General features: G+C 39.2%; 8 protein-coding genes across 9 annotated transcripts in view; 5 read left to right on the top strand and 3 right to left on the bottom strand.

The window, feature by feature from the left end:
* The window catches only part of grm2a (glutamate receptor, metabotropic 2a), a gene marked incomplete at both ends in the record, with an annotated part of 20,203 nt that extends 19,711 nt beyond the window's left edge, over positions 1–492 (top strand). The window contains one exon of one of the 2 annotated variants that reach the window (XM_079218529.1): positions 419–492. In XM_079218529.1, the coding sequence (XP_079074655.1) occupies positions 419–492 (74 nt within the window). The remainder of the gene's footprint in view (positions 1–418) is intronic. The other variant, XM_079218530.1, reaches the window with a different exon arrangement.
* A 2,455-nt stretch (positions 493–2,947) lies between these two features.
* On the top strand, positions 2,948–7,760 carry parp3 (poly (ADP-ribose) polymerase family, member 3; the record flags this gene model as incomplete). Its single annotated transcript, XM_079217649.1, has 10 exons — positions 2,948–3,124; positions 3,253–3,378; positions 3,552–3,731; positions 3,905–4,043; positions 4,675–4,898; positions 4,992–5,150; positions 5,259–5,345; positions 5,427–5,604; positions 5,719–5,862; positions 6,142–7,760. 10 exons carry the CDS (start codon positions 2,948–2,950, stop codon positions 6,312–6,314), a joined length of 1,587 nt encoding a protein of 528 aa, XP_079073775.1. The 3' UTR covers positions 6,315–7,760.
* Positions 7,761–12,107: 4,347 nt separating this feature from the next.
* On the top strand, positions 12,108–13,400 carry gpr61l (G protein-coupled receptor 61-like; the record flags this gene model as incomplete). The annotated part of the gene is made up of 1 exon (XM_079218614.1): positions 12,108–13,400. The coding sequence occupies one exon, from the start codon at positions 12,108–12,110 to the stop codon at positions 13,398–13,400; it is 1,293 nt and encodes a 430-aa protein (XP_079074740.1).
* Positions 13,401–18,232: 4,832 nt separating this feature from the next.
* On the top strand, positions 18,233–21,191 carry LOC306736226 (caveolin-2-like). Its single transcript, XM_079217835.1, has 3 exons — positions 18,233–18,397; positions 19,036–19,223; positions 19,462–21,191. Exons 1-3 carry the CDS (start codon positions 18,248–18,250, stop codon positions 19,619–19,621), a joined length of 498 nt encoding a protein of 165 aa, XP_079073961.1. The 5' UTR covers positions 18,233–18,247; the 3' UTR covers positions 19,622–21,191.
* A 1,344-nt stretch (positions 21,192–22,535) lies between these two features.
* On the top strand, positions 22,536–25,613 carry cav3 (caveolin 3). The gene is made up of 2 exons (XM_079217646.1): positions 22,536–22,751; positions 24,082–25,613. Exons 1-2 carry the CDS (start codon positions 22,629–22,631, stop codon positions 24,421–24,423), a joined length of 465 nt encoding a protein of 154 aa, XP_079073772.1. The 5' UTR covers positions 22,536–22,628; the 3' UTR covers positions 24,424–25,613.
* Positions 25,614–27,589: 1,976 nt separating this feature from the next.
* oxtra (oxytocin receptor a) lies at positions 27,590–34,694 on the bottom strand (the record flags this gene model as incomplete). The annotated part of the gene is made up of 2 exons (XM_079217637.1): positions 27,590–27,843; positions 33,767–34,694. 2 exons carry the CDS (start codon positions 34,692–34,694, stop codon positions 27,590–27,592), a joined length of 1,182 nt encoding a protein of 393 aa, XP_079073763.1.
* Positions 34,695–58,800: 24,106 nt separating this feature from the next.
* On the bottom strand, positions 58,801–83,172 carry rad18 (RAD18 E3 ubiquitin protein ligase; the record flags this gene model as incomplete). The annotated part of the gene is made up of 13 exons (XM_079218705.1): positions 58,801–59,582; positions 64,888–64,932; positions 67,589–67,715; positions 68,507–68,638; positions 72,524–72,584; positions 73,555–73,625; positions 74,264–74,451; positions 75,628–75,727; positions 76,912–77,342; positions 80,839–80,909; positions 81,362–81,423; positions 82,090–82,168; positions 83,122–83,172. 13 exons carry the CDS (start codon positions 83,170–83,172, stop codon positions 59,483–59,485), a joined length of 1,518 nt encoding a protein of 505 aa, XP_079074831.1. The 3' UTR covers positions 58,801–59,482.
* A 10,254-nt stretch (positions 83,173–93,426) lies between these two features.
* srgap3 (SLIT-ROBO Rho GTPase activating protein 3) lies at positions 93,427–143,942 on the bottom strand (the record flags this gene model as incomplete). The annotated part of the gene is made up of 22 exons (XM_079218078.1): positions 93,427–93,873; positions 94,645–94,960; positions 95,068–95,217; positions 95,419–95,599; positions 97,925–97,998; positions 98,133–98,360; positions 99,702–99,807; positions 100,356–100,490; positions 100,570–100,647; positions 101,273–101,333; positions 102,237–102,339; positions 102,870–102,897; positions 104,768–104,852; positions 105,119–105,316; positions 106,092–106,193; positions 106,338–106,559; positions 109,889–110,017; positions 112,252–112,437; positions 117,998–118,060; positions 122,297–122,459; positions 130,279–130,474; positions 143,879–143,942. 22 exons carry the CDS (start codon positions 143,940–143,942, stop codon positions 93,427–93,429), a joined length of 3,315 nt encoding a protein of 1,104 aa, XP_079074204.1.
* Between the last annotated feature and the right edge of the window lie 237 nt (positions 143,943–144,179).

Below are 144,179 nucleotides of genomic sequence, written 5' to 3'. Positions count from 1 at the left end.
GTATTTCTGTCAAACCTCTAACACTAGCTGTTGTATTCTCTGTACCTTTTTACAAATGATGCATGGTTCAGATCAGGCAAACCAGAAAGGATGAACTGTTCGTCTGTGCCTCTTTTGTTCCATTAAACAAACAGATGGGGAATTTCCACCAGATAAAACACAGAATGTTTCTGTTATTTCTATAAATCAGAACAAAAGTCCAACGCATTGTTTCAGAATAATTAAGTGAAATGATGTTAACACACAAAACTACACTTAATTGTATATAATTCATTACTTGGTTAGCATAATGCTGATTCATCTGTAAGCAGTAGATTATAGTGAGAAGGGATGGACAGGGGCATGTGCAATATGTTATATTCTGGAGCTATATTGTTTGTTTAATAAAAACATACTTTTTTTTTTAAACGTTTTGCAGCATCAGCCTCCAATGTTGTTCCAACAGTGTGTAACGGACGAGAGGTGGTGGACTCCACAACGTCCTCCTTGTGAACATCCGCTGAGTTCCTTTGCCAAGCATTGTAAACAGAGTTATATAATCACTAGTCCTGAATCAGGTGTCTCAGATATTAAAGAGGTCATACAGACGATTGTCCTGACTTTGTTGTCCTCAAAGTGCTGTGAGTACAATGTCCCAATTATTTCATTTTGTTCTTTGACTCGTAGCGATTTGAAATGAGATGCCAATAAAGTCGCATATAGACCTCGTTTTTATTGAAGATTGCAACAATGGAGTAAATTATAGTAAATCTGTTAAATGTAATATATACAAGACGTTTTTAATGTAGACTTTGGTGAACCAGTTTGTGCTTTCTTGTAATTTATGTAAATAAAATGTGTTTTTTATTAATACCAAAATGACTGACTGTTTATTTGCACATCATCATGAGATGCTTATCTTGACACTGGAAACAAAGAGAACAATGGGATAAACCTTATAGTCTTAATAACCTGCACACATTTGCCAAATATGTTGTCTTACAACATTGTTACATGTTATATGTCATTTACACCTGCCTGCCTAGCAGATGCACATCTGTAATATGCTGAATTAACTGCACAAATAGTGATTTTTAACCTCATCATAAATCCCTTTCCACTTTACTTTGCCTTCCATTCACCTATTCACACCACTCATACAATGACGAATAGCTGCCATGGCTGCCATCAGGAGCAAATTTGGCGTTCAGAGTCTTGCTCAAGGACACTTCAACATGGGGACAGAGGGAGCCGGGATCCAACTGTCAGCTGTGTGATGAGTGGAAGCTTCCTAAAATGAAGTCATATATAAAGGCGTGACTTATGTCAAGTTGCTTGTTAGATAATTTTGGACACATTTCTGGGTGTTGTAATCTGAGTTGTCTAATATATGTATATCAGCTTCAATCTACAACATCTGTAAAACCAAACAGTTTCTACATGAACATTTCCTACACAAATATCGTCATGCTATGGGAAAACAGTCCACCAAGCTGTGTGAGGACACACACAGCAGTCAGTAGGTACCCGTCAGCATGAGGCAGATGCTTTAGAAAATAGACCTGTGCAGCATCTGTAATATAACACTGCCATCTTGTGTCCAACTTTTTGGATCCAATATTGCACTTTGCAGCCCGTAGGCAGCCCTGGGGCTTGAGAATGTGCATATGGAGGAAGTGAACAAATAATCAGAGCATTGTCTTATTAGATCTGCTCACTATCAATCAAATTACTGTTATTAAACAAACCAGGAACTGAATGTACTGCAGCAACTATTTGCTGTGATTGTAAGAATAAAAGTTTTAACTTGTGTATAAAGGGGGAAAGTGTCCCATATCTTTACTAAATCAACCTCTATATGTAAAGGCTAACAATGCACTTTAAACACAAACATCATAATCATCACACTTCTGAGTTGTCTTCTATGTTTTTGTGTGCATTTAGCAGAAAAAATATCTGCACATTAAGTGCATCTTTAAAGAAGAGATACCGTATAGGGCAGGGGTGTCAAACTCATTTTAGTTAAGGGGCCACATACCGCTCATTTTGATCTCAAGTGGGCCAGACCAGTAAAATCACAGCATAATAACGCATACATAACAACAACATGCCTCTATGTTTAAATCATTGGTGAAGGTTTTTGGATGATAAACCCTATTTTAAGGTATTTCTACAATAATCTAGAAACATAAAGACCAATAATTCAGACATCAGCCCACTGTTTATTATCTGCCTGGGCTCTCCTCTGCAGATTCCCTCGCTTTGTGACGCGTTTGTGACAGTGGGCTGTCACAAAGCTGTGCACAAAGGCACAAAAGGCACAAAAACGATAATTATGTTAGCTTACTCCTCGTTTGCATTAATAGCATACACACGTTACTATTATTACTATCATTGTGGTGTTTTCTTTGTGATGGTTTTGAAAGAACAATACACAACGTAATGCGCTAGGGGACGGTAGCGGTTAGACTTCATCCGGCAGCAGCCAGGAGAGGACAATCCAGGATGCAGTCGAGCTCCGCCTCTTCCTCTGACTGGAAAGTGAACGTAAACTTCCCGACAGTCTGTCAGACGGCTTAGCCCCTCATCATCCAGCAGCGAGCAGACATTGTTTGTCTTTACGTCTACTTTCCTCTCTCCCAGCCGGCTGATATTATTACAAGTTAAAGGTGAGTCCCAGCTTAGGTTCAGGTCGTCTTCACAGCACACTGGGGAGGGCGAAGTCCCTCTAGCTTCCTGGTTCCAAATCAAAACCCTATGTTTTGCATTATTTTGACTTGGTAATTCTTGTGGCAGCAAAGTGATAACTTTGTAATTATCCAGTAAGCGCATGCACGGATAATTCATGCATTTGTATCGAGGGACAGCCAGAGATGGTTAGCTGCTAAGGCAAGTCTGAACTTGCCCAGGCATCGTGCCCAGATGACCAACATGGCAGCTTTCTCCGCAGGGTTTATCATCCAGGATCATGCCACCAAAGAGACGAGCTGCTGCTGCCAAGGCAGGCGGCAAGAAGGTGAAACAGGAGCCCCAGACACCGAAGCCCAAGGATGCCTTCACCTCTGCAAAAGAGGCCCTTCTGGCCGCAGGGCCACAGGTGAAAGGCAAGAGGAAGGTGGATGAGCACTGCACAAGCTCCGGAGAGGTAAGAAAGATTATGTTATAACATGCATATACACACTTAATTACATTGGTACGAATCACAGAATGTTATGCAATCATATTTGGGGAGAACAATACAATTTGAAAACTGTTCTGTATTGTTTTCAACAGGTACACGAGGACTATGACTGCATGCTCAATCAGACCAACATTGGACATAACAATAATAAGTTTTATGTCATTCAAGTTGTTCAAGAAAAAAAGCATTACCATACATGGAACAGATGGGGTAGAGTGGTAAGATGTATTCCTTCTAAACTACCTGCTGTACTTAATTCTGTGTGTTATACTTATACCTATTTATTACAATTTAAATATTAGAACTACTAATAAAACATCTGTTTGAGTTTGAGCTGTAGGCTTGTTCCGCTCTTGGAAGTGGGTTTCACTCGTCTCTAATCTAAATTCAGGGGGAAGTGGGACAGTCTAAACTTAACACGTTTGATGATGCTGAGAAGGCTGTCAAAGACTTTGAGAAAAAGTTCAAGGACAAGACCAAGAACAACTGGAGCGATCGGTCGAATTTTGTGTCTTACCCTGGGAAGTACACCCTCATCGAGGTGGATGGAGACCAAGATGCTGAGGTCAAGGTAACGTGAATGTACATCTCACTGGAACAATGGGCATTGAATATGAAACCTAGAAGTATCATCTCACAGACTTAGTTACCACCATACATGACAGACTTCATCAAAGAAAATTGTTTTCAATTCTGTATCAACATGAACAAAATCTTATTGGCTGTACTTTATTGATATTCTAGGTGGACACTGTCGATGGAAACAAACTCAAAGTCACTCAAAATGTCCAAGATTGCACCCTTGACAACTCCACCAAGAAGCTCATCGAACTCATTTTCAGCAATGACATGTTCAAGGAGGCGATGGAATGTATGAACCTAGGTGGGTGTGCCTCAGTTTACCAACCATTGACGACAAACAGGTTTGTGTGGTCTGCAAAAGGTCACAGTGCACAAAATACCTGTTCTGTTAACCACCTGTTGGGCTAGAGTGGGATTAGAGCTGCAAAGATGAATCGATTGGTTGTCTACTATTAAATCAATCGGCAAATATTTTGATAATCGATAAATCAGTTTGAGTATTTTTTCTTAAGAGAAAAGCTGCGGCTTAATTGACAATGATAATAATCATTAGTTGCAACCCTAAATGGGGGGCTACTTCCAAAATCTGTTTGCTTTTTGCAGTTTAAGGTTGATTTCAGTGCTGCTTAGAAACTTGGAGATCAAAGAGTGCAGAATGTGACTTGTAAATAATTAATCGTTGCCACAAACAGAGGGTCAAGTCTGCATTTACACAATGCACCTTATCTCAGCATTTAGAACATACCTGATCCATGTATTCTACTTTGCTAACAAGATCATTGTTTTTCTAATGTTTTAAAGTAATGGAAGTAACAATCTGCACCTTGAAACCAGCAACATTTAGTGTGAGATTTCTTTGCAAAAACAAAGAAAACGTAATAACTCGTCTGATTTGTGTTATTTTTTTGTGTGTATTTGTGCATGTTACACAGATATCAAGAAGATGCCTCTGGGTAAGCTCAGTAAGATTCAGATTGCAAAGGGCTTCGAAGTGTTGGAGGAGATCGAGGCAGCATTGAACAAAAAAGGCAGAAACAAACCTCTGGAAGAACTTTCCTCAAAGTTTTTCACCACAATCCCACACAACTTTGGCCGGAACAGACCGCCAACAATCGACGACAAAGAGATTGTGGAGAAGAAGAAAGAGATGCTTATGGTAAGATGTGTTAAACTCTACATTGGAATGAGCTGTCTTTTTATGAGTTTTACTCAGTCATAGTGTCACTCTGCTTTTACATGCTCGGTAAAGGTGCTGGCTGACATCGAGCTTGCCCAGACTCTGAAGTCCGAGACTGAAAAGGCTCAGGAAGAAGTGATGATGGAGACGGTTCCTCACCCTCTAGACCAGGACTACACTTCTCTCAAATGCAGCCTCACACTAATGGACAAGGATTTAGAAACATTCAAGGTACTGTGTCAAAAGTTATAATACGGTTCATTAAAAACAAATCACTCAGATCATCTTCTATTCATGTTGTCTTCCTGTTCACCAATATTATCTTTTTCTCATTCAAAGATCATAGAAAAATACCTGAAAGCAACTTCAAGTGACTATCGTAAACCAAAAATTGTCAATGTTTGGGAGGTTGATCGTGAGTCAGAGGTAGGAACTGGAGTCCATTTAGTTTATTGTGAAGCAGAAGACTGAAGTCCTGTGACCTAACACGTACTTTGCACATTTCAGGGAGAATCGTTTCGCAAGAATGATGATCTGGAGAACCGCCGTCTGCTGTGGCATGGCACAAACATAGCGGTGGTGGCAGCAATCCTGAAGAGCGGTCTGAGGATAATGCCGCATTCAGGAGGCCGTGTTGGTCGCGGTATCTATTTCGCATCTGAAAACAGCAAGTCTGCAGCTTACGGTGAGGGCGTAAGAAAAGAAAGGGAATAAAGAAGAAAATAAGAATGACATTGATTGCAATTATAACCATGAGATGATTTTAATGATGTCCCGTTTTTCTGTCATGTATTTTAAGTGCGCACCTCTAAAAATACTGGAGTGATGTTTTTGAGCGAGGTCGCTCTCGGCAAGGAATTCACCATCACGAGAGATAACTGCTCCTTGAAAAAGGCTCCTGCAGGCTATGATAGTGTGGTGGCACGAGGATCAGTGGAGCCAGGTATAATACTTCTTCAATTTTACTCTGACAAAAAAATGTAATCTCACTCTCAGTTTCACTGTCAATGTATTGAGTGTCACATGTCTAAAAGATGTTTGTGCAAGGTTAAGTTTTTTTTTTTTTTTTTACTCAACATGCAAAAAGAAACCGTTCTACATTGCTTATTTTGTTACTAGTTCCCCAATATTGTTGAACAAAAACAATACTTGATTTGAATTTGTTAAATGACATCATGTAGCTGCTTTTCTTTGGTAAAATTGTGAAATCCTGTGTTTTCAGATGCATCCAAGGACGTCTTCATCACCCTTGAGGGCAAGGAGATTGCGGTGCCTCAGGGTAAGCCCATAGATCAGCCTGAATTCTCAGGCAGCTCCTTCAGCAACAGCGAATATCTCATCTATAAAGAGAACCAGTGTCGCCTTCGCTACCTGCTTGAGCTTCATATGACCTAACTCAACCCAAGGAAAGAAGCAGGTCCTCTGAACAAGAAAGGTTTATCATTCCCTCTATATAAGAGGCTTCTAAAAGCTTGCTTGGGCATATACACACATATACATATATATATATATATATCTATATATATATATATATGTATATGTGTTTATATATATATTAATGTAACTCACATTACATAAAAAAATACACATTTAATTTAGAATTACAGTTACTGTGCATATGCCCTCACCATGATTCATAAATTACTTTTCTGTGCCTTGTTTTATTTTGCACACTGTAAAACTGTCCTGAACGCGATAGACTGCACTTTCACTATAACTATTGACTTTTTGTGTTTATTTTTTCCTGTGCAATGAAACATTTACTTTTTCACCTCTTTAAATCTCTAAAGCGCTTCTAGATATTTGCACAGTTTTGTTTTCAAATGACATACTGCACTTACAGGCACCAATACATGTTATATTTGGCATCTCAGTTCTCGTCTGATCCGTTTTTCTTTTACATACTACATTATTTGATCTGAGTGGCAACGCTTATATACCCCTGTCCCTCAGAGAGAAAATATCTTTGATATGTAAGAGGACTTTACCGCATGCCTTTGCAGTGACAGAAATGTTGACGAATGTTATATAGTACAAAAGTAAAAGGATACTCTATGCATAGATTTGTTTACAGTTGGAAGTTTAAAGTGCTATTCGTGGCTAATATTCAAGCACTGTTACAAATCTAATGTGTACACAAAGTGCTTCTGCTATGCAAAGTAATGTAACATGTACGTCATGAAAAGCTTGGTCAATCTTGCCCAGAGGGTCTTATAGCTGTTTTATGCACCACCGTATGGTGTCAGTAAAGCCTAGTTTATGGTTCTCCGTCAGATCGACGGCGTACCTACGCCGTAGCTACGCCGTCGACGCGGACCCCTACGCCGTAGCCTGACGCGCACCTCCAAAAAAATCCTAACTATGCATCGCATTGATGCGGACTGCAAGCGCTGTGATTGGTCCGCTCAGAACGTAATTTCCGGCAGTTGCTTTTTCCCAGCCTCGATCGATTTAGTGGTCGTACAGACCACCTCCGCAAACGTCTTCTCATTTGCCTGCGCTTCAACATTTCAACATCTTCAATATTGATGAGCTCCAACTTTAATGCAGCCGCTCCAACTTGGTCGCCATTGTTTACTGTGACCGGAATTCGGCTACAACCCCTGAAACCACACAGCCACACAGGCACACCCCCTGGCGGCATGGCGGTTAATTGCAGAGCAACGCGGTCCCTCGACGCAGAACTTCGAATGTTCAACGACGGCGTCACGTCGACGGCGTACCTACACCGTCGACGTGACGCCGTCGTGACGGAGAACCATAAACTAGGCTTAACGAGCAACTCGCTTTGGAATGTAATCGCCTCGACAGTTTTGCACTAAGACATCATTTGAACCAACAATTAATAAATAACTTCACTTCAACTTGTTACAATTTTTTTCCTTTTGGATTTTGAGGTTGAAGTCTTTAATCTTTTGTATACTTGCTATTTACTAATAATGTTTTTCATGTAAGCAATGTTCAATATGGGGCTGGGTGATATTTGATAAAAGACAATTTAATTTACTTGGAATTAAATCAATAATGATGGTTATGGTTATGTGTGAACCATTTAAATAGGATGGCCTTGAACAAGCTAGTAAACTTTCCACAGGCTAATAAGATAAAGATTCCTTTTTATCACTCATGAATAACATTTTGAGGACATCATGGCTGCCACATAAACAACATATAATGATAGTGCAGTAACATACATGAAGTTCGTAACACAGACAAGTGCATCAACACAGACACTTCACATCCTTCTAATGTCCTGAGTAAAGGACATTCACTGATAGAGGCATAACGTATTTTTTGTACCAGGCACCAGACATAATCTCCCGTATTAAATTAAACCTCTTTAGAATGATGGGGGCAACTCTGGTCTCCTCAAAGAGCATTTGGAGGGAAGGGATGCTCCTTCCAAATGATTACTTTCATTGCATATGTTTATTAATTAAAATTACCCCAGACTATGTGTCACATGTCAGCGGAGATATTCTTGGTTATTTTAGCAATTGTATACCTGTATCTCTGTACTATTTAGCTGAAATCATATCCCGTGTGAAATCAACCACGTGCAGGCTTGATTTTATACCAACTACATTTCAAGAGGTTATTAATACAGTTGGGCCCAATTTCTATTGATTATTAATAGCTTATTAGCAACAGGAACTGTTCTATCAACTCTAAAAATGCGGTGGGTCAACCTCTTCTAAAGAAACCTGATCTCTATCCTCTGTTCTTAGCAATTTTAGACCCGTTTTTAAACATAGTTTTTTAACAAAGGTTTTTGAAAAAATGGCTTCAACCCAACTTTAAACTTTTGTTATGTGTTAATAACGTCTTTACAAAGTTGCAGTGAGGTTTTAGAGCTTTACATAGCACAGCCCTCCTTAAGGTACCCAATGATCTCCTTTTAGTGGCCGACGGGGGAGAGCTCAATTTTAATTTGTTTAGCCCTAAGTGCAGCCTTTGATACAATTAAACCTACTTTATTAAATAACTCACTTCAGAAATAAAGATAAACAATACTAATTTACTTAAAAAGCTTTAATGCCCTCATGACTGTAACTCAGAACACATTAACATACAAGCTGTCTTTAAACATCCATCAGTGTTTATTTAATGTTATTCAAAGCATGTATAATTGAAAACACTCCATATTGAGTTTACTCATTACTATCTAAGAAAATCATCATTGGTGCTTTATTACATATATTGGACTATAATAATCTGAATTAAAATCAATCAAAAAGATAAATAAATAAAAGTGAATCAAACAATACAAACAAAACTAACTAATTAATTTAACTCAATAACTAATACATGTAAAAACAGGTAAACAACTTTACAGAGTATACGATTACTAATTAGAAAATGAAATCCCCTTTCGCTGTCGATCCCTGTTACTGGCTAGTTGAGAAATAGCATAAAGACTTTGTGGGCTGCAGGTGGTGTAGTGGCGAGCACTGTCACCTCACAGCAAGATGGGCCCGGGGTTCTAAACCCGATCCCGGGCGGCCCATCTGTGTGGAGTTTCCACGTTCTCGCCGTGGCAGTGTGGCTTCCCTCCAGGTTCTCCGTCTGTCCAAAGACATGCATCTTAGGGTTAATTTGAGGCTCTATTAAAAAAAAAAGGCCCGTAGGTGTGAATGGTTGTCTATCTCTATATGGACCCTGCAATGGTGACCTGTCCAGGGTGAACCCCGCCTTCACCCAATGTCAGCTGGGTTCGGCTCCAGCGCCCCCCGCGACCCTAAATTGGATAATGGTATGGTATAAAGACTTTGCTTCCTGACATCTCCTAATGTCCAGTAATGCACTTTGTCTTCTTCTGTGAAGTTTGTTTTGTCCTTCAGTATGTTTTAGTCGACACACACTGATAAAGGATTGAAAGACAAGAATACTTGTCAGTATTGCAATAAACTGAACCCTCAGACTCAGGTGATAAGCTCTCTTTGTCATTTCTAAGGATGAGAGCTTGGCTGCTTGTGCTAAGAAGGGGAAACATGCATGAAACAATCCTCGAGCCAAACTACATTTTTTGGCACCTTCTGTGACCTAATTTCACCCTTGTGGTTCGCACATGTTGTGGCATAGACCCACTCTGGTTTCCCTTTCACTCCAAGGCCATTTTTGTGGTTAGCAGCAGTAGGTATGGATGGGACCATCTAAGAAATATAGAAAAACAAAGACAAAACAAACCATACATAAAATAAATTGCTTGGCTTTGTGCATAACCTCTTGTATAATAGTATTCTATGTCTTATAAAATATGAAAAGCTAATGGTATATTATGTCAAAAAAAATGTCATTGATAAGTCATAATAGTCACCGTATAGTAGGCCTTTGTTATACACAATTATCATCTAGTGCATTCTAAAATGTCAGAAAAAAAGCCTTAATATAATGTTTCATAAAAGTCATAATTTCTTGTAAAATGTCATAGTATAGTGTTAATTAATGACTCATAGTATAGAGTTAGTATGTCGTAATTCAGCCATACTTCATGACGATGTTCATCGTCCTAAAAAGTGAAGTACTAGCACGCATGTTGTTGTGCTACATGTTATTATTGTGAATACTAAAGTAACTCTTACTTACTGTCAGTGGAGCAGTTAGATTCTCACCGAAATAAATAGTAGTACTTATGCAAAGAGACAGAGCTGGCTGCATCAGGGTAAATGTGAGTCTCCCCCTTAACGTGTGGACATTAGGACCTAGGGAAGACTGGGCTCTGGGATAGGGGACAGTGGAGTGTGTGTCTATTTGAAAGCAAGAAAAAAAAGAGAAGGAAAAACACAATCGCACACAATACAATGTGTGACAGTCACTGCCATACACAGCACAGGACAGGAATGAGAGAGTGTTACTGGAGGATGGGGTGGAGAGAGAGGAAGCATCATTTATCATGAAAGGTCCTCGTGGAATTAATATTTCTTGAACTAGATGTTTACGTCTGGAGCTCTGCAGCCTCTCTACAGAATAACTAACCCACAGACACCTAGTTAAATGGACCTGATGAAATGGATTTACAATTGGAGTGACTGACTATATTTAAGCCGATTCAGGACTACTCTATCTAAACATATGTGGGATCTCAATTGAAGCTTTGTAAAGTCAAACACCTGGTTAACCTGCTTAGTCTGATCTGACACAACACGGAGTAGATCATGGGTAAGTCAATTTATGCATTATCAGTGTTTCTTTAGAATGTATTTCTTTATGCTCTATGTGTTTAGACAATTTGTATTTCAATATTTTTTTTTTTACCACATTGAGATATGACAGTATAGATATTAGCACACTAGATAGAGTTAATGTCAGGTATTCTTTTTTTGAAAAAAAAAAAAAAACAATAACAAAAAAAAACTGTTCTAGATACTTTGTGGAGAAAGCGAACTTTATTCTTTTTTTATTTTTTTCCAATTCATTCTGGGTACAGATTTTGACAAAGTAAAATGGTAAAAATATGTGTCTTGAACTGCATAAACAGTGTACTCTGAACTTTTAAAGATGGCCTTTAGCCAGCTAGATCTTTAATTGCATTTAACTTTGCAGCACTCAGAAAGGTCAGACTTGGATTTCTGTTAATGGATCACTTTTTTCTCCATACATCCAACAAAAACTCCTGCACATTGGCTCTTGTTTACTCATAAAATAAGTCCTTAGGTTTTATATCACATCGGTTTGCAACTCCTTTTTCATTGAGTATATCTAAAGGGAGAATTTACAGGTGTAATGTCAAATATATTTGACAGCAGCTTGACCTAAAACAACTGGTTGCAAACAGCTCAGACTACTGAGGCGTGTCATTGCTTATTGTCCTCAACACTCTTATCTTTAACATCAGTGTAGAGTGGCCCTCAAGCTGGCAAATACTTGATTTCACGTAAACAAGGTTAGTCATTATTGTATTTCATGTAAACAGTTTCCAATTTACCCACAACTGTATCTGTTTACGCTTAAATCATGCAAGCAACACGTTTCCACATTTCTAATTAGAAATCAGCAGTCAGGTGAAATTTAACAGCAATTCATTTTTCAATTCACATATTAACTTATCAGTCCCAAATTTAAATATTATAAGGACACTGCTTTTCTGATGGATAGTTAAATGTTTATAACTAACTGTTTTCTATCCCTTTAGCAGGACATCCAGATATGAAGATATCTAAAATACAAATGGAGGATTTTGAATGAATAATGGCGGCTAAGACTGGTCCCATGATAGCCTATGTGCCAACTCACTCACCAACTAATCTCACCACGTCCCTATGGGAGTCCAATCCTACAGTTCCTGCCGATCTAGGCGTCGTCACAAGCTCCCAGTCTCAGATCAAAGACCTTTTTGGGTTGTTCTGCATGGTGACCCTTAACCTCATTGCTTTGTTGGCCAACACTGGTGTGATGGTGGCCATCGCCCGCGCTCCTCACCTGAAGAGGTTTGCTTTCGTGTGTCACCTTTGTGCAGTGGACCTGCTGTGTGCCATCCTCCTCATGCCTTTGGGTATCATATCCAGCTCAGCGTTTTTTGGCACTGTGGTGTTTACGGTTCTGGAGTGTCAGGTATACATTTTTCTCAACGTTTTCCTCATCTGTCTCTCCATCCTCACCATCACAGCCATCAGTGTGGAGCGTTACTTCTATATCGTGCACCCCATGCGCTACGAAGTCAAGATGACCATCAACCTTGCTATTGGTGTCATGCTCCTAATCTGGGTCAAGTCAGTCCTCTTAGCTTTGATCACGCTGTTTGGATGGCCAGCTTATGGACATCACAGCTCTATTGCTGCAGCTCACTGCTCTCTTCATGCGAGCCACAGTCGTCTAAGAAGTGTATTTGCTGTGTTCTTCAGCGTGATTTGTTTCCTGGTTCCTGCAATGGTTATCTTTGCCGTTTACGGTTCCGTGTACAAGGTAGCTCGTTCTGCAGCCCTGCAGCAAGTCCCAGCTGTGCCAACGTGGACAAATGCAACCGTTGCTAAGAACCGCTCAGACTCCATCAACAGCCAGACCACCATGATCACCACCACCCGGACTCTGCCCCAAAGACTGTCTCCAGAAAGGGCCTTCAGTGGAGGAAAGGCTGCCCTTACTTTAGTATTAATTGTGGGTCAGTTCTTTGTGTGCTGGTTGCCCTACTTCATCTTCCACCTGCAAATGTCCTTGACTGGCTCCATGCACAGCCCCGGGGATTTAGAGGAGGCAGTCACCTGGCTGGCTTACTCCTCCTTTGCAGTTAACCCGTTCTTCTACGGCCTGTTGAACAGGCAGATCAGAGAAGAACTGGTCAAGTTTCGGCGCTGCTGCTTGACCCAGCCGGCGGAGTTTGGGACATCCAGCCATGAGGGCTCCCTTCAGGAGAACTTCCTCCAGTTCCTCCAGAGAAACAGCAGCACAGCTGATACCACATCCAGCACAGCCAACTCCCGTCCCAGAAACACTATGGATCCGGGCATAAAGATTCCTGGACAGATACCTGAGGAGCACGCTTAGACATTGAGCAACATGAGCTATGGACCAAAGTGCTAAAATGTAGATCATATCAGTTTTTTGTTGTAAGCAGGCCATTTCTTCCTAACGAATCGGTTCACATCACAAGTCTTTAAAACAATACTGACACGTCCATGTGTACATTGAAATGATTATTGGTCACCTAAATACTTTCTCCTACCCAGACTAGCCACAAAGACATTCCTTCTTTCAATTTAAGTGACGGAAGACCAAATCTTTGTTCTGTGCAAAACTCCACACTTGATTTGGATGAGTCAGTCAGCTGAAGCTTAATATTTTTTGTTTTTTTGTTGCATGAATGGATTTTTTTCTACCACCACTTACTACTGCTTTTATGGATCTGTCTGTTGCCAGTGAGGACAGTTGGAACAATTACAGCAACCAATAATTTGTTTAATCCACATACGGACATATCCGTATTGTTTTAAGATAGACTTGAACAAATGTGACCCTATACTTTAAATATTGTACATTATTATGCCCAGCGCCTTTCATTGTCTGTTTCAGGGAGGATTTCTCATTTTAGGTGGTTGCTATGACTGTAACAAGAAACATTGATAAATGTCTCCCTGTGCATATTTTACATTCATACTACAACTGACCTGTTAGTTTATAATTGTGATATATATAACATGCATGTGTTGTTGCTAAGTTATTAGCCATTGTACCATTATATTGGTGACTGAGTATTGAAAACAGTAAAGTATTGCACGTAGCCCATGAGTGAGTGGAATAACTAACACGGTGGCAGTGTGACGAGCTCTCGTGAATCTGAGGGACAATTACCCAGAGTTCCTGTGTGCGACTGATGTGCTGATAGACGGTGAATGTCATCTACCCCTGTCGTCATGGAAATGGAGTGAGCCTGTGACTCACATAGCAACAAGCACCTTTAGACTGAATATATGCTTTAACTTTAAATTCTAATTGATCTACTAATTCTGTCTTGTGCCTGCGTTTCACACACGCAGGCAGGTTGGTACACAGGTCTATACGGCGAGAAAGAGGCTGATTAACATGTGAATAGAGCGCGAGGGAAAGTACGAATATGGACTGCTTTCATAGTGGCATGGAGACGGCGAGGCAGAGATAGTGATTTTACGATGGAAATCACTACTGGGCATTGCTAGTGCTCGTAGAGTGGTGACAAAGTGCTGTTTTATGGCCTTTGCTGTTAGTTTTTGTCTTTCACAAACAGCGGCCATGACAAATAAAGAATAGTGTGGTCATAGCAAATAACTGCAAACACCATTTTGCTGTATGAATGTAACTAACTGGAGTATTCAGCACTCTGAACTGCGGTTGTGTACTTAATACTGTGCGGTGAATACACACTCGCTGTCTCACTACGATATGTGTACAGAAACCAACACACAACACAGAAACATGCTGTGAGACTTTTTATATCAATACATGTGTTTATTTCTCTCTTTGCCTCCTCATTTAATTTCCTCCTTTTATAAATGAACAATGAGACCAAAAGACACATTTTAAACGATTCCTCTTAAATTCAGGACTTCAGGACAGCTGCTGACATGATGTCAATTAAACCTACAATGTGCACGCACAGATTTGAATTTCATGAACCCCGTTATTCATACAATGAAAGAAACAGGGTTGGGACAAAACATCAACTGGATCTAGTGAAACCAAACACAGTCTGGACAACCATCATACCATCTGATGGACTTTTCAATCAAAATCCATCACATTGTTATTCACACCATACAGAGATCTGTATTTGAAACCTAAGTTCAGACATTGTTTGTTGACTAAAACAGATTAGGAAGATATTGTTGTTCCAGAAACACTTGGACTGACAGGTGTGACGGTTGGAGCTCAACACTTTGATTTATCTTCACAAATCTTAATAAAAATGCAGATTTTTTCAAGCAATTATTTGTCCTCATCTCTTCATAATGTCTGAGTCTCAGTCTGGAAATGTAATTCCAGATGTGTAGAACCCGTGTGGTACATGACACGAGTCACAGCAGCAAAGGTCACCGGCTGAGCCAGGTATTTCTCTAGAGGGCTGTCAGATAAGAATTGTAATCTCAGGCCTTATCTGTGATGAAGTGCTGAAAGAAAGAAAGACAATACAAGACCCCTGCTATGCAGCATACACTTTTTTAAGTTTCTTGCAGTTGGTGAGAAAATAAAAAATCCAAAATCCTGCTTGTTTGAATAATCAGGAAGGAGACACGTGGAGTAAGGAACATTACATAGAAGAAAAATCAAAGGAGATGTCTGTTGTTTGTCAGGTAACACCAGAGTGTTTTCTTATTGACGAGCTAATTGATGATTAACAAAACCACTGTCCACTTCACCTGGACCTGTGAGGACTAGGTACTCGATACCTTTAACTCACTGACATAATCAAAGTCTATGCTAGCGTTGCTCGCGTAGATACGTGGGAGCTGTATGGGCTGTGAGGGAATGATAAAGGTCTCTGATTCGACGAATAGTCCAACCACGTTGCAATAAGAAACGATGTCATTGGCTAGGGCGCACTTTTGTGTGCCCGAAGATTCTCGTTTCATCCGCCAATGAGAAGCTGTCCTTGCCGTAACGCCCCTGAAATGTTTGCTCGCTTCCATAGACTCACATTTGGCCGGCGCCCCGAGAGGGGAGGGGCTTTCCTCAGTGATGATGAACGGCGATATATTATATTTGGTCACATTTAACTGGTTTTAAGTGGTTGTTGACAGGGGCTTACGGTCTCCAACACACATTTAGGGCGTCAACACGGTATCTTTCTTATTTAAATTATTTGGTACATAATGTTTTTTGACAGTATATATATATTTATTTATTTTCTTCTTTTTTTTTTTCATCGAAAGATTTTAAGAGGGGCGGCGCCCTAGCGCCCTCTATTGACGCACCGCCACTGCTCAGAACCAAGTAGTTTCAAACCTTTTCCAGTCAAACGATACCTGCAATTGATCCTTTTTTACTCTTTGATGTATCTAAACTAAACTAGCATGTGTGCAGAGCAGGATCTACAGACACAATCACAACACACTATCGAGGGCTCTTCATTACTATAGTTTCCACACAGCATTGATCATCAGCTAATTGGACTCTACTATGGATGCAGTACTGCTGCCAATGGTAACGAAAGCCCTTTGGTATTATTGGAAGCAGTGAGCACTGGGAGAAAAATTGCTATTTGGGCACTTGTCAGTGCAAAATGCAGCTGATTTGACCATCAGTGACAAACAAATGCTGATTTTTTTTCTTTCTTTTTTTTTACGAAAAAGACAAACCATGACCAACAGAGTGTGCTATATACTAGTGAATGTTCCTCATTCCTCATTGTTTGGACGTGTCTGATATTAAGGATTCTAGTAAATTTCCACAAACAGTGAGATAGGCTATGTGTTGTCTGTTAAGTGTCTCGTCATTGTCTTTTCAAAAGGAGGTATGAAGACAATACAATAAGAGTCAGATTGCTGCTGCCTTTGGATTATTGTTATTATCTCTGAACATTGTATATTCTTTGCAATGTGAACTTTTGCACACACCTTGGTCAATATTTTTGAACATTTCATCCTCTTCATGAAAAAACACGTTTTTTTTACATTTTAAAAAGAGATATATTTTAAATATTTTTATTATTATAAAAAAAATGTTTTATGTTTTTTTGTATTCATATTTATGGTTGTAGACTTTGACAGTGCTTGATTTTTTGTGTGTAATATGTTTTATTGTTATGCAGCAAATACCAAGCCGATCCCTTTTATTGAGGAAACCTACATTAGAATAAACCTGATTCCTACTCAATCCATAATCTTGAGACGTATGAAATGTGCAGTATTTATGATCAGTTGCAATTTTCTGGGTGTGAGGTAAAAGGTCAGTGCTTGCCTTAGTAACAAGGGAGGGTAGGTGTTGACTGTGTGGCTGTTTACTGAGGGACAGTGTTGTATAAGAAGTACTCCTGGTGTCATAAAATATGTAAAGTCATTTTGAAGACATACCATGCATGTGTTGAAAAACCATACATACACAACCTACTCACAAGTGATGAAAGTACTAGGCAGTACATCAGACTACAAGGCAAGGAATCACTGTCTGTTTGTTGTCCTTTGCATGTCTTGAAAACCATTAATTTGAGCTTCTTCACACTTGGTGGGTGTATTGCTGGAAACACAAGGACGTGCAATGTACAAGGTGGTGCAACTTTGGACACGCAGCACTTTCAATATTAATAAACTTTGAATAAACATGCAAACAGCACTCTGTGCATATAATAGTATGTCTTAGTATAGTATGTTCGACTCACTGACTGCAGTTCACTTTAGCTGCTGGATATACGAACGTTACAACCAAACTCTCTTTTCTGGAGTCAACAGGCGATGAGCGGTTCTTGAAAGTACTGTTCTTATTGCTAATACATTCACCTTAATACCCGTATTGAATGGAGCTGCAAAAGTGCCAAAAATTCTAAATGGATCAATAAGGTAACTCTGACTATATAACCATGACAGTGACAAAATACTCCCCTGATCATATGCAGTCTCTCAATATTTAAGAAAGAAGTGAGGGTTGATTAGCGATGGCCGTTGTCCTTTTTTCATGCTGGTCCAAATGAGACTTTCCTCGTAGTGTGTCACATGGAACATGTCACTGAAGACAAGCCTTTAAAAGTCAATAAAGGCATTCCTCAACTAGAAGCAAAGCAGTCAGCAGTCCACTATGTTACATCTGGGTGTCAGTGACAAGCCTGCAGAGCAGTAAGCCATCCTCCTGATGTTCCCTGCTCATCCTCCACATTTCCAATGACCACAGCCGTTAACAGAGCCAGGACACAGCTCAACTTGGTGGAAATGGAGGACCAGGGATTAAACGACACAGGAACAATGGAACTGATGGAGGTCAAAGTGAATGCACAGTCTGAAGATCTGAATTCCATCCACAGTGACGCAAGGCCTCCGATTCATGACAGGGATCCCAAAAGAGTCAACACGAGTCTTAAGGTAACGAGTGTGCACTGTCACTGGGGTCCACGTAGAATATACATAAACCTTCAGACAACACACAGCACAGGCCACAGGCTGACGTACGTCCGTTCTGTTTGGAGAAACAGAGGACTTGACGGTTCAGTAAAATAAACAAACATGCCAGTCCCTTATCTAACACTGCCAATGCAACGCTGAACTGATATAATAATCTATGTATCGTTTAGGGGTGAACTGATTTCTTTATGGGCACAAGTCATGATGATGAGGATACATGGATTATAGAAATAAAGCTTTATGATAGGACAAATGTTTATCTAGGACAATGGCTTCAATTTTGTTCTCACTACCAACGTAATGAGGTAAATTTCATGCTGCATAATACTGACCTAAAGTGGACACGATCACACACACAGTTCTATATCTGTCCCTGTCGATGAGATCCTAAATGGCAAAGTACAAGGAATGAAAAAATGATATTGCAATTAAAATGGCTCTGTGCAGGTAGTGTGCATGCATCACCATCATTCTCAGTCTGCATGTCAATATGTTGGTCCACCATGCCTACATATCCAATCCCTAGCATTATATTTTACACGCTTGAGAATAACTGTCCCTGGAAATCACTTCCATTGTCCCTGTGTGTGTGTCTTGAGGTCACGTTTGAGGACGTGATTGCAGAGCCTCCCTCGGTGCGGAGCTTTGACAACGTGTGGTTGTGGAGTCACGCCCTGTTTGAGGTGTCCAGACTGTGGATCTACCGCCTCATCTCCCTCCTTCTGGCAGTGCCAGTCTCACTGGTAGCAGGAATCCTCTTTGCTGTGCTCAGCTGCCTTCACATCTGGTAGGACTGCTGTAAAACTGAGATGAGAGAGAGTTTAAGTGTGGATAAACTGCTAAACACTTCTGGTAAATAAAGATTATTCAGTAGGTAGTTGAATTAGATATTTATAGTTATATAATAATATAGTTATTCAACCTTTTCCCTACTACACATTGTCCCCCAATGAGAACAGTTTTTCTGAGTCCAGAAGCATTTTTATGTTTCATGTTTTTTTTTACACCTCCCTGTATCTCTCCAGGTTAATCATGCCCTGTGTACAGCTCCTTCTCATCAACATGCACTGGGTTCAAACTGTGTGGGGCAGCATACTGAACATTCTCATCAGCCCCCTATGTGTTAGTATTGGAAAGAGCTGTGGTCGGATCACCATCCATCTGGCAAAAGATGAAGACAAATAGAAAACACACTGTGTGTCGATGTTTGGTAAAAACTGAGAAAAAGAAAGTTGGAACAGATTGCATTCTAATTCCATACGGTAAATCATAATCTGCATCATACTTGTCTGTAATTACTTTGTATAATTGCATGTTGACATATTGACATACAACTTGTCCCTTTTGTGATGTTGAACAAACGTGTTGATAGAATATGTGGCGTAAATGATGTTTAAACCATAATACAGAAGAAAATGGTAAACATATGTGTATAAATCATTGCAATTACATTTAAAAACAATAATAAAACTGGCCTGTAATTCTGGCCTGTAAATTAAAAAAGACCAACAAGCAGACAGCAACATAATAATCTCTAAATTCTAAATAAGTTAAATAAAATCACATTAGTGAAATTCATTAAATGACTTGACATTCTGATTTTAATGTACTTAATTCTCAATACCACAATACCAATACTAATAGCATAAACACACTTTTAAAACTGTCCACCATCTGATATGAAATATTGTATCCCCTTTTAAACCAATCATGAATTATTTTTGGCTTTTTAACCATGAGTTATGATTAATATATTAACTATGAAACGGACCTGTCTTTTTTATTATTATTATGAACTTAATAACAGCACACCATCGCAAATACTTCAAATTATTATATTCAAGGTTATAGTTCAAGTGCACATAAGCAGTAAACTAATCAAGCGCTGGTAGTGGAAAACTGGCAACCACATAGAATAACACTAATAAAAGTACAAAAGTATTCAAATCCAGTATCAAAATAGATTCACTAAGCTGCAGAGAATATCTTTATGTACATTATGTAACCCTTTTCAGAGAGTGTTACAAAGTGTAAGGGCAAAATTAAAGTAAATCAGCTGGTTACAATATAGTGTTTAAGGGCAAGAAAACAAAGCTTTATTTTTATTGAGGTATTCACATGACTTTGATTTCAGAAAGACTAAAGTATAATAACAATACTATTCATTCACTCTGATCATGCACAGGGGAGGAATGGAATAGTTTGACATTTTGTTCGATACTTTGTTGCTGGCGTTAGATGAAAAGATCGATCTCACATATCTCAACTATGTGAATGACCTGAGTCAGCGGCCAGTTTGCTTAGCATATCTTAGTTTAGCTTAATTCAACATAACGACTGGGAACAGGAGGAAAAGGTTTTATAAGGGGTGCAATTACTTCCTGGAGTGTCACTTAAGGTTGCTTTTTAATGAATTAAACAAATTAGATTTGGGATAATTAGTGAGGTGTTTACTACCAGGTTGTACTACCTTTGGAAAGAGCCACACTCACTTTCCCGCCTGATCCGATTTTCAACACAGCTAACTGGCGGTATAGCATCATATAGCGAGTGGTATGATCTTTCTCATCTAACTATCATCCAAGAAAGTCAAAAAGTATATTTCCCTAATTGTACACCATTGAGTATTTTCAGGAAAAATGACTGCTATCAGGAACTAAGGAATGTAAGAATACTACTTTGAAAATGTATGGTACATAATAAAAGTAATTTTGTAGGCGAATGTGTCAAGTTAAACTGCACTGTTCAATAAACCATCCCGAGTTGATACCCACTCCAACCATTACATTCTATTTGACTCTAAATATAGGTCTGAGAGGTTTGAGAGCCTGGTGTGTCTGTCTACATTAAATGAAAGACAGGAGCAGTGCAGTCTCAGCTGATTGCATTGACGCCCATAGAGGCAGAGGTATGCCCAGCATGACTCTCTGCTGAACTATTTCTGTCCCTCTGCCTCCATGCCTAACTGGCCTCAACTCTCTCCATACCCCTCTAATTGGGTTGTCTCTCTATCACATGCACTCAGATCCCATTCCACCCCTCCCTCCCTCTCTCTGTGCCTGTCTTTTCCACCAGGGAACAAGTCCATGCACCGAAGTCGCGCTTCCTGTTCTGTTCTTACACCCTACTGACTGAGATAAATAGCAACAGAGTGCTCTGGATGCTGTGAGACCTTGCACCGGTTTTCATAGCACCCCCTCCTCTTCCCCCTCTTTTTGGCAGCCCCACGCTGTATGTTTATGCGACATGCTGATATAGAAAGCTATGACTGATAGCAACAACTGCACAGCTTAAGGAAGATGAGTCAGAATTTATTTTTGGGCACTGTTGGATTTTATGTTTTGGACCTTGTTAAAATCAAAAATAGCTTGAATTAGAATATAACTGCTAAGAAACATGCAAATATGTTTAGCATGCAATATAAGCAAACCTTTCCTAACAAGTCCTCTAAATCAAACTAAAAAATAACACAGGCTCAAAAAAATCTTTTTAGAAATTAAAACAAAACCGTCAGAAACATTTCTCAGTGCAGCAGATTCTACAGCATGTCAACTGTAGGATTACAGTGACAGAGGAGGTACCGTATAGTTTTTCAAACTGGCCTAATGTCAACAAAGAAAATGATATCTAACTGACTTACGAATATGTATTACAGTAATCCTGTGAATCCACATTACAAAACACTTGTAATCCTGACAACATTGAATATACTTATTTTCTCTCTTCTGTTGTGCAGTTTAGCTTCAAACAAAACAAAATAAAACAAATAATTTTAAAAATAAGTTCACTATTTGAAAGCAAAACAGTGTCCCGACTGCAGCCAGAGCAGGAGGGTGTGTTTGTGCTTACTGCCTCACTCGGTGGTGGAAGTTCGTGCCAATGTGTAAACCCTGCCCAGATAGTCCCACAACCCTGTGTGAAATGTGACACAACCCTGGGTTCTCCTTTAAGGCATGCCTTTTCTGTATGTGTGCATTACATTGTGTGTGTGCCCGCCGTCTGTGTGTGCGTGTATGGGGTCAGGCCTCCATTTTTACCAGGACGGCTGCAGCAGCTGTCCACTGGTATGCCAGAGGGAGCGTCACAGTGGTGATACAGGGGTTCAGGAGTGAACCGAAGCGGCTCTGTGCAGTTTGATCGGGGAAGGTTTTCTCTCGCCGTCTTCAGCCCGTCCCGGACCTGCAGCCCCACTATGGCGGATCAGTACCAAGTCAACGTCAACGCCAACGAGGAGAAGATTGTGAAGGACAGCCACACCAAGGAGATTGATCTAATTAACAGAGATCCCAAGCAGATCAATGAGGACGTGGTGAAGGTTTGTTCGGCATGGAGACTCCACCCTGTCACAGAGAGGATTAAGAACATATCGGTCTTTGAAATTTAGGGATAGAATAAATAATAAATAAAGTGGTTAGTAGTAAAAGAAAAGACAGGAATACAGGTTATCATACTGTCTGGGAGATCCCTAAATAGAGCAAGAGCTATTCCTGTTGCCTATGCTGAACCAAAAGTTTATTTTGGGAATGGGGTAGAAGAGTGTGAAACTGATACACTGTGTCGCTGTGATTTATTTAGGTTTGACAACTGTTTATCCTTGGATTGTTGCCGTGGTAATGTTACAAAATATTTCTCTCAGGACAGGATCGCGTGCACATTTAGAGTATATTTAGTTTGGCTAGATGGGATTCCTGTAAACATCGTCAATGAGGATTGTAAATAAAGTTATGAGTAGAGCATGGGTTTAGTGTCTACAGACTCAGTTTAAATATGATTTACATGTCTGCTCAAATCTGTTTTAAAGTGGAAAGTTGTTAAATCTTAATCCCAATGGTCTGGTCCAGGAGTTAGTGGTAGTTTAGCATTGACATTTTAATTTAGTCATTTTCTACTTAAAATAAATTAATATCAATTGGAACGGTCTCCCTAATTAGTCAGGGAATCTTTACCATCAATGCTCTATTGTTTCTAAAGAACACTGATTATTTTGCTGAATTACACTACAGCAATCCCACGAGAGCTGAAAGAGGCTGGATGTTGCAGAGGAAATATAAAACAGTGCATGTCCAACCATTCATTCAAAGGATGATCTCAGGCGTCTATCTCTTCGAGAAAAGGGCAGCGACTTGTTACCTGACATACTGATCGCATCAGTGATCTGGAAAAAAAGAAAAGCATTTAGATGTGCAGTGCAGCCACCTGTCATGATGCCATGTCAAAATAATTCGCATTTATAGCTGATTCTCAATTTACAATTCAAAAGTGATTTTCCAAAGCAGGTGACATACTGAAAGCTGAAAACAGACTGGACCATTGTACAGTTTCTCTGTTGTTGTATTTTACACAAGGTGAACTAAAAAATGTGTTTGAATGAAGCTTTTAGAATGATTTGGATCCAGCATTAAAATCCTCAACTCCTCCTCAACTTTCTTTTTAACGTTTTTTCTTCTTCTATGATGTGTGACACATAATTGGCTTCTCTGCCTAATTTGGACACTCTGCGGATTTCACAAGCTTAATCTTTATACTTAACATTTTCATGTGCACATTACTCAGAGCCCACAGAGGGCTGGAGGAGGGAGATATATACAAGTGGTGTGCACTCAGGGATGTGTAGTAATCAACGTCTCTTTTAAATTTCCTATTAGGTGGACTTTGAGGATGTCATTGCAGAGCCTGACGGTACACACAGCCTGGACGGGGTGTGGAAGCTCAGCTACACCACCTTTACTGTGTCCAAGTACTGGTGCTACCGCATCTTGTCCGCTGTCTTTGGTATCCCTGTTGCTCTGCTCTGGGGCTTCCTGTTTGCATGCATGTCCTTCTGCCACATCTGGGCTGTGGTTCCCTGCATCAAGAGCTGTCTGATTGAGTCACAGTGCATCAGCCGCATCTACTCTCTCTGCATCCAGACCTTCTGTGATCCCTTCTTCGAAGCCGTGGGGAAGATCTTCAGCAGTGTGCGCGTTGTAATGCGCAAAGAAGTCTAAGAACTCACACAGTAGCATTTTTAGTATGATTGGATGAAGTGCGGTATCTTTTTATACACCAGAATCTCAGCCCTGACACCTTGCTCACTCCCTGATACTCCTCCTTCTCCCTTTATAACATGCTGTTCCCCACCCACCCATCCTCAAGCGCTGTCCTGGCATGCCCGGTGAGCCTTTCGCCACCAGAAGCTCTGTGACAGCTGCAGCAGGCGGCGTGGTTCTGTGACAGCTCTGGCCCTCCTGGAGGGCTCACTGCTCCTCTCTGAGGGAGAAGAGGACCGCCTGCCATGATGAGGATCTGTCTGCTCTCATTTATTTGACATAAGCCAAAGACAATAGCTACTCAATCACAACAAATTAAATGAACTCCGTAACACTGCTGCGCCTGTGGACAATGCTGCCTGTATGCATTACAGTGCATTTGGTCATTCTTAAAAGTTCTATCAATGTTGTATGTTGCTGTGTCTGGTATTTAACTTTATATTGATGGAATTGGATTTGACATTCATAAATATAACCTTATTTGAAAAGCTCTAACAAAACCAAAGAAATTGGAAATGTTTTCTCGACAAAATTATTTTGTAATTTGTCATGACTGATTTGTGTTGACTGTGTTGATGAAAGAAATATGTTTTTGAACCAGCCACACAATTACTTACTTTTATCAAAGTGAGTCAGTTAATGCCTGCACATTTCAGTCAAGTATGTGGAAACAAGACTGGACCTAACTACTGACATGGGCTACAAAGGCTAATTATACATGGGCTGAAACTATTCTAAAGACACTTTACACCTGATGGAACTGTCACTATAATAAGTGCATTGCACCACTGGTTCAGCGCATGATTGAAAGTATCTTATTTGTGTTATTTTAGTTCCTTCTGAGAGGCTTAAGTAGTACATTTTTAAGAGTCACCAAACATGTTCACCGTGTTTCAGTGATATTTTGGTCTGCTTGAGGCGACCTGGGAGCTGTGACCCACTAGAGGCTGCTGTTGTGTTTTTCATTTGCTTCTCTTTCTGTCTGAGATCCATTATTGATGATTCAGTGTCACCACACCCTTCTTTGTTCATAGCGTGTTTCTGTTTGGCCGACTCTTTTGTCCTTTACTATGCTAGAAAATGCACAGTTCTAATGTATATGAGCAGAAAGCATTGAGCTGATAAATGATCTGTTTTAACCAGTGTAATTAAGGAGCTAGAGTGATTGATTGATTTCTCAAAATCTTCAAAGGTAATTAATGTGCAGGATAAAAATACAACCAATGTTTCATCAATTATCTACAAGGCAATATATTGCATACATACTGTATGTCACAAATTGCCCTACACACTTATTGGCATCTCTAGAAATGGAACAATTACTAATAACCTTAGATCTTAAAATTCATGGCACCTTGTCACCTTTAAAAGATTTATATTCTACATAGTCTATATTCTACATCTTTTCTCCTAATACAATATTTGCCACTGGTGAATGATTATCTTATGCAAAGTCACATCATCTAGGCCAGTGGTTCTCAAATGGGGGTAAGTGAAGGCACTCCACGTAGGTGAGTTTTTTTAAAAATATATTTAAAATGAGCATCCATTCAAAAATATTTTAAAAATAGTTATTTAATAAATATTAATATTCATTATTATGAAGTGTAAGTTCATAAACTGAATTGTATACAGTATATTCTATATTAAATCAGACACCGATGGCAGTGTATTACAATTTGTTTTCACAGGAGGTACATCAGTGAAAAAAAGGTGAGAACCACTGGGGCTCTAAGGGAAGTAAACTCTCCCTAAATATAAATATTACTTTAAAATGATGATAATTTTGGTTCATGTCATCCACACACAATTAAAGCAACAGCGTTGCAGTGTAACTAACCTGTATAAAGCTTAACGATAGTTCTCTAGTAATAGTTGAGGTAGGTGGTGTTGTTTCATATTATATATACTTATTATTACAAATATCCTAAGTGTAAGATGGGAGAGAGACAAAATATCAGGATAAGTCGTATAATAGATTTGCTTTTGCATATATTTAAGTCCTCATTATTGACAATGAAAATTGATTTGCTGTAATCATAATAACAAAGGTTCATATAAGATGGATCTTATTCTTGAAACTTTTATAAAGAACGTAAACACAATAGACAAAAAAAAACGCATCAGGCTTAATTGGCTTTGCAACAAAGAATGCTATAGAGAATGAATTGCCACAGTTTACCTATATTGTCACTTCCTGTGGGATATTGCACCACATCATGCAACAATTGTTGCCCCGAGGTACTTCCAGAAATATGAGTAACTTTAGTTCACTCCAGTCTCCACGTCTCAACCCAAGAATGCATTTTTGAGCTAAGGCTGGACAGGAAGTTCAAAGTTTTAATGTGCTGCCAGCATTTTGTAGGAACTCAGTGACATTATTGATTTGCCATGGACAAACATCCCTCTGAAACTTTCCCAGCAACCTTGCCAAGGATGTCAGTAGGCAATAGGAGTCTAATGATCATCAGCAAAAACAACAGGGGCTTCAGTGCATTTGTGCTGCATTTGCTCTTTATTTATTTTTCATTTTATACTTTACCAGTGACAGCCATGACATCTCACATCTAACAATATCTCAAGTAACAGTTTACATGTATGCAATTCATTGCAAATGTAAGAAAGTGAACAATGTGGTACAGGTTATTTATAACAAGTGAGCAATTTCATCATAACACAGACAAACAGGATCCACAAGCTTTGGTGGTGACAACAAATTAATCAGTAATGAAGTCAGCTACGGTTGAAAGTGCTTAAAAAATATTTGCTTTTCTTGATTTTCTCTGTACATCTCAAACCAGAATAATGTAAAAACAAACAAACAAAAAGGTGATTACTCAGCTTGGTCCATTATTATCTTGTACGTCTTTGAGAATAAAATATCACACCCTTAATAATGTTCTGCGCATCTTTCTAGTTCACAATTCCATATCCATACACTGTAAGGTACTGTACAGCAAAACACATATGTGTGTTGTTTTTTTTCCCCTTCAGAGCTTGAAAACAGAAACCCCAAGGTGAGAGGTAACTGAAGGAGTTGAGCTGCTGGATATTTTATGGGCGACGGCATTGGTGAAAGGCAGGGTGGGCAGCTGGAGAAGAGAGGACAAGGGAGGACGAGTGCTTATGTGGTGGAAGTCTGTGTGATGCTCCTCTGACTACTCGTGCTTTTAATGACGAAGGTTGAGGAGTTGCTCTTGTGACTGGAGTCAAAGTCACGCTCGCAGCCGCACTGGGATGACTTGAGGTAGCGAGTGGAACAGCACAGAAAGTTCTGCCTAAGATCCTGGAACAGATGCCCAGCAAAGCACATGTAGATCCAGGGGTTACAGCAGCTGTTGAGGCTGGCCAGCAGCATGGCGATGATGAAGGGCATCGCTGCAGGAGATGAGAGAAGAAAGTTACTGTGCCGTGACAACAAAAATGAAGCTGCAGCTTTTTGAGAAGGTTTTGATTGAAATAAGTAACGGTGTTCGAGCTGACTTTATCTACCGCTATTCTCATCATAATTCACCAGTTGTACACACACATTTTGTTTTACTTGTGATGATTTACAATGTTTATCCATGATAGAGATGTGGTTGTAGTGATGGCAATGTTGGATGGTCTACCACTGCAATACCTCAACATACTAGATGCCATACATATCCATGCATCCCAAAGAATGAACCTCGATACATGTTTGGCTGTTGACTGGTACAGTCTTGTTTCCTTTATCTATTAACAATTTTCAGCCAATGCAGAATCAATTAGATTATAAAGTATAACTCTACTGAGTATTGCTGGTGGGATTGCTGTAGAGATGTGAGAGGCAGAAATGGGTTTATAGCAGGGGTGGGCAAACTTTTGGGCTCAGGGGCCACATTGAATAAAAAAAATTGACAGACGGGCCGGGCCAGTATCAGATGGATGGAGAGTGTTTGTGTGAACCTGTCACGGGAGGACAATGTTGCGGAACCAAATGCAGACCACATGAGAGTATGAGTATCTGGTAAAACAGATCATTGGAGCCAAAGGGAGCCTGTGGTCCGCCACAGGAGGTGCTGGGCGGTGTGAGACCCGTGGCTCTACACTGGACGACGGCGAGGCCGGCAGGGGGCGGTGTGAGAATACAACGTAAATGACTCAGCTTTTTTGTTCAACTCGCTGGTTAAATCTTCATCAATTTGTTCTACTACTTACTTAGCAGTCCACTCATTAAAGACTCTGCACTCACTGTCGACTTGTCTTTTCTTGGGTCCACTCATTGTGACAGAAGGTATCACTGCAGGAGGATGGCAGGAGGCTGACAGACAGAACCCTATATGTCACATGACATGAGCGCGCAGGGTGGCGCAGTTCCGTGGGTCGAATGTGGTTAGTTATGTTAGTTATACTGAGGAAAAATACTCTGCATGCAGCTGTCAGTTCATTTTACAACTCTAAAACTGTTGTAGCACAAACCCTGTCTCCGGCGACAGAAAGTGATTCATATTACCGTAATTCTTCTAAAGTTAACGCTTTACGACATAATTAAAAAGGATTCTGACCGCTAAGAAGTGGAGCTTTTCAGTGGTTTGCGGTATATTACGGTAATAAAAAATTGTCGCCCTTGTCTGTGGGATCAGTGGGGGTGGGGGTGGAATTGACCAGCGCAGCACAGCAAGTGTTGTGTGTCGCTCTAGTTCAGCAGAACACGGCAGGCAGCGGTCCGCACGGCGCGTACAAACTGCTGTAACACCTCTCTGTTCCCGACTTGATTTTCCCGAAGCACGATGACCACAACAGACCAGCGTTGATGTTTCTTCATGCTTATTTATTGCACAGCGCTCTTTTAGGCTTTTCGTGTGTGTGTTCTTCTGCAGCAGTGCCGTGTGCGCAGCAGAAGGCATTACAGCGGTCTTTCTGCTGCAACAGAACACACTCGAAAAGCCTAAAAGAGCGCTGTGCAATAAATAAGCATGAAGAAACATCAACGCTGGTCTGTTGTGGTCATCGTGCTTCGGGAAACTGAACTTGGGAACGGAGAAGCGCTACAGCGGTCTTTACTATAACTTTTTTCTTTTTTTTTTTTTTTTTTATGTTATAATAATTATCATACTCGGCGGGCCGGATTAAAATGCCCCGTGGGCCGGATCCGGCCCGCGGGCCGTAGTTTGCCCACCTCTGGTTTATAGGCAACCCACTGTGGCACGGCGGATGACATTTCTGCTCGTCAACTCCACTATCTAACTGACAATTGGCAAATGACGTTTGGATTCATTTAATTGGTTTGTATCCCATATTTAACCTCCTTTTAGTAATTGCTAATTGGTTTGTGCTCCTGCTATTCTCATGTCGTCTTTAATGACAGTCCCTGAGTTTGAACAGAATTGCTCACCGACAATGATCTCTGTAAGGTCAAGAAAGTCACATGCATGACTAATAAGAATTGATCATCAGCCATTTACAGTTTAATTTTTAAAGTTAAAAGTTAAAATGACTGCAGATCATTGAATTACCCTTCTACTAGCGTGTCATACGTTTTATTATCTACCTTTGGCTAAGTGCTGCATTATAATCTTTCAGATGTATACAAATAGAAACGGCAGAAAAACTATATACAAACTATATTTTAACCTAAACAAGAAATTGCCAATTTATGAAACATTCTACAAACTCTGCAACCATGAAACATTTTAATTTATAGGCTGATATTACACAATTGTACAGCAAACATAGTGAGCCATGTATCAACCTGCTCTATGTTGCTGCTGACATGGATGGAGGAATACACTTCTTTGGAGACGGTGCAAAAGACCAACTGGTGGTTATCAAGCAATCTTATCAGGGCAGATGAGAGCAGAGCCTGGATGTAATTTGAATAATAAGGGATTATCAAGCAAAGGTCTTCACTGAATTAGCTCATGGTGTATTTCACAAGAGAAGGAAGAATCACTCAGCAAATGCAAGGCAGAATCGATCAGAACGATCATCCCCATGGGTAGCACATCTGTCTGACTGTCAGAGCTGATGCTGGGCAGCCCCAAAAGACTCTTCAGCAAGTCAATAACAAGGACACGTGCTTATTTGTGTTCCTTGAAGGCAAGCAAGCATTGCACTAATCTCATTTTCGCATTCAGTGATGTTAATGATCAAATTGCTTTGAGAGGCCTTTCAGTACATGTTAATGACTTGCTTTTCTCATGCCCTGTATAGACATTATATAGACGCTGAAAAGTAACACTGGGCTTTGTGTCCATCAAGCACTTACTGCTAATCAATAACACACAGAGTGTGATGCGAGTCAGCATCCGAGGTCACCAGGCTCAGCAGGGGGAGATGTTTGTGCTCATAGATTCTTTTGGGAGCTTGTGTCAGGGTTTGACTTTATGTTTCTGTCCTTTATATAATTAAATCTGTTTTGCTCTTCAATATGAAATCACAGATGCAACTGATGTCATAAAGCTAAGAGGAAGGCAACATTGACGTTTCCAAAAATCATATCGATATGCCTAATGCCGTGCTAAAAAGGGTAAACTGCTGCAGGGTCCTTTACAGTAAATCCCGGTGTTGGGGGCACTTCAAGGGATAAAGCCGTTTGGCTCTTTGTTCCTTCATCTAAAAATACATGTCACACATACGAGGAATTTGTCTTGGCGGGTGGTGCATACAATAGACAAACAACAACAATCAACACAGTGCAATCCTACACTTGTATTCTTTACAACTTACAGAATGCTTGACTTAAATAGGCATGTTATTTCATATTATATTGTTGGTCATTTGTGCCTTTTATTTATATTATGTTTATATTAACACCTATTTTTTCACTACCTTTGTACATAACAGTCCTGTCTATTTGTTACCTTTATCTCTCCAGCATTGTTGTCCCTGCTCCTGTTATTTCTATTTATGTGTAAAACACATTGAGAGCGATGCAAAAACTGATACTTTTTCATCTAACTCTTGACCGAAAAGCCAATAACCAATAACAAATAACCATATTGTTAAACAATGCATTGTGTTGTTGATTGTCTCATGTAATTACTGAATAATTTAATGCAGAAGACATAATTACTTTGGTAATGGGGGACGAGGGTGGAGAAAGTGTAAGAGTCTGCATGCTCCTTGTACTTCTTGTTTCTGCTGAGAATGACCCTTCAAAGTCAGACTCTGGACAATTTTCAACAGTAATTCTCCACTGTTGAAACGTCAACTTGTTGTCTTTAATTGATCAATTATTTTCCATAATGGCCCCAATCATTCACAAATATGCTGAAACAATAAACATTGTTCTGCACCAGAATAAAATAGGTGATTATATGACCCATGCAATTTTAGATTTAGATTAGATGCAATATAATCTAAATATTTGCTATAACGAATAATGAGCTTCTTCAGTATGTTCCTTACCAGCTGCTAATTGTTCACTTAACACAAACTGTTTTAAAGGTACAGACCCTGAGTCAGCCACACAACAATTGAACATGAAAAACACATTATTATAACCTGTTGTCTCTTCCAAATTAACAACAGGAACTACAATTAACTACAACTACAAAATTGTACTGAATAATCTGATGTTTTCTGAAACTGGTTTGTTTACATCATGAGTGTTTGAAACACATGTTTGTAATGTATAGGTTATTCCCATAGTACTCCTTTCATGCTGTGTGATCTTGGCTCACTTTGCTCACTCTGGTGGACACTTTATCTGCACACACGCAGGTGACACTCCACTATCTTTTGTACACAAACACTGTCACGTAACTGCCAATTCTGGCCTTTCTGAGCACTGTTCACGTGGAGGACAGCCATCAGCCTCCTCCCTGCACTGAGCAATGCTTTGCAACAGGACATGTATTGCATTTTCTTTTTCATTCACAGGCTGGAGCACTTTTGTTGCAATTTTTCTGGCAACTGTAATTTTGTATATAACTGTGAGGTGCAGCATCAGACCAAAATATACCTCCTCAGTGTTGAAGAATGGGATGAGAGCTAAGTGTATTGTGCAACTGTTTAACTCCAACGTGTAAATAGCTGGTGTGAACAACGCAGCTTGAGGAGAATGACACACAATCATTCAGCTGAGAAAACAAAACTAAAGACCGAATGCCTTTTTGCTTCTCATCAAGAAATGGTGTCTTATTTTAGCATGTGTTGCAGATTATTTAATTGTAGTCGTTTTTTGCAGAAAATGTTTCTCTTTTTTCTTCTTGTCTGAGGAAATACAAACGGAGTAAAGTTATAGGAATGGAAACTATTATGAAACAACATTTGTAACGTTTTGAAGAGATGCAGACATATTGTCTTCTCAACTGTCCACAATGATATTACTTAAATGTGGCTTGTCACTTCCAGTCTTAAATTATGGAAGGAACACAGAGGCACAGTACAAAAGTGAAGTCGAGGTGGCTTTATGTTGTTAAATTGTGTCCATTACCAGCAGATCGATGGACATAGGGAGCACATACAGATGGTTGCTTAGTGGCCTATTGTGGCTAAATGTCAACGACGCACTTCAACGTGCCCCACAGGCGCAAATAAAAGCTGCTTGGCGCGTGTTGGCGCACACTAATTTGATTAATGATTAGTCGTCAGTTGGTCTCTGCAGTATGAGGTCAGAGGAACATTCTGTGTACAGATTTGGCACTTTAAAGGCCATATGACTGTTTTTCTTACAACTCAATAAACGAGCCATTGTCATAATACGAATTATTGGTATGTTTTTATGGTCGGCTGATGCAAACAAACTGCATGAGAACACATTACTCGTTGTCTATAAGACCGATTACTATTTGAATGCCTATTTTTCCATTAAAATTGCTCAATATCAGAAACGCTGAAATGTCACATACACGGCCGTAAAAGCCAGTACAAGTCACGTGTCATTTTAACAGACGTATGAAGTCACTCATTGTTGAGTGCTTCAGCCCAGTCCCTAAACTCTTTCATCCGCCCTGCACCCTGCTGCGTTACATTTACCCAAACAACAGAACCCGGCTAGTCAGCATGTAACCTCGGTGCCAGACCCAGCTCATTGAGGAAAACAGATTAAATCCATCTTTTTGTTGTCTCAGTTTGTTCCCACTTGACAAGCAAGCCATGGCATCCTCATGCGTAAAGATCACTGATGCGCACAGCAGGAGGGATGCGGCAGCTATATAGATCAAGTCTCAATTCATTTCCACGGCACGGCCATATTGCTGGATACATGTGCAACATAATGGCAAAAGAGTGTGTTAGTGTTTCAAAATGTTGCAGATGCATATGATGACATTATATTTGCGCAGCATTGGCGCGCGCTCGGTTTAATATCCGACTTTAAAATCCAACCTACCCTCACGGGGCGCTGCTGTATCCCACGCAGTCCACATCTGAACAGAGAAGAAAGGGGTCCAGCAGACGATATAAGCCACGACGATCACAAAAGTCATCTTCACTGTGGTTATCTTCGCCTTGGAGATGAGCTTGACGCTGCTCACGCGGGTCAGTGTGTTGGATTTGGAGGTTTTGGGCGTCAGGCTTATACACTGCTCGCGTCTAGTTTTCAGTCTAAAGTTTTGCCATATTTTGAAGCTTATCAACCCGTAGCAAATGCTCAGTATCGCAACTGGAATGATGTATATAGTGAGACTGATCCATGTGATGTAGGCTTTGGCTCCCCAAGGCTTCACGAAGTCGCCCCAGCAGTCATACACTCCTGATCCGGCCGAGCCGACCTCGATAAGGGAGAAGATGAACATCTGCGGGATGCTGAAGATCAGGCTCAGGACCCAGGAACATAAGACATAGAAACGGTCTTTTCTCCTGTGCAACGAACGAAGAGGCTGACAAATGGCCAAACACCTGTCTACAGACATCAAAACTAACATGTAAGTGGAGGCGAACATTCCGACGACTTGTAGGTATTTTACCAACCTGCACAAAATGTCTGGTCCATAGAACCGAAATGTAATGTCCCAGATAAGTTGAGGGAGAACTTGAAATATTGCCACAACTAGATCGGCGATGCTCAGGTGCTTCATGAAGTAGTACATGCGAGACTGGCTGTGCTTGGTGCTGTGGATGGCCAGCAGGACGCACAGGTTCCCCGTCAGCGCCAAAAACAGCACCAGCGCGAGAACAGCCACCTCCACCTTCGCCACTTCTTCATTCCGCTTCAGAGGGTTCGTCTGATTCAACCAACCGGTGCTGTTAACGACACTTGAGTTCCGCCAGGACTCGTTAAATTGCCAAAAGTCACTTTCATTTGAAATACTCTCCATTGCCGCAGTCGTATCCTCTGCAGATGCGTCAGGGTGGTGCAGTCATGCAACCGCTGAAACAGGGGAAAAGTCTTCCTTGTGTCCGCACAGGTGTCAAGACGAAGGGCGAGGAGGTGTGATGAGGCTCAGAACATGTTATTTAAATGATGAACAATGATGTGTTGATCATCAATCTCTCGTGCTTTCTAAAAACTGAAGACGCTTGAAAATATTTCCTCCAATATGAAACATGTGACACAAATGTGGGCACCAAAGACACTAAAGTTAAGGTGCAGAAATCTGCAATACGGACCTTCAAGACAGTGAAGTCTAAAATACATGAGTAGTACACCTCACTGCATTGGCAATTCTCCAAAACCACAATCCGAAGAAATTAGCAGGGTATGGTCGAGAAAAACAAAATCGATATATTTACTTTAAAAATCAAAATGAAACTCTGAAAATGTTAATATTGCGAGAAAAAGTGCAGCAGAAATGGAAAGCTCCAACATCATCACTGCTATGGACGGGAATGGCCAGCAGCACAGCACTGAAGCTGCTGTTATATCTCTGCCCGGTTCAGTGAGAACAGGAAACAGTTTTACCTCTCACCGCCACGAGGGGACGATGTGAGCCATTCATCACCACCATGCTCTGCAACCCTCTTCAGATCATGAGCCCCCACTATGTTTAGGGCTCTATGAGTAAACAGCTATTTAATATACACGCGCTCATTCATAACCTCCTACTGAGAGAGCATTTTTGAGGGAAGTGCTGGATGCAAACTGAGTTTCACTTTCACCTTTTTTAGGAGAGGCACAGCACCAGAGAAAGCTCTGCGCACATGTTCTATGTTCTCACACTCGTTACTGTCAACACACTGTATGTGCTTTGTATTGTCCATATCAGAAGACATCGTAGACCACATGAGTCGGATGCTTTAAGCTTTTGGAAAACCTTCATAATGTAACAAGGATTAAGTCCAAAATGAGATGGATAACAGTTTATTTTAGAATTAGTATTTTCATTAATGACACCACAGAGAGCGCCTTAGGTATTAAATCATCGCGTTACTGCAAAACAAAACAAAAAAGAAAGAAAAAGAGACAATGATTATCTTCATACACATGAGGAAAAAACAAACATACGCTGTTAAATTCTACTGGCGATGTTGCGCTGTTAATGTCCAACGATTCCTCTGAACACACATTTCTTATTTCTTCCCATACGTGTTAGTAAATGAATTGCTGCTTTGGATTTGGGGTTAAAACCTGTTGGGTAAATGAAGGTGAATTGTTATTATGTTGATTACTAATCAATATTATTATGACTTAATTGATGATGGTGATTTATCATAATTAACCAATAATAACAACATGAAAACCCAAAGACATGAATGTAGAAACGCATAATGTCGACATTTCTTTGTAAATGATTTAAATTTGACAGATGAGAGAGTGTGACAGGAAGTAAGATTATATCAAAAAGAAGTAGGATTTGTATTAATCTCCATTTAAGTATAATTGTCTGTCCATGCTGCTACCTGAATTCTGTTTTAGTGTCTTTTCTGGTAGAGAGACATAATAAACAGCATATAATATATGTGAAACCAAACACTTTGTAGATCATTACATTAATAAGTATAAAGTTCAACACTGACCTTATAACACATGTTGTTGAACATTTAAGAAAATGCTGGATTATATGATTTATTAAACAAAGTGACACCAATACAAACAAACAGTCAGAAGTACTGAAAAGTGAGATTTGTCTGCCACTGCGCAGCTCTTTAAATTTCCATAGTCGCAAACCCTGCAGGAAAAGGCCTCTGGTCATCTCTATACCCAGAGAGTTGCTCCCCCTTTTTGTGGCTTTGGGTTTTGGAAAAATTGCAGATCGACTGGAATTTAAAAGCAGTAACATGAAAACTGAAGATGATTTACTGCTGACTGGAAATTAAATGGACAAGGAAAAATGAATAATGATGCATTAAATCTCATGCTGTGACTTGTGAATTTGGATTGAAAACATTTAATGACCTCACTTCCTGTATTTTTGCTGATCCAAATTAAATGAGCCAGCATGTGAGGAATGAATCTGGATATATTATGAATACAACTATAAAAGTGCATTGACATCAATGAAACAAAGTCAGCACTGAAAATTGGAAAGTTCGATTAAGCTTGAATTTTGCTACCGCTCAGCAGAAACTAATTAATCGATTGATGTGGAATATAAGTATGTGTTTTCCATGGTTTTATGACCAAAACTAGAAAATAGACCATCAGCGCTTCAAAGCTTTCAGTGGGCTTTGTCAGAGAAGGTTCTCTGGGACTATTTGATTACATGGTAAGACTGAAGCCAAGTCATCATTGTGTAAGGAGTTTGGACTTCCTAAGTTAGTGTGTTGTGAGTATATGATGGAAGATGTACACAATGTGCAAGATCTTATTGATAGAAATATGTTGTGTCCCATTTCAGGGGCTGATCTCCCAAAGTCTGCAGTTCAAGACTAAATGTCATAACAAGTTGGCAAGGTCTGTCCCATTTCAAAGATTCCTTAATGTAGCTGAGACATACAGTACAGTCTGACTTTGGAGCGCACAACCTGTGCAATGTTTACTTTGCAGCCCTAAATATCTTACAATCCATGGCATGCTGCTACATCTGATGTTCTCCATCAACTCGTAAAGTCCATAATTATTAGGTGACCATGTCATGTTTACAAGGAATTCAAGGTCAGGTGGTGAGTAAATGACTGGTAAATACATACAGGAACAAACATGGAAAACCTACAGCAAGATGTGAATAATTGAGTCTGGCAATGTTGTTAATCTGGGTCCTTACTGAATAACATATATCAACATATATTTATGATTAATCTGGTACATAATTTGCCAATTTCCATCATTACAAATCTGTCTGTTTTCAAGAGCAAATTCCTGGTGATAAACCTAAAAGTAAGGGGTTTGGGGAGTTGATGAGGAACACCTGAACACTCAGTTTTGATCTCTGTGAGGATCACTGGAGAGTCTCTCATTTGGGGAGGAGGAGCCTCTGAAACCAGACACAGGTAAAGTACCAGATTAGGGTGCGATTGACCAATCTAATAACGGGGTAATCAAAAAAGTTACAAAGTCCAAATGAAGGGCTACTGATGAATGTATCTGTGAGGCATTGAGAAGGCAGGTGATGGGTAAACAGCATGAGGTCTGACTTGAAGTTTTCCGATGAAGGATTAGAAGGATGGAAGGCTCCAGCAGTATAGAGGATATGGTAAAGAGCTTCTTTTTGCCATGATGAGAACACATTAAGATGACTGAGAGAAGTCCAGTTCCTTGTGGTGAGTGTAGACTGTCATGGAAATAGTGTGAAAGTAAGCAAGATTACAGATGGAAAAAATTTAAATAATTACGACGCTCTAGGTTTTTCTGAAATTAATGACATTGCCTGAGAAAATCTTAAAACATATTGAAAGGGATTTATATAATGTCAGGCTCAGTTCTGAGTGATGAGACAGAAGATGGAAAATGAAGTCTGCAGACATGTCATTTTGTAATTCAATATGACTCCAGTGAACATCATACAGCCTTGTGGTCTCAGAACTCAGAACTCTATTTTACAATGCATCATATTCCTGATATCACTGTAACAATATTATTTAGCTGTCATTGATATATATATATATATATATATATATATATATATATATATATATATATATATATATATATATATATATATATATATATATATATATATATTACCTGAAAAACTTTATATATGTGTATACATTAGTGTAGCCTTGATCTGTGATAAATATATATAAAACACTTTATACAGTGTAGTGTAGCCTTGATCTGTGAGAAAAATAAATATTCACTTCTTTTGCATAAATATTTTCAGAATTCACCTATATAAAACTTATAACAGTTTTCATGTAACCTCTAATTTCTTATTTATTTAATTCCAATTGTTTTTTATCTGTTTTTTAACCTCTGTCTCTCGACCCACGGTGCGAGCTTGAGAGCTTACAGATATGCTCTGAATTTCGAAAGTAGCTTCTTTAAAACACTGAATACATGATGGAAGACTTCCTCTTTGTCGCAACCAGTGCCTACATGGCATACGTCCCGTCTTAGGAAAAGTTATTATGCGTTCACAGATGTTTGGTGTTTATTCAGTCATCCAGCGGATATGGCACTGCAACAGCTGCTGTAAAAACGATATTAAGTGTTAAATTAATTAATAGTTTTGGACTGTTCACTGGCAGTAAACAATAACAAAACACTTATTTTAAACACTGATTACTCTGCTGTGCTTTTCTGGTGATCACAGGCACTATTCTAATAATAATAATACATTAATATTTTCCCTTTCTTCTCCAGCCATGACCCCTCCCCTCCCGATTCCAGTTGCTCAGCAGTTCTCTGTGCATTCACACAGATATTGAGCATTGAGTTGACAGATCTAATTAGAGACAAGGTTCAGGCCCAAGCCCCTGATGAAGTAAGATACAAAGGATCTGCACGCTAATACTTTCGGCTCCTGCTGCTTATGTAATCACTCGGTACATAAGGTTCTCAGCATACCATTTTCCTATGGGTGATCTTGTGTCATGAGGCGCATGTAAAATGTACACCAGCGCAGTAGGGTGCAGAGGGATGCTGTCACTCCTGGCTCAGTGGGTGCATGATATATTCTGCATGCTCACGCCACTTAAAGCACTACGGTGAGCCGTGGGCCTCCGAGAGGAAAGGGTGTTGGAGATGTCTGAAATTATAGCCACATGTTTCAGAGGCTTGTAAGATGGAAGTGAGTGTAAACAAGCAAAATTAAGTCATATATCACACCAGCTCGAGACATATCTCACTCAAGCATGCAGTTGTAACTTTCAAACTTGTTCAACAATATTGCATGCAGTGTTCTTCAGGTGGGGCTCACGTCTGAGGGAATGCCTTGTTCATTACAGGAGCTTCCTGTGATTCTGTTTGGGCTTTTTTCTAAGTCAGGATCTAAGCCATCTACTTCCAAAACAATAACAGGATAAAGCTTTCAGAGGTGCGTCTGGAAAAGTTGTTTACAAGTGGGTTTGCCCACTCTGAATGGCATTCACAGGAAGTAGCAATGGATCTTGAATGAACATAAAACAAACAACTCAACAATACCCCTTAAATAATGCCCTTTTTATCTTTTTATGTTTGAGGGACAGAACATATTGTTACTGACCAATGAATCAAATTGGCTTGTTTGCTGTAAAAAAAAAAAAAAAAAAAAAAGATAATAAACTGATGGTTGCAGATGACTGGGGTGTATGAAGAGTTGGTAGAACATAGTGATTAGATGTTTTTATTATTGTTAATCGCTTTTTATTACAAGCTGCGGTGACATCAGATAAACGTAAATGGGGTTTTCCACATTCATAATTTGTTTAGTTTATAAAAGCAGGGACATTCCTCTTATCATTCGTTATGAACAGCAAACTATATTTCTCTTCCTGTTGCTTTTATTATTGGTGTGATAAATCAGCGCTGACTGATAAATAACACTTCTCCATCATACTTTCCATTACATGAACACAATATGCTGTGCTGATTACTGCAGCTACGGTGTGATGTCTAAAGCACAGTGACTTGATAAGTCAACAAATTGCAGAGATATGAGTACGTTGTTACTTACTCTAGTCTAGGCCATGCAAGCAGCGTGGCTCTTAAGGGTTCATATGTAGGTCTGTTGCTCTGTTTTGTTCGCAATGATCCACAGGGAAATACAAAAAGAAATACTGGATGGATTAACAATTTTGTTTAAACACTTGTGGCTCCCATACCATGGCTTCCTACTGACTTAAAGGATCCCATGACTTTTGATCTATAGAGCCGTAATCAGGTGAAACTTTTTATTTATCCAATACTCTGGTTTATGACTAAAAACCTGCAAAACTACAGAAGAAAAGCCTCAGTTGTGTTTAGCGCAAATTAGCAAATGTTATCGGCTCACACTCTAAATTAGGATTTGTTAAAAAAAATTCCTCAAAGCATGTCTGTACCTAAGTACAGCAGCATGGTTGTAAACGTCTAGTCTTGTTTGATCACATTTGCATTTATATGTTCATACTTTTAAATGAAGGGTCTATAAAATAATGTTCAGTTTGTTGCAGGAAGAGAGACAAGACAATCCTATTACATAGTCCAGATTATATTCATATATAAACAAGGCAAATACTGCTCTTAGTACACTTACAGATTCGCTCTCAGTCAGTTTGCAGCTGTTGTTTTATCATTCTGCATCCTATTCTGCAACGATTGGCAAAAGCATTAGATGTTTCAGATAGTCAGATTACGTAATCACATAATGTATTGTACATATTATTCACTTTTCCACAGTGCATTTGGTGCAATGTCAATCCAGTGTAAGTATGGACAAAGAACACAACCATTTCTACTGTGACCTTGAAACAAATGCTAATCCAAAGTCATGTGATATTGGCTAAGAGGCAGCAGTTTGAATATTTGAGATGCACCAAAGCCGAGGACATCATTGTAAAAGCAGTGAACACATTTACAGTAAAACAGAGACTCAACGCTGCATTAAGCTCTCTTATTAGTGTTTGGAGCGAGGAGCAGAGTCAGACTCGAGCCATCAGTAAACATGCTGGCCTCACAAATTGTGCACCGAGGTGATTGCAGCTTTTACTGCATGTATACCGTGTGCTGAAGCAGCAAGCATGCACTAAGCAAACAAAACAAGGACAGAGATGTGATACTGCCTCTAATAAATCTTTGAGCAGAAGACTGAGCTGAACAATATTTAATTAGAAGAAAGCACAATGTACGGGAACCTTGAGAGGGAAGTGGGAAATAAATATGGAGTTCCATTTTTAAAATCGGTCTAAATTACCATCTATCCTGTGTTTGCGACATTGCCAGGATATTTTTTTTTCTAAGTGTCTTGATTATTTCTTTTCATCTGTGAGAACGGTTTGATCAGGATCATTTTTGTTCCATCTGTGAAACGAATTGAAAACTAGAACTGTTCACTCAGTAGAGTGCAAATCTCCACCAGGTTTGTCTGCAGCAACCACTTCTGTAATGTGTGATTAAACGTACACAACCTACAAATGGCTAATCTAGCAAGACTGCAAGTGTCTCAGATGTGTTTTTTCACTGGCATGTTTCACACAACAGACACGCTCTCATATTTTCTCAATACGGTTGTATCACATGTTGTATTTAAGCTAAAGTTCTGTTAAATAAATCAGGCCGTTGCAACATATTTGTGCAACCAAAACAGTGATTTGACTTCCAAAGAATTCACCTGCTGTGGATTTATAATGGCATAAAAAAGGCTTGGGTTATCTGATAAGCAAATCTAACGTGAGTATATGACTGAAACACTCACTACTTGAATTTGTGTGTGCATGACTTACTACTAAAATAATAACTAGTTTGATATCATCTGTCTGCTACATTAAAAAACGCAGAAGGATAAGGGAGACTCGCTCATTGGACTTTGAATATTAACAAGACAAGCAAACTTGGCACAGAGCAGCATGTGAGGGAGGACAACCTGAGCTCTTTGAAATACCGGTAGCTCGGCTCCTCTCGGACCATTAACTCCAAACAAATACACCTGTTTGCTGCTGGCCATTGGACTGTTTGTTGTGAGTGTGTGTGTGTGTGTGTGTGTGTGTGTGTGTGTGTGTGTGTGTGTGTGTGTGTGTGTGTGTGTGTGTATGTGTGTGTGTGTGTGTTGCCATTGCATGAACTCTGGGGGTTTTGAGCCTATGGTACTATTACATTTACCTGAAAAACTGCCTCCCTGACTCTAATATCTGTCCAGCAGCCTGTGGCTCTCATTTCAAATGTAATTCATGTCAGATTCATTATGCCACCAGCCACTATGTCACAGTTATATCAAAAACCACTTAGAACACTGCCATCGGTAAGTCCGACATGCTCATGTCTTGGGAATGTGCTTGTGCATTTCTAAGTGAAGTCTTGGATCCGTGTTACTTCCTCCACCAATGGTAAATCTGAAATGTTCAAGCTCATGCATATCTTGAATTACAATTTACACCCATGTCTTCTTCCAGAAATAACTTTTCTACTACAGTTTGACCAACAAATAAATCAAGTTATAAATGTATAACACAGCCACCAAATCGATGACCTGATGAAATACATTAAAGTAAATCTTCAACCTGCACATGCAACACAACCTCAACATCTGGGGACTAATTCAACGGGTCAGATGTGGTCCGTGTTGGCCTTCGTGTCCTGATTAGATTAACTATAGAAAATTATTACGTAATGCAACACCGATTTTAAAATACATGTTCAATTGTATAACTAAGTTGCAATTGTTCTAATAATATTCTGTAATGCCCCGTAGCATGCAGCAATTTACAGAGTCACTATTACTATTTCACTATTGTGTAATGAAAAATATTAACATTAGAATAGGTACTAGGAAGAACAATATTGAATACAGTATAAACTCACTTCAAATGAACAGAATACTATTCCCTAACTTTACATGTTGTTCCCTTACAGGCATGTATGGGTACACACTGCACTAGTACACCATTAGTAAATTGGAAAGAATTATGCTGTTGAATGCTGGAAAAACATTTTGGCATCACATAGTTTTATCTATTGATTCTTACATTTTGTGAACATGCTACTAGAGGTCTTTGACATTTCTCGACGTTTCTGCATCAATGCAGGGACAGAACAGTGTTTGGACACAATGTGTCCTCTACCATTGCCTTGGGCTTCAGCCCCTCTCCCCCTGAAAAAAAAGAAACAAAATATGTTTTTCTTCTATGTATTCATTGCAGCTCAGTGTGAGAGTCTTTACTGTAGTCCCCTGCCATACTGTTGCGCTATAGTTTCTCTCCTCTCTTCTGTGACTCACAGAGGACAAAACTTTGCACAAGATCAAAGAGTAATGAGAAGTCCATAAGCCGCCAGACTAATTAATGCAGTGCAACATGCCATAAGCATTCAGGAAGTGCCCCGTCTTAGACTTAGTCTTAGTCTATGTGACTATTTTGTAAATTTAAAAAAACTCGTAATGCATTTCAGAAGGATTTATGTTTTGTTTTTGGAATGTTAATGTTCAAAATAAAATGAAACATTTTCTCAAATTATTTTGCAAAACTCCTCAAATACAGCAGACTTGAGATTTAGTAGGTAATAACAAGGTTTAACATGTATTCAATTTATGTTGATGGTTATGTAAAAGTCCCACAAGAGTGTGTACCACTGTTACCGCTATTCATCAGGTTTCCAACTTCATGCTTTTGAGTATAATTAAGTTATTGTTAAACAGCAGGTGAAAATCATGAAAGGGAACTTCTGCTCATGATCCTGGCTAGCACCATAGAGCAGTGGTAAATAATCCCATTTAGTTGAAACAAAAAATAAGCCTCTTAACAAGTGAAATGTAGCTTATTAGTCAGTCCTCTATCACCCCATTAAGAAGAAGACTGAGGATTATGCTCACGTTGCATTAGTGTCAGGTTTTCTTTTAGTCCAAATAACCAAGCGCCCATTGTGCCTGTGATGAATTTCACATCATTTCATCTCTCCCATTATCTTCTATTGCAGATGAGAAAATACAAAGAATGAACTGCATGAGAGAAAAGTCAACCTGGATCATTACCATTTGTCAGATTATTAATAGACGGATGTTAATTACATCATTACTTGAGTGAGAATAGTTACTGTAGCAGACTCATCTGCCTCTGGCTAACGGGGAACTACTTCAGAGCTGAATCCACCACTCAGCTTATACGTTCAACTGCACATTCTTCACTCTTTCAATTCATTGGGGACATTTTACACTTGCTAACCAGGTAACGTCAGCTTCACGAGAGGGTTGAAAATGCCGTAACAGTATGTTTTAACGAGAGAAACGGACTGACCAAATAACATTATCTTGGATATTGAGTTTAACTGCAGGTTGCTGGAGTGTGAACTCCAATACAGCAGGACAGAGCAGTTCATTATCTTAAAGTCTGAGTGCATCCTGGACTGGCTTCAATGGTGGAATACTAGTTTCTATCCATCGGCTTTCATGCACATTTCAATCTGTGCATAAAAAACTAGAAATGCCAAAGATATCCCAAACACTTGTAATATCCCTAAATATTTTTTGTGAAAAAGTTGGAATATCAATAAAAGCAAAATGTGACCATGTGTACTGGAAGCAGACAGCAACATGTCTAGTTTTCTAAATTGTTTGCTGATTTTCCCTAAACTCAATTTGCCTTACATTTGAATGGGAACCAACCTGGTGGCTGTGCTAGGCTTTTTTAATACCCCTAAAAACATATATGAAAAAATCTTGGCCTATACCTTCATGATATTCTCTGTAGGTTGATGAAGAGATGAAAAAAGGACTGCTAGCACATAGAAAGCTACCACTGACAATGTTATCATGCGTTTTCCATTACTAGGGAAATAGACCTCCCTATGAGACATGGTCCCTCCAAATGTTGGGGGTCTGGCTCATGGACAAATCAAGGTTTCTGTTGGTTCAAGTTTGTATACCTCCAAAGCAGCTCTGCTTGGTTTTCTCATGCTGACTGATGGATGTATCTTGCTTCTGAAATACAGAGCAGTAACTGGATTTCATTTTATTTGTTAGATAATTTCCTGTCTCATCCATGCTAAGTATCATTACAAACGATGTCTGATCTCAGCTGCGGCCGCAATGAACATACATCACTGGACTGACTGTAATTATCGCCAATAATATGAGCCTAACCAATTTAAAAACAACACGGAGGAAATCCGAGATGGCATTGGTCATGACAGAGATTTCCATACACGTCATTTCTAACAGCTTGACCAACTGGCGAATGTTTCACAGAGTTTGATCGGAGCAGTGTTTTCCCATCTTAAAGCATTGTAGGCCTTGTTTTATGCAGAAGTGTGATCTCAGCTGCTATCGCCAGACGGCCTCCATATTTTTCTACTAACTATGTTACAGGAGATGCCCAGGGGGAACCACAAAGTAGATTTCTTCCTAATGATTTCATAAAACATCTTGATCTTTTATCTGATTAGTGGCTTGTTACTTAAATCAAGTCACTGTAAAAGCGATGCTACTATGGCTCAAATAAGATTACTCATTATTAAATTGAGTGATAATTAATTCCAGGAAAACTGTACATATTGTCTCTGAAATGCAACCTTCATGTTGAAAAATGAATGATCACGATAAGGCACAACATACAAATGATACACATCATCTGGTAAATAAATGGAAAACGTCAGAAGACTCGGATATTCAAATTGAGAATAAAAGGAAAATGGTGGAGAATATTCACAGATGTTTTTCCATGAACAGTCATTGTATAATTCTGAAGCCATTCCTCAAAGTGATGATGAGCCACTAAAGCTGACTGCTAACATAATAAGTGGAAATGTCTTTCCCTCAAAAGCCTGTTTGCGCACTGGAAAAGTAATATTTAAACATGTGTTGACTTGCTATTGAAACTCTATATTTTGAAATCTGAGTTTTGTGTATTTATTAACTCATTCTTACCCAAATGTAGATAACCAAGGAGGGAACAAGAAAAAAAACAATAAAAGCCAAAGTGACATTGGAGGTTTCTGTGGGTTGTCTACTTTATATTTATATGTAGGACAATATAAACGAAAATAAATACATATATTACTTCCTCATATGGATGAAAAGGATGTTTAAGCCACAACTGCTCATTTCTTTTGCTGAAGATAGCAAGGTCACGACGGTCCACCCAAGCCAACTGTGATGGATGAGGAAGGCTCATTTCTAAGCTATTCCATTTCAGCGCCACTGAGACGCAGTAAACACAGAACTCAGACACAAATTCCACAAATGTGGAGTGCATCTTCTCAGTTTAATTAAATAAAAAGTAAAAACAATTACATTTTTTAATTAAATAAAAGTAACTAAAGTCTCCTGAAATAAATCAAGCCATCTGTGCCACCAAAATATGCAACACATATGGTGGCATGGGGGGTAGTTGTGCAGTCAGATAATCTCGCTGTTTTGGCTGTTTTGTATATATGTGTTGACATGCTGCCTTGCTTAGGAATTGCCACCTGGGAATGGAAATACTTCCAGGCAAGGGTAATGAGGTCCTAATTTGTTCCACCGAGGTTGAGATACGATCTAGTGAGGAGAGCAGACAGCGGGATTCAAAATCTTTATTCTTCCTGCTCCAAATGGAGTGCAATTAGTCTTTCTTTTTTTATACATTGTGCATTCATGAAACTCTCCCAAAACATTTTCATCTTTCAGAACTCTATTTTCAAAATATTACATTAGCCAAGGAAGTTGAAGGCAATGACAACATCTGTAAAACAGCCCTTGTGGACTCTGAGCTCCATTCTTTGGCAAAGTTTAAACTCACATAAAAGGACAAATTGACACTGTGAATAAACTAGAATTACTGTTACACGGTTGTATGTAAGGAACCCAAGGGAAATCGACCAAGTACAGCCTGTGCCGGTTAAACAGATTAAATAGAATAGATAGATAAAATGTTTGCCATGGATCCTAATTTAAAGTATAAGGGTTGGGGCACACTGTCAGTCATTTTGGAGGAGACAGACACAGAGACATTTATTTCCTCATGACATTTCCAAAGTCTCTACATCTTCCGGCGCAAACTAAAAACACATATTTTCCGACTGTACCTTGAATAAAATAAAAAAAAAACCTTTAGTAGCACTTAAATGGCAGTTACTTGTAGCACTTTGTAGTTTGGCTTTCTTGAAGAAATTGTACTTTCTTGATTCTTGTTGTTCTGAGTTTGTACTCATGGTTGAATGCACTTATTATAAGTCACTTTGGATAAAAGCATCAGCTAAATAAAATGTAAAATGTCTATTTTTGACTCAATATGCAAATTACGTATAATTATTATTTTTTTAATTCATTTTTTCTTCAGATGAGATTATATTTTATCAATAATTTGAGAGGAAATAAATTGACATTTTGCATGATGGTTGTTTTCTATCATATTTCATACTTGGGTGCCCATGGCAGTAGTATGTTGGTAAGATGAGGGTTAATAAATTCAACTTCACACAAACAACTATCGTCTTACAATTAGGTCCTGAATGGTATGGAAACGATGTACCTGCTGGCTCTTTTCTATCCACACCGAGTCTCTTAGATCAGAGGAACAGACTCATATTACAGGGTAGGAACAGACAATAAATTGTCCTTCCAAAAATCCCACAACATACCATTCCACTGCATCTTAACTGAAATGTTACAGCCAGCCAACTCAAAGGCAGCTGCTTTAGCTCTAGTTTGTATGAATTACAGCATAGAAAGCTAATTTAGTTCATTTGAAAACAAGGTTTCAATGCTAAGAGAAACTAAATGAGAATGTAACTGTTATTCTGCCATTTCAAATTTTCTATATGCAGTTAGTGTCTTTTAATGACATGGCCATATGGTATTCTCAAAATCATTATGGCTATCGTGCTATTGTTTGAGCTTGATGCAGGATATCAGTTTTAGGAAAGGAATAACAATTGCACCTCAGTTCTAGATTTGTATTTTGCTATCAGATAAATGAGGACGTCCTTTGAAAGCATGCAAGATGCCTGATAAGCAGCAGAAGGCAATTAAACAGTAAACTCTATATCTCACAACCATGCATAATGTATGGAATGCAAAGGTTAAATTAAGGCTGATGTAACACAGAAATGATGGTGGGTATAGGGAATATTCTTTCAGACATACTAAATATACCCTCTGCACCATATGAAGAATGTCATAGTCGGTTCAAAGCAGCAGTTAGGAGGAGAAATGTGTGGATATAAATGACATCTCTTACCCTGATGCATCTGTCGCTACGGACAGTAGAGCATATAAAATGTGTCTTCCTTGGTCCTACAGCACGATGAGGCACAGTAGATAGCACAGAGAGTGCAGTCAACAACACAGTGTGGAAAGTTGCAATATCATATCTCACAGGATTACTGTGTGGCTCACCAGTGACAAGTCTCTTTCAGATAATAGATTTGACAACATGAACAGTGTGCTTTCTCCAAGAAACCATTTACTTTACAAGCCGTAGAAAAACAATACATGCGCAATGTTCTAAACGCATTAGAGCAGAGTACCACCCCCGACCCCCCCTTACTCACTCTCCCAATCTGTCTTTCACCTGTTGGAAACCTCTCGCAAGCATTCACACTTAATTTCTGAATGTTAACGTTGTATGGAGTTTTATTCACAGCCGCTCAGAGATAGATCACTCATGCACCCTGCTGAGCCTCCAGCTCAGCAGGGTGTAACAAACACAATTGTTTTGTGGCTTTTCGACAGAAGAGATGAAAGCAAACACAATGCTCCCCTCTGGAAGGACAACGGTGGGTCTTGCTACAGCAGAGCTGCCTTTGTGGTGTCTTTGAAATGCAAGGACACCTCGGTAAGCATAGGATGCCTCACCTCAGGTATTTATCCCTACAATAATGTGGTTGACAGGGGCTACACAACGGGAGTATATAAGAAAAACAGTATTGGGAGAACAAGTATTATGAAAAAAAAACTAAATGTCAAGTGAGGAACTTTCTCTCCTGTACAAGAAATGGCTTATCTGACCTTCAACAACTCAGACTGTAACAAATCACACGCCATCAAACACATGTCCTGTTTTTACATCTCACTTTAAGTTTTTTCAGTTTCAAAATTCGAAATGACTGACATTATCGCAATATTATTATTCTATACGATGAGTCACTACTGCAGAAACATAATTAAATGGCTTAAGTTTAAAGTGGCCCGATAGTTCTTTAGCTGTAACAATAACAACACAGGTAGACGTTCAGATAGGACACGTATCACCCAAATTGCTACATCTTAAATGCTTAAAAAACAAGTCGTTAAATCTTCCACATTCAGGTTCCAAACCTTCATTTCCAGTATAACACATTGAAGAAGAGGAATAATCTATGCCATTCTTAAGCCATTGTTATTTTGCTCTCATAAGATGGTCGATAAAGTGACACATACTGATTTTTCACAGTTTGAAACACGCTGCTAGAAAAAAACTATTTTTAAGCAGGAAAAATCACACACAGGAAGTATGACTACGCACACCTGCCGCAACAGTTAGTTCAGAATCAATACACAATAACTGAGTTGTTATCATGAGCAGCAGTATCCGCCATGCCGGACAACTGTCAGAGATAAAGTAATCAGGAAAAAAATCCAAGAACAAAGACTCCTCACACTGTGTGGACTGTGAGGTGATCTTTGAGAGGTGGAAAACCCAAATAGCACATTGCCACTGGTTATCAGCAGCAAGTTATCAGCAATTATGGAATTATCGAATCATGGAAAATGATTACAATGATACGTATCAATTGATAGCTAATCCTATACACAAGGGGATGCTTTTTTGACTTCAGACAATTTCATTTTTGTGTTTGTAATTGTGTAACCGTCCACTGAAGTAACTTCATCAGGCAAAATGGACATGGTTAAATCAGTAAGTGAACTGAGAAACAAAAAGGATCCAATTAAATTCACCTAAAAGGCATTCAGCACTGGAGGGCATGCATGGTTGCTCCGGTGTTTTCAATTTCCTGTCTGCTCCCCAATATTTATTTTCATTTAACCTCTATTTCTACTTAACCTTTGCAGAACAGGTTCTGACAGCAAACAAAAGAGTCAAAACATGTTCATGTTCATGCAGGAGAGAAAAAGGAAAAGACAAACTTAAATATATGAAAACATTTACGATAGTGAAGCGCTAGAGGTATGTTTGTTGGGAGACAGTATGCCAGGAGATGTAAATGAAATTGTCTAATTTCTCAGTCTTTTATAAACAAATTTCCGTCACTGGATCCAGAAGTGGCTGACATTTGCAGGCAGATGTTACAGCAGTCTGAGGTGATTTGTAATGATGTGGTGTGTTCTATAGGGAGCATAAGGGACATTAATGATAAACCTGGCAAACATCAAGCCACTCAACTCCCTTATAGCTAAACCTGGATGTGTGGTGAAACACACAAATACATGTTTAGTTTATATATTAATCAATGAATGCATTTGCAGTACCATCAGGGCCAAAGTCCTGCACTGATTTCCTTGATTGACATGTTATAAAGACATATTATTTCACAGAGCTTATATAGTTCTGATGGATGGGGAACTTGAATAACCAACATAATTGGGGTGACATTTGCTCACTCTCTAGTTAACCTCCTTTGTTTCCCTCTCGGTGAGATAATACTACAAGAATGTAAGACAGGAGATGCTGCAGACTCAATTCACTGCCTTGTATGGCTCTCTGTACACTGAGTTCCAAGTTACTATCAAACCAACTTAATTAACCGGCTCCAATGATCAGGATGTGCTTTGACCTCGGACAATACAAATATAATTGAATTTCAGTCCAGATATGAAAATAGAATAGAGGTTGATGAATTGCAGTCCAAACATTTGAAGCATGATGTTAATCCAGATATTTCAAAGTGGTGGGACGCAGACCCGGCGCTATGGGCGGGCTTTGGGGGGCCGGGCCCGCCCTGGACGGACAAGCCTGTCAGTCACTTATCATTCGTAAAAAAAAAAAAAGAGCGCAACTCTGTCGCCGGCGACAGGAGCTGTCACAGGAAGTAACATGCAAACAGGATGCAAAACTAAAATTACCATAACTCCTCAAATATTTACGCCATCGACGTAATTTCAACGGATTCTGAACGCTAAGAAGCATAGCTTTCCAATGCCATGCGTATGGTATATCCATGGTAACACGGCGACGAGCTTGTCTGTGGGGGAGGGGTGGAAGAGAGCAGGGCAGAGCAGCAGCAGAGAGCAGGGAAGAGAGTTTGACTGGCTTTTCACTGCCTTTTTAGTGGTGTTTTCTTTGGAAATAATATGTTGTGGTTGTAAATAATAGTATTAGTATAGTTTCTGAGAGTTCTGCCACTTGCTGGCCCACCTAAACCCATGTTCATTTTCAATTGTTTATTAGAGAGATATGATGAAAATTCAAATACATTTCTTAACCTTTTACTTTTTACACAGTGTTTTAAGCCTTTATAACATATAATAATGACAAATATTTGCCAGATTTTTAGATTTCTCCTGAAAAAAGGAGCAAAATCATTTTGATCACAGACAGTCGATGCTCCACAAATGAAAGGCCAACCTGATTATGCTTTCGAGAAAGACTTAACAAAGAAGTTTAGGAGTGAATGGAGGGACACTGTCCTACGCAGATTTCACTTGGCGGCCAACCGTCATCTCCTGCTCTACTAATGGTGAGTTATCTGGTTTTATCCAGCCTGCTGGCCCTATGGACGAGGCTAAATGATTGGTTGTAGGCCTATGTGTTTGTTCTTTCTTGGAAAAACAAACAAATATGTTCTCCAAAGCAATGTCTTCTTAATTTCTGTTGTAGGCTAGCTGTTGGTAGGCCCTTTTCGTCGTTGCTGCATGCTGCGCTCCGCTCTGTTTCGGACAAACACCGGACAGTGTGTTGTTGTTGAGTGTGTTGTTATCGTTATTGTTGTTGTTAATGTTGTTGCTAGATGTGTTAGCCTAATCATTTTAGACCTTTTTAGGCCTATTTTTTAAATGTCTTGTTGTGGCTGAATCTGCTATCTGCTGATCTTTCAATACAATATATTGTTGGACTTATGTGTTGCTTGATTGCTGTGTTGATTGATTGCCATAGGCCTACGGTTCATGTCTATTTCTATTGGGTAGGCTACCTGCTCAGCTGGCCTATTTATTAGTTTATGAGATTCTAAATAATACCGTCTGTCACCTTTTTGTGCCGGAGTTCGATTATAGGTGAAAAGTTGAACTACTATGCTACCATAGACTGTAAAAAAACCTAAAGAAAACACGTGCCCCCCCGCAAATCAGTGCCTGGCGCCGGGCCTGCAGCGGAGTATAATATTACTCCAGAGAAAGTATGTCTGTACATGGCTGCAGAAGGTACATATGGTTCACATGATGGAAAAGTGTACTTCTTTGGTCTTATATTGGAGCACTATCCCGATGCACACATTCATTTAGAGTGCTGTAATAGCTCACAATTATAGAGCTTAGCTCACATTATAAGGATGATTCAGGGAAAGAACTGTGTGCTAATAGGCACAGAAGAAAACATGTAAGGAGGATAATGGAAAACATCAACAGTGTGACCAATTACAGTCTGCCATGTTGAGCTGCATGGACTGAAAAGATGGATTGGGGTTGGTATATAGTCATCGTCTGTAAATGTTCTCCAGTGTAGTTTGGTAAGCATGGCTGTTTCACGATATCTCCAATGCTGATTTGCTGGTGGTATTCAAAAAGCATGTTGTAACCCCCTTTCTCTCAAACCTAATACTAAAATCTTGTGATTGTTCTGGGATGAACTGAAGGATAAAGTTTTCCTTTATGGGTTGAGTACGTTCTCAGATTTCTTAAGAGAGTACTTCAGTTCTTCAGCACTGCACCATTACACTGTCAGACTCCTAATGGACGATTTAAAACAAAAACAAAAATGCAGCAGAAGATATCATCTTTTTTTCCCACACATTCTTCTTCCAGCCGTTTAAATGACCCACAATGCAACTCAACCGCCGACAGTTTGGTCCAAGATTTGGATGCAAGTAGCAGCTAATGTTGCCTCGAGCCGTTAGCCTCAAGCTAAGGTGAGGACGCTGACTCAAGTGATATCTCTTGAGATAATTGATCAGATTCATCACGGATCCCTCTGGAACCACAAAAGGCTTTATGGGATTTTTTCACATAAGCAGGAGTATTACCCAAGACCTGAAAAAAGACTGTGATATCAGTGGAGTTCCCCGTTAAGTTAAATAAACCCTTAAAACCTCTAAAAAACAGCTAATGAAAACATGTGTTTTCACAGGACAGCAACGTCTTAATAAAGAGCTTAGATTGCACTTAATGAGAATTTAATAGACTTTACACCACTAATCTGAAAGCAATTAGGGTTACATGTACTGTAAGATTCAATTCATGAGGGGACCTCAGTTCAAAATTATTTATGATTATAAGGGGTACACACTGATCAAGTTTCAGTGAGGAAAAAAAAGCCTTGATGAAAACTCCTTGTCACCTCTAATTAATCCCTCATTTGCCTCATGAGCCGATGTCGTGTCTTCTTCTGCTGACGTTTCTCAACATGATATTACACATGGTAACACACGCTGATAGAGAGCAGCTGCACTAGACGAGAAGATTTAAATCAAATCAAATAAATATATATAGTACATATTCTTCGGGGAGAAGAATTGTGACTAAAACCACAAAAACACGCAACACTGTTGGTTTAACTGTGGGGTCATGTCATACTGCTTTAACACTCCAGGTATACATATATCAAAGGGAGGTGATCTGTCTGATAGTCTATTGATCTCTCAAATCTCTCCTTTGGCTTGCTCTTCTCCGCAGGGTGGTTCATGACACTTGAGTGCAGCTAGACGTTTGTGTTCACTTTTCGAGCCAAAAAAAGAGGACTCTCAAGTCATTACACAGCTGCTGCTGAGCAGTCTCTCAAAGGCTCTCTCAAAGTCAAAAAAGTCATTAAGTAAAATATGGCTTTATAATTTAAGTCATCACACTTTGCCTTCTCTCAGAGGAAACATTAAAAAAAAAAACTATTTAGCAGATACAGTACATTGCCTCCAAAAATATACCAGCAGGGCTCGGAGAAACTGTAAGTGATAATTGCCTTTAATGTTGTCAATGTCATAATACTATTTAACTAAATTAATATTAGTTTAGTTATGTCATGTCACTGTGAGCACACTTTGGGCATTCAGTGACATACCCAACTCCCAAAAAATCACTGCTTTATCCCAGTGCTGAACTAACTTTTGTATGAAGGAGCCTTATTCAAAATATACTCACGTCTATTGCTTAATGAATCCCCATTTAGGATGAGCAGAAAGGTCAAAGATCATTTAGGTTTATCAACAGTATCTCACTGAACATCTATAGAGGATTTTATTTTTGTTTTAGAGTAACAAAAACATAACATTTTAACAGCCATTTTGATGCAAAACCCCCACAAATCTCTAAATATGGCATTGGCTATTGATACAGGAAAACTGATTGGATAATCTGTTCAAATCCATACAAAGAAGCCAAATCTAAAGTAGATCTAAAGGTTTGTTCTGTAAATCAGGCATCTACAATCTGTTTAGCAAATGTATGTTTTGTATATTGAGAGTAGGGCATCCTGATACTTTATGCTAACACTGTTGAAAGATTTGTAAGTGTCTTACTAATGAACTTGCAACCACACATTGTATTAACCATATCATGAACATGCTATGTATTTGCTCAGCACTTTATTTAAATCCAGCATCTGCCAACCCACATAAAATCATTCAACATGCATTGCAATTGCACCACTGATGGCATCCTCCTCTTACCTAGCATGTAATTAACTAAATTGCCATCCACCCATATGGTGAGCTAATGAAATGCATCGATTCAAGTTGCAATGACTGTTTTACATCAAACTGAAAAGATAAAATTAAATTGATGAAAGGATTTTAAAAAGCCAGATCCGTCAATAGGTGACCACGTCTAAACCGTTGAGGCTGACATTACAAGGCTCCGTTTAGATGTCGTGCAAAGATGAACATACCACAGAGGGGAATTAAATCAAAATCACACTTCTTGAACTTTGGCAAAAAGAGAATAAAAGTGCACATTTGTGTACCACACACATCTGAGCTTTTTATAACTACTGTTTCAATAAGCAACAAAAACACAGCTTCTGATCTTTTTATCTGTCGGAGCTTTTGCGACAAATGATAATTACAGTTGCAAATAACTGCGCTGAATGTATAGTTTATTACATTGAAAAATATGTCCCTCTGACAGAAACTATTTCATACTGTAATTTAGTCTGTCAGTCTTTTGTCCTTTCAACAGTAATGTTTTACACTTATAGCAAACGCAAAAGCACTCTCAGGAGTGCTCTAAAGGTCGTTCATTACTTTCCATCCTTTCAACGGCATTCATTAAACTTACAGATAGCAAAAACTAATGCAGGTATACTCAAGTTAAGCGTGAAAGTGTCCTGAATAACATTGAAAAAGTATTCAAAACAATCTTCAACATTTTGGGAAGTCCTCCAGGAGGCTTGGAATAGCCAAGAAGCTCAATAACAGCCAAAGTCAGCACACCAAAGGTACTCTATTATAAAATATAGAAAAATACATGATAAAGCAGGAATGTAAACAGATCCATTCAGTCTCCCATATAAGCCTGCTATTGTTTATTATGGACACAGACTGTCTGGGGACATTCAGTTAGAGTTTGGCTCATCTCTATAAACTCAACTTTATCTGTATCCACTATGACCTCTGCAGGTAGCTAATTGCATTCATTTGGCAGAATACTTAATCATTTCCTTTTTGATTGCAAGGAGGACAACAATCACAGCACTGTATTTGGGAACCACTGCTATAATTTAACCACACAAATTCATATTTCATACTAAACTAAATTATTATTATTCAACCGAAGTTCAATACGTTTGAAAGTAAAAAATAAATAATCTTGACCAGATTAGATCTTTCTACAAAGTGAAGGCTTGGATGTGTTTCAAGTTTAAAAGTAATACTGCAGCACTAATGTAATCAACAACCTGAAAATGAATGGAAATGGAAATGGAAAATTCCTTTTATTTCACAGCTTGGATCTTTTTATTTACAGTTGAGGTCATCATTCCTATCTATTATGGGAACATTTTAGATCATTGCTGGGGTCTACAGACAATAGAGTCCAATGCAGCTAGAAATCCATGTAATAAGACAATAACACACATTTTAACCAGATCAGCTTATGGCCATTGTTACAGGACAAACCCTTGTTGGGAACAGCTTAGCAAAGCATGTTGTAGCACTATAAACAATACATATCCAATACATTTGTTCTATTATATACTATAGGCTCAGCTCAAAACTAATTATGAATAAATTATAATACTTATAATAGCCCTGAGATGTCAAGTATTTCCTCAAGGGTGCTCCAAAAGTATAATTCTTCACTGCTAACACGATCTGTTGTCGCTCGCTATGTAACAGAGAGAGATATTGCTTAACTGTCAGTTATTGAAGTTGTCATGGAGATGGTTTAGTTTCATGGTTTAGTCAAATAAAAAACTCCATCCCCTAAATAGTTACACGGTGTGGTTAGTAAGTGGCTCTTGTGTGGAGTATCTCATGTCCATCCGTCCATCCATCCATTTTCATCCGCTTGATCCGGGGTCGGGTCGCGGTGGCAACAGGCCTAGCATGCCGACCCAGGCTTCCCTCTCACCCGCAACATTTTCCAGCTCATTCTGGGGGATCCCGAGGTGTTCCCTGATGTCCGAGCTCCTTACCCTCTCTCTAAGACTGAGCCTGGCCACCCCACGGAGGAAACTCAGAGTTTGTATTTTATGTCATTATTGCTAAATTCAATTGCTTTTGACAAAAATAATAAAACAATGTTTAAAAAGAAATCGTGTTTCCATTATAGAAGCGCAATGTTTCCTTTTGCTTGGTTTTTCAAAGCACTAACAGAGTTTGACAGATGTACAAAAAAGGAAGAAACACTGATGCCAATGAAGCTGTGTTTCTAAGTCCTACTTTGTAAGGAAAAGACAAAATATGCAAACTACGTGTTATAGGTTTTCTTTGTTGTCATTGTTTTAAATTGACAAGTCTTCAAGGATTTCATAACACAATGTCTTATAGTTTTGTATATAGTTTTGTAAATATTAAATATAAACTACAATCCACTGGTATGACAGAAGCTTTTCATTTAATTGTTATTCCTATAATTACCGGCTATAAAAAACTACTGAAAATGAAGCAGACTACAATAATTAGCCTCTTTCCAGGTTAGTATGCTGCCGTTTTTCCTGAAATACATTTTCTAAAGTCTCTGGTCAAATGGAACTCTCTTCAACCAGAAAGACATCCAACCTTTCAGCGTGGAGACCCCTTCAAGCTTGCCTCTGGCTAATTCCTGGATCAACAGAAATTATTCACTCCATTGGCAACGGTTTAAGGGGGACAAAAATATTTTAGCCACAAGAGGGCTGTTAACATTGCTGCTATTTTGTCCTTGAGGCTGCACTTAAAGCTGTAGTCAGGGGCAGGAGAGTAGTTCATGTACAACACTGTAGGCCTGCAACTCTCACCATGACATTCACATTTGATATCCTGTCTTAAGAGGTTTGGACATTTTCAAAAGGCTGTCACGGCTGTACAGGGCATTTAGAATATGAGCAAATAGGTTAGGTCCAGGGTGAATGGACGTCATAAATTATGAGATTTAAATTCTGTTCACCTTGCGTTAGACAGACGATCAATATCCCCTTCCACATTACCACCCAGACACAGACAAATAAGGTGACTGTGATTTCTATTGAAAGAGTGCAGTCCCTGTGGTTTGGTGTGTGTATGGAATCAGTGATATCATTGCCTGCTTAACTGCATCCCAAATCAAGGCAGAGATCAGGAGCCACTCAAACGTCTCCTGTGGTTTCAGGCAGAAAGCCCTGCTAATTAAACCAGAGACAAACAGCATCATTGTATCGGAAATAAGGTAGGATGCAATCAGGGGTATTAATAAGCATGTCAATTTGTTAAGAGTCCAGCAATGTCTATCAGTGTGTCCCTGCTTTGTATGAGGAGAGAGACAACCGAGTCAGAAGCGGACTGAAGGCTTGAGGCAAGCTCTGTTTTCAATCAAGATCTGCTCCCAAATGTGTTCCTGCTCACTCTCCCATACATGTATACACAAACACCACCTCCACTCCTTAAGGGTTTTAACGTTGGCTGCTTTGACCTGGTGTTTCCACAAGCATTGGGTTTCCTGAATTAAACTGACCCCGGTTACTTTTCTTACAAAGAAAACAAATCAATTTGAAAGCTACAGATTTATTGCATGGTTAGAAATTGCAATTGACAGAGGAAACCCATGTGGCTGAGTTCCTAATCTGAGTTGGCCAAAATATCTGAGGGAACATTTGAAGATGGAGGTGATAGGTTAGCAATCGGACAGACATCCAGCTATTGGTGGAAAAATGTGGGGATTATTTATACTGCTAATTCAATTAAAACTTTCCACCACAACCAAAAAGTTCTAAAGTTAAAGTTTGCACACAGTGTACAAAATGCCAACATGTATTTGTGATGACACGGGCAGCTAATGTTGGAAGATATGTCCATTAATGCAAAACTACCAAATGCCGTGAGAAGTTTATTTTAAACAGAATATTACATTGGACCGTATAACATGTGAAGAAAACAAAATAAGATAAAGAAAATAATGAAGAAAAGAAAAACATAAAAAAACATTCAAATTAAAATAGAATACTATATTTTGACTGTATATTGACACTGGTTGCAAGTAGAAGTTATGTTAATGTCTGCTTAGGTAACTAGTAAAAATGCATCTAATTTCTATATGTAGAAACTAAATCTTTAAAGACACATACTGTGTCTGTACATAGTGTTTGAATAGATTCAAGTATTGATTTTATAGCCTTCATACTCCTCGAGTAACATGATGAAATGCTGTGGGCGACAGCTCATGGATTACGAAACCACAAAGTATATTAAAATACTAAATGTATTCATAACATGACATCCTGAAAAGTCCAACTTCAGAGAATCAGAAAACGAAATGCTGGACAGGAAGGTGCATAAAGATCACTTCTTGTTATGCTTGAACTTTAGAAATCAGTTTATTGGCATTGATCTGGTGGGTGAGATGTCTTATTCTCTCTCTCTCTCCTCTTCCTTCATCAATCCTTATGTCTTGCGCCGTCGTTTTCCACTGACGAGTGATGAAGCTGCTTCGTCTCCTCTCGTGTTGGATGTTCGCTTTTGGACTGAGGTCTTCTCTGTGTCTCTATGAAAGATCAATTTCAGAGATAACCTTTTAGTCTTTTGTGTATGGAGATAAAAGAAATGTGCAAAACTAAGGTTAAGGTGATTAAGATCTTTCGGTAACTGATGCTATACATTTGCCCTATACCAGCTGCTTGTTATCTACACAATAAATCAATCAAACAAAACAACAAAAAGATTCCTGCAGTACATTAACTACGATGTTAATTTATGGAATATGCATCAGCTATGGGCCCCAGAGCCATAAAGACCACCCACTGTTTAGTCAATCTAAATTTGCCTTCTTCCCTCCCGCCATCCTTGCTGTATATCTTGAGAAAAATTTGAGACTGTAGGGAAAGCTTACAATTTATTAACATCTCAGATCAAGTTAATTTCTGATCAGGCATCTGCCTACATGGTTACTTAAAGTATTTACCATCAATGAGAAAATAAAATGAATGCCTGTTTTCCAGCAGTTGCCTCTATGTAACCAGCAGTTTATACAGTCAGCTAACACCACGAGCCCCTTTACTTTGAGATACTACAAATAATGCAGACTGCAATCATCTGACAGGAATGAAGGCAGGTGCGTAGCCTGAGTGCATTCATACTTGATTATCATGCTGCTGAAGTAAAATAACATTTATTTTGACTATCTTGATCAACACCCCTCCAGCAAATGCCTTACAATCGACAAAGTGGTTGCTCACACCAGTAAAAACATACTGAGATAAAACATTGCGTGTCCAAATAGAAAGGAAAAAATCAACAAAGCTCTTAGGACCTCTCCACCCAGCAGTGAGAGACACACATTTTCCATGTTGGGACTTATTCTCCCTTGTAGAAGTGTAAAGTCAACTGTTAAGTCGAATTAGCTCAATTGAAGATGGGCACACAGGGTTTTTCCTGGCTCAATCTGAGGCAGAGGTTATCATGTGCACAGTCCTGGACCATGTACGGTCAATGTACTAAATTATGGTCAAATAGTTACAAGATCAGTGGTGTAGGTTTATCAAAAAATGTACTACTACTGCTACTTTATTTGCTTACATTTTACCAGTGTAAACAGACGCACACTGCCGTTGTAGTACAAGATGGCCCCACATGTTTAAAACATACCAACTGGTGACACAAAACTAGTTCAAATATCAGATAATTACATTGCCGGCTTTCCAGGCGGAAACACTGTGGCACATTCATTTGTAAACGCGATAACTGATGAAACGAACTGCGACAATATCAAAACAAGCTCACTTGTTCATGCTGGTGCCTCATTGAAAATGACTGAAAAGGTGAAAGGAAGTCTTGGGAAGCGGTTTGTTTGGATATAAGTTGTAGGTTTAGTAAGATAGGATCGTACTATGATGTGCTTTTGTGAAATAACAGTACTTCATTCTGCCCCTGACACAAACAATAGAATAGTAATACATACGCAGCTTTAGTATATGCACTACTGCAGCCTCATGATATTCATTATTATAGGTTGAACCATGTCTTGTTGAGACTAAAGTACATACATTTTTGTAAAATGTACTGTAGGATTTTCTCTTCACTACATTTTACATCATGCAATTTAAAAACATGCAAGTTATTGCAGAATATAATTGCCAGAGATCTTGTCAAAATAATATTTTATTCCTTAAATGGAATAAGGGTAACTGCAATACACCTTAATGGCAGACATCGTCATTCGATATTCAGAGCATTAATATTGCAGCAAAGAACTATTTTCCCATTTAGCTCCTATAAAGTAAAAAGTTTTTCCTTTACATTAATTCTACAGTCTTTTTTATGACATTCTAATCTGTGCGTTTTATTCAGAAAATACACTATAACAATTCTGTTTTAATTCTGAAAGTAACCATACTGTTGTCAGAGGAAGACGTCTGGACTGAGCGCTCAATGCCTCTAACTAAGTTATTTTCCCATTATAGATTACTCACTGCAAAGTCAATATTTCTTGCTATGCGAGTTCTGGTGGGCTCCACAGCTCGTTATGTAGTGTTGGTGGACACCGAGATCTCTCCATAAGAAGTGTTCAGATAACATGAACCCACAGTATCGTCCATGTGGAACCACTTGAAGCTTCGCATGGAGGGCTCTCTTTAGCTGATTATACTACAGATATATATTACCCTCCAGCCAGTGACAAGGTCCCCTGCTTTCTTATCTCGACTGGAAAAACTAAATTCCAGCAATGGAATTTGTGTCAGAAGTCTGCATGTAGGGAGGATAGGGAGACAACCGAGTATCGTGGATTACTTATACGCATGCAATTGGCCTCTGTGCAAAGTCTGAATCAGGACTAAAACTATCAACAGTTACATTGTCATCATTGCCAGAGTCTGACCGAGGCTAGTAAAGCCTTAAAAGAAAAAGAACATTTTGTTTCACACTTCTTACAAGTGCAGATTTGGCTTCTGCCCATTGAGTTGAGGCGGTAGTCCAAGGCCCTACAGTACTCGTGTACTAGGACTATATACAGAAAAGGTGCTGCATAGATGATACCAATATAAATTAATACTAGTGGGTTGGGACTTTTCTTCAAGGTCATTTAGAAAGAGAGGAAGAGCAGAGTCTTTGTTATCCGCAAGAAACACAAGTTATGATCACACTCCGATGCTTCTATTGTTTTGTCAGTAGTGTGACAGCAAATCTTTATATATGTGAAATGTCCTTGAAACAGATTTACCCCAAGTGTTCTTCTTTTCATTTAACTGAAGCGTGGTGGTCATATGACTGTTTCCCATTTCTTGACACAGTCCGTTGCATTTTTATTGGACACTGCAAGGTCTTTTGAGTTGCAAGGGTTGGGTAGTAGAGGGCAGACAAGGCAGTGCTCCATAGTATGGTCTGCTTTTCCACATTCACAGGTGGTTGGGCCAGTCTTGTAGCCCCATCTGACTAGAGCAACTGTTGATCTGGCCAGGGGGAAGGTTTTTAGCAGGGGGTATTCATCACTAGTAGTTTTGGCAACGTCTCGTCTAATATCAGCAGGGGCAACGTCAGCGAGGAGGTTGCAGGAGGTTACATGCATGTAGTGTGCATATGTCTGTGTCTATTTATATTTGTGTATGCATTGTTCTGCATTGTTAAAAACCTCTGAAGACAACGGTGTCAACTGGTTGGGTATACTAAAACGCACTTAGAATAATTTCCATTAGTTTATTATTTGTACTTGTTCTACCAATGACAAGGGTTAGTTTAGTAAAACAAGGGGACGCCACCAGCAGAAATGAGAGGGAGAGAAGACGCAATGCTACGTCGGCAATGTGGCACCGGAATGCTTCACTGTCTTTGTGAGCAGTTTGCAACTAAATAACCACCGGCTCAGTGCAGTTGTTTATGGGAATCCTCTGGGGTGAAGAGATATGTGTTGTTTTCCTATTGCACTGCTGAAATAATTAGACAGAGATGACAGCAGTGGCAGTAAATAAATCGAGAAAAAAAGGAGGATAAAACAGAATACAGGAAGCAGCCTTGCAAATAATAAATCTCAATATTAAGCCTACTTGTCACAGCTATAGCTGGTTTGAAATATGACCACCACTAACCCTGGACAATTGGATATGTTGCTGACATAACTTTGAAAAAAACAGTATCGTTGGATGAAAATCAGCTTTCCTGGCATGTTAAGTTGTCCAAACAATCACCAGTAGCTCAGGGACTCGAACTACGAGAAAAAATGTTCACTATTTGCCAACAATTTGTTGACAAGAGTGCTACCTTGCTGCCTCCGATAACAATTGAAATTCCCAAACTTAAGGAAAATCATCATATTACACGTTCACAGAGGAGAGTAGGACAACTCGTTGAACCTTAGGCTGAATGAGCTCATGAAAGCAGGCAGTACTGAGTCTTAGCTGCTCTTCTCGTTGCATCCTGTCAACATAACACTAGTCGGCTTGGTACAAAAGCAATGACAGAGGAGGAATGTCGAAGCATTTTTTTCCCCAAGATCCCGACTTTGGAAATATCAAAAAATTCACCAAATATACATTTAATTTTCATTTAATTATCTGATCTCTTCTTTTCACCTCATATGGATGCAAGTCAAACAGAACAAACAGCTAGAACACCTTTCCCATCTGTGCTCGAGATACCTCTCTCTAACAAAACACGCTTAAATATGATCCTTTGACTTAAACTTTGATAGAAAGAGTATTTGTATGTTAAATCTTCGTGTACATAGGTGGCAAACTAGGATAAAAAATGGCACTTACGTGATTATCTAGGATTATCACATTGATATTGTTAAGTGTTATCAATACTGGGGAATCTGGCTGGATACGAGACTTACTTTGAAGATCCATGTTGAACACCTGACGGTCAGAATTGGATTTTTGTATAGCAACAAATGATGATTCTCTTTTGCTAGTCGGAAGACCTTTATACAACTATGTTTACTCTTTATTATAGTGATAGTGGGTACACGCGTCTCTCCCTCCACCTGAAAGCCTCTTGACTCTGTATCACAGTGCACAGCTAGTTGTCCCCCGGGATAAATTCCTCACTCAACATTAGATCTTTTATGAAAAGGTGGGATTTTCATTCTTAACTGAAAGAAGGGCACTGCATTGTATGTTAATTATCTGTAACGCTCAACTACAAAAGGTGCCTTATTAGCTCTGCTCTCAGGACACCTATAAATGCAGTGCAATGTCAGGTCACAGAGTATTGTAACACCGTTCATGCTAAAACCAACTGTTGACAGTATTCAAATTGGCTTTGAATACTATGCTCATCCCTAGAGAAGCAACGATTTATCAATGATTAGTTGTCAACTTTTAAATTAATCGTCCAATATTTTGATAATCAATTAATTGTATTTTTTTTGGGTGGGGGGGAATTCTCAGATTTCAACTTCTTAAATGTGAATATTTTCTGTTTCTTTCCTCTTCTAAGACAGTAAACTAAATATATTTGAATTGTAGACAAAACAAAGCATTTTTCAGCTTTGGGAATCAATGAACAATATGTTTTACCATTTTCTGACATTTTATAGACCAAACAACAAATTGATCAATCGAGAAAAGAATAAATAGTCATTGGTTGCAGTCCTACTCATCAGAAATGGAACTGAAAATAAAATGTTTTCATTTCACTGGATGATTTTTAAAAGCTATACTCAAGTATTTGCAGTTCCAAACTAATGTAACTCAAGGTGTGATTTTCCTGTGTGTCAGACAATCCTGATAACAGTGCGTTGACATCCAATCTGTGCAAAAAGATTGTGTAGCATTCCTAGCACAAATGGGAGCACAGTAAAAACTAAAATCCCAAAACGTTTCTTGACAGTAGAACATGACAGCAGAATCACTTACTCGGGGTGTCTGGCAGGCTCTGGACCAAATATGTCTGAAATAGAACTGCAATGGGAAAAAGGGAGTGAAAAGAAGAAAAGAAGGAAAATGGCATTAACTAAGTTTGACTGATAAAAGGTATTTGCTGTTTTAATGAACATCATATTGCATTGGTTTGCTCCCAAGTAAAAGCCCCGAAAGTGAGATCTTTTTAATTATACTGTGATGTTTTGGAAACTATGAATGGTACCTATTTTCTTTAGACTCATGTGTTTTGAGTAGGCGTTTTCACTGTATTACACTAAGTGTAGACCTGTCAGCCTGCCATTGACAAGATAAACATACCACCGAAAAAATGGTCAGAGATGTTACTTCAAAAGAAGTAATCATTTGATATGATTTTTCACACTACAAAGAGGCTTTAGATAGACTTAAAGATAGTGAATGCAGGAGACATGAGGAAAAGATGTAGCTGTCTGGTAAGGAGATGTCCGACACATTTTTGTTAATCAAATTTAGCTACGAAAATGAGACCATAAGTTCAACTGCAAAACAGCATCCACAAGAAAACACTAAGCAATATGTAAACGCTGACAGGCGGCTTAAAACAAATCAAACTTTTGTTGTTTATATATATATAATTTTCTCAAAAAAAAAAAACTAAAAGAAATGAACATTCCCATACATACATTTCACATCTGCAATGACTGCGGTGATTTTATCAAGACATCTCTCATGGTACACTTATACATACGCTCAACTGTAGCTTATAGGTTGCAAAATGCTTTCCCTATGCCTCAAGTACAATCATACACACAACATGATGCTGTGCTGTAACGATTTGGCCTTGTTGCTGTAAAGCTGGTCTCATTTCTGTCAAGCTTCAGCTCTTCAAATAAAAAGACTTCCACACTATAGGTAACAAAATTACTTCTGTTGTTACTTCAACGTGACAAGGTTGTTCTGCAGCTTTTGTTTTATTTCATACACAAACCCATATCGACACTGACGATTGTTAAAACTCCCCTCACTCAAGAAGCTAAAGTCATGGAGTCAGTGGGGAAGCGGGCCGGATGGCAGTAACACGCTATGTCTGACAACCGTTGACACAGAATCTCGCGCCATCGTAAAGGTGCACTTTATCACTGTATGTATCACTGTTTGAGCACATGTTCCAGAAAGCGTTATTTGCATACAAGAGCTGAATGCTCATTGTCCACAACAGGAGGATTTGTTTGAGAAGAAGTCTATATTGTTTGTTTGTGAATGAGGGCAGCTTGTTATGTCAAATGATACAGAACATGCTGAATTATGTGTTGTTACTACGAGGATACTGATCCAGGCAGAATATTATTTATTTTCCTGTTGATTCTCTTTGCAGTGCTTGGGAATGTAACCCTCCAGTTGACACATCTCTACCATTTGTTACTAATATTAAATTAATAAAAGATAATGGGAGGAAATTCATCTGTTTTTTATTCATGAATCATTACAAATATGCAATGTTTTAAAAATAGGAGATACAGAGTCGTTTTATAATTGCTTCATAGCCCTTTGAATTGGAATAGAATCAAATCGTGAGATGCTGAGAGATTCCCACCCCTACGACCTAAAGGTCACAAAGTGGTTAGACTCAATTTAAATGATCCTGGACAAGCTCAAGATTGGACTTTGGGTCAACCTCAGCACTCAAACCATCACAGCTGAGTCTACCATGTTTGGACCCCACCGTTGTGCTTTTTATGATCATTCACATTGCTGAGAACATATAGATCATCCAATTGTAATAAACAACTTAAAGAAACCCTCACTTAATATTCTAGGCATACATAGGTAGTCCCTGTATTTTACAATTTTTGTAGTTTCCTGCCATATGAACTGGATGTTGTAATTACTCTGCTTGCAAATTGTGCTATATCCCACATCTCTCGGACCAACAGAGGGGGGCGGGACCTCCAGTGTGTCTTCCCAACCAGGAAAGTGGTTTGTGCTGAAATGTATCTTATCCATTCACTTATTATGCATATCAGTATGCATGTATATCTACATTGGTCTGTCTGTGTCATGATAACAAGGTATATCTATGTTGTGAAATTGTTGGATCCATTCAATCTTTAATTGATCAGGTTTTATTTAGTGATACATATCAAACTATGTTGTATCATTCTTTAGCTGAGATAGCACTGAATTCAAATAAGGAAGAATTAAAACAAGTCTGTATTTTTTTGTGAGGCGTTGGGCCATATTTATTCGAAGTAATTAGGATACAGACAAGCTTTCGGAGTTATAAAGTAGGAAGTCTTATTTTTTCCAACGAATTAATGTCTGAACGTAATTTACATAATAATTAACATTACCATGATAGAGTTTCTAGGAAATTGTTATCAACTACAAAATAAATCCCATCTTATCATAATGCTGTCTTGTGAATGCCACACAAGAGGTTTGAAAATGAATCCTATTATAGTTCTGAAATAAAAAAAGTCAGCAATTTTCCTTGAAGAAATATAAGCTGAAAGGCTTTTTCAGAGAGCTGTTACAAGTTCCAAACCAATCTTTTATCATTATTACTGTGAAATTACACATATATTCAAACAACAGAAAGGAAGTCAAAAATAAGGATCTCACTCATCTGGAGCATAAAAAAAGACCAAACCTTGACAAGAAGCTTTGAGGGTGTCACCTACTGTGAATCAGGATGGGTCCATGTTCTCAGGCTCACCTGCTGATGGACACGTCACTATAGGTGGGGCTGGATGACAATTCAATCCTCCTAGCAGGTGGCTCCGCGTCAGATTCTATGTCTTCTACCTTCATCACCGAGCAGCTTTTTGATTCTGCAACTTGATCTGGAGGAGGCAAAAATATATAGTTCATCATTGTGTCAGACTCCCGGGGAGAATTAAACAGTGGATAAATGACCTGTCAAAAGGAGTGTGCATAAAATGAGACGCAGATTTAAGGTGTTATATCTGTAGCGTCTCACACAGTAGACAGTGTCATGCAATTGTGTTTCCCCTTTATTACATTTTTATATAGCATACAGATTGGCAACATTCAACAATATGAATTAATTAATTTGGTTAGTTTAAGTTCCACTTGTTTAAAATCATCTGCCATAACTGTGTTTTGGCCAGTAGTACACAGTGAAAACAAGTTGAGGTATCACCTTTTAAATTGAGTATAATGTGCGGTTATAAATGATCAAAACATGAAATAACACACTTCTGAGAACTAACTGTTCTCAACTTGTTCCCAAAGCACATGAAATTACATCAACATTGATTATCCTTATTGACACATCTTTATCCACCATTGCCTAATGTGCCTAACAACTGGAGTGCAGTTTGTTGTGAATTGTGCAATGATGGAACAATAAATTGAGTGAGTGCACTTTAATATACACACACACACACACACACACACACACACACACACACACACACACACACACACACACACACACACACACACACACACACACTAACCCCATTAAGCTGCATCCCATGACTAATTTTGCATTTTGTTAAGAATTAACAAAATTGCCACAAAGTAAGCAATGTCGTTACCATGGGGATCAGGTGACTTATGATGAAGAGTACTGGAAATACTTTTATTAAGGTAATGAGTGCTGCAGTACCTGCAGAGTGTGTTTTCTTTGCATCCTCTCCTTCCACAGCGACTTCCTGTTTGATACGAGTCTGCCTGGTGGTTTCTAGACGGCACCGAACCTGGGCAATCAGGCGGGAAAAGTCACTGCTGTGCTTCTTCCCTGCAGAAAAAATAGGATACAATGGTGGAATAGTTTGAAATTAAGGACATCATTATTAATTATGCAGCAATATCTGAGGTACAGATTACGAGTAAATGATCTTAACGCAAGACTATATATCTTATCGTTTATGGTCAGGGTTACAAGGTAACTGAAAATGTTGAGTTGGATGAGAGAAAATAGAAAGAAAAACCTACGCAGAAATAAGCTACTGTAGAAAATTTTGTTTGGGAATTTACCATGTATTAAAATGTATATTGAATGCAGACTCATTTTTCTTTGTGAAACAACAATATCTGTAACACATCTGGCCGATCAGACTCATATTTTGACTTGGACATGATAAGTTCCAACCTTGAAAGGTTGAATATATTTGGGAAATACAAGGTTTTAATCACATGCTCCTGTATTTGTAGCGTAACACCACAGATGCAAGGTCCAAGATGTCTGGGGTAACGAAATTCCTTCACTACTGTGGTGCCGGCCAGTGTAACCCACTGGGAACGGACGCAGGCAAAAATAATAATTTAATTATTTTCTACATAAGCGTCTGCACATCTGTGCTGTATGAGAACAAAGCACTGAGAGAAAGAAGAAAAAACAGGATTAGACGGAGTTGTGCATTTTGTGGTCACATTTCATGCACCAGGTTGATTTCACAGTGATGCACGGAAGCAGCAACACTAGTACACACAACTTTACAATAGACTCGGCAATAGAAGCAATACAAATTGCAAAACATTGCATTTTTAACATTGCGGATAAACTATAACAAACTACAAAACAGGATTTCCAAGATTTTCCTTGGTGCTATTCTGGATTATGAGAATGTTTTCTAAATAATCAGCTGGTGACTATATTATTACTCAAAGAATAAGTCACATTGAAGGCTGCATCCCCCGGGGGATTCGCTGTGCTCCATCCACTTTCCTGTCTGCTCATTCCCAATGCTGGCAGAGTGAGTCATCCACAGCCTCCTTTGATAAATCAAGAGGTTACCACAGCAGTGCAGCTATTTATAGAAGCTACCTCCTGTGAGTCACAACCCTTTTCAACCAATTTTAAAGTTAGCATTGCAGAGTTACTTCAAACAAGCTTTTTATCTCATTCAACCACGACAACACCACTTTGGATAATGTGCTCTAATGCTGCTGTTTTTGCTTGACCTCTGCCCTTGAAGATAAAACACAGCCCTGGTCTACAGTGAACTGCTGTGTCTGTGTATCTGTATGAGTGATTGAGTGATTATTTACAATATGAGCTCGTTGCGAATGGAATAACAAAATCTTAGATGGACACTTAGATGGCCAAGTAACCCCACATATCATAAGAAATATATATCTTCCGAAATATTTTCACTGTATCAATTTTATATTGGCTGCTAAATCACTCAATGGAGACAGCATTCTGCTCGTCTGTCGCTGGTAATGTGTCATGAAAGGTATTTGGGGCGAGCTGGTAATGGCTGGCTTCTAGACACATGAAATATTTAGTTGGAGACACTAAAGTATGTAATTTTATAAATATTACTGCTACAGTTTCCAAAAGAACAATCTCTACTTCTCCGCTGCTTAACCATGCAATAATAACTACATTTGACAAAGAGTATATCATGCAGATGGATTCAGATATCAAATGGAATTAGCAGCCTAGAGATAAGAACAATAAATGCATTGATTGGTCTAAAACTTTATGAGACCTCCAAAACCTTTCTAGATCAAGCTTGGGTCCTGCATTTTAGGGTTGTGCCGAACATCTTTTTTGTTTTACATACAAAGCTTCTGTTGAGGTTTTCAAATAAAGGGTTCCTATGTATGTCAACATATGGATTTGTGTTATTGTGGTTATATAAATGTAATTGATGGTGCTCTTAGACGCTGCCAGACCACCATGTTAAATATAGGTGTCTCCCTTTCAGTGCCATTTGCCAACAAATATAGATTGAAGGTGGACATTTTGTTAGCTAAAAACATGTATTTTTAAATGATTAATTTGGACTTTACACAAGTCACACATGTTGAAAATATTATTGACTATACTTTATCTGCAACTGTGGAGAAATGCTGGGTTTAACCGGAGCAAAAAGACGTGCAAAAAAAAGCTGCACAGCATTGCAATGTTGATTTGGAACTCAAACGTTAAAGTTATGAATGATTCATCAAAGCTTTGAACTCTTCAGAACAGCCTTCGAGTTTTGCCATTTGATAGTTTGAGGTATTTTTACAGAAGATTCAAATTATGAAACAGGAATACCGACAGCATTTCAAAGCAGATGTGGGGAACCCATCTTGAATTAAAGACCACCTTCGCTAAGATAAAAAACATGAATACACTTTTATGGAATACAAAATAACCTTCAGATAAGTATAAGTAGTATCTCAATGCTTAACACCTTTGTGACGAAATCTCATGAGGGAAACCCTGATCAAGTCTAAAAGGTGCTGCCTTGAATTCCCATCCTTGTCTCATGAGTTTGAGGGCAAGGCAGGGCTTATTTGTATAGCACCCTTCACACAAAGACGATTCCCAGAGCACTGCATACGACAGAATACTTCTAAAGGCAATGGAAAGGAAAATAACTAGAAGAAGACAAAGGAATACAAGATATAGTGAATTTTCAAAGAACTAGTAATAGGTGGATGGAGTTAGTGCAGTAAATGCTGCCCTGACCTTATTGATAAATAGATGTGTTGCATCCTGCTTGTATTGATTAGCCTTACCTTTAAAAGTGGTAAACCCAATATGAGTCAGAGCTGCACACTCCCTCCAAGAGGACAACTCCATAAAGTAGCCCTCCTAAAGCCAGGGTTGGTAATCTTGAGAAGCTAGAAAATGTATGAAATATTTCTTTAATTATCCAACTATTGTTAGTACTCAGAGCTGCCAATCTCGTAGTTTGTGGAAGACTCAGGTGACACGCACTGAGTACACAGGCAGGTAAACATCCAATGATTTCATTAGAGCCAAATTAAAATCATTGGATGGGCAACAGCCACAGATACCTGATGTGTGTTTTTTTTTGGCACAGCACTCTTTATGTAATGAGAATTTCAACACAAGATTACCAACCCACAACAAAATGTAGTTTGTGAAATATATGTTGGCAGTTAAAAAGGAGAAAGCAACATTAAAAATCATTTCAGTGAACACAAAATTGGTCCTCTCATATAAAGTTCAAAACAAATTCATGCTTTGGAAAGAAGTGGTCTGTCTCTCTGAGATAACATTTTGCTTTTTTTGTCTGATATGTCTTTTTCTACAGAAGACAGCATTCATACATTTTTATAACTAAACCACACAGATGGACAGTTTGGCTACGAGACACTGGAAGTCATCGTATCAGCTATACATGTTTTCCTCAGTGATGAGGTAAATGCCAAAAGATTTAAATTGCAATCCTTTGACAATCATATTACTTTATGTTAGTACCCTGGTTATGCATAGAGAAGAGTGGACATTATACATAACATTGTAATTTCAATGACTCATTTAGTTTATTATTTTGGATGATGTAATACTTATTTATTTTTTACTCAAGGTCTATTGAATTTTGTTCATGGTTTGTGTACACTTGGCAAAGGCATAGTGACACTATATTGCACTTGATGTATTTTTTTTACTATTTGAAAGTGGTCAAATATGAGTGGCTAGTTTGCTTATCTTTCTTCAAAGCTAATGATTTACAAATGCAGTATTCTGACAAGCAATGTCCTTACATGCAGGCAGTACATGCATATTTGTACACAATTCATATGCATTTTTTATGTACAATTATGTAAAGCAATTTCATCAGTTGAACCTTCTTCACACAGATTTTTAGCTGCCAGCTTGGTGAGTCAAACCCCTGAGGGGTCAATAGATTTAGTGAAAAAAATTATCACTTACTGTAATTTGAATGAATCTCATCAATCTCCTTCTCGGACTGATTCTTTGCGAAAACCATGACCTTTAAATTGACAAAAACACACATTAGCATTACCATCAATGACAAAATGTGTAAAGGAATTGCCTGATTGTTTTGTTTAAGTTACCAAAGGTGATAACACTGTTTAACCAATGCATTCTGCTGCATGCAGAGCATGCAATGCATATCTGTGCCTTATCAATACAGGGAGGAGCACTTAATAAAACATGTTACAGTACCACCTCAGGGTACATTTGAGAAGAAAACCTATCATGAGGCTCAAATGCACTGAAAGCGTCTGACGTGCACGTTTTGAAGTTCACCTAAAAGCGTAAATGAGGCACGTTTTGATGCACCTTGTTTAGAGTTTGGAGGGTCAAATAAAGACCCAGCGACCAAAGCAGTTTGTATCTGCAACCGCATATCTGTTTGGAGAAAGCTGAAAGGAAGAAAATGCTAAGGATTTCCCACCAAAGGACAATATTTTGTTAACAAAGAGAATTATTAATAATACTATTGTCACTTTTGCTGGTTCAAATGACAAACAACGCTGGTGGTCGGTCACATCAGCTACCACCACTTAACGTTAATTCCGTTTGTGATGTGCTTGCGGGTTTGTGTGCTCTGTACCGGTCAGGGTTTATACTCGGCCATAGAAGCTTCACTCTGTAACACCTCAGTGAGTGGAATAAGAGTTTTGGTATTCCCAAAAACTCCAAAGTGAGAAGTCTTCCATCTAGACGATTGTGTGAAACGTTTTCTAGTTAATCTTTCATTCCACTCATATCAATGATTTAAAAGATAACATATTAAGGGATATCTGTAATGTATAAAACCGTGCCTAAACAGCAAATACGGCTGCTTCTGTGTTGTTAGCATTTCAAATCTGAAACAGCAAACCGAAACAGCAGCATCAATTGATGTACATGAAATGAGTCATTACATTTATCAGTGCTTTGGGAGCTATACAATTCAAGCCCACAATATATCCCATTAAGCTGTTAATACGCACGGGTTTGGCTTTCCCTTGCAGTTGATTCTTTATCTTCTCATTGGCCTCCAAGTCTTTGGCAATATCTTCAGCTGTTGACAGATTGAAAAAAGCCTGTTGTATGAATTCTGCAAGCGAACAAAAGGGGGTTATGACCCAATGGGCCGCTGTTCAAAAGTGAGGCAAATCCTGGGAATTCCAATAATAGAAAATAAAAAAAAATGTAATGTGTACATACATCATCAACATATGTCTTTATATCATAAAAAAACGAAAGCCAAGATGCCCTTTACATCCATGTCTGTCCAAAATCCAATCTTAAATGACTTTATCATTTTAGAAATTTGTGTGACATCGTCATAATTAGCGTGGGTGTTTTTTTTATGAATTATGTTAAAACGTGTTTGTCTAATTAAGCTAATCACTCGCTTCAGTGGTGCACGTTTCCTGTCACATTAGTCCCACCTACTCAAACATCAATGCATGCATGCATTGATGCACCCTGGGGGCGAGTCCGCTTAAGACTTTGAAACCATGGTCAATCGTGTGAGAAGGTTGATTACATAAGTACAGTTACAGAATATTTGAAACGTTGTCCATCTCACTGCTTCACGCTACTTTGTTGAATTTTTACACGCATGCTCTATTGCAGGGCCGCAGTCTTTCACCAGCTCTCTCTCGACTTTAAATACAGTATCACCCTTATGTTTTAATGGACCAAATCCCTCACCTGATTTGGGGTTTAGGGAATCACACTGGGCATTGTATATGTGGACAAAATCCTGGTGTCTTTTGATCAGCTGGTCTCGAGAACCCTGCATTGAGAGATGGCACTCTTTCAGCCTCCTCTTCAGCTCCTGCATTGAAAGCAGGTTATACACAAGCTTCGTCATTGGACGCCTCACATTGCCGAGAGAGCTGCAACAGAGATGAAGAATAGTGTATTTCAGTAATAACCTGATATAACTTGGGCGGCATTTCTGTGTTCATTGTAATAAATATCCAAAACTGCTCTACATGCGAGTCTTGTACATTATATGTAGAAGTTGCCATTTGTCAGCTTGGTGGAGGAACACTGTCTGAGGCTCTTTAGTCCTGTTAAATTCCTACAAGGCCGTCAAATGTGTTATTTGTGTATTTTGCACTGCTACAAAAATGACCAATCCTTAACAAAACATTATAATTGAAAAAGTCTCTCAAGTTATGTCACAGACCCATTCTTCAGCAAGATGAGTAGCCAGGTTTGTGGTAAATCTACAAATACTCTAATTGTATAGTTTCAGTAACTCTGCCATTTTCAGCAAACAATAGGGCATTAATGCATAGTAAATGTTTTAGTATACATGACTTCAAGTTTCCAAGTAAAAATAATACACAGGCACTTCTAGAGGATACTATCTTCCCGGACAATGGAAAGAACAGATGTCAGGAAAGATAAGCATTTATAGGGGGAAAAAAAGTTTGTCTTGCATTCCAGTCCAAACAGTTACATACCCCATAGATTGACACATTCTAATAGTGTTTGGGTCATTTTCACAGATTTCAATCCAATATTATTGATATGGCCACCCTGTATGTGAACATCAGAGGTTTCAAATGATGCACTCATGACTGCTCCTAAATCCTCTACTTACAGTCAGGGCTATAAGTATGGCTTTACTATCCGCTCAAATTCAACCAAATGCTGAAAAGAAATGGAATATTCTTCCATGGCCAAGTCAGTCACCTGATCTCAACCTAAGTGAGGATGATGAGGTGATGACTATGGGTGGAAGACTTGAGGCAATCATTGACTGCAAAAGATTTTCCCTCCACTTCAACCACATATTGACTGCTTTATTTCTGTGTCACAGTCCAAATACTTTTGGCCCTAACTGTAATTTTAATTATATTTAAAAAGCGAAAACACTGCGTCAGTGACAAATTCACTCAATCAATTAATGCAAACGTATACACACTATCGTCATTCTAGTCTTCAGAAAATCAATGAAGTGTATTTTAGTTTTACTTGTATCCCACTACCCTAGAGAGCATAATTGAGCAAACAGCAGCAGACAGCCTGTATTCAAGTAATCGGTTAAGATGGTATTTTACCTCCTCAAGCTTTCCTTCTTCTCTCCTCTGGCAAGACATGTGTCCAGATGCTTGTTGATAAACTGCTGTGTTACACTGACAGAACACACAGGGCAATCCACTGTGTAAAAAAAATTAAAAATGCACAAGATATTATTTGCTGCTTACGTATGTCCTATGGCACATTACATTCCAGTGCCATTCCCCTCAATTAACTTAATAGGAAACAGTACAAATGAAATGAATGAAGCGCTGATCATGAACAAGTTACCCACAATCACAGCAACTCTTATTGACCAACAGCAAAAAGTAAAACAACCCTTTGCTTCAAGACAATATGTTCACTGACTACTGTGAAAGGTATACTTACATTTTCAGATTGTTTCAGCTCGCGTAAGATCATGCATAGACTTGGTAATATAAGAACGTCCTTAAATACACCAACAGGAAGTTTTTAAAACAGGTCCCGCCCACAACACACAACATAAAAATGACTGACACAAAAATAAAGGTTGCTTATTTTTCAGTGTAAAGGATTTCCCATATCATACTAAATTATAGAATCAGCAAGTTGATTTTTTAAAAACAGCTTTAGAGTATTATCATGCATCCTTCAGGGTGTCTTTCTGGTAAGTGTGGGTCCTAACCAGATTTCTGCTTGGATCACAACACACAAAGAAGAGCAACTTCTTTCTCTGCGCAGGACACCATTACTTCGCTATATCTTGACACAACAAATACATGTTTGCTGCTAACGTGTCAGATGAATGTGATCCAACTACATAATTGGGTCACAGTCGCCATAATTGTAATGTAATGTAATCCCCTTAAATTGGAAACAAGGAAAACGCTACTGGTATGACTCATTGTCTGTAGGTGGGACACATTACAATGACAGCTTTTACTTTCATTGCCTGTAAATGGCATAATCAACATATCCACATCTGCCGTTACCCAATTATGAGGAGCAGGAATACAACTCTGATCTGACACTGATCAAACAGCTCTCCCTGTAGGGATTGTGAACATGAATCAGTGAGTTTGCGAGTGAGCTCACAAGCTAGTTAGATTTGGTGAGTCATTTGCCTACTAATTGCTCGTCAGTGTGAATGTGAATGGTTGTCTGTCTCTGTGTGTGAGCCCAGCGATAGTCTGGCGACCTGTCCAGGGTGTACCTGGCCTTTGCCCAAGCTGAGATTGGCTCCAGCTCTCTCGCGACCCAGAACAGGATGAGCGGCTAAAGATAATGGATGGATGAACACTGAATGATTCAGTGTCATTAACCTACAGGTAGAAAGGCTTCACCTTTGATTACGGGCTTTACGTCTTTTGATGGTGATGAGGAATGCGCCATCTCATCCCCGGTGCTCATACTGTGTGAGACTCCAGCTTCCTGTTTGACTGATATCAAACCCTGGACAGATGCCATCTCCACATCCATCAGCTCTTTCTTCACAACCACTGGAAGTTGATCAGTTGCTGAATGTAGGTCAACATCATTTGCATTGTGGTTGTGTGCAGTCTGTATTTTCCTCCGCTCAGCACTCTGAGCAACAGAACCATCTCGCTGGGTTTCCTTAGTGGGAGATGTTTTAGGCCTCCTTTGGAAAAAGTGACTCAAAACAGAGCTATTACAGTTCTGGCCCCTCTCTCGAGGAGCTTTGCATTTGACAGCTGAAGCTGGAGTCCCTGGCGATATTGGAGGAGATTCAAAATTTGCTTTTGACAACTTCTGCCTGGAAAAAAAAAGAAAGGCAAAAGTGCATTTTAATTAAAAGCATGTGTTGCATTTTCAAAAAGACAAATGCATACTTACACAAACTAAATTATGTAGTATAAAAGGACTTGTGGTTCTTTAAAAAATTAAAACATGTTGAGACCATTAAAGAGAGAAGAGTCAATAAATACTGTAGACAGTAAAGTGAGCCCCACGTTAAATTGCACCTGCTCAATTATCTCTCTCCTTTTCTACGGAGCGAGAAAAAGTAGGCACTTTGGCTACAGTCTTGGAAATGTGGAAAGCAAACAAATTTCGGCTGGGCCATTACTTGGCAATAAAACGGGAACCAATGAGGTGTGTAATGTTTCGCTTTCCATATCTGGAACTAATTTGTGCTTGCTGTCCCCATTAGAGCAGGTGCACACACATGCACACACACTTGCCAAAGCCGCTTTGCACAAATGTCATACGAAAACCTCCTCTTTCTCCCTGCAAAGATCTGGAAGACATTTGCTCCCTTCATGTGTAACACTGCATACAGCCAGGTATAACTATTGCTGGCCACACAAATAAATGTGGACTTTATGTGTAGCAAATTATGTTGTACTATATTGAGAGAAGGTAAGCAAAAAAAGTGTACAAAAAGTACCTTAATCTGAGTTACAAAGATAAAGGTTTCAGTATTATCTACTATAATAACTGCTATGTTACTTAACTGCACTGACCTTTTATTTAGATAATACAAATGTACGATCATCACTCTACATTAGAGGCATTAGTTGTAACTGTTTCTGCCTCATTTGAGCAAACAGGTTTTTCCATCACTTTAGAATGTCAAATGGTTCTAAATACTACTGTACCTCAGACGTTTACAGGCTGTTGCCATAGAGAAGACACTTGCCAGAAGATCTATTTTCGAGATTCTATACATATTTAGTAGATTTTGTGTTCAAATCAGTAACACACATTACACCATAGTTACATTGGGCCTCATTTGTCTCCTAAGTAATTACATTTCAAGTAGCTTAAAAATTGTTTTTTGTCAAACAATAAATAAAAAGAATTGCATCTTTAAATAACATTAAACATTATCAGCCTGGGCAGATTATGGAAATTATGATGTACACGGAAGCTTAAGCATTTTGTTTGAAACTACATTGATCTTCCAGTAGTAACCAAAAGAGCCACAACAAGTCAATACCATCTACTTCATTTGTACACACTTAATTGAACTTTAATTGACCTAACATATTGATTTCATCTAAAACGTGAAGAACAATCTTTTACAATTAGAACGGGAAGGTAAATGCAAAGATAGCCGCCTACTACTACAAACGGCTCTCGACTACCATTCCTTTGAACACCCTCTGCCAATTATAATTTAATATCATTACTTTGCCCAAATTTCTCACATTATACAATATCTCAATACTAACTCTAAAATGGAATATACATATGCAGTATTTTAATGACAATAAATGGAGTCAAAGAAAAAGAGCCATAGACTACAGCTGTATGAAGACATTACAAAGAAAAACTGCTAAGTTTAAGGAAACAACACGTACTGGAAGGCAATTGTGCTTTTGGTGGTTAAATAAATGAAATAGCAGTGTCGGAAGTTAATGTACAACCTTCACCTCAACCACATTAAATGAGTTCATTGAATGAGAGAAATCGACGAGGTAGCTTGTTACTGTGATAACATTCAGTAGACGTGTGGCACTGCCTAGCAACTGCATAGACAGATGCTAGAGAAGTCTACACAGTCTTCCCTGTATGATTGTGTGCAGACAAGTTTTCACACAGGCCCAAAAGCAAAATATGTGAAAGAAATAGTTTTACAATGTGGTACATTTATTTCAGAGCAAACTAACTATTCCTAAATTGGTTGATACAGGTATATTGCAACAGCGTTCTAAGAGAAAGTCAAGGAATCCCATTTTTCAGATGTGTAATGCTCCACAACAGGAAATTAAAACCTGGGGGGAAAGCAGCTGCGTGAGCCATTCATTCATAACAGTGATGACAATCAGAAGATCTACAGATCAAAGAGAGACCTTTCAGAGATGATAACGTTGAGATGACGGATGGAAAGAAGGAACTCAACGACTGATAACAGAACTCAGACATTATATCGAGATTAGCCCAAACTTGCTTGACTGAAGAAACAATTCTGTTGATTTCAGGGACAATGCCCACTGATGAACAGAAAAGGAGCCAGTAAATCAAGCAGGCTTATTTTCAGCTATTGTACCTTAACATATGCTATAGAGCACACTAAAACATGGATCACTCATACAACTCTGTTCATAGACCATACTTCCTTAAGGATATGTATTTTATGTTGTCCTTTTGTGCTATCTTTTCACTGAAAAAAAAGGAGACTAACATGGATACAGAGTGAGGATTAAAGAATGAGAGAGTATAACCCTAGACCAGCAGGGATAAATAATCCCAGGGTTTGGGGTGACCTTCTGTACCTTAATATTGTACATTTGACAAACCAATTAGTGCAAGCATGTGGCTGGTTGCACCCATGTGGTTAAAATAAATGTTTTCTACACTGTGATAAGTGTCATAGGAGGAAAAACTCAAATGTAAAGGACCAAGGCATTTTCTTTAGACTGGCTTTGGACATTGCTCCCTATGCCTACGTCCTGCTGTAATGAAAAAATATCAGCCCTAGAGCTACACAACACACGTACAAGTGCAAGTGCAATACAAGGAGGACCTTGAATGACCTCAGCTGATGAAAAAAAAATCCCCATTTGATTTACAGAAAATCCTTAAATCAGAAGTAGATTACTAGAAGGCAATTACAATTGTTTACCTAATGCTGGTACATTGCAAAAAAATGAAAATGGTTCCCTTGTGGACATATTGCAATCTTGTCAATAACAATGGGATCTCTTGAAATCACCACAGTAATCGTTTTTCTCTACAGTTCTGAGAACTATGCTGATACAAACGGGAGGGATGCTCAGGCGATGCACCTGTGTTCATGGTGAAGAGGGTTTACATGGATTGTAGAGTAAGACGTATTTCCTGATCTGCTCTTTTCATAATTCTGTCTCTGGGCAAAATAATTAGACTAAATGCAAGAACTATTGTTTGCTTATATCTTTGTTCTCCAACTGAGCTGGTGTGCAGAAGGCCAGACAAATACTTGGATTTAACAGTACTTAGATGATAAATAAGTGGCATTGCTTACCAAAGACCAACAAACGCGATAACTCATTGACTCCAGCGTCATGCACCTGTTTGCTGATTTGTTAATGTGGACAAATGTGGTAAGGGATGTATTCTTTTTTTTATGTTCACTGCTTGTCCTGATTACAGAACCCTGAATTCAAACACAGGTTTTGCTCAATGCAGTTGCCGATATTTTATATTTTTCTATCATTCACCCTGATAATACTGAAAGACTGCTACTGGAGATGCAGGTTACACTCAGGTCCACTCACATTCAAAATTCTGATACTTTTCAGATTTATAATGTTGTATAGTTTTACCTTGCAGCTTGAAAGTTTACAACCAAGTCATCCAATAAACGGTTGGTTCTTAAATCTTGTTCAGTCGATTGCTGAAAGAAAGAAAGAAAGAAAGAAAGAAAGAAAGAAAGGTGAGATATGAAGGATACTGTCTGCTTTGTCTAATGAATACACTTATTTACAGGTGATAACCTGCAATTGTGAGGGATGATGACCTATAATTGCATCACCTGTATTGAGGTAATGACCCTGATGATTAAGAAAATTACTTGGGGGCATGATTATAACTTTAACTTAAAACACACATGACACACATGTCACTTTAACATACACTTACATTAACATTATCGGTTTGTCTGAGCACTTCATCTTATACTTAATTGAATACCCATTGCACTGTTGTTGTCGTTGATTGTCTCGTCTAACGTCTCATGTCTAATGTATGCACCTTCCGCTTAGAAATTCCTTGTTTGTGTAAACATTCCTGGCAAATAAACGGTTTCAGATTCTGATTCTGATATATTAAAGTCAATGTTATACTTACTGTATTGCAAACTGGACACTGGGATTTATAGCAAAGAAATTTTCTGATGCACAGGGAGCAAACTGTAAAATGAAATGCAAACAAAATGTATGTTATACATCATTTTGTTAGGTAGAGGATTTACTTTTTTCATCAAAGTTGTTATTCAGTGATCATTTTGATTGAATATTACACATAAAAAAAGTTATCTGAAGTGCACAATTGTAATAATCCACATTTGAGGAGGGTCTAGTGTGGCTGCTCATTGGAGTACCTCGAGCCTAATGGTGCCCTTATATACATCACAAGACAAAATCCGGGAGCAAAAAAGCATGCTTAGTCTGAATAAATGCAAAAAAAGATACCGAAAATAAACATGCTTCAATTTAAGTAAGGATCTCAATCTTATTAATACTGTTGAGACAACAGCAAAATCCAGAGGGACAGAAAGTCATGAGGACAACTGAATGATTATTTTGCTAATCATAAAAATAAACAAATGTTTACATACACTATATTTGTACAAGTAGCTAACACACATACACACACGCTGAAAAAACATTCCACTAATTTAAAAAGACATCCATTCTTATTAAAATGTGCAACTCTTACTGCTTTGAAATTCATTTCAAAAGGACCAGTTTATTTAAAAGTACCATAGCTGCATTTTATTTGTTGTAAATTATTTGTTATTTGTTGTTAATTATAGCACAACCGCTATCTTAAAAGCTGCTCTACTTAATACTTACAGTTGTGAGAGCATTTAGTCATCATTGAAATATTGAGAAAGTCGAAGCAAATGGGACATCGAAGCAGGGCATCAACATTCTGCAGATGAGAAAAACCACAGTGAACGCTTATAAAACAGCTCAACTATTAGTTATTTTCCAGTAACCAAAAATTATTAAAACTCTTTTACATCTATAGAAAACATAGCAGGCTGGAAGCATGACATTTTAAAACACAGACAGTCTGTCATTTTAAAATCAAAGATTTTATGTAAATGTTTATATGTAAAGTTTTACATATTCAAAAGAACATTTGATTTAGCGTAACGTGTAAGTGTAATGTTACAAATCACACTGGAGTCGGTGATGTCTCTTATCTGGAAACCCATTCACACACTATTAGTTGCACCAGTCATTCTTTCCATTGGATATGTCACTTCAGAGGCATCAACGGGTTACTTACCAACTAACTAACAGGTTAAGCAACGTGTTGTTTTCATCCCTGCATGGTGTGTTTCACAGGGCATAACACATGTTGTACAGACGAAATAAGTCAGCGTCAACTTAGCGTTGTATGACCATAACTAGGTATGTTTTTGTCTGTTTGTTTTGGCAGGCGTTGTGTTTCACTTCATCGATAACGTAAGTTACGTCTAATGACGTGAACGTTAGATATTGTGGCTGGACCCGCGCGGTTCCTTGTTGACAGTAGTCTTACGATGAATATCAACGTTTACGGTAACTGTGGTTACTTAGGTTACCCAATTTAACGTCAGCTAAGTTAAATCATAAAGGAGTTTGTAGCATTGCACGTTAGCTATAAGGTTCGCTAATGTCACGTTAGCATTTGCTTGTAAAAATTCAGATTATTGTAGATAATAAGTGGATGAATCGGTTATGTACATTGGAATTCATTTCTTAAAAATTGTAACGTTAACGTCAGTGCATCGTATGACTGCAACGTCCTGTTACGTTAACGTTAGCCGTGGGGTTTGTATTTAGCTCAGTCAATAGCAGCCATGTTACCAAACCATTTGCAATCAATATACTTACTTTCAGACATGCAAAGACAGGTGGTAAATCCGCTTCAATCTGTAGAGCCATATCTGCTCAACAAAAAATCAGCTATTTGAGAAAACCACACAACTTTTGTTTCAGTGATCAGAAATCAAAGTCCCGCTCAGGCTGAGCCAGGATGCCACTGACGTCATATGACGACTTCCGCTGAGTTGGCGGTCCAGTTTCATAAACAAGACAAATAAGGTCCAGTTCCTGTTCGATGGATGCACAACCAGACATAAGACTTTCTACTCTTGATTTACACCTAACTTGTTTGATGACTCGTTCACGTGCAGTCTTTCTGTCGCGTTTAAAGAATGGCCTATGTAAGAAAAATATAGATTTGCTATTTTACTTTAAGTAATATTTTATGTGTTTTGAAGTGCCTGAATGAATTGGAATCCATTCGCTTATTATGAAATGATAAAAGAAAAGCTTTTCTCCAATTATCTTTTGTGTTAAACATGCTTTTGGTACCTGTATAATAACAATATGTGACACACATATAGTTTCTTTGATATGGCCTTAAAGCATTTACATTTTTTTCAGTTTGTATAAAGGATGCCTTTTGATTAAATATAATTGTACCTCTCATTTTGCATAGTTTTACCATTCTTTAAAATACAGTAATGGTGGTGTAAGCAAGGTCAACTCAATCACACGCACATTTAACATGATATGCTACCTGTTTTATTGTATATTGAGCCCCATCATAGATAAATTACTTTTATAATGATCAATACATTTATTGAGTAACTGTTGAACGTTGGTTTGTGCCATGATTGCATTTTACATTATTTTAGAAGGTTGATGTATTGCATGTAAACAATGTAGTTCATGTTTAGCTCCCTTTGTGACATACTATTTAAATTTATATTAAACGTGTTCTGCCAACCCAGCCAGTTCATTCTCAGATCATGTTTTACTTTACCCTGAATAGATGTAGCCTGCTGTACCAACATGAATAACAAAATGTCTCTCATTATAGACAGATTTTTTTGGGACATTCTATCGCTTCATTTATTAATGCTTACTACTAAATACTAAAATCACAAAAGGCATCTGTAGACAGAATGAGTAAATGACACTGAGCTGTTTTAAAACACCACACATTTTAAACTACTGTACAATAAATACTAAGGCAGAATAGATAAATAACATTCACTGACACATACGAATCAGGGAGGATTATTTCAGATGGAGTTTGAGTACCTGCTGTCCTCTTTGAGCACTCTGCTGAGACATTCTGATGAGTTTGGAAAATGAGAATGTTTAATCAGTGTCAGTCAAGTCAGTAGCCAAGTTGTAGTTAAATTAGTTACATGGCATGATGTACCAAATGCTGGCAAGAGTCTCGTTTCAGGTTTGATATTACAAAATACGGCAATTATTTTATGCTGGGTCTTTTTCAGTTTGGGATTTTTAACTGCTATTTGCAGTGCATAGCTGTATTACTGATGCTGTCTATGGCACATTGAACGTTTTGTGATATTTTGTTAGAATAAAAGTTTGGGTTTATATTATATCTTTATTATTCAGGGCATCTTTCTAACTGGAGAAAACATTATCATGATACCGATATTATCAACCAAATGTTTAGTCAGGGATGAATTTCCACAATTATTTAAAAGAGAGCGGATGTATCCAAAGCCTCGCGTCAATTTGAGTGAACAGAGAAAATGAAAAATGTCTCAATATTTAAAATGTCATTGATTTATACTTTTGATTGTTTTTCATTTCTTGAAAGGGCATCAATTAGAGCTTGACATACTATTTAATGTAGATTAAAACGAGCATCGCAAATGCAAAATACATTAAGGAAACTGTAACTGAGGTTTTAATTCATGGAGCTTTGTCGTGGCCTGTTCCTGCTGAAATATGTCTCAAAAGGTAAGATTATACTGCAACAGACAAAACATCTACTTTGAGTTGTTTCACTTTAATGTGCGCCTAAAGCAAGTTCCAATGAACACCCCATGGATCACTGTAGCATATTACTTAACTGTCTAATGCCATGGGAAATATGGGCATTACTGTGAAATCCAGACAGCATTATTTTCTAAACTAAAAGTATTTTGCTAATGCAAAATAGTTGCATGCGAACATAAATCCTGGGATATAACATTGCAAGGCTTAACATTCACTCAATAGGCTGAGGTTGAGTGTGTGGTTCACATGTATACATTAACTGTGTGATCTCTAATGGGACTTTGTCTGAAACATCTGCACTACGATGTCGAGGGGTTGTTTTGTGCTTTGCCTTATCAGCGCTATACTGCTATGTATTCTCCACATGTACATCTCTACCTAATGAGGACCTTAGCAAGTGAGTCATCCGGCCCTGTGTTATAGCTCAGTCTGGGATCATAACAATGGCTTGAGCTGTAGAAAATGAGAGCAGACAGAATGTAGTGTTAAACAATGGCCTTAAACACAGCAGACAGCTTTGTCTTTGAAGATGCCAATGACAGAGCTCAGTTTTATTTAGCAGGAGTCAAATGTCAGCAATAACAAATTTATATTTTTTAATCTACAAATGCACTGGAAAGAATTTGCAATGCCCTTGGGCTGACATTCACATATTTTGGCTTCCCCTTCCTTGATCATAATATGCATTTTGCTTTTAATTCCTTTGATGTTTCCCATATTATGGTTTAGTTATTTTGTGACGTAAGTCTCCTATGTAATTATCAGTAGTACTTCAGTCACATTGCTCATTACATGTGATGTGAAAAGCAATCTGCAATTCAACTTGAATTACTTACCTGTAACATGGTGACTTAGTGACAGAAGCTGATATGCTCATCAGAAATTAGATATTTACATAATGTATCATACATCTAACATGAATATACTGGCCAGAGGTCCATTCCATTATTGAGCTGATAGTTCTGTAGCCATGTCCTTTGTAGGTGCAGGTGCACTTCATTAAAAAAAAAAGTTTGTAATTAATTGCTTAATTAAATTAATTCGATGTTCGCCATAGATTGTGATTAGACAATAGAATATTTACTCAATGACCAACTATCATCATATCAGTAGTTCATGGATGAATTTTATTGTTGGATTAAATGCACAATTTCTTAAGGATTTAATCTATATATCTTTATATATACAGTGACTGACAGAAAGGATCAGAGAGAGAGAAACTGGTTACTGTTCGGCAGACTGGAATGTCTGTAAGTTCATTTGTCCTTATCCGGAGACTGGATAATGAATCTAAATTTCAAACAGCTATACACTATAGTTATATACACTATAGTTATATTTATGCATTTAAAAGCCACATAGCACAGCACAAATCTGAAGCCCACTACCTCACCCACAAGTAGCTGTAAGATGAAAGCTTACCATAACTGATCACACTATTGGGGTCATTGTATTTGTTTAATTCAAATGAACACACATGCTATCAAAGAGTGATTGGTAATGCAGGACCAACTTTGCCTCTAGCCTCAGCATTGGCGTCTTTCTTCTTCAATACCTTTTTTTAAGCATTTTTTTTAAGCATTTTTTTAAAGCATTTTTTTCTTGAATCATCAATGTATCTTTTGTGTATTTGTGTGCAGCACATCATGCATTAATTGATGTAATTTGAGGGTGTGCATAAACAATGAAAACAACCGACTTCATACGTGTTTTTGGACTTAGTTTAGTATGTTTGCTCCGTATCTACTACCCCACTACATCCCTGCACATCAAAGACACAGACAATTAGAAATGTCCCTGAATTCAGAAGTGTTTCCATCCCCTATAACCTTGAATGTCTGGTGATCAAGTTATGATGTTCTAGTTCCTTTCTGTTCATGCTTGATGAAGTTACAATGTGAGTGCCGGGTTCATATATGTACACAATCTGAGAAGACGTTCTGATCTCCGAGTGTGATCAAAATGTTTCTGGAAATGCATGAAAGTCAAATTATTGGTTGATTTACAGTATAAAGAATGAAGTATTTGAGGGATCTCTGTGGCACTCTGACGTCTGCTTGACCCACGGAGACAATACGAATCTGGAATCTGCAATCTTGATCTTGTCTAGTCTTTCAGCTTGAAGGTCTCTGGTTTGACCCGTCCATCATGTATGCATCATGCCATCATCAAACAAGGCACTAACTAACTCATTATTAGAAGTACATGTTGAAAATGATGAAATCAGACACAAATATAACTCATACAATTGTAGACTCTGCTGAATGAAGTGTTGTAGTAAGAAGTCACATGACATGACACAACAACAGATATGAAAACATGATTACTCAGGATAGTAATTTACGTATCTTTGTTGCATTATCAATAATTAAAACTACCAAACTATTGCTCAGTAGAAGTAGAAGTAGAAGAAATTATCTTTCACTTTGGTCAAATTCTCAAACAATTAAGAAAAACAGACAATTGTCTTGGCTCTGGTAGGATATGTTTGTGCTTTGGCTATTTTGTTAATTAACTCCCGAATTATAAATTAGAGATTCAAATTAATTTAAAATGATTTGAATAAATTGCCCTATTTTTGTCATTACACTTGACATGATATAGCTTTGGGTAAAAATGTTTTTTTTTTCATAAGCTATCGAAATAAAATAGTGCACATCAATAATGTAAACACTTGAAACAAAAGACACATGACTTCCATTTGTTTACGTTGTTTTGTTTAGATTATTAAAATGAAAGATCCACAGCTCCTCGTTCGTTCGCTAACGTCGTTTAGGGGTTTTAATTAAAGAATGTAACTGTTTCAAAATTAATTACTTGCAATTTATTTTTCAAATCAGCGATAGCATCTGTTCTTCATTGATGAGGCATACCTCATTTTTTTTCCATTCCAGCAAAAGTAACGGTTTGTTGGTTTCTTTTCTTTACAAGTAATCTAAGTAATTTATATGGTCACTAAATCCTCTTTTTTATGACTGAAAGCAAACATCCAACAATGTATGTCCTGGGATTTACCATCCAGGTCAAACAGAGGTCAGCAGGGATGTGTGCCACAGTGCCCACTGTTTTTGGACATGAAAAAAGGAACAAAATCACTTGTAAAACATATATAATATAAAACAATATGTTTTTTTTTAATCATGCATCGTCACCAAAGAGAGGATTCAAGAATGTGTGTATAACCATGACATGATAACTATGTTTACAGATACTGATATACATACCACTTCATGTACATCAATGTCTGTGTTTTTGTTCTGTAAATTACTGAAATGTATTTACTTATGCAATCATAATTACTTCTTTTCTAACAGACAATATGTATTTCCTTCCTTCTTAGATCCTTATTAAAGGGGATATTGAATTCATCATTAGTACTAGGGCTGTCACAAAACAGAATTGCTACAGAATGATTGTGGCCAAAATAATTCACTACAACTATTATAGCAATAGCTGTAGAAACAAAAATACTACTACTATTAATAATGCTATCAATAAAATTCATCCTAAACTGCATTGTGTCTTCTTTTTTGACAGTGAATTACACTTAAAATACAAGTGTAGGGAGGTGGAGAGAGAGTCTGCAACCATAAATGTACAAAAGTGTACAAAAACAACAATTACACAACTGCAGTTGATGAACTGGTAAACGAAAAACCCACATGGTGCAACATCTGCCATCAATACCAGGGCATTGTCAACTGAAACAAAAATCATTTGTGGGGAGCAGGTACTGCAGCTACAGTACTTCATCACCATGTGTATATTAACATGATATCAATATTTCATTTTTTTTATATTACAGTTATCGTCGATACCAGTATATCGCGACACCCCTTAGTATGACTTAAAGAAACATCTGGGAAATCAAAATTGCTTCTGCAAGTAGTGAACGTTTTTTTTTTTTGCATTATTTTGGACAACATGACCTCCACGCATCGCGATTCCCATTTGATTTATACCTCAATGTGTCATATTGACTTGTCGAAACACAGAACTCTTTAAAAGTACACTTCCAGCAGATCTTACCTGATTAGTAAGTGGTATCCTCTTTCAGACTAATGAAAACTGTGGACACAGTTGCTTGTTTGAGATGTTCTTGTTAAACATGGGTTCCTGAGGTGGAACAAATTGATTTTTGTTTATGCTTCATCAGTGTGAGCTGGTGGTGTAACACTCTTTGACCAGTGAACTAGAAAGCCAATTTCAAAGGGAGATGTAATCATCTAATTTATGCAACACTTTTTTTCTCTGTGTAACCATCACTACACCGCTCGTTCTTAATCTTTTAAGGGTAATCAACGGAGTGCTGACTACACACTCTATATGTTCATCCAACACTTTATCTGCTACCGTTTCTCCATCATGTGGCAACCAAATGAACTGCAGACTGTGGCTTCATATGGAGTCTGTTTATCTAGTGTTTACTAATGCCTGCATGTTTTTTTAAAATATTTATCTTCTTGTTTTTTGATAAGCTCCCATCCAACCTATTAATTACAAATGTAAACATAACTTATTCACATTTAACGTCCTTTAAAAAGTATCATTATGTACATTTGCTGTTGTTGTTACAGCTGTGTATTACTCTGTATGCACTACTTGTACTATGTCTCCTCGTTTTAAAGGTGCAGTGACAAACATTTATGAGGATCTACAGAAATAGCAGAAATGGAATATCATATTAGTAAGAATGTTTTTTTGTTTGGTGTAATAACCTGAAAATTATGTTTTTATTACCTTAGAATGAGCCGCTTATATATCTACATAGAGAGCGGGTCCTATATCTGCCATAAACTGTGTCAAAAATAATGCCAATTTTAATCCTGGGTTAGGAGCTTTTTTTGTATTGCACATGTATTAAAAGGTCCTAAAACTCATTTTCTCAATCAGCTTCTTATGATCAAAGGGGTTGTACACAAACACACAATGCTATGCCAAAGTGAGAACAGATTTCATTATTTCACATGAGAGAGTTCGGCATTACACTGTCCTTTTCTCACTTATTTGAAGTTGGTGAGGTTCAGTTGGAAAAAGGTGACGTCACCATGTACCTAAAAGCACCAATCTGCAACATTTAAATAATTTACATTGAAAGGATGTTTTTTACAATACTACTTTAAAGTATGGTACATCGAAGTAGCAACAGAAAAAATATGTCTATAACATTATCTGTTATCTTTTAGATGAAGTGATTCATCTCTCTTTCACAACTGGATTCCAGATCGGTGTTTTGGCACCACTAATTAAAAACGATTCACTCATAATAACCAGATCACAGAGCAATAAGGGTTTTATTTGGATGCAGGGGTTTTCTACATCCAGTCAGTGGTATGGTGTACATTACATCACAAGGATTCAACCAACCAGACACCAGTCATCAACAAACAGCATCACTAGACAAACAGTTAAAGAGAAGGTAAACAGTGTGACAGCAAGTCACACTCTGGTCTCCACAACATGACAGTCTGCTCCCTTTTTGAGATGTCCTTTTTGAATATTAACTTATTGTCTTTTCATGTCAGTAGACTAACAGTGTTACAAATGTCAGCATATATTCCAGGAAAGAAAATGTCTGGTAACATCACATTTAGGGAGAAGGAGAGCGCACAGAGTGCCCTATGACCTTTGCAAGAGGACGGTCCATATCAGTCGCACTGTTTCCAACAATAATGCAATGAAGGGAAGGAGCTAAAGGACAAGTTACGGCTCAACCACAGCACAGGCAGTTTACACGGAAAACAAAAAACGTAGAGAAATATTCTTAGATGATTCTACTGACCCTCATCAGTAGATCGCGTGTACAGTAGTCTTAGCGATCAGTCCAAACACAGACAAGCCTTTCACAATGATTCTTCTGTAATTCATGAGAGGACTATCTTTGCACAATGTATTCCTTGTGGTGGTTTGACGACTGAGTAGCAGTATAAAGTAAAGATAAAAAGCAACATCATTTTTTAATAAACAACTAATAGACAACATATTAAAGTACACAAAGTAAGTATAAAAGTCCAATAAAAATTGATGTTGTGCACAAAAGGCACTCAAACCTGCTCCACCTAAACAGTGTATATAAATAAAAAACAAAAACAGTCTTATTGTGATGATAAGTTCACCTTTTGAATGTGTGTGCTTTCTTTGTATTTCAATAAGGATATGCTTCTTTTGTAACATTATCTTCATAGATTTTGACAGGTGCAAAACTGTAAGGACAGACAAATATAACTATATGGATAAGCTTAATGTTTGTAATAATATGTCCAGATCATAACTCCCTCTAAAAGGTGATGGTGCCACTGGTTTGTCTCAAGAAGAAGCAATACCAGCAGGAACCAGCAGAGGATGTGAGTGCACTGTTTGACTTTAAATACTGTATTGCCTTTTTTCTGGCTGTAGAAGCTCTGTGTTCTTATTAAGAATCAATCCATTGATAACAAGCAAATATATTCAACTTACATGTATCTCAGTAACACTGCAGAATGTACAGACTGACTGCAGTTGAATCTGGTTTACATGCTAATATTTAAGTTGATTTCACTCAATCAAGCATTGTTCTCTTTCACTTTTGTTTTCGCAACTGCTACAAGCAGCTTAATATATCATTCCCAATCCCCATAAATGTTGAAAATAAAATCCAATATTTAATTAATTTGTGCGTTTTACCAAGGCAAGGCACCACATACAGCCATTGTTTAACTGCCGCAGAATATGAGTCAGACGTAAAGCATGCAGAACAGAGCAGGCTCTTTAGGATGCGGATAACAAGGTCTCTGGACGAGAGCTGTCAGAATGACAAGAGGTACAGTAGATATAAACACTGAAATGTTCTCTATTTAGTTTTCTTCCATCAAAAGATATAGTCAACAGCCAGAGCATAACTGTATCTATCAACAAGGATAAGGAAAGGCAGGAAGGAAGGAGACTGTGACAGCTGTGATAACAGTATGTCACAACATCTTCTTCTCAGGTTTCTCTGGGTGAGTATCACAGAGGATCTGTCAGAGGGTATTTTCTTCCATGTATAGTATGCATTGATAAAATCACCCAAATTAGACTTCAAGTTGTGCAAACTGAGGGTGAAAATGGGCGAGCGTGTCAAAAGCTTAATGAAGAAAACATATTCAGGCTTCGTTGTCCGTTCAACAGCAATCAGGTTTTTTTCTACAGTACAGTTACCAAATGCATTCTAAGCTCACAGCTACTATTTTAACTCTATTTTACACAGTTAAAAATAATGTTTGCAGTTTACTGAATATGATAAAAAGGTGGTTAATGATCTTTACTCTAAGTGCCATTCACAGCCAACCCTTTGTCTTTTTTTTTTATCAGCCTGTACAAGATTAATGCTTCAAAATGACGAGCTATATATTATGTACAAGGTTACCACAGGATGCCTACAGTACATTAGTTGATGCATTAGTTAAGTCTGCCCACAGTCCATCCGTACATGATGGGGGGACAATTTGCTTTGCTATGTTCTGGTTAGTATGTCTCAGACTCCAGAGATCATCTCCATGCCAGGATGTTTTCATCTTTAGCTGTGAATGACGTCAAGTGCAACACCTAGAGTACCCCACAGATGACAGATTTAAAATAAAATACTTTAAGATACCCATGTATTACTTTGTCAAATATTTGGACATCTGAAACTTGATTCAAGAAAATTAGGTTTCAGACTAATATTTTACTCTTCCAATGACCATAAGATAAAATTCCACATCATCTCTCAACGATGGAAGATTTAATGTTTTCCTAATTTTATCCGAACCCCACATGCAGAAGTATATAATGTCACTAAGTTGCTACTTTGCTCAAAATCCACTGTACTATAGTACAAACAGAAAGCATGGCGACTTCAAGTAAGTTTGTAAGTACAGCCTTAAGGCCTGCAACCTAAATGGTAACTAGACTCGGTATTTAAGCCTGAATGTCAACCGTCCAGATGAGGTGTTTCACACACATCAGCTGGAGTGACGGAAACATCACCTGGACAACGTGTGCTGTGTGGAAACTAATACTAAATGTCACACAAGTATTGCTTCACTTGCATCCATTGTATCTCTGGAACGAGAACATGACCACAGATTATTTTGTTTTGTTGAAACTGAGGTAAATCTGAATTGTATGTATTCTTATGAACATTTTAATTAAATTGAGTTTCAAAGAGAGTGGAGCTTTACGCTAACTCACCTCAACAGCTTCTTTCACTTTTTTATCACCATGGTAACATTTTGTAGGCTCACTTCAAGAGCTTCCTGAATATACGAATTAAGTCAGGCAGAAAAAACAAATGAAAATATCCGTATCTGCTCTTCATATATCAGCACTAATTGCCATAAGTTAGGAAGCTTTACAACCTTCCCACCTCTGCTACATGGTACAAGATTTATCTCCAGCATCACTGGACGTATTCATGTTAGAAGCAGCAGTTGTACTGTTACTTGGAAACATCTTCTCAGTGGGAGTTACAGCAGGACTGCCGACCCCAGAAGAGCTGGAGCTGCTGGAGCGATGCTGAGTAGGAGGAGGGCGCACTGGCCTCATGGGTGGGGGGCGGAGCTGAGCCCCAGCCAGCCGGGCGGAGAGAGCGGGTTTGAAGGTGGTCATCATCTCAGAGGTAGAGCTGCTACTGCGGCGCATGGCTGCATCGGGGTCACGGATCATCATGGTATGCAGAGGACTGCCCGGCTCAGAGCTAACTGGGTTCTTCATGGGCTCCAGAGTGTCCAAGACCACGTCGGGGGCCTGCTTCACGGTGTTCTGTCGCTCAAGCTCACGGAGCTCATGGAGCGCTGTAGTCATAGTCTTCTCTATGTCCTGGTTGGAGATGGATGACGACGAGGAGAACAAAACAATCAGAAATAACAGCCAGGTCAATGAGACATGTAGCATTTAAAATAATAAGACATATACACATGTGTTTGCAAGTGATAGTGTTTGAACTACAAATCATATCCTGTATGTTTCACATTATTGTTGACCATTTTCAAATAAAGACTGTACAGTGTAAGATTTGGACTAAATTATTAAAACATTGTATACTCACTACTTATGTTTTATAATGTTATTTTTAACAAATAAAACAAAAAAGTAAAACACAATCAAATGGCTGCATTCAATATACTGCATATCATTTTGAACTGACCCATCAAAACCCATCAGTTTGAGTACACACAGAACATTGGATGTTTTGAATGTGTTTGGATCTAATGGCTGCAGTCATTAGCTCATGAGGAGAATTTGGTGCCAAACTTTCAGTGCTCTTTAGCTTGATATTCAGTCCCATACGTCTGTGTCCTTGAGGTGTGTCTGTTTCTCAGCTGCAGTCTGGCCCTGACATTTACTCTGGTCTCAGCTGCTGCTCTCAGATTGACAGCTACATCAGGGTGCCTGGCTCTTTTCTACCAAACCTTCCAAATCCTCTTATATGCTACCATTGCCTGACAGTTTATATTATTTTTGGTACTGAGACCACAGTGCCACCAGACAGTAATATATAAATACATTATATCAAAAGAGTATGTTTCTCTGTATCACTTTTGCTCTTTTTCCATCAGTTTTTTCTCGACCTGAAACTTCCCATCTTACCTCAGCTAGAGCTTCAGTCTCCAGTGATTTGTGGTCTCCAAGGCTGCTGTGACGAGTGGCCCCCGGCACCGGTCTCAGAGGATGGCCCTCAGGATAGGCCTTCCTGTCTGGGTAGTTGATGCTTCCTGCACTGCCAAAGGTGCCAATGCGCCTCTTTTCTGGGCTCTCCATACGACTCTTGCTGATGGACACCTTGTGGGGGCTGCTGGGACAGGCTGCAGCCCGTGGCGGAGTGTCAGCCACTCTGTTTGGGCTGTTGGTGTCTGTACCACTCCGATGACGTGGGATTGCAGCTCCATCGGACCGTAGCCTTACCCTGCAGACAGGGATCAGATCGGACCAAAAGTCAAACAGGAAAACTCCTCCATAACACTCACTAGAACTTGTACAACAAGAGAGGTGTTATTCTTATGTTTCCCAAACCTCCCCATGACTCCTCCAAAGTTGTAATCAGGTGATTGCTCGCATGGTGACGGGACATCATTTTTGGAGGAAGCCTTATCATCCAGCAGTGGTCCACTGCTCGCTTCACTATCCGCTTTCTGACTGAGGTTATCTGAGAAAGCATCATCCCTGAAAGAGCAGAGGCACTGATGGTGAGCATAAAACACACACAGGAAGTACATGTACTGTATACCTACAGTAAATAGATTTTAAGGGAATATTTAGTGTAACATTGTCCAACTTAACAATTCAGTAATATTGTTGATATGATGATGATTTGAAATGTAAGTGAGAGAATTACATTACACAAGATAAACTGCTGTTACTCACAGGTCTTGTACGACAATGTACTGATGTGGGATGAGGCCATCCACACCATTGTGACGTCCCTCCCACCAGTCTTCAGATGCTCGGTGATACAGAAGCAGAGAGGCTCCCTTTTTGAAGGACAGCTCCCTGGGAGTACGTCCCACATAGTCAAACTTAGCGATGGCCTCGATCTGTTCGACCTCTGAAAACATAAATGTACATGAACAAAAAGCTTGATCAACTTATAAATATACCCCAATATAGATCAACAAAATGATTCACAATCCTGAATCATATTAATCAGTCAATCTTGGCTGCGTTCACATTATTGTTATGAATCAGTATGCAATGTTATCTCCAGAAAGTATCACTCAGTTTACATTGTAAATACTTTAAACATACAACTGAAGTACACTGCTAAATTATTGTGATTGCATGACAAACAGTCACTACTGTTAAAACATACTGTTTGAGAAATAACTATTTTAGGTCACAACAAGTTTGATAAATTAAGAAGACCTAGAAAAAGAAAACCTAGTCTTGTCTGAAGTGTATTTTACCATGCCAGCCAGCAGGGGTCAGCCAGAGTTAACTGCATGTTAACAGCAATCAGCTCTTACCAAGAAAAAAAAACAGTTTTGCACCCCTATTTTGAAAAAAGTGGTGCAAAGATGTGAAAGAGTACAGATGTGAAAGAGTAGTGTCTTAGTTAAGAGTGAATGAAGATGAAAAAAAGCTGTTTTGTTCAAATTTTGTTTAAATTCCAAAGTAATGAAAATAAAAAAGATACTGCATGGTTGTTTTTCTTCCATTAAAACGTACACAGGACACCAACTGAACTGGCTACAGGAACTACAGTGCAACACCTGAGACCATAATGTCACATAAGACCCTCAGCATTGTGGCCTGCAGGGGCAGAATCTGCAGCAGGCAATCAGCCTGTGTCTATCTTGTCTATTTCAAGTAAGAGCAAGAAAAGAAAGAAAATGACAGGGTTACCCAAGTCTGACCTCACACACTCGATATACACAACAGCAGTTAGACCTGTCCACTGACTCTCCACATACGACGACGGAGATAGTATTCTGTGTATTACCCGTGTTTTGGCTTTTGTGCCTGGCCCAGTTATGCATTCAAAGCTCAGAGGAGAATTGGGGAAATACTGCACAAAGGAGAAAGTCTCAGGAGAATTGCTGACTAACACTGAACAAAGAGCAAGTGGGGGGAGATGGAGAGGGGGTAGAGAGAGCATAGAGACTCTCTTACACACACACACACACACACACGCACACACACACACACACACACACACACACACACACACACATCAAAGAGGCAGCACTGCATGCCAACACTGTTTACTCAACTTCAAACATCACAAAGGCCTTTGCAATCGTAAGCTGTTGCAGGACAAACCATCCAACTCATCTCTCAGTCAAAAGCACTTAATGAAAAAGGTCAGTCTATACAGCTATCTTATCCACAAAGATTAATGAAATCACATTGCAAATATGTGAAAACCATTAAATACTGCCAAGATGTGAACTTTCCTTTTATTTTCAATGTTTTGTATGCAAAGTATAAAATGGTCACACATCTAAATGTGTGCCATAGTATCAGAGAATAGCATTGTAAGCTAGCTCTGATATTGACTACACACAGACAAGACCCACAGTTCACATGCTATTAACATTAGACCCAATACATCAGGAAAAATGGCTTGCGTGACGATTAGGACCCATGCTTGAAGCTCCAATGCGTTTTTCTTTTTCTTTTTTTTAGATGAACGATAAGGTCAGCATGCTAGCATGCTCACAATAGTAATAGTAGCATGCTTACGTTTAGCAGGTATAATGTGTCACATTAACCATCTTAGTTTAGCATGTTAGCATGCTAACCTTTTGCTAAATAGCACTAAACACAAAGTACAGCTACAGGGGCTTTCACAAGGAGGGGGGGGGGGGGGAGAGGCGGCGGAGGCCGGGATTACATTTCACCCAGATACGTTTTTCTGATTGGCTGTTCGTGTAGCCCATTTCTTTTTATTGATTGGCAGGGGATTCGGGGAAGACGTGCTTGATTCCTCCATGGTGAGGGCAGCGCGACCAGGTCATGTTTGCGCGCTGCGGCACATTAAATAGCCAAGAGGTTTTTTTCAGCGTGAGAAATACGATCTGTGGCGGGAGGGCGTGACTTAAGACCGAAATGCGTGACAGTCATGGTCAATGCGTGACACTTGAGAGCCCTGGCAAAGTATTGGCCAAATAAAAAAAAAACTGACGGAAATGTCAACATGCTGGTGGCACTAGATACAAAATCAAAAGATCACCAATGTGAGTTCATTCTCAGGGCATCATGAATGTCTGAACCAAATGGCATGGCAATCATTCTAATAGTTGTTGAGATATTTCATTCTGGACCTAACTGACAAACAGACCCACAGACCAACATTGCCATCTCTGGGGACATACTTGGGTAATAACAATGCATCTTGATAATAAAAAAAATGACAATATGACGTACAAACCTTCATCACTGGTGTGTGCTTCAGTTCCATTGTCAGCCTCGTCAATAGTTCCAGGTTCACTGTGTGGGCTGTCACTGTGGGATCAAATGAAAAGGGAAAAGTCACCGCTGTGTAGACATTGGAACATTACAAATATTTGTTTTATGAGCATTACATAAAACACCTTCCTCTGAACCAAAACAACTGTTTGCAAACCGGCAATACTCACCAGTACTCCTCCCCACCAGTCATGCACTTTTCATACACTGGGCCGTCCAGCTCACGTTGATTAGGAAAGATGAGTTCATTGTGGATGATGATGGTCTTGACAACCTCGTTAACATGGGCCTGGCACGCTACAGGATCCTGTCCATCAGGAATGGGCATCAGGGTTGGACCAAAGCAGATAGCCAAATTGTATGGATCCATCATGTTCTCATCACTGTACTGGGAGAGACTGAGGGACGGGACAGGTAAGCATTGTGTGTTTAAAGATGTAAGCAACCTTTAAAAACATCAGGTAACATAACAACTGTCAGTATAAGTGGTTGTCCAGTAATGTTTTTTTGTGCTAGGACTTCCTTTTTGTTTACTTTGGGGGATACATTATGTCATAAATCATTAGAATGGTTATTACCATACTAAACCTGCACTACCTTGGTTTTTGGCCACTTGGGAACAGTGGAAGCTGTAAAACCAATACTGACATATTATCTTCTTTTAAGTTCATATGACAAAATGTGAATAAATAGCAACTTTATACATCCAGCAGGTCAGAAGCAACATTATAATTTTTTTGGAGTCATGTTGCTGCCTGGTGAATGTAAGAAAGATATGTCTCTATGGCTGCTAAATAATCCACTATGTTCACCAACTAGCTGCTACATTTGTTAGTTAGTTGGTTAATTAGTCTTTAAAGAGGTTTTACAATGAAAACCACTGCTTACTACAACCACAATTAAGACTGAACTAGAATAGAAAAGCTTCAAAAACAAAAGATTGAGCTGAAAGATTATATAAAGCTACCTAGAACTGAGGGGAACTGGGTGTGATCATTTCTGTTGAGTAATCAATATTTATGACCCTCTTCGCATACTACAAACAATTTGAAATTGCATATAATTGCTCTCATACAGAGTCAGAGTCTGGCTTCAACTTAATACAGTTTTAAGATACAGTATTACATACTCCCTTGCACAGCTTAGTTCGACATTTGCTTGAGAAGCACCCTGATCCGCCACCCCTCAAACAAATTGACTTATGCCACAACCCACTCTGGATAGCTAAATCATTCAGTGGTACAAGAGGAAGTCATAATCAGTCCTTGCACAGTATCAACAAGCTGAGGCTAACTAGTGAAACCACAACTGGAATAGCTCCAACATTGAAGGGGGTATAGAAGAGCAGAATAAAACCAGGGGTATCCAATCTAACAATTTGTTCTGCAGGCAAACCCAGTAATATTAATTACTGGGTTAATTAATATCATCCCTTATAAGAGGACAGGCATTCAGCCAGGCATGAGTTTCCGAGACCACAAATAACTCCTAAAACACTGCAAACAGATGTAGCAATAAATAGGAGGTGGGATTTGTTTCAATCCTTTCTTTTTACTTGACTGTAACTCATTTGTGTTTGTTCAACATGGATTTTCCCCATCAGAATCAAATTTACATGTGAGTTAAGTTCAATATTACTTAATTGATGTTTGTGCAAAGAATAAACTCATCTCTATATGCTTGTCTGTGTACACCAGGGCATGTGGCTTATAATGCAATCCGAATCAGTGCAAACTCACTGATTCAGAAAAGCAAAAAGGTATCTCATGACGATGATGATGGGGCGAGAAAGAGTCACAGTAATCTGCTGAATGTGATGCGCTCTCTCAGCTCCAGACTCCAGTTCTGAAACACAAAGGACAGACAAAGACAAGTGTAACAACAGTGGTTTACACCGCAATAAACAAGATAAATATAGCTTTTAAACTTTTATATACATATGGACACCAGGCTTTTTATACACAGTTCCACTGAAATATAATATATACCGGACCCTAGCGAGGAGCATTGATCAAAGTGAGCAAAAGGCAGAAGAGATTCTTAAAAATGTTATTTGACACTTTAAGAGATGCTCCCTTCTGCCGTTCACCAGACTTCTAAGGCACACTGAGTGATCAAACTATTACTGTAGAAACAGCGGGGAAATTATTCTGCGGTGAACTTGCACGCGGCAGACTGATGTGGCCCACACTCCCCTCTTCTCTACTGGCTCTCTGTTTAACATCAGGCCGAGAGCCCTGGTGTTGAGATTGATTCCATATGCTGCAGTGCATGCCTTTCTCTTCTTCAGTAAAGCTGATTATCTAAGAAACTACAAGGTAGGTGTGTTTTCTTTTTTCTATCCAACTAGTTCACTCGTGACTGCAGTGGCTTTTGTGTTGTGCGTAACTCACTGATGGTAGAGATGAAGTCCAGGAAGCGCTCCTTTGGGAAAATGGGGTTCTCCAGTCCTCTAAAGTACAGCTTCAGCACCCCTGCCACTGAATTGATATCATGCTCATTCTGGTCATCAATCAAGGGATCCTCTCCTGATTAAGAGATGGGTTTATCCTGTTAGTATTTGTGACATTAAAAGAGGGACTAAAATATCATCTGTCTTGGACTCACCTCTCTCAAACGAGTTCTTAATGTCATTGACTTCCACCTGTGATCCCGGCACGCGAAAGATGCCTTGCTGCTGCAAGCCTGAAAGAAATACAACCCAGGATTTAAAGTTTCAGAGTTACGCTAGCTACCATTATCACCAAACCCCAGTGCCAGCTTCATGAATGCCCATTGGAAACACATAACCCAGAACAGGAAATGTAATCTAGTCATAAAGGGAGATGCGTATTTTTCCATGAAAGGGCCCCTCAGTGAGGCTGCAACATATGGTTTCAGTTAGAGGGCTTCTAATCAGTTTTCTGAAGTTTCATTGGGTCCAGATCCAGAGGAAAGGCCTGCAAGCTACAGCAATGGGCTGAAGACAGATGTGAAGGTAGACAGGGAGGAGTTATAAGCACGGGTAGGTATGGGGGTGGGGGCTGAACTGACTAAACCAAGACCAATGGGACTTTCAAAACTCTCTGTGTGTGATCTATTGTTATGAGCTTGTCAAATCACTGGCAGGCAACTGAGCGCCTCAGAGACTTGAGGTGCAGAGCAGAGCAGGTCAGTACCTGCGGCTATTTGTGGAAATAGATCGCCTTGTCCAACAGCTGCTGTCACTTCTTATGGGCTGAAGGAGTTTTCGAAGGACTTCATAATTTGCTTGCTTTTTCTGCCCTTTCTCTCAGACAGATTAGTCACGACAACATGATGTGAGCCTTACCGTATAGATTGATGTGTCGGATACAGCTTTCAACAACAAGTGGGATTGGTTGACCTGAATCCTAAAAAAAACAATGTGATAAATTAATAAATACAGACAAGGCAAAACAAAAAATAGCAAACAATAAACACATTATGTATACAGCACCATTATTAATAATTAACTGTTACTTCAATGTCTTAATAAATAAATAAAGATGATCTTATCCATACGCTTAAATAATGAATATCCTGTTCTTGTGCATATTAATTAAAGACTTGCAAGACAAGAAGTCCATTTCATCACAAAACGAATGCCACATAAAAAAAGACACTGTTATTAAAACATGATCAGTTGTGGAAACTAGCAGCATGCAAGTGTAGCCCCGAGCAGTAGCCAGTCAATTTCTACTATTGGTCTAAAAGTTTAGTGCCCTTGTGACCTGAACTATAGTCTCCAGCAACAGATACCTGAACGCGGGTACGGGCATTCCTTCTTCCTCTGGGACAGAAAGCAGCAAAGCACAGAGTAGCAGAGGAAGAGAGGGCAGAGAAGCACAAAGTTAGAAAAGCTTGGATGACGAATCACCCTTCTGGAGGTTAAAGAAGGCTAAGCACAAGGACTGGCAATATGAAAGCTACAGAGATGCAGTGAAGGGTTGGGTGCAGTTAGGGACAAAGCAGATTCACTGCTGTCTCCTGCCTCTCAATCGTAGAAAGAGTGGGTTTAAAAATAAAGCCAGAGATGGTAAATTGTTCTGGAGCGGAATAAAGAGACAGCTGACTGCCGTTCTGTCTGCACCGGTAGAACCACAGAAGGGAGAAGGAGGATTAGAGGTTAGACAGAGGCGTTATATCACGATCAAGGGCAGCTGGAAGAGGGAGGAACAGAAGGCCAAAGTGAGGAAGAGAATGAGAGTGAAGGCTCTCGCTGCCTTCCCCTCCTGCTCCACAGGGGCCGCTCAGTCATACACCACCAGAGGTACCTTGATGAAGCTTTCCATATTGCCGTTAAACAGCTTATGGTTATACAGGGAGCGTGGCCTAGGCTTCCGCATTTTCTGTGGTTTAGGGGGAAGGGTGGGGGGCCTGTGAAATAATGGACAAACGATACAAAACACCATGTTCTGTGAAAACTGTGGAAACAAACATGAAGGTTCAAAAGCAGGTATGAACGAAAAAGCAGTTGCAGTAAAAAAAACAACATCTGTTTCAGTAAAGTAAAGTTAAAAAAGAAGATTTATTTTTTTAAGTTGAGAAAAACCCAAAGTGAGGTATTTCATTAAAGAGGTCTTTAATCACTGACACGATACAAGTTAGCCTTTTAATTAGGGTGTGTTGTACAAAACCCTCGGTGTGGATCTTTAAACAAAACAAGTAAAACACTTCTTGACTTACTAAAAATACAGCACAGATTAATGAACATGATTATCAGGGCCAATCAGATCACTAACAAGTTCAGTGAGTTGCATCTGAAAGTTATTTGGATATATATGACAATCCTTTTTTAAATAAACCGCAAAAGCAATATGTTGTATATGCAAGTAGATGTGTAATTTCTTGAGAATATTTTTGCTAAAAGCAAATGCATCATGGCCGAAAGGCAAAGGACATCATACCTTGTTGTTCCACACTCAGCCCTTTCCCCTGCGGAAACAAAAAACACAAAAGGGACGTGTCAAATCTTTGTGGTACATATTATACAGACTCCAGTGTCCACCATCACTGAAGGGTTTGATGAGATACAACATGACTATTGAGGGAGAGATGAATGGAGCAGTGCGTACTCCATTCAGAAACAAGCCATTGAGCAGTGGTCGCTGAAACCACAGGGGACCCAGAGGACCTTGTGGGGTTATAGGCCCCTCGCAGGGCAAAGAAAAGGGGGTGGCGGCTGCAGTGTGTATATTATGTTGGGGATGTCTGTGCTGGTTCACTGAACCTATTGTTATAGTTTTTCAACAACACACGCATATGTACTAGGCATATGCATTGAGAAAACATGCAACGTTATCATTAAACCCAGCTATATTGTTTTTGACTAATTTAAGAATATGTCCAAATGTATGTCTCTACTGATAACACACATCAGTCAAATTAAAGATTAACCAGATTTTTTTTATGAACTGAGATTGTGTCTTTGTCTGCCAGTGACTGGATTTTCAACTGGAAGACAGTTCATGTACAAAACCCCCCAAAAAGCATTATTTCTTTTCTCCATCTAACAATGGACAGACAGAGCAAAGGCTAACCCATTTCTCAACATATCATTCTAGCAGATGGACAGGGTCTCTGGAGCATTCATGTGAAGAAACAACAGCAAATTTCCCAGACACCATTCCTCTGAGTGATAGCCTCTGTCTACCTCTGACCAACCAACCTCAAAATTACAGACTTTCTCAAGCATGAGCCAAAAAGTCTCAGTCGATTTTCCCCTAAATTCATTCAAAAAGTGTCAGAGTCCCTCATTGATAGAGGGATATGTATTATATAAACATAAAAGGAGACGCATACAAATCAGATTCACTGAACAAGTATCTGGGAAACAAGGGCTGGCAGATATCCTAGCACCATCTTGTCTGGTGCCAGTGCTCGACATAATGTTTTTATTAATACATGCAGCAAGATGTAAACGCCATGTGGCACTCACCAGTCTCATCTTGTTCCCTCTGTCATGCTCACAAACAACCACGCACATACGCAAACACGCTATTTTGGGCGTAAAGCAACGGGCTAATGAGCAGGACGCACCCCTGATTGATCACCTGAATAATTAAACATGGGTGGTACCTGGAGACGCCATATGCCACGTTCATACACTCTCTCAGCTGCCCCACCGTGGACATACAAACGGCTCTGTCCAGAGAGTGATACAAACTATAATGTGAGTGTTTATGAGTGCACAAGCAGGCAGCTGATAATTTGCCACAGAGGACTTTTGGATGTCCTGAAAACTCGAAGTAAAGACATGAATGAATAAATCCAAGGTGTGAAATGAGGAGATATTCATGTGTGTTGCAAGGCCTCAGCTGTGCCTGATGCCCTTTTCTATGAGGTGAAACTCTGATGCAGGAGCAGCTGTAGAAATGGGCCTCAGTCTGGTCCCGCTGATTGATTGGGCGTAAACTGTTCACGGCTGAGGTGACAAGGGGACCCCTGGGGAAGGGAGGGGCTGAGGAAAGCCTTTCTCCTACAGCCTGGAAATGGAAACCCTCCCTGCTGCTTCACCATATAGAGACTAACCAGATAATGCTTTAACCAATGGAGATAAGTAGAATGGGCAATGGATCCTTCAAAGTAGACATAGTCAGCGTTTAGTGTCTTTTACTTGAATACCAGCTCTCATTCCTTCCTGCTTCCCTAAAAAATGGTTGTCTTTGTAGACTCCTATACTTCATTCCCTGTTGCTTATTAGATAAGACCAGCAGCAGTATAACCCGAGGCAGAGATTTTACAGAGCTGTGGCGGGATTTTCTGAGTCACAGATGAAGACAGACGAAAATAATCGACTCCTTACCTTCGCCCAGTGTCTGCTTCAGTAAGTCATGCTTGGCCTGCAGCTTAATGATGAGGTTACTGCCATTCAGGAACTCCTTGAATTTCTACACACAGAGAGATTAAGGCAACAATGACTGCGCAGCAGCACTAATCCAGTGTTACATGAGCCCAGTCAAATGATTCAGTGTGGCTCAAATCAGCATAAATGCAATCTGTTCTAGTTTAATTTAATTAATATTTGCAGAGCATGTGGAAATGTTGACTGATGGCTTGATTTTGAAAAGCAGAGCAACGTTGGCTTTTCTTAGCAGGCCAGTATAGCCCTTCACATTTTGGAAGGATAGACAGATCAAAAGTGACAAGAACTCACTGAGAAGTAAAACATTTCAGTCTCCTGTTGGTTCGCCCTCCTCTTGGCTACATTCAGCTTGCTCATGTAGAACTCGGAGGCCACGGACTTAATAGACTCAGTGGAGCGGCTGTGGTGAAAGGCATCCGACATGTCAAAGTCCTCTACTGTCAGCATGTCCTGCAGCGTTTGCATGGTGGCATCCAAGGTCTTTCTCACCTGCACAGATGAGGGGAAATAGAACGGAATCAAGATGACAAATGAAGCATCATATCATACTCATATTTCTCATATTTTACTTTTTTTTCCCCAGGCCTTGATGGAACCAAAGTAACTGATGAGATTTCCAAGGGCAAGAGATAGTTATTTACAGGACTAGCATATTTATATCAAAGACAAATTGACCCCTGAAGAATAAATGTTCCTTGAATTACATCGTGCAGCATTGAAATATCAGTCCAGAGGCAGGCATACATCAGACTAAGACAGGAAAATGAAGAGTGTCTGGCAAAGAAACAAATGATATGTGTAAATTACTGAAGGAGGCTTTTTGTTTAGGGCTGAGATTGATAACGCTAATTTCCAGTAATGGCAGAGCTCGTCCATTATCCTCTATAGTACAAGACACAGGGAGACAGGGAAGAGGCAGAGCCATTGGCACAGGAGTCTAACAGGCCCTGGTTATTATAACCTCAATTTGCACATTTGTGTTTGTGGCACTTAATGGGAAAGTCCTCTCTTTGTCACAAAATAGACAATTTCATATAGAACATCATAGAAAACATAACACTCGTGCTGTGACAATCTTAATACATTCTCGCCTCCTGCAGAGAAAGGGTCATTGGAGTGTAATTGCAATGAGAACAGATGGTGATGTGGCCCTCCTACTTGGCTCCAGGGTAAATGAGACAGGGCTTTCTGTCTTTGGGGGGTGGGGCTGAAGGTGGTGGTGGAGGGGTTGCTGGACAGACACAGGCCCATCATAAATCCTCACCTCCTCATTCTCAATCTTTAGTGTAGCTAAGCGGGACTGCAGTTGGTGGTAGCGCATCAGGAGCTCAGTCTGGACAGGCTGCTGGGCGCTCACCTGGCACACCTGAGGAGGCAAAGGAGGACACATGTGTTACAACAGACAAAAGAGATCCATCTGAAGGTTAAATAATTACTTTGTAAAAAAAAAAAAAGTAAGTGACCTCAATGTCAAGTGAAAAATAAATCTGCAGCATTTTGAGCATCTCACCTCATCTCCCATGTGTGGCAGGTACTCAAAGCGCATTGGAGGACAGAACACCTGGTTATGCATATCCATTATCTTGTGCTTGTCACTGCGGGAATCCAGGTTGTCCACTGCATTCTCTATGATATCCAGTCCCTCGTGGCGCGATGTCTCCAAGTTATATTCGGCAGATAAGTAGGTCCTGAGGGTTCGTGCCAAGCTAGCATGATAGCCCAGGTCACAGCACTGGGGAGATAAAATGTCTGATAAACATCCTTTAAATGTAGTAGTAGATAGAGTTGCAAAATAGAGTGAAATAAATAAGATGAATTCAACACAAGGCTGAAAAACAGTGTTTTAAGTTACATCTGTCACCACACACAACATTGATGTTGTGATGTACTGACCACACCCTGGAGAACACTTCTACATCACTGCTGCAGCAACATGGCAAGTTAAAGTTATTTTTGAACTGGTGTTACCTTGCTCTTTAATTTGACAAATATATTTATCAGGGAATATGGATGAATGTGCGAGTTTCAGTAAAGTTGGTTAGTTTGAGGACCTTCTAGCATGTTCAGACCTATTTAATGGACTAAATCCCACATTGCATCCTGCTAGGGGTTACCATTCAGAATCACAGAATTTTAGAAGCTAGCACCGGACACCAGGGATAATTACAGAGTCTTATCATACAGAGTTGGATGAAGTAACCTAATTAAGCAGAGGATGGTAGTGAGGCGGTTCAGAGGGAGCTTGGGGCAGCTGACAGCTCGGTGAATCACTATCACTATGTAAACACTCTTTAACACTCTTTAGCACTGAGGAAGTACTCTTTCTACTTTGGTGCACAAGCTTAATTTCCACCACTCAGTCAAAGTTGCTCAATAGATTAAAGACTAAAGGGGGGAAATTAGCTTCTTTTTAAAAAAGCAAACTGAGTGAGAACACATGCATATATGCAGCAGCAGCCTGAAGGAAGCAGATTATCGGGGAAGGAAGATTAGATACACTCTTTAATCGCAACACTGTTGAGCACACACTTCCATGTGTTTTATATCTTTCCCATTAGAGCTATGCAAACATATTGAAGGTGAATACTGCATATTAACATTCATATATGTATTTCATATGCCACTCATTTCATTTTAAATATGTTCATGTGTACATACGCTGCATTTTATTCGTTTGCTTAAGGTCTACTCAAGTTTTTCCCCACAGCAACAATACCGCACACATTTACTTTAAAATGCTTACATTTCAACTTGATCGAATGTGATCACTAAAATAAATGTATGTAATGTGCAAAACCACCATGAACTGAATTATAGTTTGTTTGTCTTTTGTACTGTATGCTGCAACTTACTAATTAGATTTCTCTATGGAGGTAGTTAAACTTATCTTCCAAGTGCTCATTTAAAGACATAACAATGCCGACACCACTGCCCAACCTCACTCTTCACAGCATTCATTATTTCTAGGCAGCGTAGAATAAACTCATCTTGTTGTTCAGAATTACTCTGCAACAGTTTAAAGTCACTGATGCTAACTGACAAAGCTGACTTCTTGCTGCGTGAGCATCTGGTTTGATGTGTGGTGTGCAGTTACTCTGACTTGACAAACGGACCCTTCTTCCTCCCCTGCCTCGCTTGTGGCAGCCAAACCAGTCAAGCTCACAATCCCATACCCTGCAGCTCAGCAGGATTTGGGATGACATGGACATTTCAGTTTCAAGAAACTGGGTCCATGAAAGAGGCAGGGATGGGCATAAATCGGGTTCTGATTATGTCAAGCTCACCATCACTGCAATTGTTTAAAATAATGTAATGCTTGTTATATTATAGAAATCTCATCTTATCACGCCTGACCTGGAAAATGTACTATCACTGTGACTAATGTAGTGCCGTATGGTAGTCTGGCCTCAAGCTAAAATGTGAAAACCAGGCCATTAACACAGAGAAAATCACCGGCACATTGAAGGGCTGACAGGTAACATCAGTGTTAGAGATCTTAATTCTTTATTCAAGTTGTTTGTTTGGTCCCAACAGCCACAAAGCCCAAATTCACTGCCATGTTTCACTTCAATTCAACAACGTAGGCTTTTATAAGACTACAAACTGCAATAACTAACAGCATTATAGTTCTGAAACCCAAACCTGAAGATCAAGACAAAATCTGGCAACACGTCTATGACATTATAAACATACTTATAATGCATTATAAACATACTTATAATAAGTTAGAATATGCATATAGCACTCTATACTCATAACAATAATTATAACAAATTATAAAGAATTTCCGAATGTCCTATGAGGTCAAGTATCATAATACTTAATAATTGCTGGTCATTGACAATTTATTTTTTAGCAAGGATCATAGTGTTCCTATTGTTGCAATACATTATAATATTATAATTGATTATAATCACTATAATGAATTATAATGTGATTATATGTTACTCTAAGGGGTCATATTATGCTTTAAGTAAAGTGAAAGAAATATATGAGGAACAGCACAAAATAAGTTTTAAAATGGTTTCTTTGAGGCAAACAATTATCACTTATAATCACATTATAATGCATTATAACAGTGATTATAATTTGACAAAGAAATGATTATTGATAATGAGATTAGAAAGCAAATAAAGTCTCAAAGTCACACAAATCCTGACGTGTTCACATCTAAAAGAAATAGATACAGAATATTTTTGAAAGGTTTGGTCTAAAATGTTCAATAAAGGCTTCCTTATCTCAATGTTTGTCTCTTTGTCTGGAGGGTGACTGGTAGCAGGTCACCTGGGGCTGAAAGCCCAGTGCCAACCACATTAACTGCATTCATGCCTGCATAAACACAGCCTCTGCTCACTGGCTAACTTTGATCTTCATCATCTTTCAACCGTTAGTGGTTCGCTGAACAAAGTCAGGCATTTTAAATTGCTAATTACACTTTCCAGCAGTGCTCCTAGTTCATAATTTGAATAAAAGTGGCTTAATATGAAAAATGCTTATGTAGGTTTTGTGGACATGCAAAATGGGGATATTATTGTAGGCTGTAATGAAGAGAATATTATAGTATTAGTTAGAAAGCCTGCTCTCGCTACTCTGACCAATTAAAGGGGACACCACATAAAGACAGACAATAGACGGTAGAGAGACAGTCGGCATCTGTCTTGCATCATGTCTTTTACTTCGTGTTCGACCCAGCAAAGCTCCCAAAAGCAGCATCAATGAAAACAAAAGAATGAGGACAACACTGACGAAGTTCCTTGAGATAATCAGTCAAAAAATATCCTTCTGTAGCTGCGTAATACTGCAGAATGCTAAACTAATACTCATGTCAACAGAAATCAGTTACCAGCATAACAGTGTTAAGTTTGTTGTGCAGAAATTACTAATGATGGCAAATACATTCACTGGGGCCAACATAGCAGCTTGAAAACAAACAGCTAACAGGAGAGTGAATGAGACTCAGGAACAGATGGTGAGAATAGCGACAGTGCGGCAGTGTTAAATCAACATCAGAAATCCCAGCTGAGAGATATAAACAAACACATGTGCCTGGTGCATACTTACATCAATCATATCAGAGACGTCATGGATGTAATATTTTGCCACAACTGCATTTGTTGCTGTCAGGTTCAACAAATAGTCATTCCGGGCTTTTGTGCATTTCAGCTTATTCTCTGAGTACTTGGCTTGCCTCTGGGGAGGAGAGAAGAGACAGAGCAGATGAGGAAAAAAAACATCAGTGCAGGGAAATGAAGAAATAGGGAGGGTTCAGTGTGTGCTCAGGCAGCGGCAGCTTTGGGACCAGGCTTTGGAAAAGGTATAAATGGCATGGAAAGTTTGGAGATTCAGGCTGTAGAGAAACTGCTTCTAGATAGTAACATGTGAAGTGTCACAACCAGGCTTTAGTCGTTATTCTGTCTCTAAACACTAGTAGCAGAGGTTATAGAGATATGTAGCATCAAAGCAACAGTCTGAACTTTTTCACTTTCAGACAGAAATTTAGATGAGAAGATTGAGTCTGTATAGTAAATATGAAGCCGTAGCCAGCAGTGGGTTAGCTTAGCTTAGCATGAACACTAGAAATAGGGGGAAGCAGCGAGGCTGGCACTGTCCAAAAGTAACCAGCATCTATAAAATTCACTAAAGTACACAGTTTATCCCATGATTTATATATCTGTACCAAAAAAAGTTAAGCAGGTTTTGATACCTTTGGACAGAACCACGCTCATTCCTCCCTTTTTCCAGTCTTTACGCTAAGCTAAGCTAACTGGCTGCTGGTTTCATATTTACCACACAGACAAGAAAGGGTATAATTGTTCTCATCTAACTCCCAGCAAGAAAGTGTGTAGTTCCCAAAATGTAAAATCATTCCTTCAAATAGAACATGTAAAGTATTTACACAAACTTGTTCAAGTTTAACTTGATAGGTAATCTGTGGGCCTGTATCTCCAGTGTTAATTCAGATAAATAGATGCAATTATACTAGGTTCTAAAGAATATGAACAAAATAACGACATTTTCCATCAAGTGACATTTGTACTGAAAAATCTAAACACATTGCTTTTGCAAACTTGTGCTTGTGAAGTAGTTTCACTCTCGTGTTTGAAACAACACAAAGGCATCATAATTCACCAAGCAGAGACATTTCGCCCATTATTTGAATAGTTTGTTTGTTAATTTCACTGTACATGAACATTTTCCTTCCAATTTCACAAAGCCATTATAATGCAACATTTCTGCAGTGGGTTAGAGGAGAAGAGATTAACTTGTGTGTTGTCTTCTTCTTCGTCTAACCTGTTAGCAGCCAGAGTAATGAGACAAAAGCTTAGAAACAAGCAGGGGAAAAACTCATTGACATGCTGTGTTATAAATAGTGTTCAGTTCCCAAGCCAAGCAGAATCTCTGAGAATACCAGCCTGAGGAGGGAGAGACGCTGTCATCCTGACAGCCTTTTGATTTCTCGCTCCTGAGAGATAATGGGAGTTTCATTTGCGAGTAGAAATTCCAGAAGAAGATCCCAAATAAAAAATGCATGGGTGCTTCTAAAGTAGACGGTGCTCCAGAGACCGCCAGCCCTCAACTGCTAGCAGAGAAGATTTTATACAAAGAAGCAATCTGCATAAGATGGAAAGTGAGTCGGGTTGTTGGCAGGGAGTACTGCTGTTTGCTCAGTGAGTAGCTGGCAGCAGACCTACAGTGTTCCTCTGAGACTCCCTGACATGATACTGCTGCCTGTCGGCTGGTCTATCCATCTCACTTACTCTCTCCATGTGAACCCAACAAATCGTGCTGGTACTCCATTTACTTCAAACCTCCTCATTCAGCTTTGAGGAGAAGTTGATGAACCTGCAATAACTGTGTATATTACACAACATCACTTCCACGTATCATTTGTGGTCGGTATGGTGAACTTGTTGGCAAAACCTCCCGCAGACAGATCAGACAGATCAGATTTCTGACCACCTGGCGGATATAAGTAAAATGTGAATTCTCCTATTAGCTGTGTTTTTTGTCTTTACTAACAACTGAGGCACTTAATGTGCCACTGTGTTCAGCAGATGATCGCTAACTTTGTCTGTTTGTCTGAGGGTACATGCAGAATAAGTTAATCAATACAGCTGCCTGCTGTGACTAAAAATGACGTTATGAGATAGGTGAGGGTTGACCAAAACAAAAACAATAGGCTAAGAAACTACGAAGCTCTGAGAGGAACTGGAGGTTTCAGTGTAAATTATTTGTGGGTTCCTCACTATGAGCGACCTATTTCACACTGAACATAGCAAGTACATGCATTGCTATTATAAAAATACTGATTTTAGCATCTTTTAATGTCGCTGCTGGCCTAAATACCCAACTGATGGTTTGGGATTTGAAGCTGAATGGCCCTATATAAATCAACATGTACAACACTATCCATCCTTACTCACCTTCTCTTTCATCTTCTCAATTTTCCTGACGAAGCCGCGTCTTGGTTGGCGGTCCTCGTGACGTAGGAGGTTGACGTTGAGATCTCCGGACTTGCTGAACTGCTTCTCCTCTTGCTTCTCAGCATCCTTCAACTTGCTCTCTGCACTGATGCTCTCAGTGTGGTACATGTGGTATGTTTTCATCACCTGCAGCAGGAGCATGACAGATATTCAAAACAGCTGCAGCAATACGGTGATTAATTTAGTCGATTAACAGAACATTATTTACGAACTATTTGATAATTGCTTAATTGTTTTAAACAATTTCAAATGTTTTCTGGTTTCTGTACCTCAAATGTGAGGATTTGTTGCTATTCTTTGTCAGATTTTTTTTTTTAAATATCACAATATTAATCAAACAGGAAAATAATTGTTATAGTCATATATACAATCATACATAGTGAGTAGACCAATGCTCTCTGCAGTGATGTAGAAGTTGTTGTATGACATCTACAGTATTTCTAGTTAGCCAGCCATAAATATGTAGTAGCAGCCACTGCTGGTAATTGTAATGATATAATGCCCAGACTGAGAGAGATAGATGGTTCAACAAGTTCTTTGCAGAACAAACAAAAAAGCATTATGCGTTTGTGCTTGTATACTCTTCACACACAACAATCAGCACCTGTACACTTACTTACAACAGCATTAGTGTTGTGTTGATACTGTCAAATTCCCTCCAATGATTCAACCAATATTACAGAGATAAAAAGGGAAGATCACAGTTTGCAAGGCCCTCTGTCTCATTTCCTCCCAAAATCTAGTCTAATGTGAGTTTTTTTTATGGAAGCCTGGTGGATCAATTTGGGAGTCAATGCAGTGGCAACCCAGATGTCACTACATGTGGATAATTTCAAGTGAATCCAAGGGCTCTGGGTTGTGTGTGGTTTGGCCTTGGCTGTCAAATCTTCAACTCACTCCCTCACCCTCTCCTTGCCGTGGCTTTTATCAGCCTTATCACCTCGACAGTAACTCTTCATCACCCCACACTTGTTCATTTCTATCTCTTTTGAGCAGCAGTGACAGCATTGTTCTCTGCAGTTACCTCTTCACTTTGATCTCTACTTAGACACTCAAACATGTGACACTCAGACACCCCGCACCACACAACAACGTGGCAATGACAAGACCGTAGTGACAGAAAACCCTCGTTAGACAAGACGGAAGTATCCTGCGTCTTTTAACTCGTCCCAGATGCTCATTGGGAGTGTCTCTCCTCTTGGAAGCCCATTTTTAAGCCTCATAAAGGAACGTCCAGATGTGAACGTCTCAGGATGTTAGACTGTCAACATGAACAGTAATTTTTTGTTTCCTGTGATCAAGTAAGTAATGCTCACTTGGTGCTAAACTAAAGCAGTAGGGTTCCTTTTATCTCTACGAGAACTACTCATCAAATCACATGTTTTCCGTTGGCTCACTTGCAACTATAATGAACCACTGACCTCCAACCCTATGATAGTAATATTTACCAGTGCTGCAACTTCAACTTCAACGACTCTATTTATTCCCCTTCTGTGAGTAAATAGCACTCCTCTCCAGGCAGTGCATGAATTCTTATAAAAACAAGAACAACAGAGTGACAACAAGCTGCAGGGAAAACACCTAAAAGTAAAATAAATAGATAGAATAAAAGCCACTAGTCTATTCTCAGTGACAAAACTTGACTTTGATGTTGTTACTCCCCAAAGACAGAAACTAGGCTCACACACTGTTTCTCCCCGGGCGGTAAAACCGTTTCCTTTCAAATTCCTCTGAAAACTTACTACATTTCCATGCAGCCAACTTTGAACCATCTGACTACAGGACCTGCAGCTAAAGACACAAACTCATTTGCAGAAAGACTGAGCTTCAGCTGTGTCTACAGGAGGTGTGTGTTTAGTTGAGTCCTCTGACGACAGCCATCGGCCATTTCACTCCTGCAGTCTCTGAGCTGGTGAAACAACCCCAACAGGAAGAGAATGGCTGGAGTTTTCATGAATGCAAGGTAAAAAGTAGATACTGTTTTTCAACATACATCAAAATATTCTAGGCATTTAGGCCCCTGACTAACCACAACGTCCTTGGTTCCAGTCAGAGGACTGGGGAGCTTTGTTGCAATTCATTCCTTCTTTATCTCCCGTTACAATATTCTCCTCTCTGACCACGTCAAAACATCGACTGTGAAGAGTGAAAACAGGCTCTTAACAATATCATGGAAAAATGATGATAAGTGTCGTAAAAGTCTAACCAAAAAATCAAGGTTACTGTTTGCAAAAAGACAAGGAGATGCTACAAATCTTCTCCAAGAGGCTCTTAATAAATAAAGAATATGTTTGGTCTTATCTTTTTTCCCAATAATTATACAGCAGCTATGATATTTTAATATGTATTTTTTTCAGCACTACCAAGCAGTGAGTAAATGTTGTTAAATCCTGCTGAGAAAACAATGACTGAACTACAAAGGCATAAATGAATGGAAGCAGCACCCAGGTCTGAGCGAGATATTGTCAATGTTGTCAACAAAAGAATGACCGTGTATTAGACTGAAGAGCAGACATCAGGCACAAGGTGGCCGAGCAGAGAGATAAGATAAGTTTTATCGATCCGAGTGGGGATATTAAGTCAGTGCGGCAGGAAATTAAAACGAGCTAAAGCAAAGAAAATTTCACAGAGACAGGTTGCTGAGAGCAGGAAGTGACCGGCTCCTTGTACATCCTGGCTTCTGCTACAATTTCTCATTTCAGGTTTGGTATAGATGACAAGTAACCAGAATGACAACAAGTTCTTCACTCTCAGTACTCATGCTGCAGTGTCATACTTTAAGCAATATTTGAACAATAGCTACAGCCCACAGTCCTACCTCTCACTGAGCAGGCAGGGATCCAAATGGGAATTTCAGTTTTATTTCAGTAAAATTTGTTTTGTTGGCAGCCAGTAAAAACTGTTTGAAAACAGCACAAGGCCATCACTATGTGGCAACGCTACTGATTTAGCTATTTCTGTACAATCAAATACTAACAAGGGTGCAGTCATGAAAAACAGACTTTACTTAAAAAGAGCATTACTGCTGCCTGAGGGGCATTTGTGAAATAACTTCTATGCCAGCCTGTGTATTGTCAAGCCTCCGACCCACAGCGCTGTGGTGGAAGCTTAATGGCCACTACAGTTACCTCTCAGGTAAATTAGCTCTGTCAGCACTGTTGCACTGTTTGTGCTGTTAAAACCATTAACTGCTCAGCCATCCCCATATTGGGAGTCGTGTGGAGGCAATCCCTTAATCAATGATTGACACCTTTACAGAAAGGAAAGAATTAAGAAGAAATACCAGAACAAGGAACTACCTTCAAATATGGTCATGATGCAATGGATAGAGTGATAAAGCAATTAATTAGGGGAAAGTATGTGTTTGTTGTCCAACATTAAATCTTTAATTTTATAGGAAAGGATATTTGTGTTGTTGCAATACAATAATCAATTCGCTGCGAAGGTTCACATAACTCCCACAATCCTCATGTTCAGAAAGAACGAGGCAATGCGTCAACATTTTGATTTAAAATGTTCTGCCAGACTGCGACTGAGGCCAAGTAGAACATGAGAAGAAAAACCATCTGAGTTTTATCATGCAGCAGTGTCCTTAGCCGGAGAAAGTAGAATGGGGGAAACCGAAACCAAAAAGTATAAAGATATAAATAATGATATGTTTCCATGTTTTTCAATGAACCTGAAATACACTGGAAACCAATCTGGTAATGGCTGACAGGTATAACCTTTTGCACAAATAATTGCATTTTAGTCTTTTTAAAAGTGTTTGCCAATTACACAGTGCTTTGAAAATGCAAATTAATGTAATGAACAAGTATGCACTTTTGATTATCACTTGCTCTCCACAACGGTGATCTATTGCAGCATCAAAATGTACAGATGGCAAGATCAGGGAGGGTTGCCAGCACTGTCCTTTGATAGTTTGACTTTCATCACATTGCACAGATGAATAAGTCATCTATATAAGGCAGCTCTGCCACCTCTTCTGTTTCACCGCAGGGGGCAGAAGATTGCTGAAGTTGCCTGGAGCTTGTCCAGGCTTGTGGGCACTATGCCTCCCTCAATAATAGTGCAACACCAGTACAGTATGTCATAATCCCTGACATATGTTCATCTATCTGCAGAGTTTCCTTCAGGGAATCCCATTATTAACGATTCAGTTCTTCAGTTCTTACCAATTTTCATAAAATGAATGTAATACAACTGTGAATGGTCGAAGAAATGGTCAAGATAAACAAATTGCTCCACAATGTTGATTAGAAAAATTAACTTACTTAACTTGTGTTATCTGACAGTGTTGTAACAACATGGTCTAATTTGTTGACAGCCCGTTTAAATACATCTGAGAAAATGTGGTATGGAAGACATACTGCCTGAAAACCAAACAGGTTATATACTTGGCTATAAAGTATCACAGGACACATCCATCCATGCATCCATTCAGCACTTTTTTTGTACATTTAAATGTATGGGAAGCAGCTGCAGGATGCCCAAGAGTTGGATGCTGACAAAAAAGGAAAGAAAAAACAAGACAGTTTGGGCTCCGCAGAAGCTGAGAGAAAAAATAATTTGCTTTTTTGGAGAAGTGAATAATATGAACTACATTTTTCTCAACTGGCAAATCGAAATGAGGCAAAAGACCGTTTCTGTTCAACAATAACAAAGAAAAAGAGAACATACTGTACCAGAAGAGAAACTGTTCATTACTGTCACTGACTATTCAAAGAGAAAAGCAAAGCGGTGACATTCGATACAACAAAGCAACTGAGTTGGAACAGGTTACCTAAAGTGAATGAGTGAGTCCATTGTTATGGAAACAAGATATGCAATATGCTTATTATTTCTTCTCAAACACTCTTTTCCTCTCAATTACAAAAATGATGCAGACAGTCTAACAAATTATACAGTCATGTATTATGACAGGCAGGCATTTCACAGAGACAACCGGGGATGTGACCTCTAAAGAGGACCAGAGCTGAGGGAACCAACAGATGTGAAAGTGATTGAAGCTCAGGAACTGTATGACTAAGAGAGAAACATTGTGCTCCATCAAGTCATCATTTCACAACAGCCCCTTTAATCTCTCACTTATCATCATCATAAATCATCATCATCAACATCAGCAGCATCATCAGCATCATAACCACATTTGTGCTAAGGTAGAGAATAACACAAATTAGCTTCATTAGCTTCTCCCCTCAGTATAATGCAATATAATTCAACAGCACCACAAATTGCATCCTCCAAAATTACTTTGAGGTTGGATAAATACTTTGGGGAAAAAATGTATGACCTTCATGAAGGTACTGTAAGATGTATGTTGTGTCATTACATGTAACTGCCTTAGTTTTAGCGAGCTGTATCTATTAAAATGGCAACTGAGAGTATATTATGCATAGGTGGGCTGACGGCAGTCATGTTAAGCCTCAGTTTTAGGTCGCACGGACATTATCTGATGTGGAATTGTGACGAGAAAACGTTCGGATCTTTTATATTCCGTGCAGGAAAGCATGCGTAGTTCAAAATGTACAAAAGAAGAAAGCAAGGTAATAACAGTTAAATGAAAAGGAGAGAACATGAAATAAAATGTCAGAAGGCCAGAGAGACTGGAAAAATAACTGGATGAGCTCAGAGATGAGATAAGGTGTGAGGCATCGATCAGGATCAGACACTGTGTATTACTTACAGTGTAGAGTTCATTCGTCACCTTCACCAGCTCCTCGTGCATCTGGATCCCAATGTCCTTGCTCTGAAACAAACAATCCGAAATAACAGAGGTGAGACAAACAATAATGTTGGAGCCTTCAGCTGGGACCTGTTGGTCGGTTATGCTGAGTCAGTAAGTATCTTGACAGCTACTGAATGGATTGCCACTGAATTTGGGACAAATTCAAGGACATCAGAGGATGAATCCTAATGACTCCCTGATTTGTTCCTCAAGCACCACTGACAGGTTCGAATTTCCACTTGTGCAACACTTGAGTTTGAGAAACAATTCCCCTGAAGAGACACTTCAATGCTCATCAAAAGATCAATTTAGGCCTTTCTCTTTCCAACAATCTGGATTTCTGGCACGTTATGAGTATTACAACCCTAAACGTCCTGACTGAGAATAGTTGTTTTCATTTGTCATTAATGTTAATTTTTAAGTATGATTAATTGAATTAAAATGTTATCTAAAGTTTTAAACTAAAATCACATTCATTTTCCCACTTCCCTTAATTTCACCAGCTCTTTCTTCCAGTCAGAAATTAAACAGGCTGGATGACGACATTAATGAAAAGTATTAATCAGTATTAATTAAATGAATACTGAGGCTGACAAATCTATTGTACAGTGTACACGAATCACAGTGTTCTTGTGCTTTGAATGTATTAGTAGTACTTCCTATGTGCAAATTGACTTGATACACTTACTTCTTGTTCAATAGCCAAGACGAGCAATGCCACATGCACGTTCAATTTCCTGTGATTGTTGCACTTTAAAGTGAGTTTGTACATGTGTGAAGTGTGTCAAGGCGTGACAACAATTGGTTGACATCCTCTGACAGAGACAAACACTATGGTCTACTGATGTTTTACTGTGCTCTACAAAGTTGAATACGAATCGATAATGTATCAAGAGTAAGAACAAGATATATTTCCAGTTTCATATCGCATTTAAATAGTGAAGAGTTTGCTTGAGCCATCATCTCTTTCTGCCGCCGATTTAATATGTTTTATATGGAAGAAACGTTCAGGGATTTAGTGAAAACCTCATGAAGACACACTTATTTCTTCACACAGCTTTATACACACATGCAGCTGAAGGTGCAAAGAAGGTGAGACAATGCAACAGTAGCAGAATGTTTCAGTGTGATGATCTGACACATTCTGAAAAACAGAAGAAACACCTCTAACTCTAACTTCACAGAGTTATGGGAAGTTGTGATGTTTGAGGAAGGTCGATACAAAAACCAACATCGTCAGTACGATCACAAATAGGATGCTGTTTTGGTAACTCATGTGACTATATTTTGTCTTCTATTACATTTATATTTGTCATTTAATGTGTCTTTTTTTTTTACAAATATTTGTATTGTTGTCTTTTCCACAATGCACAAACAAACACAAGACAGAACAGAACAAAACAAAACAAGGCACACAAAAATAACATATAGGCATTTCAGATAGCGATATCAATGGCATGATCTTTTTTTGTTAGGCGTTGCTGACTGTTCCTCAACAGAGAACCAACAAAATAACAGTAGAGGGTGACAGATGTGCATATGCACAGATAGATACATATTCTACCCCACAAATGCTCCCACATTCCTTAAATGTGACCAGTGAGAGAAGACATAAAAGAGATTTAATGTGTCTTTAATGTTACCATTTCGTGGTACGATCATGAAACTCACCATTTACATCACAACATTTGGGGTTTCTGCTTCAGTTTGTTTTGGTAAGTTTGATTGAGTGGATATTTACTGTTTAGGTTTTCTTTTATCTATTTCGTTTTAGGATTGCCAAGGGACCAAAATCTGTGTAACACGATGATTAGCTTGCTAGCTATCCTGCTAACCCTAGCTACATAAAACATAAAATAAAACCAACTTTAGGTAAGTTTAATGGTTTAAATTGAACGTTTGGGACACCACTAGCAAGCAGCTAGGACTACATTCTAGTATCACTTACTCTCCAGAACACTGATCTATTGTAGCATCCAAATGTATGGCAAGATCACGAAGATCTAGTCATTAGTCATTAAGTGTGATGTCTACAACATCTACTATATGTGCCTGTCAGTGGGTCGTCACTGCTGTAAATAAATTGGCTTTTGTTTTGTTCTGCCTGCCTGAACGCTACAGTAGGCGAATACACGCAGCAGAGAAGAACGGATGCTAAAATGTTGAAAAACGCTGTAGTACTATAAACAACACATTTTCTGGACTGCTGTTAGCATGCTAACCAGGCTACTTACCGCAGTTAATGTTACCTTTACAATTCTACTCACGTAATTTCCTGTACCCCTTGCTATTTGCCACACTGCACTATGAGTTTAAATGCAGAGCCCTATTAAAGAGATGAACTTTAGACAAACAAGCCACGTAAGAACCAACGTTTTGATTTTGAATGCTAGCAAGTAATTGCAATACATTTCAGAGGATTCAAACTACAATCTTTCACAAAGTCGGGTTGCTATAATTAGTAAGATTTTGTAATCTAAAACACACTGCATTTAGCAAAACAAAGGTCAATAGCTGATGCCTCGAATGCTGCATACTAAAGTGTGTCATGTGCTTTTAAATACAGGTAATAATGTTTAAAATAGTGCAAAACGTTCTGTGCTCTCTACCTTTCTTAGAGGCAGACTCATTAATACTGGTGCATCATAGTGACTCAGCAAGCATACTTGTCATTTCACATATGAATCATTATGAGTTTCATTTCCTGTCAGATCAATATAACAATGAATAACTGTGTTGAAAGAAAACCAATACAATTAGGGACAGGGCAAGTATTTATGCAATTCACTGACCGACCTACCCCACACACACACACACACACACACACACACACACGCGCCCAACCTATCCCCAAGTTAACATGTTTGTTCACACCCTAATCGGCTAACAGTGCTTGAAAGAACTTGCTTCTGGTGAGTCAGAAACAAAACTAATCATCAAAGAGGAAAAAAACGAAATATCCTTAGGAATAAAGGCGGGATTTGTTGTTTTTACTTTGTTTGCAGTAAGTCCTGCTCAAACAAGCACTAGACTGAATGTGATAAATGGGAAATATCCACAGAGGCCTCTAGCAGCTGGTGAATGGCATCTGTATGCATCAGTGGCTCTGAAGTGAGACAGACTGCAGCATGTACTGCAGAGGCGCAGGGATAATTCAACCAGCAAGTGAACCACTGTGATGCAACACACTGTAAGAGATGTGGAGGGTTGAATTGTAACAATCCTGATAGAAACCTGTTAGTATTCATTCTTAAATTATTCCCTCCTAGCAGGCAAGAAGGAGCAATGTAGCACCTGCTGTAGTTTAAAATGTATTACAGTCATCACATACATACATGAAATTTGTCCTCTGCATTTATCCCATCCTTAGCATTTAGGAATCGGGGAAGCTACTACAAAGCGCCGAGGGAGCAATTTAGGGTTCAATGTCTCCCTCAAGGACATGCAGATAGTAGGAGCCGGGGATTGAACCACCAACTATGTGCCTAAATGAAAAGCCCACTCGATCCACTGAGTTACAACCATTCACACAGAATGACATACATCATCAAAACATGTAAGCATCATAACATATTGACCATACCTTCATAATTACAATATATCATTAATATGAAACATTCCCACTGTTTTGTTTGTCATTTATATGCTAAACAAGACCTTGATCAAATTTGTGTCGACAGCTGTATACTTTCTGTCCTTGATCACCTTGTCATGTATAACAGTCAATCACCCAAAGCTCTTTCATGTGCATGAGTCATGTGTTACATGACATTTTTGATGCATTATTTATTGCCTCCTAATATATCTGCCAGCAAGCAGCAGCAAAGCCATCCATTCATAGTTTCAAATATAAAAAAAGCTACCTGAGGGTACTTTTCTTAAAAAGGTCGAAGTGTTTCTCCATTTTCAGCTCTGGCACAGTTTCTGACAAACATTGGCCTCACTTGCATTCACACAAGTATACAAACACACAGATGCACATGTACAAACACACGCAAACAGAGAAACATCCGAATGGAGCCTATTAAGCAGATTGCAGCTCACCTACAGGAAGGCCTGCAAGGTAAAAACGGGGTTCTGATGTTCGGATAAGCTTCATAGCAACACCAAGGCATAACAAGGCGGGCCAAAGTTCAGCAAATGAAAGCTTCGAGCACATTGCTTGGTATTTTTTTTCTTCTTCTAACTCTGACATTGTGTGACTAGTGATAAGAGAGTAGCAGTAAACAAAGAGGTAAGGATGATAGTTTCACTGACCTTCTTGAACAGGCGGATAATGTCTTCGCTGATCTGGGCCAAGCGGACGATGACATTGTTGGTGTAAATGTCACTGAGGGTGGCATGGTCACGGCTCTCTCGCCTTGTTTGGTTCAGCACCAGGTACCAGCTGTTTACGGAGGACAGCAGGTGCTGGTCTTTCCTGAAAAAACAAGGAAAATACAGCGCTGTTAGAATGTTACAGTATGAACAGGTAGTGATGTATCTTAATGGTAATTTGCTTAACATTTTCAGTTTCATGACGCATAATAGCAAAACAAGCTCATTTAAACAGGACTAAGAGTCAACAGCCACCCTAACAACTCTGTGAGGCTATACGTATGCACAGCAGTGCTTTGAGCTAAAAGCTAACATCAGTGGGCTAACATGCTCACATTGACAATGCTAGGATGCTGATGTGTGTAATGTTAACTTAGTACAGTGTGTTAGGCATCAACCGTTGTAGATGTAAAATGTTGGTTGCATAATGAGTCATGAGCCCTGATTGCTGCATAATCAGTTTAAACTGTCTCCGCCTCGGGTGATCTCAAATAGAAAGAGCAGGCACATAGACATAGAAGCACACACGCACACAATCTCTTCAAACCCTTGTCTGGATCCTATCTGAGTATTAATCAATCAATCAACCCCGAGGAGGAGGAGACGAAGAGAGAGAGGGGGAAATGAGCGAAAAGGAGGGACAGTGCCAGAGAAGGGTGGGGGATAGGGTTTCACTAGACGAGAAAATGAGATGAGCAGCACCAACATCAAAGAGCCCTCCTTCAGAGAGCTTCCATAATGCTAATCACATCTAATGAAGTTGATATCTAGCTACTCCAGAGTGCTTTCCCCATTATTCCTTTACTTAACTCTGCCCTGAACACACTTACATGAGGGCACAAACACCAGCACATTGTTCTCATGACATCAGCGAGGGGCGGAAAACAGGATGGCATGTGTAGAATACATAATCTATCTGTTTATTCCAGGGCCCGCTTCTTCAATGTTACATTGAGAATGGTGTCCTGAGATGCACTTTATCATAGAGATAGTCAATTAATTTGCTTTCGCAAAAACATAATGGTAATTTGAAAGAGCCAAGATAATCCAGCCATAAATTCACGCCACATTTTTGGTCTTGCAATCGAGATTTAATAATACAATTATAAATGTAACATTAATTTTCTGTTTTACTAACAACACTGATGTAGAGCACGTTCTCCTTCGCTCCTATGGGGTGGCCTATTTCTACCGTCTCAGTCACCATCCCTCATTTTGTACCAGTTCTGCTTGACTAACCTATCTGCCTGCACGGGATGCAGCTCTTCGGTGTATAATTGTGGTTTGTGGTTGAAAGGTTTACGGATAAGCACCTTGACTCTGCTAATCCCTAAAAGTGGCCAGAGATGCTTCATGACATCCCTAAGCACAACTAGGCCCATTTTAGTCCTTTTTTTTATCCTCCTTAGCTTTCCATCATAACACTGTTCAGGTAAATCCTTGGCCCTCTGATGGTTAAAAGTGCCTGTAGTCCTCAATGGAATAGTGGTGCTAAATCTGCTTCTTAAAGGTCGGAGGCGGCTGAGAAGCCGGATCTTGGTCTGGCCGCAGAGGGCTAGTGGCTGCCAGAGGCCGTGCTGGAATCTGAGCTGAAGGAGCTTAGGTGAACCTGCATGATTTCATCTGATTTTGCGGGGAATCGGACCCAACGGCATCAAATACACGCATTAAGAAAAACTATATGAAAATAGCCAATCTTCTCGCTGATCAGTATTAATTTTAAACAGTTTCCTAACCAGTTAAAAGTTCATCACAATAACTTTAAGTCACTCCTTTTAGATATGATATGTCTCTGGAGGACTTCAGTTAGCCATGCCAGGAGCTAAATAAATCACAATTACAATGCTAACATGTTGATGTTTGGCAGGTATTATGTTTGTCATGCTCCCCATCTTAGTTTAACATTTTAGCATGCTAACATTTCTTGATTAGCAGTAAACAGTTATAGCTGAGAATAATGGCAATGTTATTAGTTTGAATAATTAGTCATTATTAATTAAGCCTAAGGTCTAAAAGTGGCAAGGTATATATTCTTAATGCTTAGGATTAAAGCCTTGATAAATGAAACCGAAAAAGGACACATGATCTCTTTTTCCCAGTTGCTGTCCTCATTACACAGAAATTAGGAGCAGAAGGTTGATAATTAGGCCTGTGTACCAGCAGCATCTCTGGAAGTATTTTAACACAGCAATAAATGTAGCTACTCAACTTGTTTTATGGGAAAGAGACACTACCTTTTCTATACCGGCTCTGAGATAGAGGCTTATCCATCACAAAGGATTGACTTCAGCATGCAGTAAAACTCATTCATGTCTACTCTGTACCTTCTTCTCCTGGCTGATTTCTCCGAAAAGGCTGAGTATTGGTTAAGAGCCCGCACGCGGGTCAATTAATCTAGAAGCCTTCAGATGCTTTTAGATGGCTCCATGCCCTCGGCATTTATACACAGGATATCATTAACATGCAGAAGGCAAACAATGAGCTCCCCGAGTCTCCAGAGAAGGAAGAGGAGGAGAGACGAGTGCATCTTTCTGGCATCCTATTACATCTGTCTCATACTGCAAAGCACTGCTTAGCTGTCTCCATGGTTTTTACAAGTTATGCACTGCTTCGCTGTCTCTGTGAGGCAGACACATACATGCAGTGCAATCTGTGAATGCACGGAGGAGTGTGAAGAAGATCTGATGCAGAGACCGTTTAAAATTTAGAAACAAAGAAAGAGTGTATGGTTGGAGAATATTGCAATAATCCTTTGATTCAAGGATAAACTGATGGCAAGCTGTCTCCATAATGTGCATACCCTGAACAAGTAAGCATTATATAGAATAGTGCATATGCTTTAGTCATGGCCGCACTGGATGCCACCATCTAATCACCCAGGGCCAATGATGTGTTTGAGCCAGGATTTCCAGAAGGAAGTGTGTATTTATCAAACCAGGACCCGGCTCTATGAAGGCCTTTAATCCCCTCCACATTGCCTGCCTGCTGCTTATCAATGAAACAGCCAAAGAAAAGGAAAAGGAGCCAAACACAGTTTCAAAAGACAAGGGGAGCGTGGGCACATGCAGCCAGCTTTGCCATTCAAATTCATTTTGCCCCTGTTTTCAAGCAGGGCTTCAATATGCTACAGTGTTGATCTGCACATCATTTAGCAACTTTTTTTTCTTCTTTTTTTCATGAGCAGACCCACTGCCAACATATAATAATGCACAGCTGCACGGGGGCCAGAGCAGAGGGCAGCCCACTGAATAGTCAATGAAGGTTTTGACAAGATCTGAAAAACAAACTGCAAACCAGCTAATCTATTGATGTTGGACATGCTGCCTTCCACCAGCTGGACTTGTCAACCTGACACAATCAGGGAATGGACTGCTGTGTTCAAACAAACCCAGCCAAAAGAGAAATAGTTTAACCGTTTACCCTTTGCACCTTGAAGCTCCTGAGAGCAGCCATGGTTACTAAATGTACAGTTGTAGTTTGGTGCACATGATACTATGCAGCAGACATCCTTTGTCATAATAATATCATAACTAAATTGCATTGCATCACATTTCTATTAAGATTGTGTATTGTTGCTACAGGCAGCCTCACACTGCTCTTAAAAGAAACACGCCGGAATATCCATTGATACATTTTCAAAGCTGTGTCATTCTGACCATGAAATGACCAGAGCCAGCACATGGAAATGAGCAAAAGCAGCTTTAAAACTGAAATAATTCACATAAACTGTACGAAGATCTTGCACTGCAAAGATACCAAACAATGTTCTCCCCCAGTTCATCCCAAACCGTTTGCTTGGATACACACACACACACACACACACACACACACACACACACACACACACACACACACACACACACACACACACACACACACACACACGCAGACCAATTTAGACATTAGCACAAGCCCTTTCTTATCTCTCCCAGACAGGTTATTCTCCATATCAATATTGCATGAGTTGCCTTTTTAATGGTGCTAAGTTATGTTCTGAATATGCCCGTATGACAGACAGATGATACCAATCTACTCTATTTTGATGTGTTACATTATTAATCCGATCCCCTATATACCTTGAAATGTCTGCTCCATAATTATAATCGAGTTAGCTGTTGTCAATCAGGAACTGTGAACCAGTAAGATAAAGGTAGTGGTGCGCTATCTGGCACAGCAACTGCAGTGTGGAGCATCTCCTTAAACCTTCAGTGTTTCTTTTCACTGAGACAAATGAGGTAAAGGGGAAAAGCAAAATGATCTTTGCTGTGGTGCAGCTGTAGCTGCAGTAGCTGTAAATCACTGTGGCATTCAGCTTGCTAATGAATCTGCACTGGGAGAGTTCAGCCAGCAGTCTGTCGGCTGTGATCCAACACATATGGAAGTCTGTACTGGTCAAGATGACTCTATTGTGTTGCTCTGTTTTGGATGTCCCTTAAAATGATAACGCTTTAATAGGCACAAGACTCTAGACTGCTCCTGAAGTGCTCCTCTGCAGTGACCTTGACTGTTACACGAAAATGATCTAGTTCAGATTTGCTACATGGGATGAAATACAGAGTTAGTGATAACTCAGACAAAACCAAAAGCAACTATCTAAAATATTTTTTAATGTTTTTGCTGGTGTGTCCTGCATGGTTGGGCTTAATGCCAACTATGTGTTTTTATTAGACAAACAAGTGTTTTTCTTGCCTAGGCCCATTGGGTGTTTTGGTGGCTCGCCATGAACTTAACTGCACTAAAGCGTGAGGCCTGCTACAGAACAGGGCATGTCACCAGGATGTGCTGTTACCCATCTGTTCAGACCTGGAGTTATTGGCACAAGGTGCAATCATGTATATGCTTAAAAAACTCACTTTGGACGAATAGTGGCCAGTTGACATTTCATGTAGCCTGTATACACTTGGAAAACACACAAGTGTGCATTCAAATACATAAGAGAGTGTGTGTGTGTGGTATGAATGACACGTAACCCAAACTTTCAGTATGACCGAGTATTACGAGACATGTCAAACAAGTGTAGTAGCCACCCACCCACAATTCCTGTGTGGTCTGTAACTGCTTCAGTTCGGCTCTTTAGCTCACATTGTTGACGTACTGTTTCATATTTTTAAACATTATGCATTTTATTATTATTTCATATAATTTCATTATGCTAAATTAAGTATCAATATACAGGGGTTTGCATAAAAAGACAATCATTAAGTGTGGTCCATTTAGGTCACTATACTGTGGATGTGAGTGTAAAGTGTAATATTATTAGAACATGTGTCTGAGGATTAGTTTTTTTTTCTTCTCACACCTGTTCCTCGCTGTGTGGATAAGATCGACTGTACAGTCCAAAGGTTAAGCCACTGAGCCTCATCAGCAGCACAGCTCTGTCTTATATCATCCAAGTCTTGGACGCCACAGTGAAGCAAACCTCTTCTAACACATCGGGACTCAAATTATGCAGTAAAATCCACACACACACACACACACACACACACACACACACACACACACACACACACACACACACACACACACACACACACACACACACACACACACACACACACTGCTCTCATACATACAGTTGGTGTACATCCTATCCACACACCTTTTACAAATTAACAGTGAAATGTGAGGCACATATCTCCAAACTTCAAACCAGGTTTATTTTTATGAACCTGTAACCCACTTGGTTGGCATTTATAAATGTAATTTAATAATCTTCATAACACAACTCACTTCTCTTCAAATGAAGAATATTTAATACTGTGAATTGGCTTCTCGTGGATGGATGTCAACATTTCAGAAAGGCGGGATGCGCAAGTATATCTGTTTTTGTGGGTCACATGATCGATACCCAGGTCTTGCATGCACACACAGCTTGAATTAAAACCAATTAAATGTATTAATTGTGTATTATTGTTTGTTTTTGTTTGAGCAGGCTAGTAATAACATTGTCATGCAGCAGGTCAGTGAGAATTTGAGAGTCAGCCAGACCTCTTAATAGTAGACCTTTCAAGATTCAAAATATGAAAATGTTAGGAATGCAATCTTGCTTTTTCCATTTGCAAGAATCCGAGCTGGAGTTGGACTATATATATGTTGGGGTAGATTCATGTCGGTGATCTGCCGCCAGATCACAGCTGGGTTGGTTTGCAGTCTGAATCAAACTTGCCTGTTCGCCAGAGGTGCTTGATTTTAGGAGTGGCAGAGTTTAATTTCATGCCCTGCGTGAGTCATGTACATGTTAGTGTGTTAGTGGTTTCTGTGCAGACAATCCCGTTTTTTTTTCAGTGTTTCCCGAGTTGCAAATCTAAATCGGTCGAGGCTACGAGTGGATTATTGTTACCTTGACTCCGAAGATCCATTTATGCTTTTTGCTTTTGAACTTCACCATTGGCTTTACATTTCTCTCAACAGACTTAGACTTTCTTTCATTAAAATAGTACATGTTAAATAATCAAATCCAGTAAAAGTAATTGGAAATGATTTACTGTATAATATAACTCTACATAATTCTACAAAATAATTTTGCATAATTTAGTACAGCAAACTGTTGGTACTTTGAGCACTCTTAAACACATTTTAGTCCCTGACAATTAATGAATCATTGTTAGCCCTTAACATTACAGTATTGCAGTGATACCTACAAATAAAAAGATCCATCGCTAAGAGTCAGCAAACACATACAGTGCCAATAACAGTTTTCACTGATAAGTTTCTTGTTTGGATAAATTTCATCTACATTTAATAGCCACCTCCACAGGTTTCTGATACAGAGTTTTCTATATTTGTACATCATCGATGCAATTTAAAACATAATGAAGCACAAAGCTTCACTCAAAGCTTTCTCCTATAAAGTTAAGTGCAAGATTACAATACTGAGTGCATTGGATTTGTTCCGTGCAGCCTTTAACAGTCTTTAACTTCTTTAATGAACTGCATCCTCATCCGCGTGGCCGCGCCAGCCGACCTTTGAAGACGTCATAGAGATCTTGACTGTAATAATAGATATTATTTTACAGTATATAATGATGTTGGAGAGTTTTGTTGTGTAGTTCTAACAAGGCACTGTGATTAGCAGCAGGGCTGGGCCTCACAGTCAGGATATAAATAGTGAGTGTTTAGAGGAGGATAAAGTCACTTGGCATACACATCCCTGTGGTCTGCTAAACAATGAAAGGAAAAGGGGACAGAAGCTTTACAAAAATAAATTTAAACCGAACAAAAAACTGTTTAGTTAAAGTAAACTATATTTAGGAAAATTAATATGAAAAGGATGCTGCTTTCAAGCTACAACACGCAAATGAAGACCTCATTTCCACAGAGGATGAGGTACACATTTCCCCCTCATTTTCACAAAATCCAATTTTATCTTATTATAGATTTACTCACTCAAATATATATATATATCTAAACAATGTCTTCTTACTGCCCAGTAGTTGAAATACAGATACGATTAAAATGTTGATATACTGCTGAGTTGCCTTTAGTTATTAATGTGTCAATGGCAATAAGCTTAATGAGCATTGGTGAGTCATTTGTGAGCTTTATTTTTGCCTTTGGTTGCCCAGGACTGAGAAAATAGTGCAAACTCGATCAACTTGATCTATATTTTTACACTTTGTTTTTTCCAAAAATGTTTAGTTATTTTGTATAGCCCACAAATGACAAATTGGCCTCAGGGGGCTTGAAGTAAAAATGTGCAATAATTTAACTTCAAACAAATAGCAAATAAATGGCAGTAAAGGGTCGCAGTCTTTTAGTGAAGGTGCACAAAGGAAAAATTGAAAATCAGGTCAGCGTTTCAAATGTTTCATTAGATGTTTTTGGAAAGCAAATAAAGATATATAACCAAACCAATGATCTTTCACACAATCTCTGTAGAGGTATCCGTTTAATCAGCAAATGAGGCCACTAGGGAAACTCACTTGAACTGTTGATGTTCCCTGGAGCTGCGGATCTTGGAGGAGAACCTCTCAGCCAATTTCTCTAAGCTGCGTGAATATTCCAGTTCAATCTCTGCTTTGCGGCGGAAGAACTCCTGAAGGTCCTGCAGCAGCTGGATACGAGACTCGGACTGTTGCTCCAAGCATTTGAACTGTTCCACCAGCTGGTTACGGATCTCTGTCCATCAAAATAGAAAACACAAAAGGTGTAAGTCAACTGTTGATGCTGCTGTTACAACATGCTTTGCTCATAAACAACCTGGCAAGCATATTATGAAGAGTATTATCATTATTTGCCCTTGAAGAAAAAATTTCTCAGGTATTTGTCTTCCACGTACTCATTTACTGGATGAACCAAATGAGGTAAAGTGGAAAAGCAAAATGATCCTTGGTCGGGTTGCTGCGGATTGACAATGATGTTGATTGACAAATATGACAAATAAAAGGACAAATATGTTTAGATTGATCCATCAGCCACCAACAGAATATTATTTATTTTTTTTAAATACTCAAGGAACACTTGTGAACACTGTGAAGCAGGATTTCCTCAACATCTGTTCGGGCAACACAATGCTGTGGAATGACTTTTGTATGCTAATCTTGAGAAAATGCTGCCTAGTGATTGACTGACAGTAATAATCAATTGCAATAACTATAATATAATAATAACTAATAGCTATTTGTGCTACAAATATTTTAAATACTTCAGGAAAATTAAAAACCTTCACACAAGCCATGCAGGGTCACTAAATGAATCATCAATAATCTTATAGTATATCACATTTTTGGTGAACACAATTAATAATCATCAAATACTTTTATTTAAAGCTATTTCATTGCACTCCCTGAGACCAGCAGCAACATCAAGCATCTACTGTATACTGAGAGTGGGAATGAGCAGTGAGGCTCTTTGCCAAGCTGTAACTCGACTCATGTTGTATGATAGGGATCTACACTGTGGACCTACTGTGACATAAAACTGATTCAATGAGAAGCTAATGCACTCTCCCACTTGGAGCAAGTACAGGAGTAACGTTTCTCCTTGAGAGGAACCTGATGCTGCCAGGCAGACTACAGATCCTTCATGCCAGTGGGAACCCATAAGAGGAACCTGATTCCGCTTTGTAGTGCTGTCATCAGCAACAATAATGCCCCTGCTCGGGAACAGAGAAAGGCCTATTTAGCAGAATAGAAACACAACCTGATGGAAGAAGCTGTTGCAAACAGGATGAGTGGTGTCACTTCTCAAGAGGGAAAGCTCCTGGACTAATGAGCATCTTTTATTTTGAAACCAAAATGCTGTTTGATCATCTCACATAAAATATGTTTTATTGTCACATACAAACACTATTTGCCTCAGTGCAGCTCCTGAGTCAAGTCTCGCAGTAGAATTAAATGACAAGAATTCAAGATTACAGCACATCCAGCAGTGGTATCATCATCATCACCTTGTATGCTTTCCGTGTTTTCTTGAGTGTTATCTTTAGCAATTCATCAAACAAACAGTGTGATGGAAAAATAAGTGAGCTTATCACATGATGCTTTGAACAGAATGTATTTGACCAATGGATTAAGTGTTTCCATCCACTCAAAAGGACTTCTTGTATTTATCTGTTTGCTTCTGTCATTAAAAGGCCTGCGTGGTAAAGCACTTGAAATCAGAAATGGAAAAAAGTAACTTCCTAAATGTAAGTCACTGCATGTTGTAAAATCCTTAAGTTACAACATGAGTCATTGCAAGTAATAAACCTAGAAAATAAGGACGAAGGATGGATTTTATGCATATCTGAGCTATGGCAGATGAACTGCTGACTGAATGGTGAAACCACTGCAGTGACACAGACTGTTTCCATGCTGTTGAGGGTGTAATTTGGTCAGCCAAGCCCTCCTTGTGGATATATGCAGGCTTCCACTGCATAAGGGAAGCTTGCCATTTGAACTGAAACAGTGATGTTGTGGGGGCGAGACTTCTCTCTCCCTGTGATGTCGTGCCGCCTGGCTTTAGCCTCGAGCGGCATGCTTCACTCTGTGGTTAACCATTGTCCCAGCCCTCTCCTTCATCCAGGGGCCTCCCAGCGCTGACGGCTTAGAACGCCGTTTTTAGTGGGAGCCCTGAACCAGAGCTCAGGGAGAGATACCACTTAACTGCTTCAGTCCTGATGGGGATGACTGGCTGTCCCAGACGTGCACTTATGTTCCCTGTATGCAGTGTTTTTAGTTTTTTTGTTCTGTTATTTTTCTTTAAAAGAGAAAAACAGTGCCAAAGCAGCCGAGCTGAGAGAAATGCCCCAGGAAAATGTGACACCGATGTGCATGAGTGACAGGGAGGACTTTTGAAAACAGTCTTTCACAAAAAGGGAACTCTGAGCCAGCAGCTGCAGCTCTACATTTGACAGATGAGTTTGGAAAAATAGGTCACGCACACCAGTACTGTGCCTTTCCTCTCAGAAACCATGAGCAATTGGATAACTATTCCCTAAGTATTCCCAGCTCTTTGAGTGGCTTCACTGGCTGTGTGGTTTATATAAAGTGAGGGACCCCTCTGTGGTTCTTTTCAATCTGTGAGGAGAATGTAAATGTAGACCTGAAGCTAAAGTGAAAATGATTGTTCCTCTATTTCAAACACCACCAACATAAGTACTGTGCACTATTATTACACTCCTTGAATAACATACATCCTTCTGATGTCCATATTTGTTTCTGCTCGGATTTGCTACCATGAAGTGAAGAAATAAAAAGACCAGCGTTTACGGCGTACATAAAACACACATTGAGTCATTTGACACACAACACATGCCTTCATTGCTTTCCAGAATGATAACTGGTTCAAACACATCAATTGCTTTTAAAGCTGTTAAAAAGATGTATGCATGACATTAGAGACATCTCATTTTCTATATGATCTATGGATACCCCCAGTATACATGTCTCATGAACTACAGCCACACTTCCATTCCTCTCTGACATGTATAACAAGGCTTTAAACCCACACATTTCTATGTGAAGATGCTAAACATGGATGCCCCACTTTCAGCTTGATTTATACTCCTGCGGCTGTGCGTCTATGTGTTATGTGCAGGCACCTCTCGCACACGCCAGGCATACATAGTACTGCAGTGGATTCCGCTTTGCATGTTATATATTAGTTTTTCAAATCTTTTGTCAGGTGGTCTCGGATTTATGTGATAAAAGTGATTAAATAGTTCCATTTAAGTTTGGCCCAACACAACTCCATGGCTGGAAACAAATATGGAAGAGTCCGATGGTGAGTAGGAGCTCCTGTGCTTCGATTTCATAAAGGTGTTGTTGTTGTAACAGGATGTGATGGTCCTTGTCCAGAAAATCCATTTTCCAGCTCTGAAGTCCAATCAAACATCTGCAGTGCAGGTGCATAGTAACTAATTATTTAGGAGGTGCCTGTTGCATCTATGCAGCTCTCTGTGTGGAAAACCATCTCTTCAGCTCTGTGCAAGCTTTTCCAAATCATTATAAATTCGGCATTAGCTTCTCTGTTTTTTGGGGTTTAAAAACAAACTTTTTAGACAGTTGCAGATATTTTTCTTATTAAAATGAAATATGCAAACATTACTGAGCCGACTGAAAGAGGGACTTTTAGGGACTAGTTTAACTATTGAACTATTAGCATGCTCATTGCTCAAGAGCAGAGGAAGGTGACAGTACAATACAGTGAGGTTCCCTTAGATCCCCTTTTTGCTACCAGTTCAGTTTATGAAAAATTGCCTTTCATAATAAGTGTAATAATAGTGGAGAAAGTATTATTGCACTTCTCCGATCTACTGAAATCAAAATACATTTTTTCTTTTGAACTGGAGTGGTCAGTGTGTGTGTGTGTGTGTGTGTGTGTGTGTGTGTGTGTGTGTGTGTGTGTGTGTGTGTGTGCGTGTGTGTGTGTATGTGTGCGTGTGTGTGTGTGTGTGTGTGTGTGTGTGTGTGTGTGTGTGTGTATGTGCATATGCATGCATTGTGCATTAGCTTGAGATCTCCAGTAAGTCTGATTAGCTGTCTGAGGTCAGTAGTCATGTTGTAATGTTCTGCAACCTGGTCCATAGCTGCCGCTCTGTAAATTACTACGTTCATTATGACATATTCTGTAAATGACATATTATGAGAGCAGACAGTATATATCATCATAAAGATTGCGTCCCCTTCGTTCATCTCCCCTTCACCGTTTAAGGACAGGAATTGAAAACACAGTGGACACACAGGAAACCCTCGGAAAACAATAGTGGGATGTTGAAGATTCTTGACATTTGACCCTAACAGACAAAACCCTGCACAGTATGGTGATGTTTCTAGCAACAATTGAATGAACTGAACTGTCTACTGGAGTTGCACTCCTCCCAAAAATGTTTGTTAAACTCAACACTCACCTTCACAGAACAGAAAACAAAAGCTACCACACTTGCTTCATTATCAGTTTCTCTGATGTCTATCTGTATTTTCCAAACACTCATATTTGTGCCATGTAAAACACATCTTAATATTACACCTTGCATGAAAATTGAAAAGGAAGCTCTCATTGGTAGCATCGCACAGAGCAGAAAAACAAATGCTACCAATGAGAGCTTCCTTCTCAATTATCATGCAAGGTGTTATATAAAGATATGTTTTACATGGCAAAAATATGAGCGTTTGGAAAATACAGATAGACATCAGAGATAATGAAGCAAGTGTGGTTTGAGAAGTGCAAAAACTTGTCAACAACTTCCCCTACGAATGTAAAACTGATCCACACTAGAAAGGACACTTGAAATTTCCTCAGCACTGAGAGGGTATCACTGGCTCTGATGTATTATGGAGACATGTATGGGCTGAGAACAAGACATTACTTATTAGCTCGTAAAAATTAACCTGCACCTCCTCCTGAACTCAATTCAGGACACCGGTGCAGCATTTTAATGCAAGTCTGCTGTTTGAGAGGGCCACGTGATGTCTTAACGCAATGAAGTAGTGATACGATTTGAGTAACTGAGGGGGATTTTCTGCAGAGTATTCTGAGGGCAGCCGTGCTGTACAGAGCAGCAGGCTGCCAGAAAAGGAACAGGAGGGATGGATCATTACATTGTAGAGCAATAAGGCTAAAATATTATCTTTCTTCCATATTGATGGGTTTGACAGTAGATACGTCTTTTCTACAGATAATTACAGGCATGTAAGTGTTTCACTGAATCTATGAGAAGTTTTCCTCTTCATGTTTTTGGATAATAGTGCAATGACTGTGGAGGCAAGAACTGCATGTCTCTGTGTAATGGGGATAAATAATAAATCACAACCAGCCTCAGAAGGTATTAAACACTTTGAAAATTACATCTTTAGGCATTCACATCACCATGCAGTAAGACACACATACTGTGTGTAGACACACACACACCAGACAAAAGCCACTCTGAGCCAAATTTCACTAACTTAATCCCCAACTCAGCGCTGCAGTATCTGTGCTCAACACTGCAGAGCCAAAGTCACAAGAAAAGCAGACACAGAGACAAACGCAACCCTTATCCAGACCTTAATTCACTGTCTCTCTGCCCCTTGCACTGAGTCTTATAATACAAGTTCCAGTCGTTGAACTAATCCTCCACCTCTCTGTTCTTTTTTAAAAATCCCTAATGATTAATGCAATTTTGGATTCATAAGGGCATGCTCCTGATGTAAGTGCAGGTTCTTTTCTGCCTGTCTCTCGCCTGTTCCCTCATTAGTCCAGGCTGCTGCAGCACATGTACTTAAAGATAAGACAACAGGAGCTGAGACCAATCAATGGCTAAGCAGAGGTGAACCGACGGAGCGTCCCGCAGCAAGATGTCAGCTGTCAGTCTCTGGGTCGTCCCTCACTCCTAATCCCCCCACCTAATTATCTGATGGTTTATCAGATTTTCCACTGGATGTTCTGTCAAAGTAAGAATCAATCAAATGAGCTTGTTTCATGCAATAGTTCCACTAACTTCTAGCCTCTCATTGAAAATGAATGCCATTTAGGCAACTGGTTGGTGATAATACGCTACATGATAAACAGCTTATTTAAGTCTCTTAAACTGTAATAAACCTTAAACCACACTGCTTTGAATGAAAAAACAGTCAACTCCTGATGACAAGAAACATTTGTTTTGCTCTGCTTCACAATGCCAGGAGAGGAAAATCACCCCAGACCTCCTCTGTATCGGCTGTATCGTCATCACGTTATCAGTCTGACGCTTCAGAGTAGCCCAAGCATATAAAACTCCAAACGGAAACACGCCCTTTCAGCGTCTAGCTGCCCATCACTGCTGTATCCAGGATCCAGGACAGCAGGACCAGGCTGAGAGGTGTTTCCATGGCAACACAGGCGTGCACTGTCTCCAGGGAGTAGCTTATTGGAGGAGAGGTGGAGTCTAATGGATGTGGACGGGTGGCAGCATTGAGTGAGGATGCACGTAGGGATGTATGCACTGAGACGTGGGACACATTTGTAAAGCTGACAAGGTGTCCACTGATCAAAGCACTCAAACTAATTACACTATTTCCTGAGCGCCTTAAAATAAAATACTCCCAGCAGAGCATATTGTATTTAGAAATGCACTGAAAGTTTTAAATGCATACATAAAAAGAAGGGTGTGTGGGCTTCTGAACAGCCTAAGGAGCTCCTTATATTCTGTACATCCTGACATCATATACTGCAATTACAGTAAACTGTAAACTGCATGAGCTGCATACCATATACGATTGGCAGCTTTTCTTTGTCCCATGTGACAATAAACTGAATATCTTTTGGGTTTTGGACTGATGGTCAGACAAAACTAGCAATATAAAGATACAACCTTGGGCTTTGAGGAAATTAGTTGTAGCTCTGCAGTAAATAAATACTTAAAGCAGATCAAACAAAATGCCACAGTTTTGCGCTCCTAATAATAACAAGGCTGTGCCATATTTGCTTCTATTTCTACCACCAGTGGTGGGTGAGAGGGATTTATGAGCTGCAAATAGGTACACTCTTTAATTATCTAAAGTCTTTATCGGGACCTGCACTTCCTAATAAAGTTAATTTAGAAGGTCCCCAGCCTACACTAGAGGATCTTAACTCATTACTTCATCAAATAGTCACTTTTTCAAACTCTCGTTGGGGACTTATTTTTAGACCTGTTTGCCCTGTTTTCTCTGTTTCTAAGGTTACAGTTTCTGAACAGGAAGTTTGTTTATTAATTAATTTTTTTGTTTCAACTATTGCTTCATCTCACTATATTTGTTGGGTAATAAAGAATTTCCTGTTCTTTTCTATTTGCTAGGCAATAAGGGAGCAACTGAACTGCCAGTCAATGACCTCTGTCACATTGTGAGGCTTTTGAGACCATCAATAAAACTTGTTTAATGATAAAATAATAACTGTATTAAATTGTGGCATTTAGAAGAAAAAAACTACAAACATATAGTCGGAATCCATTAAAACCTTAAAAGCACTTCAACCTGAGCTTGTAAGGTGGAAAAAGAAAATACAGTTTGTATATAAAAAAATATCCATTCATTCAATAACTATTCGTTTTGAAAACTTACAAATGCAATGCATGATTGGTATGTCAGTCCATTCACTCTTGATGTGAATTCATTTTAAGTGTAGCAGCCCTGTAACTAGGTTTCAGTCCTCTAGCAAACAGCAGTGCATTACTGGACTTAACACAATCATGGTGTTGACATGGCGTTTTCATTCAGCAGACACAACAGAATAAAAGGAGATGTGAAATCATGCACTGACTGGCACCAAATAACCAAGAAACAATGAATGTGTTTTTCTGTTTAAATGACCCTTTGTCTACTTAATCAAGGACAGCACACAAACCAGAGCAAAAATACAGAGACTGTCTTAAATGATAATCTACGCCTGGCAGATCACCAGTTTCATGAAAAGCTTATTATCTCTCGAATCCTTATGAAACAGGCAGAACAAGCTCTCAATTAATCAAGTGGCAGCTGCATTCATGAGTTCATGAGTTTACAGAGACCAGAGTTGAGATAACTCTGATGGCGGACTGCATGATAATTAGGGATGGGTATCGTTTGGGTTTTTTCCGATACCGGTGCTAAACCGATACTTTTAAAACGAAACCGGTGCCTAAACGGTGCCTGAACCGACACTTTTTTATTGCCAAGGCCATTTTTTTTCTTCAAATTGAACAATATTATGAACTGTTTAAAGTATACTAGAGATATAAGTAAATAAGTACATACAAAACACTTGTCTTCAAACTACAGCTTCAAACCTTTTAACTTCAAACTATAAAAATATATATTTAAAAAAGAACAGACACAAGCATCAGGTGTTCTGATGGGACCGTGTGCAACAGAACTCAGAATCTGTTGGATTCTACAAACTGCTGCTTTACTGGACTACACGTCATCATTAATATCAACTGGAGAGATTTGTTCCAGAAAGCCGAGGACGGACGTTCAAAAGCTCGTGCTCGTGTCTCCAGCGATCTCTGCGTGCGCGCTGTGTGTGTGAGCGCTGGAAGCCCCGCCCCCTCGAGCCCCGCTCTGCGTGCAGGCAGACAGAAAACAGAGCAGCGAGTGTGCTCTGGTCCGCGCTATTTTAATAATCGTTTTTAATGTGCGGGCACCGCGCTACCTTTTTAGTATCTATATACCGTGCAACTTTACAGAGTAGTGTAAAAAAAAAAGTATTTAAATTGGCTCAGGCACCGGAAGGAAGCACCGAAGTCTGCGTTGCTTTTCGGTCCGGTAGGTACCAGACGTGTTGGAACCGGTGCACCGGTTCTCGGTACCCAACCCTAATGATGATATGTCTCAGTATGACATACATTTCTATTGTTGTTGTTGTTTTAATGGTAACAGCTCTGAAACACTTAATCTGAGTCTAAGATAGTGTATGCGGTAGACTTGCCTCTTATATCAACATGACAAATACACATTTTGTCAAACTTCTGCTTTCCTCTGAAGTTGTGTTAATACATTTTGAATGAAAACAAAACTACTGTGATTAGTTACAAAGAAATTTACAAGAAAAGTTCCACATGTGTAGAAACACAATTATTTACTTTCTTGCATTAAATAGGAGGAGTGATTCTACTCTTCAAATAAGATGTGATCTTCGGCTGACTTAGTTTACCATAAAGACTGGAAGAGATAAAAAGCTAGCAAGAAATAGTCTGGCACATAAACCCTGAAAAAAACAAAGAATTTACAATGTTTTATGTGGATTAAATCAAACATAAACCTCCGGTGCTGATAAAGGAAACCAAGCAAAAACTGCTTTCCTCAAATGGCCACTTGAGGCTGACTCCAAAAGCAAGTCAATCCCATAGACCGCCATGTATAAATTCCCAACTTTAAAGCAGAAATAACAGCCTGGTACAAAAAACTGTTGTTTTCAGGCTGTTTTCTTCTATATTCAGTCTTTATGCGAAGCACAGCTAGCTGGCTGCTGGAGGTAGCTTCATAGTTAGCTTACACACACAAGAGCTGTATCAATCTTCTACTCTTAACTCTTGATAAGAAAGTGAACCAGCATATTTTCTGAAATGTCAAACTTTTCTAAAAACTTCACTTCACTGATTACTCACAGAATGAAATCCCACAATCTTAACTCAGCAACGAAGCAATTTAAGGTGCCATTGGTTTGACTAGTCGCTGCCACAGCACACAAACAAACCAACCCTTAGAAACCCACAATGTATTGGACCAAAGAATAAACAAGCTGTCCCAATAAAGATTATTCTTTCTAAATAGCTAGTACATGTTTTTTTCTCTTTGCAAATGTTCTCTCAGTCAGCAGCAGGTTTGCCAAACAGGCTGCCAGTGAGTCAATGCGACCATTTCTCTCCCAACTCAGCCAGCTTCATGTGGCCCGGCAGGATGCTGATAGCTGAATGACCAAATCCCAGTAACAAGCTCTGGTCTTGATAAACATTACTAGCATCAATTGATCAACACATTTTTACTTTGATAAAAAACATTTTTCGCCTTCAGAAAAGCTGTCTGTAGCCTGCAGGAGCAACAACAAACACGCAGACACACATAGTGTCTCACATAGTTCTCATCAGCGTTTCACCAAACTGATTCACCTTTTCAGGTAATTATTAGGATCATTATATCCCACAAGACATACCGTAGCTTTATTTTCATATAAGGGGTGAAGAATGTGGATTCTGAACACAACCGTACATACTGCAAGCTAATGATTGACATGTACAGCTGCAAAGAACATACAATTATATAATTAATCATTTTAGATTTAAAAAAAGGTGTGTGTGCTCACATTTTACTGTAACTGCACAAAAGACACTTTAGTTTGCACTCTGCAGAAATTGGAAAAAATATATGGTAGAGCCTGTGACTTAAAGTCCTGTTAGAAATGTATGTTGATCAAATTATTTTCAGGATTTTATTTGGTCTGCTTGGGAGGAACCAGCAGAGACTGTATCACCTCAAGTGTGTTTGTGTATGTGTGTGGTTGGTAGGGCAGGACATTAAAGAGTAAGAACAATTCCCAAGAGCAGTTGCCTGTATTAATTTCCCTGATCAGACCCGTTGTTTGTAGCCTCAAGGAAAAATAAGTGAAAGCAAATGAAGTCTTAAATTCCATCAAATTAACACTGTGCCTCCTCTCAAACACAATATGTCTTTCTGTATGCCTGTCTGTGTGCGTGGGTGTATTGGTGTCAGTGCGGGTAATGACTGCCGTGGTCGTGTCGGAGTTAGACTAGAGGTTAGAAGTAGTTACATCTAAGAAAAGAATACCATCAAACTAAACCAACTCGTTAAAGCACTGATCACGCAGACTTTTATCTCCATAATACTGCAGTAAAAATACAAACACTAAGGTTCCCGTATGTAAGAAAATGAGAGTGGGATGAAACGGTGCTGTACTCCAAGTAAGGAACTCAGCCAACTGAACAGGCGACCTGCTGTCTCTCGAGCCAAAGTACAGTACAGCCAAAAGATGTAAACACAAGACCAGTTTAATAAAAACTGAACTGTGCAGATGACAATGGATGTCTTGACTTTTACTTTCATTTAAGTGTTCGGTTTGGTTTCAAAACTTCTTCCTGTGTTCATATATGGTATAATTACTGCTTCTCTCATCCTTGATCCGCTATCATCCTCTCTTTCTATGTCAAGCAAGCAAAGTAATCTATGCTCACTGGAATTGTAAAGCATCCAGTTTTAGATGATGAAGATTGATGGTTCAGTTCATCCTTGTCCTACGGCTGTGGAAGTTTATACTGCAGCCATATTTTAGCCTTAGAACCTGGAGCGTAAATGTCAAACAGCTGCTGATGGCTGAGCCCGGGAGCAACACTTCACAAACTGCCTATTAGACTGGCAAACAGGAGCCGGGGGTTGTGCTGTCCAGCAAACACACGGTGGTAAGCTCCAAAACAGAGTTCAAGCTCCTCAGTCAGCCTCTTTCTGTTCAGCATATGAACCCTGTCTATTGACATGCTAATGCAGGATCTGCCAGCTGAACAGCTTGAATAAAGTGAACACCATCTCCCAAGGTTCTTCAGAGACCTGGGCTTTGGGAGCTACCCTCAGGGTTGTCAAGAATTCATTAACTGTGGTTAAGATCTTAGACCAGAGTGGTTTGTTACAGTGCAACAGAGGAATTGCATTATATAGTATAACACGTATAGCCAGTATACTTAAGGAAACAATATTTTGCCATATAGCCAAAATACTGGCACTGCTGAAACCAAGTGATTTTTGTTTTTTTATTAGACCTCATACATAATAAAGAAACCCTGCGATGTTGCTCTGTCCCAATCAATGACACACTGATGATTTGTCCCCTTCTGCCATGTACACATTAACAATAAAGCAATAACTCAGAGGAAGACAGGTGCAATTTCGAATTTGAATTTCATTACGCTTCGCTCACTGCCTGCTTCGATTCATAACATTGCCATTGTTGTGAGGTTGTGGATGTCGGGAGCATAGCCCTCCATGTCTGTAGGCAATGCAACAAACCAGCTGTGAATGAGAAACAAGCAGCATTCTCCATAAATTAACATTTACTTCATACCCCCACAGTTCAAGGGCCCCGTCTAATGCAAAGAGGCAGCACACAGGGCCTGGCTCTGTGAAACTAGAGTCATTCTCCCATGGCTCAGTGAGATCTAAGATGAATAATTGATGTCTGAATTACCAAAAACATGGCCTGGAGTAAAATCAAGAGTAGCGGAATAAGATATTGGCAGAAACAAGACATGCAATTTTCTGAATGACGAGACAAAACTAAGGTTATAGAAGCACAGACAGTCTAGGTGGTAGCCCTGGCAGCTGAATCACAATAATCAACACAAAGATGAATGTGAAGCCTAAATGCAACGGCTCACACTCTTAGCATCCAAAGGTCTGGACTTGTACAATACTCTGGGGATGATCAACTGAAGCCCCGGAGGCGTAACATTAGGGAAACCACTAAAGAGTGAGAGTGCCAGTAATGGGTCCAGGGCCTTGAAACTGAACCCCAGCTCCACTTAGGGAACTGTCTGCTCATAACCAGTTTACTGTGCTTGTATGTACAGTATGCCTCCGTCATCTTTACACCACAAGGCAGAATAAACTGTCACTTTATGTATTGTGTGGTTGTTTATTTGGGTGTTCTTCAAATACTTGGAATATATTATTAATCATCTTCTTTCTTCACAAGGCCTAAATATGTTTTAATGATCAACAAAGTTCATCATAGGTTGACTCTGTAACCAATAAAGTCAAGTTGACCACATGTCTAACACAATGGTCGACAGCAAGCACTTTATACAGTCTAATCATTCACTAAGACTAATATATATTGCCAAACCATCAGTCTATAATTGACCCTCTGATTTGAGCTAATTAGGATTCTGAAATAGTAGTAAAATCATACCAGTGGTGAAGTTACCTTGGAGTGTGGAAAAGGATTGAAAAAAGGTTTCATTAAGCCAGATTGCTTGATCCATAATAATAATAATCCAGGCGAGTGATTAGGTTAAAGCTGAAGCCACCTTGATATCATAAGACTGAATGATGAATATGTATTGAATGCATTAAATCTATTCCAAAACATGTGATCAACATGTCTAACCACACCAGCCACAATATACCAAACACAGGCCACAAAATGTGAAAGAATGAGGTGCAATAATACAGCCAGTCCTCCATCCTGCACTGATTTCAGTAGGGGGATCATTTTACCCGGCAATGAAGCTGCACAACCACGGTCCTAACCACATTATGACAAATGATAATTCAGCACACGGACATCCCTCTGGCTGTTGATGAATTAATCTAAGAAAGCTGTGCAGACGAGGGAGAAAGAAATAGAGCCGGCGGATCGCTGCTCGCACTCTGATGCTCTGTCATTGGATTGACTGTCACGGTTTACCTGCCATGAAGGAAGGGGGGAGCCTGTCAGAGCTCTCTGTTAGAACACAATGTGTGTAAAATATATATAGGTGGATGGCCACAACCTATGGTGCAATAATCAAAAGAAAAGCACAAACACGGAGGAGGGTAAACGGGCGAGGGTAAACGGGCTCTTGCTCAGCGGTCAGACAATGCACACAGAGCGGACACAGACAGACTCACACCGCACCTTTCACTTGGGTCTCATAGTCCGCAATGATCTCCTTATCTTTCTTGAATTTCGTAGATGACATCGTTCCTCGGGCTGTTAGGATGATAGCCTGCAGGTCGAGGACTATCTTGAGTATTTATAGGTGATGATCCCGGACTTAAAACGGAGCAGCGTGTTCCTCCTTTTCCTTTCTAGTGGCCGCGCATTGAGGAGAACAAAAGCGTAAATGTGCTGTATTCCCGCAGTCCGCGCAGTTTTAACCACCTTATCAGTGCAGAAATAACACACAAGCAGCAGTCCAATGTTACATTCTTCTCTT

Source organism: Taurulus bubalis (genome assembly GCF_910589615.1).
Source record: "Taurulus bubalis genome assembly, chromosome: 5".
NCBI classification, from domain to species: Eukaryota; Metazoa; Chordata; class Actinopteri; order Perciformes; family Cottidae; genus Taurulus; species Taurulus bubalis.
Note: the sequence above shows the minus strand (reverse complement) of the source record. Positions and strands in the feature narration are given on the sequence as shown.

Bases quoted from the DNA above. Each gene is read 5' to 3' on its own strand.
- LOC306736226 (XM_079217835.1), top strand. From the start codon at position 18,248: ATGGAGGACCAGGGATTAAACGACACAGGAACAATGGAACTGATGGAG. The intron at 18,398-19,035 runs GTAACGAGTGTG...GTGTGTCTTGAG, and splicing joins GAGTCAACACGAGTCTTAAG to GTCACGTTTGAGGACGTGAT. The intron at 19,224-19,461 runs GTAGGACTGCTG...GTATCTCTCCAG, and splicing joins CTCAGCTGCCTTCACATCTG to GTTAATCATGCCCTGTGTAC.
- cav3 (XM_079217646.1), top strand. From the start codon at position 22,629: ATGGCGGATCAGTACCAAGTCAACGTCAACGCCAACGAGGAGAAGATT. The intron at 22,752-24,081 runs GTTTGTTCGGCA...ATTTCCTATTAG, and splicing joins TCAATGAGGACGTGGTGAAG to GTGGACTTTGAGGATGTCAT.